The sequence below is a fragment of the Mixophyes fleayi genome, chromosome 1, assembly GCF_038048845.1.
Source record: "Mixophyes fleayi isolate aMixFle1 chromosome 1, aMixFle1.hap1, whole genome shotgun sequence".
Lineage (NCBI taxonomy): Eukaryota > Metazoa > Chordata > Amphibia > Anura > Limnodynastidae > Mixophyes > Mixophyes fleayi.
In genome coordinates this window covers 438,373,052-438,517,230 of record NC_134402.1, presented here as the reverse complement: position 1 = coordinate 438,517,230, position 144,179 = coordinate 438,373,052, and the positions used below count along the sequence as shown (strand labels likewise).

Genomic DNA, 144,179 nt, shown 5'->3' with positions numbered 1-144,179 from the left:
AAAATCTTGGTGGACAGTAAAGGAAGCAGACCCTAATTCTGGTGGCTAGTGTACAATGCAAACACCCCCAATCCATGGTGGCTAGTGTAGAAAACAAGCCCCATTCTTCATGGTTGGTGTGAGTGTAGATCCAAGTTCTGGTGGCTAGATTAGAAAACAGACACCAATCCTTGTGTCTAGAGTGAAGTGCAGACCCCTTATATAGCACAGTCCTATTGAGTAATGTAAAAAGTATTTGGAAAACAGTCACTCTGTAATATCAGTGTCACTGACAGAATCATGAAAAGCCTAGGGGACATCCCTGTGAAAATTATTACCTGGCAATTTAGTAGACTATGAATAGCCCATTTGCAATTCCAAACACTAGTATTTTGTGCTTTGTACAATATTAAAAACAATTAAATGTTTACACTGGAAACAAAAAAAATGTAACCTTTTGTTTACATAAATGATATTTGAAATAAATGAATAATGGGGAAGCCTCACCATATGTTGCAAACTTTTCAAATGAAATCATGTCAACGCCACCCTTGCTTCACATTCTCCCACTAACTATTGGATGTTAAACATTATTGTAACTTAAGTTAATTTATTCAGCACGATTTTACTACAGTTAGAAAATGTGTCTGTAAAACAGGAGCTGACTATTATCATACTATGAACAGAAATGAAGGTATAGAAATCAGAGACAAATATCTAATCTCTGAATTGCAGGATATCTTCCTAAACGTCTCAGTCATGTTCACCCTTTGACCTAAATTCAGGTAAATATCTCCTTCTATCATCAAAAACATTTGAATGTATTTTGCTTATAAAATAATTATATTTAAATTATATTTTTCTTAATTTATACAATAATTAGAATTTGGTAATATTTTAAGATCGCAAATGGGGAATAATATAAATCAGACATTACTATGAGCTATTATGTTCAGCATGCCCTGCACACCTCTTTTAGAATTCTGATGAGACAGGAGTCGGAGATGATATATATTCTAATGGACACTCCCACTCAATGTCATTTTAGTTATAAATTCTGACACCAGTACCCATCTCATCAGAATTCCAAGGAGTGACATGCTCTGTGTTTTGTTCCAGTATTAAATTATGGCCAAATTAAAATATTTATATTTTTTCTTTAATATATTAGTTATTAGTTTTTTCTTTATTTCAACATTTGGCTAACTTTTGAGTCTCGCTCATATGGGGTTCCCATAAATTAAACAGGGCTGTCGTGTATTGTCAGGTTTCCATGTGGCAACTATAATTATTGGCTGGATCATGGAAAATGTTTTTTTTTTTTAATTTTTTGTCTAATTGTATTTAAAATTTTTATCAAAATTAAATCTTATTAAAAAAAGCTATTGTACATAAAAATGTTGAAATTGGTCTGGTAACAAAAGTATAAAGTACCACAAGGGGTGGAGGTGCTGATAATATAATCATTTGGGGAAAAATATAGTTAAAAAACAATTACCCTTTATGAAAAAAGTAAATGGTCAACCACAGGTGTTTCTAAAATAAAATTACCATTAAAACCTATGCAAGCTAGATTCCTAAAATATATTTTCTATACAGGTTGGAAGAAAGAACATTAATTGACCAATGGTAGCTGAGTCCAGGGAATGCAGAACCAGGTCTGTTAATCAATATTTTCATGTGGCTTATCAGAAAGAACAGGGGTTGTTTACTTAAAAGTTAAGCATTGCATAAAGGGAGAGTGAACATTTCGTCTACTAGTACATTCTTAGGAACTGTTCTGTAATTAGCAGTAAGTCCATGGCATGACTTATCAACATTTTTGTAATTTTATATAGATATATATATATTAATATAATATAAAGACAAAGGATCACTTTAAGGTAAGATTTTGCCCTTTATTTATTATATAGAAAAATAGTAAATTTAAAAAGAGTTAATATGTGCATAGGTACTACTATTATTATTATTATAATTATTCATGTTTATATATTTTTTCCAGTTATATATTTAATATATTAAGATTATAAAACTTGTTTTTATTTTAATACCTTGCATAAATCCATGCAAATTAAAATAAATAATATGAAAATGACTTCTAAATATCGCAATGTATTCCTAAAGGCCTATTTAGAAAGTATAGATGACAGAGTTCACGGTATATTTAACAAATTTAGGGACTTGAAAACTAAATAACCATTGGTGTCACATTTTCTAACTGTAGTAAAATTGTGCTGAATAAATTAACTTACGTTACAATAATGTTTACCATCCAATAGTTAGTGGAAGAATGCGAAGCAAGGATCACGTTCAGATGATTTAATTTGAAAAGTATGCAACATATGGTGAGGCTTCCCCATTATTCATTTATTTCAATAAAAAGACCATTTATTTAATCAAAAGATTAAATTTATTTTTGTTAGAGAAATATTAAATTATAACATGTTTAACAGGGAAAAATATATTTCAATTTTTCGTTTAAATAAATTTTTTGGGTTATCCTAAATAATTAATATTATATATTTATTATATCCGTTAGATTTAAAATTATGTATAAAATATGTGCACATATTAATAATAAGTATTAGTTCTGGTGCATACAGTATGTTTGGATTTACCTATAGGTTACCTTTTTATTTTAAAGACTCTTGTTTGAACATATATGTTATGCTGTGCATGAGTTTAGATGCAAAAAACATGGAAAGGGCAATTATCAGCCATTCCTGCTAAACCTTTTAATCCAGGACTATCCGGAATATTAATACCTTAAAATTAATTTTTATGTTATAGGTAACATTTGGGTAAGCATTGGGTTATGAAAATCGTAAAGGACAAATGATATTAGTCCACCGGCTTTGTGGACCGTCACATGATAAGATTTTATTATTATCTTGTATTTATATAATAGCCAATGGCAGGGCCGTAACTAGGGCTGTGCGATAGGGGCGACCGCCCAGGGCGCAACACTGAAGGGGGGCGCAATTTAGGAATGTTTTAGGTTCATTTGGTTAAAACTGAGGGCTAGGGGGGCAGCATTTGTCTTTCTCGCCCCAGGCGCTAGAATTCTAAGTTACGGCTCTGGCCATTGGCGACTCGCATTTCTGTGCAGCTGAAGAGTGGTACGTCACAGTTGGAATAAAGACAGAGGCTGTTGTTTCATAGTGCCTGGCCACTCTTGTGAGAAGCTGTCTATAGACTAATGCTTTTCACTAGTATTTTTCTGGCAAATAATCAGACATTAACTACTATCTGTCTAGCGCAAGTTAGACAATGAAAGCAAAGATCTGATTGGTTGCTCTATACCATAAAGATGCATCTTTAAGCAGTATTATTAAATAATCTTCAGTAACTCCAAATCAATTAACAAATGTTGTTGTTGCAGTAGAACAGAAAGTGCTCTAAATTTAAAAGCATATTTAAAGAAAGCAATTTACTATGATAGTTTAACTATGCAGCTTTTTGGAAAACTATCTTAAGCAAGTTTGATAATGTTATATTGAACATGGGAATGTCTAATAGTTGACATCTGTTGAATATGATTTCCTGATGCTGGACAAGTGACAATACCTTATGGCTATACATGATGGTAATAGACCTACTGTAATTTATTATTATATAAATATCAATGTAAACTTTATATAGAATAAGGACAGGTACAGGCAATTACAACTAGTATATAATGATTGTTCTGAGCAATCGCCCAAGCTTTTATAGATTCATCTAGGAAAGATCTAGCTCTACTGTCTGCAAAAACGGGTGTCTTTGGTCTTGTTCTTACTTTATATTAAAGGGGTTACTGGAGGTGGTAACTCCACGGGCGTTAAGTATCGCCAGCCCTTGCCTGCAAAGGCGTATTTATCAAGTATCTAAGGATGGGGTTAACCAGATGAAACCATTGAAACCAATAATTTGATTAAATACTAGAGATGTGCGCTGGCCCCCATGTTTTGGTTTTGGATGCGGTTTTGGTTCTAAAACGTCTTCGTGTTTTAGTTTTGTTACAAGTTTTGCCCAAAAATGCTGAAAGAATTTGATTTTGGTTTTGGATCTATATTTAATTAAAAATTGTGAAAAATAGATAATTTTATGTGATTTTGAGCTGTTTTCCTATATTACTGTCTATAGCATTAACATTCATTTACAGTCATTTTCAGTCTATTTTCTAATGATCCCTTCACGACTGTCCACATTTTCACTAATTTTGGCCAAGCTCTGCAAGGAGGGGGCTGCCTAACATTAGTAACAGAGGAGCGGTAGGAATACATGGCAGCTTACTGAAAGATACAAGTGTACACGCCCCCTGCGGGGAAAGACAGGGACAGACGCAACACAAAAGAACTCACCTTGAAAACGATGGTCACCTCCAGTCCGCTTCGATTTCCCAGCTGCGATCCAATCTCAGCAGATCCGCAGCCGCAGTCACCTCCAATCACGTCCCTCTAAGATAGAGACAGAGATTACGGCCGTGCCTACCAGGTAAGGGCTGTCCGAGACTACGGCAAAGGACAAGGACACGGTCAGTCCAAGCTCCTTGCCGCCTCCTCACTTTATTCTTGCCAAGACGCGGGGGACTACAGGCACTGAAGGCCAAGACTAATCCGAGGACTAATCCCGCCTCAAGTACCTCACACACCTGCCGGTGAGGGCCTAACCGAAAGGGGGAATCGAGCGTGATACTCACCGGGACACTCCCACTTCCGATCCGGTTCTCCTGCACCTTCCCGACTCCTGCGGATGACAAGAACACACAGCCTCCCTCTACGCTCTCCGTGAGACTAAGATGGCACCCACAAAACTGGACTGACTACAACAGCGACCCGACCCTACCAACGTTCTAATGGTCGGCAACGCAACTAAGTCAAACACTATGACTAACTAGGTGTGGTGCACTAACGGAACTACTCACTTACACACTACGGGGAACACCAGCCGGTGTTCACAGCCTAAACCGGAGGGCGGTTCCTAACCCCCTCACCCAGGTCGTACCAAGAAGCTGCCTCCTTGCTATGGAGTCACACACAGGCCCTAAGTACGGGTTCTTTAAGCCCGGCTGAGGCTCAGTAGAACAGCACACTAACCCGCGGGCCGACTGCCGCACGGAACAGCCGATCGAACTGAACCGCCCGACTGCCTGTACTCGGGTATCTCACACGTGTCCCTACGTCCGGAACCACAGGTCCACCTGCACGGAACCGGCCTTGAGGACCCTTGATCAGAACCACGGCCGCCCCTGGAACTGCCTCAAGGTGTGCTGTACTGCCACCAACTCACTCAGCCACCCCCCTTGGGTACCAGTGTGACCCCGGGGACCTAAGGGACAGGAAAACTACGTGTGTTCTCCCCTGACTATGTGTATGCTGGTACTTACACTTGTCCCCCACAGCACGGGTTAGCACAGGAAAAACCACAGGAACAAGAGCCTACCTTTAATGGGGGCCTGACGTCTTGCCCCTGGACACAGTTATATAGCACCCCAAAATACTGTAATGTAAACTACACTCGCCACACAGACAGAATAAATACAGTCTACAGTACTTTGCACGCTACTTACCCGAACACACCGCTGCTAGCCAACCAGCAGGTTGCTACAGCACCACAGGAGCCTCCGCTCTACTGTACCTCCTAACCACGTGTGCTCACCTCACATAGGACCGCGCCTACACTAACAAGGCTCTCACGCCTCTACCTCAAACCACCAGGGCCTTATGCCCTACACACCATGGGTCTCTGCCCAGCTACACACAGAGCCTTGTGCTCTGATTAATGGGCCTCAGCCCCCTCTCTAACTCAGGGCTCTGAGCCCACTCACTAGGGCCTTGTGCCCTACTACCTAGGGGTCCTAGCCCCTGCCTGAGGCCTGTGGCCTTCCTAACTAACTGAGGGCCTTGTGCCCTTAATAGCAGACGGGCTACCAGCCCCTAACCAGGCCCTCTGGCCTTCCTATGGCCTCTAGGCCACTAACTACCTAAGGGCCTTGTGCCCTTGTACACCTGGGGCTCTGCGTCCCCCTCACTATCTAACAGGGGCTTGTCCCCTTTTATATCAATATACACTAATGGCCTACTGGCCCACTACTTCGTTGGGGCCTAGTGCCCAGGTCCCTGGGCCTTGTGCCCCTAATTCACGTGCCACGGGCCTAGTGCCCGACTGTGCCCACGGGCCTAGTGCCCGACTTTATTGTTGAGTCTACTTACCTGCTCTGCGCAGGATACTCAACTTGACATGCCGTCTTCTGTTTCTTTCTCCGGGTCTTCCAGACCCTCCAGCCGGCGGCGCCTCTTCTCCTCTTCGGCGCTGTTGAGGGGTGCTTGGCGGGGGCGCTCTCAGCCCTTACAAGGGCTCCCCGCCGACGTTCTCCGCTCCGGCGGCTTGATTGAAGTCTTCTGGCGGCAGGGTAGCTCACGGCCCTTACAAGGGCCCCCTGCCGCCGCTGCTGCTGGCTCTGTTGATGGACGTCTTGAAGAGACGTCCTCTCTCTTCTCCGCCGACGGACTTCTGCTAAAATGGCGCCACCCGGCGACTTATATAGTCGCCGGCGTGACGTCATCAGCCGGCGCGAGCGCTGATTGGCTCGCGTCGGCGCCAATCTTTTGAATGGCCGGGCGCGAGCCGCGATTGGCTCGCGCATCCGGCCGCTGATTGGCCAGCGGGGAAAGATGAGCCCTGATTGGCTCATCCTTCCCCCGCGCACAGGACCTGCAAGAAAGAAGTTATACTCACCGCCGCTGGATCGATGGACGGGTAAGTTCTTCTTCTCTTCTTTCTTCCTGCTGGGCACCATCAGGGACCTCTTCAGCCCCTCCAGGGGCACAGCGCTGCCGGATATCTTCGCCCTCTTCACGGGCACCGGCTCCGGCATCTTCTGTCCCTCCAGGGACACATCGCTGGCGGGGGTCTCCACCAGAGACACCCCCACACAAGCACCAATTTTGCTTTCATTTTCTTTTAGTTCAATTCCATATCTCACATTATAAGTCAATGTTTTGCTCCAACATTTGGACCTTTGTCAAGACAATCACATAGAACAACAGAAAAGACAGATATGAAAAGAAAACATGTAGTCACCTGACTTCTTATGTAATCCCAGATTGTCTTCAGACGCAGCTCATGATTCATCAAAAGGGGATAGTCTGCATATCATTGTATGTATTCTCTATGAGGCAATGGCTCCCTTGTATTCTCTATGAGGCACTACAAACAGTATGCATTCCACCCAGGAACGCATAACCGGGAGTGCCAAACCGGGAAGTACACAAACAGGTTCACATTATAACAACCAAACTCAGCGATTCCCAGGTGAGTCACTGGGACACCTGCCCAGGGCCGGATTAACCCGAGGTCTAACTGGGCTACAGCCCAGGGGCCTCGGGCATCCAGGGGGCCCTTAACAGTGCTCAGCGGCATTATTGATCGGTGCGGGGCGGGGGCGCCCCCGGTATGATCAATGTTGCTGAGCATTGTCACTGTAGTCCTTCTGTGGTGCTCAGTGATCTCCTTACTGAGGAGATCTCGTGAGTCTCATTCTCACGAGATCTCCTCAGTAAGGAGCTTACAGCGCGCTGCGGAAGGACTACAGTGACAGGAGGAGAACAGAAAAAGGTAAGCGCTTGGGGAAGGGCGGCGGGGGTGGCTCACAGGGGGTTGCCTCACGGGGGAATGGTGGCCCCCTTAGCCCAGGGGCCTCCATTCCCTTAATCTGGCCCTGTACCTGCCCAGCAGGTGCATATTCCCCATGAGTACCTAAGACATGTACCAAGGAGGTGCAATAACGCACCTCCACTATCAAATGCACATGCTTGGAACGCATTAACCACCAGTGCAACGACGCTCTTCTTGCAAAACAAGCGTTTTGGTTCAATATTTTCCTGGAAATGGCGTCTTGCCTCATTTTCAGATCTGATTTCGGCGCCAACAATTGAGTCGTGTTTTATATCTACACGGAAACCCCAAATCTCGAATCTGTCGGATTTCTCCGAATCCGAACTGCTTAGATCTCTTAAATGAATAATATATTAATTCTCTGAAAATAAATAAAGTCTCTGAAATAAATAAATACTATTTTCCAGCTTTGGAGTGTAGATACAATATATAATATAACTATTAATATAACTACCACTATGTATTTATGTCTAAAATATATATATATATATATATATATATATATATATATATATATATTTAGAAAAAAAAATAATGCGCAGTAAAGGTGAAAGTAAATAAATTAAAAATGTAGTTATAAAAATAAATTAAAAATATTTAGATTTTAAGTACATAACTGTTTATTGACTTTAAAATTGAACGTATCAGCTTGCAATATTTCTGTCAAATGTAAAATCCGAACTTATTAAATAAAATTGTTTCGAAAAAACTTTACATTTATTTTTAAATTCATTTTATTCTGTTATCACCACCCTGAGATGGCGAGAACAGAAGTAGGATTGTGGAAGTGCTTGTACCACATCCACCTTTGTTAAATAGGCTTCCCATCGCCGGCATGAAACCTCATTATTCCCCCATTGTTTAACCCATTTCAACGCCATCAAAGTGTCTATGGAAATTGTCTGAATATAAACAAGGCCTAACTTCCATTACATAAAAATAAGTAAATATGTCAGTCACTGCTGTCTTCTTGACATCAGATCCTATCAGTCACATCCTATACGTGCTGGGAATTAGACATGTTATCGCCTTTGTAATCAATTAGATTTCCAGTCTCTCAGTCTGACAAGCCTTTCATCAGCATTACATCGCAGGGAGATTTGCCCCCGAAGATGGGAACTATCTACATATCTAACTACTGGAGAAGAGGTTGTAGAATGATTAAGAGCGAGAGTTGTTGAGGACTCTGGGTCGAAACCCAGTGTCAGTTCCTCATGGACTTAGACGAGTCCCTTTGTACCCATGGGTCCAGGCACCAAATATTAGATTGTAAACCTGACTACTGTCTGACTAATTCCATATACAGTGCTGTATGAGTTATGTAACAATGAATAAATGTCCTACTAAATGGAGCTAAACTGCTTTACAAAAATTGATTCCTATCACCAAAATGAAACAAAAAGTCCCCTCTATTATATATCAAAAGTTAATATCAACACAGCGCTAGGAGTCCTGCGGCTGTTGGTGAACAACAACCCCCCATCATAAAACCTTAATGATGTGCAGAATTGTCTCGCTACTGTCTAAGAATGCGGGTTAAGGAAGGGTCCTGCTATAGACCTAAGATATACAGAATTAATGCCATAAACCAATAGCCCAGATTCAATTTAGCGCGAGGTGTCTCTGGAACATCCACAAAGACACCTTCGCGCCAATGTTATGGCGGGAAACTCTGCTCATTTTTTCTCACACCCCATAGAGGTGCGCAGAAAATGAGCAGAGATTCCTACCGTAGTTGCCACCAATGTGCACAGTGAGATGTCCGATTGCCATATCGCTGCCAGTTGACTCTCCCCCTATGTCTCTGTGGTCCGATGAATGAGAGAATCTTACTTTCAGAATCAGGACCTCATGTCAGCAATGGGGAAAAATTCAGCACCTTATAGGAGTTTAATTTCAATTATTTTTCTTCCAGTGAAGGGGACAGCAGAGAAACATTGACTTATTTAAACACTTTCTTTATGGGGTCATTAGGTATAAATATTTGCACAATGCAGTTTAAGGTATCATTAGAAGAAATCAAAAGTTTAAGGTGTCATAAGAATTCAAGAAGAACCTATCAACTGGGTTCTGGTGAGAAAATACCCCCATAATGACTATTTTTGAAAAATATAAAAGTTAGAATTATTAAGGTTTATTGCAATATTTCCAGGTTATCTTTATTAATGACTGCTTTAAACACATGTCCAGATTTGGTTGACCAGTGAGGTAAGTTTTTACCAATTTGGCCAACCATTGTACTGGTAACGATCAATTGTTCCGAATCAAAATCCAATCCACTAGGGATAGTAGATACCTCGTGTATGAGGTCATACACTGCCAGCTCAGATGGGCAAAGTAATCAGATGTAGGTTGCGATGGTATCACTTGGCATAATGCATCAGGTGCCATTTGGCCTCTATGTTGTCAGACTGGCAACTTTTTTGCACCTTATTTGGCCAACTTTACAATGCATTCTCTCACTGAATGGAGAAACAATCAGAAAAGAAAGAACCTTAAATGTAATTCATTATTCTAGGGTAAACTAAATTAATCTAAAGTAAGATTCAATGTTAAATGACCACTCAACCTAAAAAATTTTTTTAAACCCTTCTGTCACAAACTAGTGACCCCTGCTTGGCTTTGAAGTAGGTTTGTAGGGTCCTTACACTTGGCCAACCAGGGGTATTACCTTGTGGGTGCCCTTGCAACTAAAATTTATTGCCCAATATTTTCTTGTTGGTAGGCACGTTCAAACACACCCCCAGGCTTTTCATTGGTCAAACACCCCCCAGGCTTTTCATTGGTCAAACACCCCCCAGGCTTTTCATAGGTCAAACACCCCCAGGCTTTTCATAGGTCAAACACCCCAGAGGCTTTTCATAGGTCAAACACCGCCAGGCTTTTCATAGGTCAAACACCCCCCAGGCATTTCATAGGTCAAACACCCCCAGGCTTTTCGTGCAGTGCTTGCTTTTGCCAAATAGAGACAGACAGGCAGATAGATTATCTGATTTGCAGATTGTAGATTTACTCTTCTTGTATTACAGTTAGTATTTAAGAAACTGCTGAAAGGAACGAGCTCTAAAAGAAATATGAAAAACCCAGAATAGACTGTTTGTCCTGAGCATGATTATGTGTATATGACATTGTTTTATCAGCTGTTCATCTACCAATATCTCCTCTTTACTGTGTTGCAGGATACGGCTGAGGATGAATCATTTTGCGCCTCGTTATCACCGGACATTGCTTTCTGTCTACCTGATAACTTCATTCACCCCAGGCACAATCGCAACTGGAGCTGTGGAGTGTGACAATGGTGTTTGTGTCAAAGCTATCAAACGCCATTATCACACTAATTAGCTACTGTTAGACCATCACTCACAGAGCACGACATTAAGAATACAGGTACTGGATCTCTTATTTGGGAATTTGTTATCCACAAGTTCCAAACGCAAGAATGGAAATAAGTAAATTAATATTGCTTTTCAAAGAATCGTACATATAGATATGACCCCTATAAGCCTCTTTCTAAAGTCACTGTGAGGAGCACTGCTACACAATGTAACAAGGAGGGACGGTGTTGTGAAGCACAAAGGTCATTTTTAGATGTATTTAGTATTTGCTTAGATATAGCGCTCCAAATTTCAAGAACAAATCCTTATCTAGGAAACCTCAAATTCAAAGCTTTCTGGATAATAAATCTCATTAATATATATGTATATATAAATTCAGTGTCCTCAGTTTATTAACCTGTTACCTTGTTTTTAGATTTTGTTAAGTATTTGATGTGCCGATAGTATATATAAAAAAAACCTATCAACATTTTCTGTTTGTTTCTCTTTTTTTAAAAAAAATAATAAAAAAATGTGTCTCTATTTCTTGTCTAACACCAGTGTTAGGCCACAAACCCATAACAGGATGTAGTAACAGATTCAGGGATTCTTCTTTGCTGTGGGGGGTAGAAAAGGTAATTACAAAGAAATGTATCAAACCTTCTAAAAAGTAATAGTGGATGTGTTGCCCATAGCAACCATTCAGATTCTAGCTACCTTGTATCTAGTACATTCTAGAGAATGATAGCTTGAATCTGATTGGTTGCTATAGGCAACACCTCCAATTTTCCTATTATGAAGGTTTGATACATTTACCCCTTAATCTCTGGTTTTAAAAGTAAAAAAAATAGTCACATCTTTATATAAAGTATTTTACACAGGGATATGAGAAAGACAGATCATCAAACGTGACTGTGTCATTAAGAACCAAATTAGCTTCAAGAGACTGTAAAACAATTTTTTTTATATTTATGTTTGTTAAATACAATTATTACGGTGATGGATGAATGCAAATATTCTACTTACAGGACTTTATCATGTTTTTAGGTTAGTACATGGGTTGTTAACCTGTGGTGTGTGTAGCACAGAGGGCACCTTAAATTCAAGGGATACTTCAGTATGTTATATATATCTCACAATAACATTTAATATGTTAGTAAATAATAAAACATACAAAATCTAACCCACGGGTAGGAGTTTTCAGGGGTGTAATGTGCTGGATTGGCACCAGTGGCATTTTCGGGAACCTCCACTCAGACCAGTCTCCTAATACGGATCAGCTATGAAAGTATACATGGGGATAAGCCCAAAATGGTTCATTTACTGGGGTACAATTAAGAAGGGGTTATGGGTAATCATGAAAGGCAGTGTAATGGGGAATGGAGATGGGTGACATGGAGAAGAAAGCAATGACAACGTCACAGAGTAAATCAGTAATTAGTATTGCAGAATAACATTAATTAGTATAATCTAATCAGCTCTAGAGTATAGTGGCTAGAATACTGCCATATCCCTATGGTAAATGGTTATTATAACAAGACAGTAGGATCACACACTCACTCTCTATAACACTAGTTATATAACACTTTGTAAATCACAGTGGCTGCCGCTATGTCCGTTGGAGCACTAATAGAATACCCCAATGTGCCCCTTCCAGCCTGGCAGCCAAGATGGGCGTGACTCCAGCCACTTTGGGCGTGAGTCATTAAGGAGAGCAAGGCATAGGAAATGAGTAACTTTGCACCTTGGCAAAACCATATTGCATTGGAGGGGGAGGTAAATTTAAAACATGGGGACAGATTTTTAGTTGGGATAGGACATGTCCTAGATCAACTTTACATTTCAATGTAAACATAAAGCATTTGTGTGCTATATGAAAAAACATCCAGTATTCATCTTATGTGCAAAAAAATTAACCTTGTTTGCACCCCTTACATTGTAACATTGTCTGCTACTTTTTTTGCCTTACTTTCCTTAATGACTCAGGCCCTTAGTGTTCTATTGGTACTTATGGCAAATATAAAAAACACAGTTCAACACTTATCTTCCTTCCCCGGCTATATCGAGATGTTATAAGGGATAAGTAATGTGTGACTCTCATTCTCCTTGTATAGTCCATTTTGTGCTGCACAGTAATGCTCAATAGGATAATTTGTAATTACTACCCATCTGTACATAGTTATGTCACTGGGAGCCCCCTGATGTTGCAACGGATGAACTCAGTATGGTGTCCCGCTCAGTATAGCAGCCGCCTGTGACTTACCTGTCACTCATCTGGAGACGCTCTCGCTCCACTTTGTCCTACCAGAAGAACACGAGGTGGTAACTTCGTGGGGATTATATAATGGTCCCCTCCAACCAGGTTATCCCCACAGCCTACCACAGCAAGTATTTTAGGACCCCCAAGACTTCCAGAGGATGTACCTACTTGCAGAGCTGTAACTAGAGATTTTAGTGCCATGGGCGAGAGAGACCACTGGTGCCCCCCCTCCCCCATGTTCAGGTCCTTTTGAAACAACCAGGGACATTTGGCTATGTCCCTGGAAATTGCTTGGCGGTTATGCATCCATAGCAGTAGCAGGTCAGTCAGCTGCGCCCTTCAGGGTAGAGCAGTCAGAGACCCCATGTTGACGTCTTTGTATTTCCCGAAGTGTTGCTCCATGAAATTCAGGGGTGAGACTTAATGGTGTCAAAACTCTCCACCCTTCACAGCATGATGATGCAAATCACTTCATGGTAAATAGATGACACGTGGCTCAGTGGTTAGCACTTCTGCCTCACAGCACTGGGGTAATGAGTTCGATTTCCGACCATGGCCTTAGCTGTGTGGAGTTTGTATGTTCTCCCCGTGTTTGCATGGGTTTCCTCCGGGTGCTCCGGTTTCCTCCCACACGCCAAAAACATATTGGTAGGTTTATTGGCTGCTAACAAATTGACCCTAATCTGTGTTTCTGTCTGTGTGTGTGTTAAGGAATTTAGATTGTAAGCTCCATTGGGGCAGGGACTGATGTGAGTGAGTTCTCTGTACAGAGCTGCGGAATTAGTGGCGCTATATAAATAAATGATGATGATGATAACGTTGGGTCCACCGACATTCTGTCTGGCCCAACTTCGGGTAGACCGCCAGAGTCTTTCAAGAGGTCAGGAGATGACCTGTGCGATACGCAGCTCTGCTAATGATACCGGCCCGGAGTCGACAATGGTTAACTCACCTGTTCGCTGGGCCAGTTTCTGCAAATGTGCACATGCGTGATGCCACCAGGGCCGGATTAAGGGAATGGAGGCCCCTGGGCTAAGGGGGCCTCCATTCCCCCGTGAGGGCCCCCCCCGTGACCCGAGCCCCCCCTTTCCCCCCCCGGTGAGCCGAACCACCCCCAAGGCACTTACCTCCTTCTCCTTCTGGCATTGCGGTCCTTCCCCGGCGCGCTGTACGCTCTTTACTGAGGAAATCTCGTGAGAGTGAGACTCACGAGATCTACAGTGCGGCGGGGAAGGACCGCAGTGAAAGTGCTCAGCAGCATTGATTGTGCCGGGGGCACACCCGCCCCCGCCCCCAACCGATCAATAATGCTGTTGAGCACTTTCAAGGGCCCCCTGGATGCCTGCGGTCCCTGGGCTGTAGCCCAGTTAGCCCTAGGGTTAATCCGGCCCTGGATGCCACCAGCTAGCTCGCACATGAGCGGAGGAACTGAAAGCAGAGAAAGATTGAATATAAATCAAAAGTATTTTAAACACTTTTTCTTTGAAAGGGCCACTTTCCACTGCAATTTTTCCCTCTGCATATATCTCTATTCCCAGAGCCCACTAGTTCACCTCTATAAATATATATACCAGCTTCAAATGTCTAATAGAAGACATTTTATTTTATTCATAAGGCTCACTAAATCCTGACCTTTATTGCTCAATTGACATCATCCTACACAAGGCATACAGATGGTTTCTGCAAAGAATGTTTGTTTTGTTTTACTTATGTAAGAGAGTCATTAGGAACTGGCATCATTACTGTGTTCAGAGATGAAGATACAGGAAATTAATTCCTCTTTGGCAAAGGGTAACTTGTTCATAGAGGGGAATAGAAACCTTTTTTTTTTTTTTTTTTTTTTACAGCAGAGTTGACCTAAATCCTAATGAGTTGTCTTCTGGAATATATTAGGTTTATATTTTATATATCTCTTCCTACTATGTGAATAAAGAGTATTCTTAATGAGGAACACTGAAGGATAATTCGGAGAACTGTTCTGCAAGTAACTAGGCAGAAAAGGAGGTGTCAGAGTAATCAGTCACATCAACTGTCATTTCTATACAACAGTATTCTTCAAGAAATTGAAAGCAAATCTCTGATTGGATGGCATGGCCAACTGTTAGGAACCCCTCCAGCCAGTACAACAAAACCAGGAGTCTGCTCCGAAAGTCTGGTGTTCACTGGAGCCCCTAGTGGTGGGGACAGACTTGGCTGCAGACAAACAGAGGGTCGTGAGATGTCACTGACTGGGGAGAACCCAGGGAAACAGAGTGAAGTCCAGGCAAGGGTCGAGGGCCGGCAGCAGACAGCGTATCCAACAAACAAGCCGAGGTCAGAGGTCACAGACAAAACAGCAACATCCAGAAACAAGCCAGGGGTCATACACGGGAAATCAGATCTAGAATACAGCACAGGAGCAGGAACAGGGAACGGGGAGCCTAGCTACACTAATAGCTATAACTGGCAGTGAGGCTCTGTCCTCACTGCCTTAAATAGTGAGGAACACCAATGAAGCAGAGGCCAGCGAGACTCCTCCCCAAATTCTAATAATCCATGTGTAAAGCCATAATAGCCAAAATTGCCCTGTAAGTAAATAACACTACAGATGCACATAATAATAAGGCACGAACTGCTGAAAAAACAAAAGTTAATTTCTTCTGCGCGCATGCGCCCGGCTGTAGGACAGCTGGCCGGGCGCTGCGGCAGAAGGGGCAGAGCGACCCGGTTGTTGCCCAGGCAACCAGGATGCGGAGGGCGGAAGTGACGTCCCGGTCGTCAAGGAGACGGCCGGGACGTCTGGGAGAACCAGAAGTGAGCCGCAGCGGCCCTGTCGGGGAACCAACATCATATTTTCTATACAATTACCGGTAGAGGTTTTATACATTTCACAATATCTTTAGTTTTGTTTTAGTTTTTTTCTGCCGTAATTGTGCTCTGCAATTAAGTAATATTGCCCCAACATACATTGGTCCATATTAAAATAATAAATTAATATTAAGTACATTATTTTTGCCCCATAATGAATAAGTCAGTGGCGACTCCCTAATAAATACTTGCCTTATTCTTTCTTTCTGTTCTGATAGCTCAAACAGGGCGCAGTGAGGAATCTTAGCTATCAGAAGTGTAAAGAAAAAAACTGGTGGTTTGAGCCGCTGCTTGATTTATTGCACGACTTGCATTCTATACGTGTGTAAAAATCAGGATGGCAGCTGTAGAACTGGCGTTTTGAAATCATGCCCTTTAATGTGCAGTTTTGGCTTTAGTAAATCGCACAGATAATAAGCAGCACATAACATCACCCAAAAAAGTAATTAATGTTAGTAAATCTTCCCTGTAGTGTCATTTGCATAACAAAAATTCTAATTATAAGTGGTTAAAATAACCTCTCCTTATTAGGTGAGTGGAAAAATGTGAAACATATCCCATGAACCACCGGAATCCAAATTGATTTATATATCTCTGTATTCTAAAATAAATATTAAAATAGACTGCAGCAATGTCCCCAAATGGCAGCTAAAGACACAGTTTGCACTCACATGGAATTGACAAACCTTCAATTATTCAGAGCTTTCCTTTATTTCTCAATACAGGGAGTCAACTCCTTGAGGTTAAGGCTAAATAACTACTCACTAACGCGTTTCTCCCTCCTAAAGGAAAAAATACTTTCTAGGACTGTCTGACAAACAGCACCGATGTAATGCAGAAAAGTTGTTCAGTGCAGATTGACAACAATAATCAATACATCCTATACACTTTTCCCTCCACTGGAACAGATCGTTGAGCAGAATTCAGCTCAGAATATATTCTATAATCCAGCAAACAAACTGATATCATCTTCCCAATGGATCAGTAAATAAACTGTAAAGGAAAAAAAAACTGTACACAAAGTTTGTTCTGTTCATGTTATATTTGGAGTTTTTCGTCTTTCCAGCTCAGAACATTTTCTGATGAAAACAAATTATTCCAAAATGTCACCGTGCTCCAAATTTGTCACTGATCCAGAATAAACACTTATAAGCTGCGACAGCACATATTGTCTGGTTAATGAATCTAAATGAGATAGTAACTCAGAATTAGGTTTGCTCTTTAATTGTAATATTTATTTAAATTGGACACATCCTAGTAAATCCATCCAATTCATGCAGCTTTATCATCTTGTCAAGAAAACAAGGCAGACGAGAACAGTTTCAACAAACAAAGCAGAGCTTTAAAAAAGTTGAAGTTGCACCCTGCTGAGGCTCTGCCCTGATCTTCTGAGCATGCAGAGGCCTCCGGGGTGAGCAATTTGAAGCCCCATTTAAGTAATTCCTCAATGAGTGAAACAAAAATGCAATGGCAACTCTGCACTGAACACTTAAGTTCTATCCAAATGGGGCTGCATGGCACAAGCTTGGGTATGTTTAGAAGGGCATAGTGGCAGCCTAGGCAGGGTGGTCTGGTATTGTACTACACAAGACTTGTACTTTTCTGTACCTGATTGTATGCTGAGTTAGCCAAGGTATATATTAATTCAGCATAAAGTGTTTCGGAATTCAGTTCAAGCTCTTTACCCTCACTTACAAAGCCCTTACCAATACTTCTCCCCCTTGTATCTCTGACCTTGTCTCGAGGTACATACCTACCTGGCCACTCCACCTCAATTCACCCCTCATTACCTCCTCCCATGCTCACGTCCAAGACTTCTGCCGTTCTGCCCCCAATCTTTGAAACTCCTTCCCTCATTTCACTCGACTCTCCCCCAACCTACCATCCTTCAAATGCTCACTCAAAACTCACCTTTTCCAAACTTGCCTATCCTACCACCTCCTGATCATTCCATCCGTCACCTCCTCTTCCTCCCCTGCCATCTACATCTTTTCCCAGTTGGTCCTACTGTCCCTCACCACCCCTCCCTTCAGAATGTAAGCTCTCACAGGCAGGGTCCTCTCTATCTATTGTCCCATGTCTGTCTACTGTCTGACTCCCTCATACGTCCTATCACTTATTTTGCTGCACTCTGTGTGAGTCCCCATAGCATTATTCACACTCATCTGCGCTAGTTATATATATTACCTAATCCATTTGTTACTTGTTCTGTATCCAACGCTACGAAAACTGTGGCGCCTTATAAATTAATAAATATTAATAATAATCTCAGTCAAACTAATCCTAAATGTTCCTCTAGCCATAGTGGGAGATGTGAGAGCTGGTTGAAAACATGTTTCATGCCAGACAATAGTTCTAGTTTTCAAGGTACAAAGGAGATGAAACGTTGAAGAAGCAGACAGGGTTTGGGTGGCCCTGGGTGGGTTTTTGGCCAATCTGTTTCCCTTTACAATTGGTAAATGTATGTATCATCTTCATCAACATTTATTTATATTGTGTAGATTCCATATCGCTTTACAATTGAGAACAAACAGTAATAAAACAATACTGGGTAATACAAACAGACAGAGAGGTAAGAGGGCCCTGCTTGCAAGATTACAATCTATGGGACAATGGTTTGATACACAAGGGTAAGTGCTGCATCATTTTGAATATTTGTCCATTTAGAATGCAAAGGTTACAAAGTATTTAGTGGGTTGTATGATCAGTCACACAACTATGTTGGTCAGAGGGTTGTTGTCTTGTGTTGGCTGTGTAAAGGGTGGTAATAGGGTAACCTAGGGAGATTAAGAGGGTGGTAGAGGAATACTATACTTTTGTCTGAAGAGGTGGGTTTTCAGTGAACGCTTGAAGGTTTGGAGACTAGCGGAAAGTCTTATTGTGCGAGGGAGGGAATTCCATAAAGTGGGTGCAGCCCGAAAAAAGTCCTGTAACCGAGAATGGGAGGATGTGATGAGAGTGGAAGAGAGACGCAGATCTTGTGCAGAATGGAGGTGTTGAGTAGGGAGATATTTTGAGACAAGTGAGGAAATGTATGTCGGTGCAATTTTGTTGACGGCCTTGTATGTTAGTAGAAGAATTTTATATTGGATTCGTTGAAAAACAGGCAACCAATGTAGAGACTGACAGAGAGGCTCAGCAGATGTAAGACGTGATGGGGCTTGACAGTATTAGATTATAACATATATATTATATAATAATGTAATGAAATATCATAAATGCTGGAAAGAATAGTGTCTTGACATTTAATTAAGAAAAATCAATACACAAGCAGCCAATGAAGAGCAATTGGAGAGTTTTGGTGATGGTCATCATCTTCATCACATATGTTTGCACCAGCCCTCTGCTTCCCGCATGGGAAATGTGTCCTAAGTTGTTTATCTAGTTATGTATCCACGTCTAGTTATGTCGCACTTATGTGAACACGTCCTTACTGTATTCAGTTTATGCATTGGCACCCCTTGTTCTATAACACCCGGCAGTGGAGCGGCCGGCCAGCTCTCCCTTATTAAGCAGTGCAGTGTGAATGGGACTTTTCTCCCAACTAGCCTTGTAGTCGGGACAAAGTCCTAACTGAGCGGGACAGTGACAAAAAATTGGGACTATCCCACCTGAGGACAGTTGGCTACCATTGCCCATGTATTTGAAGGGAATAGGAACAGTTGGAGAGCAGCCTAGCACTGCCTCAAATGATAGCTACGCCCCTTGTGTACACTATGGCTGCGTGGCATGGAAACCCCTCTCTGTAAATCCTGCATTTACCCCTGAAAGTGATATCCTCAGGGATGATGTGGGTTTCACGGGGGTGCGTGTGTCTCCAACAGGGGCTTCAGAGAGGGGCACTGGCATTAGTAGGACCCAATACCTCTGGGCTTTGCAGAGGCCAGAACCCCTGTACCCACAGTATTCCCAACACTGACTCCAGGTGAGGTTGCAAGTCAAGGATACACAAAATTCTTAAGAACACATTTTTGGTGCTCATGCTCAGTCCGGAAATGTGTATTTTATGTAAACATTCACCTCCACATGAGCACCAAAATACCCAGATTTTCCATCAGAGAATCATCATCATCATCAGCTATTTATATAGAGCTACTAATTCTGCAGCGCTGTACAGATAACTCACTCACATCAGTCCCTGCCCCATTGGGGCTTACAGTCTAAATTCCCTAACATACACACACAGACAGAGAGAGAGAGAGAGAGAGAGAGAGAGAGAGACTAAGGTCAATTTGATAGCAGCCAATTAACCTACCTGTCACGTAACTGGAATACAGACCCCTGACCTGCCAAGACTAACACTCACTCGCGCAGAGTCTAACGTAGCGGCTGGCCTTCACCAGGAACCGCCGCAAGGTGGTATAGACTTCTTAGCAACTGCACTGCAGGTCGCGGTCCTCTGGTATTGGGGCAAGTTCCACGGAGTTCAGAGAGTTTAGAGATTAGCGGATCCAAGAATGACCGCAGGAATAGCGGAACAGCGTGAAGCTGAGATGGTCTGCAGGTAGCAGGGATGACCGCTGGGATAGCGGGAAGCTGTATGGAGCCTGGAGTAGCTGCAGATTGCAGGATGACCGCTGGGATAGCGGAGAAGCTGTATGGAGCAACTGCGGACTGCAGGATGACCTCTGGGATAGCGGAGAAGCTGTATGAAGCCTGGAGTTGCTGCGGATTGCAGGATGACCGCTGGGATAGCGGAGAAGCTGTATGGAGCAACTGCGGACTAGGAAAAATCCCAAGTGAACCTAAGAACAGGCTCAGAGGAGAGGACTAGAGGGAGATCCTCCAACCAATAGGGGGCAGAGAAGGTCTTTAAAACAGAAATCGGGTCTGCACAAGATGGCGGCCGTCATCGGGACTTCGTCGGAGCGCCGGAGAGGTAAGTGAGCCGGGTCCCGACTAGCGGGTCCCTGGTGTGTGACACTACCAGTGTGTTTTTGGAATGTGGGAGGAAACCAGTGCGCTCGGAGGATTCCCACGCAAACACGGGGAGAACATACAAACTCCAAACAGATAAGGCCATGGTGGGGAATCGAACTCATGACCCCAGTGCTGTGAAGCAAAAGTGCTAACCACTGAGCCACCGTGTTGATATTTATGCATTTGTTGTATAACATCTCACAGGAAACATCTGTCTCCGTGACAAAACTTATTTAAAAGATATCTTGCTGCTGAAATACCTTAGTTTAATTATTATCATTTTACAAATCAGACAACAGAAATAATCAAGTCTGTGATATCTGCAATAAATACAGTAATGCTAAATAAGCCCCAAACACATCGCAATGTGAAATACATCATAACGTTTCTGCATATTTTGAGTTTATTAATGTGCTGTATGAATTTATTCATATCCATGATTCATTCTTCACACAGAAGTCTGTAATTGACCTTTTTTTTTTGAATTGTCACGATTTATTGCGCATTTCCCACCAATGATTTTCTCTGGCATTTAAATCTGGCCTCCGTGGCAGCCTGTGCATGGGTTATTTAATCAATTCTGTGTTTGACTTTCAAAAGGCATCTTCTAAGGGAGAGACAGAGGAAATTGGAATAAAAAAAAATGAATATTACAAAATAATAAAACTTTATTTTTCGTTAAACTTTTTATTTTAAAATGACAGCATGTAGAATCAATGTAAATGAGTACGGAAATGTTAAATCAATAAAATGCATTGGCAATAAAGGAATAAAAAACAGAAAAAATCTTTGTCAGTGTGTCATTTTGAAACCTTTTAAACTTTTATTAAAGGGTAAGGTAGTTAGGAAAGAGAGTGGCAGGAACAGGAAAACAAGACGAGGGGTGCAGGGAATGGGAAGGGGGGGAAAGAGTTCCTTGTACATGCAATAATAAGACGTAAATTGTGCATCGTTCCCAGTAGCTTGTGATAGAAAATCCCAAATGGGCTTCCTTATTTCTTTACTTTTCCTATGAAAGATTAGTAAGGTCGCAAAGAAGAACTTTCATTGAAAGAATGCAAAATAATTACAGGGTTGAAATTGTGGGCGGAGCCATGATAAACAAGGCCCCCAAATAGAATCAAATGTATCTGCTTTTCCTAGTAGTTGTAAAGTGATCTTCTCCCCAGCGGCAAGGGCAAAGGTTGTTCCAATATTTAGCAATGGATGATTTAGCTGATTGGAAAATATGAGAAGCTAATTAACTACCTTTAGCCCAAAGTCAGGGATCAGAAAGCTTAACAGGGCAGACTATGGGGGGGGTGTTAAAATTTAACATTAAAAATCTTTTCAAGCATTATATTGATTGCCCTCCGAGGCTTAGAATCTTGTCACCAAATATAAATAAAATCCCCTCTAAACCAGCATCCCCACCGCCACAAAGGATAGGAGGATGGGAATATTTTTATGTGGCCTTATGTAAACAAGGTACTATCTAGTATAAATGTTATACACATTCTTCTTAATTAAAGTTGTAATGGAAGCCATGGCTACTTTACTCCTGTTTTATTCTATTAAAGTTATTTTTTTATTTACCAATTATCATTGCCTATGCGATTTGTGTGGTTCCAAAGCACAAAGCTATTTATTAGCAAAAGCAAAAGAATAACAGTTGAATAAATAAGTACCGGCGATACATACGCTGCGCGGTGCTGCGCACTGCTGGATCCAGCTTACAGTCATTTAATCCTGAAGTCTGTGGTCAAAGAGACTGAATGCTGGTCCCAGAGTTTATATACACTCAGTGATACAGTGAAAACAATACAGATGATTTGCATGTTTCCATAGGTTCAGGCTTCAGGAAGGTCCAGTGTAATGCAGGCCATTGGCCAGTTCAAATGATGCCATCCAGGGGTGGGGTCAGCTCTCCAGTAGATGCATACTAATCTTCCCGCCAAGAACTAGTTCAAACTGGTCTATTTACATAACACAGACAATACCATTCTGATAATTTATTCCCTATAATTCATATCTTGCATACGCAAGGTGCGATCCTTTAGGCGATTGAACCGGACGTCTGCGGATAAATAGGGGATTAGAATGATACCAGACATATGTTTCCTGTTTCCTAAACCTTAGATCTCACTAAAGTATATATAACATTATAATATTTAACTATAAACTCTGCTACATTTGTTCATAAACGACTGTGGATTATTATTATTATTATTAAATTTTATTTATAGGGCGCCACAAAGTATCCGTAGCGCCGTACAAGGACAAACAATGGCACAGTACAAGGTGAAACAGCACAGTACAAGTAACAGTAAGCACTATAACTCTGGGGCTCAGTCACAGCATGAAAGAGAGGGAGGGAGGGGAAAAGTGAGTATAGGCAGGTAACTATGGCCCAAGAGGGTGGGCACGGATGACAGGTTGAGAGTCACTGAGGGGAGCGGAGAGAAGCGAGAGGAGACAGAGGGCAGAGGGACTGAGAGGAGGTGAGCTGAGTAGCTGGAGAGCGCTGTTAAAAGTGATGGAAACAGGAAGTAGGAGAGCCCTGCTCAAAGGAGCGAACAATCTAAAGGGAGGGGAAGACAGACAGGCACATGGATGAGACGGGAGAGATGGAGACGGAGTCGAGGAAGGAGGAGAAGGGAAGAAGGGATGAGAAAGAGAGGAAGCCGACCAGTGGGAGTTTAGGCATGAGACTGAAAGGCTTTTCCAGGATTGGAACTATTATAAATATGAACTATATATAAGTGAATGTGTAAGTGTAAGTGTATGTGTGCGTTATTTATCATGCGATTGCGTCATGACACGTGGCGTACTGATCACAATCGCACGGTAAAACAATATTAATCAATATACTTTCTTTTATCCAATTATTCGACTTTGACAATTCTATCAGTGGGGTCGGTGGGGGGGTCTTAAATCTGTTTCCCCGTGGAGCTCATGTGTCAATGATGGTTCAGTATTAGATGTGCAAAGCAGGTTACAATGGATAGAAATTATACACTTCTTGCAGGGATTATAATAGTATGCAATGACATATCTTGATTTAGGCCCTTCATAGATCTTCCTCCAAGTTATATAAAGAGGGGGAAATCGGTAGGAATTCAGAGTTGTCTCATATCAGGTTTATTGGTGAAGGATTTGTAGTTAATTTAAATTTCGTAATAAAGATCTGATAAAAAGGGATAATAGGATCTCCAAATGCAACAATCGACCTGGAAAGTTTGGGTGTACAAAAGATTGACACTATGGAAATGAGATATTTTAATTTGGAGCCAGCTGGAACAGGATCAGAAGAGCCAGCAGTAGCCCTAATTGAGATGTATCCACTCTAAAGACTTTTGTTCCCATTTTAGAATGTCTTCTGGAATTTGGAGATTGTCTTATTACAAGTACAGAATCCGAGGAAGAATGTTCATTTTAACAGAATCAATGCGACCAAACCAGGAGATAATGCACCCACTCCAAGCATGTATTATTATTATTATTATCATTTATTTGTTAGGCGCCACAAGGTATCCGCAGCGCCGCACACAGTAGGATGTAGATCCTTTTGCGTTTCAGAAAAGAGTGCAGGAAAATGTTTCTTATACTGAGAGGAATAGCTGGTTGTAATGTCCCCACATATTTAATTTTTTTGTTCACCAATTAAAAATAATCATAGTTGCTTATCCTTATCTAAAAATGTGTAAAGGGAGAGCTCCAGATTCGGAGTAATTTATTTTGTATTCGTAAATGTCCAATATGAATTTAACTTATATATAAATTTAGGAGAGAGGTATGAGGATAGGATAGAGTTGTTGTCTGCAAACAGTATCAGTGTATAAACTTCACTTGACTCATCATCATTATTTATTTATATAGCGCCAACATATTCCGCAGCGTAGCACCTATCCACCCCCGATGTTTGGACTGCATCTAATAATATCTGCCAACGGCTCTATGACAACAGTAAATATAAGAGGCGACAGAGTACAAGCCTCTGTCATCGCTGCCTCCAACTGATGTTTCATTACACACACCAGTTGGAGGTAGTGAGGTTATAAATCACATGGACTATGAGATATTCTTTTATACAGTACAGACACATTGTGTGGAAAGGGATAAACCAGCTGCCATCCTTCTTCCCCAATCCAGACTGGTCCTTTATCTGTACCCAAGGGTCAGTCAATCTTTACGTTTATTTCAGTGACGGGAGGTTGTTTGGTTTCCAGCCAACAAGCCCTCCAGTCCTCACAGCCCTGGTGCCACGAAATCTTGGAGATTTTATCTTTAAATCATCCACCAAGACTGACTTCCAAGACTTGGTCAATGGGGTCTTGAGCCATCTTCAAACTGAATTCAGCTACAGGAGTCCGGGAGCCAGATCTTTGAATGGCAGTCTATTAGCTACTAGATCTGTCTCTGGTGTGGCACTTTGTGGGACACCCAGGAGACAGTGGACCTTCCAGGTTAAGTAGAACTCAGCTATCCTCTGTTCACTGCCTGAAACTGCTGTGAGGGTATCTAGTGGTGCCCGCTCTCTGTCCTCAAGCTCAGACAGTGATATAAGGGTTTTACTTTCCAACTATACATTAAATATATTAAAAAAAACGAAAAGCCCCAAGCACTGACAGATGGTACAGAGAAAAAATAGAGAAAATACATAAAAGGCAAAAACCGGAAGCTGCTGCTGTAGAAAAGAGTCTGTGAGCTCGCAAAGAAAAACAGAAACAAGAAAACCAGCGCTGGAACCGATAGCCAATGTCTAAAAAGGAGCTTGTGAAATGGTAAAAGCACACATAATTTATTAAAAATCGAAACATAACCAAATAAATAATAATATTATAATATAAATAAAATCTTAAAGAAAATAATACAATGTCTAATGCATATAAATATAAACAACTGTGTATAGACCCCTAGAATAGGACATACAATTTAATCAGGCCACAGTACAACAGATCATGAAAAAAATAAGATACCACATATATAAAAATCATATATCCCAATGAGATTCCTGGGATCATATAAATAACTGAATATCATGAACCTCTGCCACTGATATAGAATATTCCATACTTGCCAACTCTCGGAAACAAGTTTCCGGGAGAGGGGGCGTGACTGGAGGGCGGGAGGGGGCGGGACGAGGCCAATCGTGTCATTTTGGTCCCGCCCCCCACGAAAACGTAATTTACGCCGCGGGGGCGGGGGCAAAATGACGCGATTGGCCTCGTCCCGCCCCCTCCAGCCCTCCAAAATGGCGTCAATCACAGAGAATCGCATCATTTGACGCGATTCTCTGTGAAATCCAGGATGCGGGAGAAATGCCAACGAGCCCGGGAGCTCCCGGGAGACTGAACCGAATTTCGGGAGTCTCCCGGACATTCCGGGAGAGTTGGCAAGTATGGAATATTCATGGATTGATAAATCCTATTATATCATATTGCCACCTTTCACCTAATTGCTGGTGAATAATGAAACATTCCACATGGCCTCATTTAAAGGTTTCCTTTCAGACTTAGTACAGATAGAGATGTAGTATGTCTCTCAATAAACCTGTTTAACTGGAGACACAAATCTTCATACAAGAATAACGTGATAAAGTCCAAATACTGCGGGTTTTTCTCGGGTTTAGTATAAGCCCACTTGCTCCACTCACTTGTCTCAAAAATAGCACTGTGAACAACTGGAATCAGGCACATGAATGTGAGACCAACTTGCTATAACATTAGACCGTTCATCACAAATGAGCCTTATTAGAACTTCTGTTCTCAAGCGACATGTACGTGAAAATCCCTTAATCAGATGGAAAAGGGTGCATAAATCTCCATAAGGAGAAAGCAAGCAGGAGTCCAAAAATATGGGTTACCTAAGGGCTGATGAATGAGCCCACACTCTCTAAATTACACTGCGAGTGTCTCTCGTCCGGCATACAGGAGAGTTTCTACTGCGAGTGTCTCTTGTCCAGGATACAGAAGAGTTTCTACTGTGAGTGTCTCTCGTCCACCATACAGAAGAGTTTTTACTGCGAGTGTCTCACGCCTGCCATACAGAAGAGTTTCTACTGCGAGTATCTCCCGTCCAGGATACAGAAGAGTTTCTACTGCGAGTGTCTCTCGTCCACCATACAGAAGAGTTTCTACTGCGAGTGTTTCTCGTCCGGCATACAGAAGAGTTTCTACTGCGAGTGTCTCTCGTCCGCTATACAGAAGAGTTTCTACTGCGAGTGTCTCTCGTCCGCCATACAGAAGAATTTCTACTGCGAGTGTCTCTCGTCCGGCATACAGAAGAGTTTCTACTGCGAGTGTCTCTCGTCCGGCATACAGAAGAGTTTCTACAGCGAGTGTCTCTCGTCCCCCTTACAGAAGAGTTTCTACTGCGAGTGTCTCTCGTCCGGCATACAGAAGAGTTTCTACTGCGAGTGTCTCTCGTCCGCCAAACAGAAGAGTTTCTACTGCGAGTGTCTCTCGTCCACCATACAGAAGAGTTTCTACTGCGAGTGTCTCTCGTCCGCCATACAAAAGAGTTTCTACTGCGAGTGTCTCTCGTCCAGGATACAGAAGAGTTTCTACTGCGAGTGTCTCTCGTCCAGGATACAGAAGAGTTTCTACTGCGAGTGTCTCTCGTCCAGGATACAGAATAGTTTCTACTGCGAGTGTTTCTCGTCCGGCATACAGAAGAGTTTCTACTGCGAGTGTCTCTCGTCCGCCATACAGAAGAGTTTCTACTGCGAGTGTCTCTTGTCCAGGATACAGAATAGTTTCTACTGTGAGTGTCTCTCGTCCGGCATACAGGAGAGTTTCTACTGCGAGTGTCTCTCGTCCAGGATACAGAAGAGTTTCTACTGCGAGTGTCTCTCGTCCGCCATACAGAAGAGTTTCTACTGCGAGTGTCTCTCGTCCGGCATACAGAAGAGTTTCTACTGCGAGTGTCTCTCGTCCGCCATACAGAAGAGTTTCTACTGCGAGTGTCTCTCGTCCGGCATACAGAAGAGTTTCTACTGCGAGTGTCTCTCGTCCGCCATACAGAAGAGTTTCTACTGCAAGTGTCTCTCGTCCGCCATACAGAAGACTTTCTACTGTGTGTGTCTCTCGTCCCCCATACAGAAGAGTTTCTACTGCGGGTGTCTCTCGTCCGCCATACAGAAGAGTTTCTACTGCGAGTGTCTCTCGTCCAGGATACAGAAGAGTTTCTACTGCGAGTGTCTCTCGTCCAGGATACAGAAGAGTTTCTACTGCGAGTGTCTCTCGTCTGCCATACAGAAGAGTTTCTACTGCGAGTGTCTCTCGTCCGGCATACAGAAGAGTTTTTACTGCGAGTGTCTCTCGTCCAGGATACAGAAGAGTTTCTACTGCGAGTGTTTCTCGTCGGGCATACAGAAGAGTTTCTACTGCGAGTGTCTCTCGTCCAGGATACCGAAGAGATTCTACTGCGAGTGTCTCTCGTTCGCCATACAGAAGAGTTTCTACTGCTAGTGTCTCTCGTCCGGCATACAGAAGAGTTTCTACTGCGAGTGTCTCTCATCCAGGATATAGAAGAGTTTCTACTGCAAGTGTCTCTCGTCCAGGATACAGAAGAGTTTCTACTGCAAGTGTCTCTTGTCCAGGATACAGAAGAGTTTCTACTGCGAGTGTCTCTCGTCCGGTATACAGAAGTTTCTACTGCGAGTGTCTCTCGTCTGGCATACAGAAGAGTTTTTACTGCGAGCGTCTCTCGTCCAGGATACAGAAGAGTTTCTACTGCTAGTGTTTCTCGTCCGGCATACAGAAGAGTTTCTACTGCGAGTGTCTCTTGTCCAGGATACAGAAGAGTTTCTACTGCGAGTGTCTCTCGTCTGGCATACAGAAGAGTTTCTACTGCGAGTGTCTCTCGTCCGGCATACAGAAGAGTTTCTACTGCGAGTGTCTCTCGTCCGCCATACAGAAGAGTTTCTTCTGCGAGTGTCTGTCGTCCAGGATACAGAAGAGTTTCTACTGCAAGTGTCTCTCGTCTGGCATACAGAAGAGTTTCTACTGCGAGTGTCTCTCGTCCGGCATACAGAAGAGTTTCTACTGCGAGTGTCTCTCGTCCGGCATACAGAAGAGTTTCTACTGCGAGTGTCTCTCGTCCACCATACAGAAGAGTTTCTACTGCGAGTGTCTCTCGTCCGGCATACAGAAGAGTTTCTACTGCGAGTGTCTCTCGTCCGCCATACAGAAGAGTTTCTACTGCGAGTGTCTCTCGTCCGCCATACAGAAGAGTTTCTACTGCGAGTGTTTCTCGTCCCCCATACAGAAGAGTTTCTACTGTGGGTGTCTCTCGTCCGCCATACAGAAGAGTTTCTACTGCGAGTGTCTCTCGTCCAGGATACAGAAGAGTTTCTACTGCGAGTGTCTCTCGTCCAGGATACAGAAGAGTTTCTACTGCGAGTGTCTCTCGTCTGCCATACAGAAGAGTTTCTACTGCGAGTGTCTCTCGTCCGGCATACAGAAGAGTTTTTACTGCGAGTGTCTCTCGTCCAGGATACAGAAGAGTTTCTACTGCGAGTGTTTCTCGTCCGGCATACAGAAGAGTTTCTACTGCGAGTGTCTCTCATCCAGGATACCGAAGAGATTCTACTGCGAGTGTCTCTCGTCCGCCATACAGAAGAGTTTCTACTGCGAGTGTCTCTCGTCCAGCATACAGAAGAGTTTCTACTGCGAGTGTCTCTCATCCAGGATATAGAAGAGTTTCTACTGCAAGTGTCTCTCGTCCAGGATACAGAAGAGTTTCTACTGCAAGTGTCTCTTGTCCAGGATACAGAAGAGTTTCTACTGCGAGTGTCTCTCGTCCGGTATACAGAAGTTTCTACTGCGAGTGTCTCTCGTCTGGCATACAGAAGAGTTTTTACTGCGAGCGTCTCTCGTCCAGGATACAGAAGAGTTTCTACTGCTAGTGTTTCTCGTCCGGCATACAGAAGAGTTTCTACTGCGAGTGTCTCTCGTCCAGGATACAGAAGAGTTTCTACTGCGAGTGTCTCTCGTCTGCCATACAGAAGAGTTTCTACTGCGAGTGTCTCTCGTCCGGCATACAGAAGAGTTTTTACTGCGAGTGTCTCTCGTCCAGGATACAGAAGAGTTTCTACTGCGAGTGTTTCTCGTCCAGGATACCGAAGAGATTCTACTGCGAGTGTCTCTCGTCCGCCATACAGAAGAGTTTCTACTGCGAGTGTCTCTCGTCCGGCATGCAGAAGAGTTTTTACTGCGAGTGTCTCTCGTCCAGGATACAGAAGAGTTTCTACTGCGAGTGTTTCTCGTCCGGCATACAGAAGAGTTTCTACTGCGAGTGTCTCTCGTCCACCATACAGAGGAGTTTCTACTGCGAGTGTCTCTCGTCCGCCATACAGAAGAGTTTCTACTGCGAGTGTCTCTCGCCCGGCATACAGAAGAGTTTCTACTGCGAGTGTCTCTCATCCAGGATATAGAAGAGTTTCTACTGCAAGTGTCTCTCGTCCAGGATACAGAAGAGTTTCTACTGCAAGTGTCTCTTGTCCAGGATACAGAAGAGTTTCTACTGCGAGTGTCTCTCGTCCGGCATACAGAAGTTTCTACTGCGAGTGTCTCTCGTCTGGCATACAGAAGAGTTTTTACTGCGAGCGTCTCTCGTCCAGGATACAGAAGAGTTTCTACTGCTAGTGTTTCTCGTCCGGCATACAGAAGAGTTTCTACTGCGAGTGTCTCTCGTCCAGGATACAGAAGAGTTTCTACTGCGAGTGTCTCTCGTCCGGCATACAGAAGAGTTTCTACTGCGAGTGTCTCTCGTCCGGCATACAGAAGAGTTTCTACTGCGAGTGTCTGTCGTCCAGGATACAGAAGAGTTTCTACTGCAAGTGTCTCTCGTCCAGGATACAGAAGAGTTTCTACTGCGAGTGTCTCTCGTCCAGGATACAGAAGAGTTTCTACTGCAAGTGTCTCTCGTCTGGCATACAGAAGAGTCCATAAAAAATGCGGACTTCTTATCAAAGGTCAGCTCAACTAGTGGTGGGAGAGCAAAGAGTCCTGATCTTTCAAGACTTTTCCTGTGTCCCAAAAGTGAAAGGAGTTCTCTGAGGTGTGTCATGACTTACATAACCATGACAAATGATTTACCTTAATGTACCTAGCTAGGTTGAGGGTCACGGATAATGGTCATACACTGTTTTTCATTGACCCCACTTTATTACTCCTCCTTTCCCAAGGTGGCCACCTGGTCACCCGTAGACGCTATTTTGAGTGTATACAATATGTAACTGGTTACTTTTATATATAGGGATTGCAAAAGATTTAAGCTTTATATGTTGATAGGCAATTTTTGGCTTAGAGAACTTGTGTTGGGTCACCGTGGACTGAGTTCCGCAGTTAATTCCCGCTTATATTTCCTCTATGGGTTCATTATACTCTGGACCCAGTTTGTGCTATTTGTCTCCTGGTTTTGTATCATACAGGCATGCTCTACTCCTTATTTCCTTAGCCTAAAAGGCCCCTCCTTTTCATTTCATTTCAGTTTAGATTAAATTTAGGTTTAGATTTCTTTATACAGGTGTGCATTATTTTATTGCAATGATGCACGCTTACATTCCTGTTGGTATGGTAAACTGGTGTGAGAAGTTGAGCAGGATGTTTTTAAATTATTGTGATGAAATTGATTGTAATTGTACAATTACATTGTACCTTTTTAAGAATATCTTTCTTCTTGTGTTCAGGGGTTGCTGGGGATCGTATGGGATGAGGCGGCCAATACTCCTTGGTGGTTTATAGCACAGACCATGTTCTTGAAGGTGGGTGGTCGGTTAACCATGCCATCACAACTACATGTTGACTCCGCTCACCACACCTTCACACAATTTAAAGTGCTTTCATGGAATGTTGGGGGATTTAAACGCTCCTGTAAAGAGAAAATGGGTTACTACCGACCTTAAAAAATCTACTAGATTTAGGGGTATATTTACTAAACTGCTGGTTTCAAAAATTGGAGAAGTTGCCTATAACAACCAATCAGATTCTAGCTGTCATTTTGTAGAATGTACTAAATAAATGATAACTACAATCTGATTGGTTGCTATAGGCAACATCTCCACTTTTTCAAACCAGCAGTTTAGTAAATATACCCCTTAGTCTGTCTTCAAGAAATGGAGGGAGGGGGGTGGCTCAACCCTCAGAGCTAAGTGGCTTGCCGACTGTATGTCAGCCCCATTCCACACTAAGGCCAGAGGAGTGGCCATTTTATTTAATAAAGATTTGCAATATGATACACAGGACGCTGTGCTGCACCCTGACGGCCTTTACATTATCCTTGTTGTCACTATTGGACAACGGCACTATACATTGGTTAATGTCTACGCACTAAACTCAAGTCCACGAGATTTTGACAGCATTTTAGTTAATGGTCTTATCCAGAGGGAGAACTCACAACTTGTTATTGGAGGGGATTATAACACAGTGGACTTCATTGGATAAAATGTCTCCTGTCGTCTGTGATGTCCAAACTGAAAAGGAAAAAACACCATATTGTTCAAATCGAGGACCCTGTATCTCAAGTGCTAAACACACAATTGCACCACATCCTGACTCGGTTCCAAGAGTATTATACTAGCCTTTATATTGGCATACCTACTGATACCTGCTAGCCAGTTGCTGGTCAATTAACAGTTGCACCTGTAAAGTGTAGATTAAAGGCTGTAAGGTAGTTCTCTCAGTCTCTCACTACATGGGGATCCGGGCAGAGGTCTGCTGTAAGACAGTGCAATTGTTACCTGTAAGTTCTGCTATTTTGTGTGTGTGGGAAATTATTATTATTATTTTTATCTTTTATTTATGTGGTGCCACAAAGGGTCCGTAGCATCGTACATAGAGCATGGGATAACAGTACAGGGTAACAATACATGGCATAAAACAGGGTAGTACAAATGCAAAGTGCAATAAGTATAAACAAATTTCAATAAGTATAAGCAAGTACCAGCTTAGCAGAGACAGGTGCACAGGGCAAAAAGGTCAAAGTGAATTCTTGTGTACAGATAGACAGGGAAGGAGTGAGGTGGGGGGTGAATAAGGGGTTGAGCTTGTGCCCTGTTGATACGGTCACTGAAGGCAACTATCAATCAGGGCTGGTGCAGGCCTTCCTGAGGTGCGGAGTCTAACGGACCCACCAGTCTTTACCAAGAACCGCTGCAAGGCAGGATGGATTTTGCTGCTGGGAGTCTGCAGGTCATGGCCCTGAGGGTAGGCCCCTGATGTGATAGAGCGTAGATGGACGAATGTAGCTGTATAAAGTAACACAGGTTGGTACAGAAGTCGTGGTCAATATACCAAGCCAGGTCAGATACACTCTGAGGTACTGTCAGGAGTCTCGACTCCCCGACAGGCCACCGCGGCTCACTTCCGGGCGTCCCGGCCGTCTCCATGGCGACCAGGACGTCACTTCCACCCTCTACGTCCCGGTTGCCTGGGCAACAACCGGGACACTCAGCCTTTTCTGCCGCAGTGCCCGGCCAGCGGTCCTACAGCCGGGCGCATGCGCGCAGAAAAATATAATCCATTTCAGCTCCTGTTTTTAAAGACATGCAAATAGATTAGTCAATGAATCAGCGCAGACAAGTGTCTGGTGATTAGTGCAGTAGGGAGGGGTCTCGCTGGCACTCTGCTCCTATTGGTTCCTCTCACTACTTAAGGCAGTGAGGACAGAGCCTCACTGTCAGTTATAACTCCCAGTGTAGCTAGGCTCCCTGTTCCCTGTTTTCTGCACCAGTGCTGTATTCTCGTTCTGATTTCCCGTGTATGACCCCTGACTTGTTTTTGGACCCTGTTGTATTGCTTGTGACCTCTGACCTTGGCTTGTTCTCTGGATAGGTTGTCTGCTGCCGGCCCTCGACCCTTGCCTGGATTCCACTCTTCTGTTTGCTTTCACACTCTATTCCTGGGTTCTCCCCAGTCAGTGCACATCTCACGACCCTCTGTTTGTCTGCAGCCAAGTCTGTCCCCACCACTAGGGGCTCCAGTGAACACCAGACTTTCAGAGCAGACTCCGGGTTTTGATGTACTGGCTGGAGGGGTTCTTAACAGGTACACAGAGCCGAGGACAATCCAGAAAGCGAAGTCAGTGAACAAGCCATGTCGGATACACACTGAAGTATGTGGTGCCAAGGATAATCCTGAAAGCGAGGTCAGTAAACAAGCCGGGTCGGATACACAGTGAAGAAAGCAGCACAAGGGTTAATCCAGGAAACGTAGTCAGACAAGCCAGGAGAAATTCAATAGGACCAGAGAACTAGGAAGTACAGCGGGAGCCAGAAGCAGGGGTTAGCATCTGGTTGGTCTGACACAGACAGTGTGTCAGAGTGGATCTTATATAGTGCAGGGAGTTTCGAACTCCCCGCCCAGAGTCACATGATCGTGATCAGGAGCGCGGAGCAGGTAAGTTGCTCACACCTGTGCCCAGTAGAGTGGCCACCCCTTACAGGATCAGGGCAGAGATGGAGAAGAGGAGGCACGGGAGCAGAGGAAAGACAGGGGCGGAAGTCAAGTGATGAAATGGACAGAAGAAGAGGAGGGCTGGAGGCAAAGGTAAACTGTAGGAGGACACGAGGAAAGAGGGCCCTGCTTAAGGGAGCTTACAATCTAAAGACATTAGGTCCTTCCACCTTAGAAAGGGAATTCCTTATTGCATTAGTTAGAGCCGGCCAGGCTCAGATTTATGCAATGATTTGTTTACTTAAAGCTGCTAAATAAAACTAGCTGTGGCTACTAATCCCGAGGTACTTGACTGGTCTGATATTACTTAACTGCTGCATGGGAAGTGCGTCCGTTTACCCCTGGAGTCAGCAACCCTAAATTGATCTTGTAACAGTACATATACGTTTTACTGCACATACATTGTTGTACACAAAGCACACTGCGCCAGCAATTTAAGGTAAAACACTTCCCACATCATGTGCAAAGAGGGGGTGATGAGGTCCCAGCCACACATTTATTCATAGACATAATGTTCCCTGCTCAGAATGACTCATGCTCATATCATTTAGCAGACATTTATAGAGAAATAGTCTCTATATTTCCTGTAAATTTTGAAAGGAAACGTGTACAGTGCGGACTATTCAATTGTCTCCCCTGACAGCAAAGAAAATGGGTTTTGGAGACAAATCTCTATGCATAACAATGCTAAACATTCAATTTCCCAAACTTGATGGCTTCTGTATTGTAATGAGAAAATTATATTTTAAATATCAGCTCTAATGGATAACTGCAGATTAACATTTACTCATAAAAGAGATTTTATTCTGAATGTAATCATTTTCAGTTGACAAAATTTCGCTTATGAATGGGCAGGCAGAAAGAAGACCAGGGTGTATGGAAATCAGAAAATCATTTTTCATCAGTAAAATGTCTTCTGGTTCCATTGTGTAAAGTTTTTAAAGTGTAATTTATTTTTTTAAACATGTAGCAAACTTTTTTAGTCAATATTGGTCTTTTAATAGCCCCATCAAGTAGTAAAATTGGCAGGAGATCGTCATTCTTAGACTGGTGTCATTAACATTAATGTGTTTTTCCCCAAGAAAAATGGGGCGTTAGGAAGCCTATGTTTTGACAATTAGCGTTTAAAGACTTAACCTTAGGGGTCCCCACATTGCCGCTTTAAATTTATATTGACAGACGTCGCGATGACGTCAGCCTGCAGTGCCGCACACTTCTCCAATCGGAATCACTTGCTGTCACCATGGTGATCCAATCGGAGATCTCCAGAGTCGGGTTGAAGGTAAGTCTGTTTATTTTCCACTTGATTTTTCATCATTTCGGATTCTCTTTGTAGAGCTTCTCCATGTCGGAATAGTGGTAAACGTAAAAACGACTACCACCGGTTCCACCAGGGGTCGACTCGGGATGCCTTTTGTACCTAACCACACAACCTCTGGCAATAATTTGGCACACACGCGGGAATATACAATTAGATTGTGGATTATTTATTACAAGGTGACAGGATGGTAAGTGGATATGATCAAAGGGTCTAAATCAGTAATGGGTACGTAGGATAAGCTGAGGTAAATTCAGCATGAACAATACAATGACAGGAACAATGATGATTGTCACACACTCATACATAGATCAGTATTTATCGCAAAGTCTATCGGTGGTGCCTATCACCGCAATATCCGGCACATTGCCAGCCATTACGGTAGGAATTTTCGTTCATTTTTCTGTGCGCCTCTGTGGGGTGTAAGAAAAAATGAGCGTAACATAACAACCACGCGATCCGGAGACACCTAGTGCCGAAATGACTCTCGCCCTCTGTATCCGTGTCGTCTCCCTTCTACAGATTCCACCTCATGCTCACAACCCCTCCTTTATCTCTCTCTGCTTCCTTAGTATACTGTCCCGATCTGTTTGCCATGGTAACATTAGCAGATCTGTTAAATGGAGCCGGCAGAACCCTTGTTACATTCGGTACAACACACGTTCCTGGCTGGAATAACCTGGCATTCATTATTGCTCGTGTGACACCCACCTTAGGTGTGTTTTACATTCAGTGACGGAAAGAATTTGTCCCTGCGGTGTCTTTCAGTCCTTAGCTGTGAAACATACAGGAGGGAGAACAAATTGCTTTGAATTTACCTTAAAATGTATAATATAAGCACAAGGAAAAATTTAATAATTGAGGGGGCAGATAGAGGGCAGAAATGGAAGCTCCCTGTCATTCTCATATAATCTAATAGTCCATATTTGGGTGAATAGATCCCAGTTATCATGTACATAATAAGTAATTTATTCCATGCATAGGAAGTGTCAAATGCAATTTTGGTGATGGCAGGTTGGTTGTCTGGATAGATCTCTTGGGATGGGGGAAACGAAAAAATCCCATGGATCTTTAGAGATTGGGGCTTCTAGTAACTGAGTTACATAGATCTTTGGATACGTTCACCATACTTGATGGAATGTTCACCTGTGGAAGCAGCTTCTCCAACAAGTTAGGTGTGAAGTGCTCAACATGATATTAAGTTTGTCAGGGGTGTAATACTATCTATAATATAGTTTGTACTATCTCATTAATCAAGGTTGAAATAGAAGCTCAGGTTATCACTTTCCTATAGGAAGGGGGCCAAGGTCTTTCCCCACTTACTCTCATGTCATCTTTGGGGGTCTGTGGTTGGATCAAGCAACGTGCTATAGATAAGAGAGATCATGCCCCTCTGTAAAGGGATTGAAGGCATATTATGTCAAAAAGGGCAGAGAGCACAGGAAATATTCAGTGGAGAGGAGCCTGAGAGTTAAATGTCTGATCTGTAGGAGTTCAAAGAGTCTCGGAGCCAGAGAGGGATATGTTTTGTTGAATTGTACACAGTGATGAAAAATGGGATCCTTCAGTATGGTGAGCGACAAATTCTTGCCTGGATCCAAGACTCAAAGGGGGAAATTCAATTCAGCACGATGAGTCTCCAGAACGTCCATGGAGACGCATTGAGCCAATGTTATGGAAGGAATCGCCCCTCACTTCTCCTCCCACCCCATAGAGATGCGGAGAACAATGAGCCGAGATTCCAACTATAATGGTCGGCAATGTGCGGCGGACAGTGTGGTGATGTCCACACGACACATCGCCAACAATTGAATCTCTTCCAAAGGGTTTGGGAGTGAGACCTGGGGGTAAATGTATCCAGCTGAGAGTTTTCCGGTGGGTTTGAAAAACCAATCGGATTCTAGCTATCATTTATTTAGTACATTATACAAAATGATAACTAGAATCTGATTGGTTGCTATAGGCAACATCTCCACTTTTCAAACCTGCCGGAAAACTCTCAGCTTGATACATTTACCCCCAGAAGGGAAGCTTGCGTTACCACAGAGGTTGAAGATATTTTAGTGAAGCACAAGAAACCCTTTCTAGATGGAGAAATGCTGAAGCAGGCTTTACATGATAGTGGAAAAGTTTTATTTGATAAATTAAAGAATAAAGGTGAAATCATGGAAGCAATTAAGACATGTCTCCGTCTCGCCAAATTATAACGAGAAGGCTGGAGAGAATGGGTGATGTTACAGAACAAAGAGAAAATGGACATAGTTAATGGTCGTTGTTTTTGGGGGGACCCAGAGAGCTGAGAGCTTAAAGTGTAGTCTCTATATCATATAATACTATATTGTTTTTTAGGGAGTGATTGTTCCAGTTATTGGCATAGTAAGGATTGGTGTCTGAGAAACACTGACCTCCATTTTTAATTGATTTTTTTGACTATAACTTGTTTCATTCCAGACAAATTTGGAGAATGCATTTGGAATATCAATGAAAAACAAACATGGTTCTGCTGCTGAAAGGGTTTCAAAATGATAGAATTAATTTCGGGAGCATATTCACATTAAATGCTTTGATCTTGCCCAGCCATAAAATTATCAAAGGTTTCCATGGTCTTTTGCGAATGTGGAGGAACATTTTCTTGGTAGAGAGTTTCATATGAGGAAGAAATGAAGACCCCACATATTTTATTTTTTAGATTGCCTTTTAAGATTAAAAGATGACATGGGGCTTATTTTATCTGCAGCGGAGCATGTACCATGGTGGCCTCAGATTTTTTTAACTTAATTTTATAACCAAATACATTGCTAAAAACATCCATAGATGTATACAGGTCAGAAAAGGGAATTCGGGGCTGTGTGAGGTGTCAGGTTAACACTGAACAATGTAGTCCTCTCAGGGGGGGTCAGATGGGAGGATAGATGTGGGGCCAAGTACTGCAGACACTGAGCAACATTCTGCAAAGTCACTGCACCCAAACTTACGTCCCGAACCTGGATGCAGAACATGAATCATTAAAGGAGATCTCCAATGTACAGTCTGATACTCAGCCATTTCCATTATCTTGATCTCCCAGATGCTCAAGATAATTAAACCCTCCGTAGTGTTACATCCATATAATTAGCAAGTACCCTTTTTACAGGTTGATTAGTATCATTTGCAAATTATTGACCAATTAAATGTCCACAAAACCCCAATCTGTATAACTGTGCAGCTGTAGCTTATTGTCAGCGATTTTATTCACTCTTAAATTCACCACTCGGCGGCGCTATTGTAAAAAAATAAAAGTACAATACATTTATAACTCAGCATTTACAACTTCCAGTAAATCTTTTCTTAACAATGAGTGACATGCTTGTTACATGACCAGTCAGCCTCTGTACCTTACATCGCATTACATAGAACTATACAAGATAGAGATAAGAAGCAAATCATGTCCTTTTTTTTTTTAGATACAATGATAAGAAATAAATATAGACAGACAAAACATCAAACATTTTCTGTGGGTTTTATCAGATTGAAGGTCCACATTGGACTATTTTGCAATAGTGAGAAGTTCTCCCCACAAACTGGTAATCGGATTGTGTCAGTAGTTCACCTCTGTAATTTCGGTGTCTCACAAAACTCTATTTCATTATTAATAATCAGAATAATCCAACAACTCAGAGGGGTGTGGCCTCGTGCTTTAGGGGAGTGGCCTAAATATTTATTTGGAGGGGGATTTCAGAACGGGGAGTGTTTGGCCAGATCAGTTGTGGTCTAAAGGGCTGTAGACGTGGCCCAAAGCAGTGATAGGCCACCTGATAAACATCAAGGGCCGCAGGTGTGGCCCTTTAAGTTTCAAAAGGGTCATTACCCTTAATCTCAATAATAAGGTAAAACAATACATTTAATCAAAGAAAGAGACACCACTCTGTAATAATAACATCAATGTGATGGAGCGTAAAGCTGAGAAAAGGACCGACAGGGCGTAAAGAAGGAAAGAGCTGGGGGCCACAAGCTAAGGCTTGGAGGGCCACATGCTGCCTTAGAGCATGCCTGTTGCCCGTCACTGGCCTAACGTGACCTGCTTTTTAAATCAGCTATACTGAAAGATATGACATCTATTACCATTATTCACACACCTATTTCCAATGTTACAGGAAGTGATCATGTGATTTCCCAGCATTCCAATGTTTTCCAGCGAGCGGAAACTTGCACCCAATTACATTCTTGTTCCTCAATGTTGTTTGTGAACTGTCACTATTGATAGGAAACCCCAAACAGTCTGAAACAACTGCCTAATCTGTACAAGGGCAAATGATGACCCTTACTCACATCATAAGGTACAATTTTACTCTGCATTAAAGCTGTAGCTAAATGGATTCACCACTGAATTTGTAAAGGTTTTCATACCTTGCCATTACCTTAGATAATAGTTGCTGTGTTCTTTGTTGAAGACAAATCTCATGCAAAAGACAGTTGGTTCAGAAGTTTGCTGGAGAGCGAATAATGTTTCTCCCAAGCATTCAAGTGTGGTAAAATCAGACTGTGTTTTGAAGATCTTATTAATATTTTAAGGTTCGTTAATCATGCACACTGACGTCTGAATGATTTCAAATGGTACGTTGCTAAATTCACAGATAAAAATAGGATGTCCCATGGATGTATTGTGGAGTCACTATATTGCTCTCTTTTGCTGTACAAACATAGTTCCCGGATGGTGACAATGGGCAAGCCATTATTTAAATGACCTAAACAGGGCATTAGGGAAAAACTGTGGGTATTGCAGAGTGCCGGTTGGCTGATACTTACCACCAGACCTAAGGGGGTGATAATCTGGGTTTTGGTTAGGGAAAGATGCTCAATTTGGAGAAGTATCATGCTGCAGAAGTTAAATACAATTAAAGAATAAATAGATGCACACTTATAAAATATTTCAGCAAATTGCATCACCTTCATTATCCTAAGAACCGGCTACCATTCGTACAATGTTGACACTCACTGGATCTAGCCTGTTGAGCGCTAGACTTGGCTATTCCTAGGGACTGCGGTCATACAATAAGGTAATGACCAATGAATCACCCGGTGATACAATGATATATGAGTTACTGTATAGTATAGTATAAGAAAGTAGATAGTATTCAGCATTACTCAATACTAGAGGTGAACAAAATTTTCAAAACAGTTCCATAAAATATTCACCTCAATAAGTATTTGGCCACAAAATTTCCATGACTTGCTGATGAGATTCATCCTTTGGGTCCTACCTGCACCTCACTGCCCTCCTCTACGAAAGGCTTATTTGGACTTGATTTGCGCAAAGTTTCGCTGCAACTTTTCTTATGTCTACTTAAGATCTATACTTTATAACAGTTAATATTTACTCTTATGAGTCCTGAGCCCTATAATTGCCGATCACCACTGGCACATGTACAGGTTTTTTCAGGTTAAACCCTTGAAGAAAGCACTATACAGTTAAAAGACTGAGGGGCAGATCTATCAAACCTTGTAAAAAAGGAAAAGTGGAGTTGTTGCCCATAGCAACCAATCAGATTCTAGCTATTGTTTATCTAGTACATTCTAGAAAATGATAGCTACAATCTCATCGGTTGCTATAGGCAACACCTCCACTTTTTAGCAGAATTTGATAAATCTTCCCTTGAGGGACATTTCCACTTTTGAATTCAGCAGTTATTGATTATCACAGCAACTCATCAATATCAGGTGTAGGTTTACCATACAGGCACTGGCCTAGGGTCTCACTCTATAGAGGGCAGCCATTTTTTATTACATCTTAGTTTTTTCTAAATATGACCCTGATTAGTGTATAACATGAATCATAGTATAGCAGGCAGCACCACACCCATGCAGCTACTGTATAACTGATTTGTGTGTATCGTTGTCACTTTTAACCTCTTCATTGCCCGTAGGTCTTGCAGGATATGCAAAGTCTCATGTTTTACAGGACAGTTCTAATGGACAACACGGTCCAGGGAGACGCTATGTCTTGTTTTTCGCCTTTGTGCTGTGGCGGCTTTTTCGAGACGTGGTTGGGTTTGGCTGGGGTTTCTCTTTCACCGAGTTTTGCCTCTTGGGTTTCGGATTGCTCGGTCTCAGCGATTTCAAGCCCAGTATTTCGCAATACTTGTTGCACAGGTGCAAGGCTTTAAATTGATCGATGAATGATACAGAACAGTTTCCTTTAAATCCTTTGTACCTAAAAAATTCAAAAAACAATACTAATAAATTAAGGGAAACAAGACAGGAAACTATTTGTTTAAAAAAATTGACAATAAAGACATGATTAACTTCAGCAATTGCATTTATCTTAAAGAAAAAAGAGTTGGCTTCTAAAAAGGAAATTAATACACATTTTCTTGTATGGTTTCATGAACTGGGGAATGTCTAAAGTTAACACACGGATGATATAAAAGTGAAGCAATGAGCAGGTTTTAGACATCATGTATCTCCTATTCTTCACCTACTGCTATAAGGTTTTTTCTGATGTAACGAGTTCGCTTAGTGATTACACAGAGAGTCTTACACGGAGATATGATCACCAAGTGACTCCTCCTATAGTCACTGCGAGGAGCACTGCTACAGAATTTGAAGAGGGAGAGAATGCTAGAGGCAGATTGGAAAGACCGGAGTCGTTATTTAAAATGTAATTAATTCCTTTTTAAATGAATCCTAGAACCTATAATGAAAAAGTAAAAATAAATATTTCTGACACTTAAAGACAAGTTACCTGATTTACAAGAAATATACAGATGGGATAAGTGATGTGATCACACTCCTGTCTCTCTGCACACCGGTCGCACTGACGCCATGAACCAGCACAGTGGCTCAGTGGTTAGCACTTCTGCCTTACAGCACTGGGGTCATGAGTTCAATTCCGTGACCATGGTCTTATCTTTGAGGAGTTTGTATGTTCTCCCCGTGTTGGCGTGGGTTTCCTCCGGGTGCTCCAGTTTCCTCCCACACGCCAGAAAACATACTAGTAGGTTAATTGGCTACTAACAAATAGACCCTAGTCTGTGTGTGTGTGTTAGGGAATTTAGACTGTAAGCCCCAATAGGGCAGGGACTGATGTAAATGAGTTCTCTGTACAGCGCTGCGGAATTAGTGGCGCTATATAAATAAATGGTAATAATAATAATGAACCCACACTTTGCGCCATCTGTTCCAATCTCCCTTCCTCCATCTTTAAGTGAGTGTTACAAAGGCAAGCATATCCCCCAACACATCTGTCTCTACCAGCGGGACAGGGGGCGTGGCCACTGCACATGAGGGCGTGGTCACACCATGAAAGGGGTGTGGTCATGGCCCCAGAGGACTGCCTATTGATGTAAAGCGCTAGGCTGCCCATTACACACCTCCCCTCCACCAAAATTAACACCCATGGGACAAGCATATTCCTGGGACAGGACTAAGCCCTAAAATTGTAGTGTATGCAAATACATTGTCAGAAATAAAGTATAGTGCAGTACAGAGGTCATGAGTATATACAGAAATTATAATGATGATGATTACTTAAAGGGGGAGCTAATCATTTAAAGTTGGGTGGTCCAATTATGCTTGTATGCTGTACATTGACGTGACTTTTGTTTAGATGCGCACATTTCAGTCATAGACCAAAAATCAATCAAATATTGTATATATGTACCAGCCCATATTGACCATGAAAATGCAGAATACACCTACAGTGTATTGCAGCCATGCAATATAATAGACTTGACTGCGCCTGAAGAAATGTGCTGAACACTCATTTATACTGGCACATAAATGACATAAAAATGAACACACCCTGCTTCTATTGCGTAAAAATTAAATAAAATTGACCATAATATATTTATTTTTGTTTTGTTATGATGTCCATCCTTTATAGCCTCCAGATGGCGCTGTTGTTACATCTGTCCAAATGACAATCAAGTGATGGATCCGTCATGCGTCTGTTTCTGTACATTTGTGCCCAGTTCTATGAGTAATTTTGCTCCTACTTTTGAACCATCTAGGTGCAACACATGGGAGAGTGTATCTGTAGGTGCACAAATACCAACGTAATAAAAGTATTATAATGTACAAATGTGCTCCTGTGTCCCCTTAGTCTCATAACTCTTTACAAATTGTGCACTGTTTCCTAATTTAGAGTTGTACTGAAGCATGTAAATGTCGGAATTTTCCATAACACATAAAATTTACAGCACAGGGTATGTTGGCAACTTTCTCCATTATTTTGATTATTATATCTGACTTTTGTGTTTTGCAGACATATTTTTTGCACTTACACAAAGCATGTGCAAGTTCTTTGCTATTTATGCAAGTACTAAAACAGTTGCATCAATATATAGAGTTGAGATGCGCTTAAGAATATGTTGCGCTGTATTTAATTTGCGTCCATACATATTTGCACTGAAGCAAGTTTCCCCATCTATGTGCGACTTTAAATCCACATTTTGTTTTTGGTTCACCAATGCCTTTACTAACTAAAGGTTCTGTATCACAGTCTGATTAAGGGTTCTGGCTGTCCTAGGCTAATACACTCGTAGCGCCCCTCAGCCCACGCTCCCCACCACCAATGTCTGTTTTCGAAACTCAGTTCTAGAACTAGCAGAACCCGACCAAGACTGAAGACTCATTGTCTTCAGCCTTCACCATGGGTATACATCAAGATTGGGGCAGCACAGTGGCCTAGTGGTTAGCACTTCTGCCTCACAGCACTGGGGTCATGAGTTCAATTCCCGACTGTGGCCTTATCTGTGTGGAGTTTGTATGTTCTCCCCGTGTTTGCGTGGGTTTCCTCCGGGTGCTCCGGTTTCCTCCCACACTTCAAAAACATACTGGTAGGTTAATTGACTGCTATCAAATTTGACCCTAGTCTGTCTGTGAATGTATGTTAGGGGAATTTAGACTGTAACCAATGGGGCAGGGATTGATGGGAATGAGTTCTCTGTACAGCGCTGCGGAATTAGTGGCGCTATATGAGCCAACTGATGAGGATGATGATTAAACCCTTACTACATTTCTTTTTCATGTCTTCTTTTTACTTTGAAGAAAAGCTATTATTTTATATTCTTAAAATAAATTTAATTTTCAATCTTCACCCCCAAATTTTTATACCCCAAAACCCTTGCACCGTAGGCTGCAGCCTAGTCAGGCTATTGAAGAATCAGGCCCCGCTCTGTCTACAAATTACTGGTGACAAGGGGCAATAGAGCAGAACAACAAACATTATCACCCGGTTCATTTATATTACATTTGTATACAACATTTGGTGATAGTTATCTTTTAAGCTGCTTTCCCGTCAATATTCCACTCTGCTGAAAGACTGGAAGCTAATTGCACGTAGCAGGGTTTTTACAGTCACTGATGAAGGAGTGTTGAGCAGGCAGCGATTGTAGCCGCAGTGTTTATAGAAAACATAACAAGAATTTAATTGACCAAAAAACTGAGCATCAAAGCTTCAGCTAAAAGGCTGTGAATGCATGACTTTCCCTTTCAGTGTTTTCTAAACTAATTATTAGCTGCATTCAGCTAGCATTCATTAAATCTGTTCTCTACGGCAGCTAGTAATGAGAAACGTGAACATTAAATGCTGGTTCAGAGGATGAGGGGGCGGCGCTGGTGAGATAGTATTAGTTGCTGTGGTATTCCAACGCAACGCGGGCAAACTGCTCTAATTATCGCACAGGTATCGGGACCCTTGATCTTGGTGCCAGCGTGCCTGAGCCATTCAGCGCTGGTTTGCCCAGGGGCCTAAACCAACATTTTGAAGGGGCCACAAAATTTCTAAATAGGTACACCCTCTCATCCCTTTTCTTCCTCTACCTTCATCTCACTTACCTTACCGGGCCACTCTGCTGTGCGCCCATCTACACTTCCCACGTATTTTAGAGCGCATCATCATCATCATCATCATCATTTATTTATATAGCGCCAACATATTCCGTAGCGCTTAAGAGTGCATGCACACAATTTGTCACTCCACGGCATTGCTTTGTCTATGTCAGACGGGCTTTAAAAAAAAGATCATTAATGCCCATGACAACCACATGAGGGAAAATGAAGGACAGCTCAAGCACTGAAAAAATACTACAAGATTAAATAGTTCTTCTCCATGTATTGCCCCAAATGGTTATGTGAATGGTACTTGCAATCATCTTACGGATCAATGATCTCTTATCTGATACAGCCTGCAGTCTTTAAACGTGGCCACGCATGAGTCTATCTTGTCGCTCAACTCGAGAGTTGAGCAACAGGGTTATCGTTCAACTTGACCACGCGTTGGTGGCCAGATGGGTATGAGATCTATCGGCTCGAGTGGCTTTACTGCAGACTGGGAAGAGGACCGCATGCAAAAGCACTGGGGTCATGAGTTCGATTCCCGACCATGGTCTTATCTGTGTGGGGTTTGTATGTTCTCCCCGTGTTTGTGTGGGTTTCCTCCGGGTGCTCTGGTTTCCTCCCACACTCCAAAAACATACTAGTAGGTTAATTGGCTGCTATAAAAAAACTGACCCTAGTCTGTGTGTGTATTAGGGAATTTAGACTGAAAGCTCCAATGGGGCAGGGACTGATGTGAGTGAGTTCTCTGTACAGCGCTGCGGAATTAGTGGCGCTATATAAATAAATGACGATGATGATGATTTAAATAGATAGATAAATAGATCATTAGCTGGCATTGCAGTTAGTACCAGCTGCAATGTTGCCACATGTGTGGGCATATAATCACTAGCTGAACACAACACAGCTCTGTGTGCATGAAACAATTGTCCATTCTGGATCCCATATCCTGTTGCTTCGTACTGAACAATTCCAGAGACAAATATACACAACTGATATCCCTTTCACTGACATCAGTAGAAACAGTGACCTCTGCCAGTCATTATAAACCGAATGCATCATTTCAACTATATTCAGAGTTTTGCTCAAATACCATTCAATTTATACAGCACATTTGAAATACAAAGTGGTTTAATGATAGTTCTAGTCATTTTAATCAATGAGCAGATTGACAGCAGCTCTGCTTAGCAGCGATTCAAAATGCAGACGTTATTTTTAACGTCTCTTACTGTTAAATAAGTTTCATCCGTTGTCAGTTACAATGATCTATGGAAACCCTCTCGTCATTCAATAAAACATCGCTTGTATTAATAAGTGATTTGAGGAGTCACGATGTTCAGATATAGAAAAACAGAACTATAAATCCGGCAGTGCGGAAGTGCGAGAATAGAATGACGAGGAGGCTGAGAAATAATGAAAAGAGAATTAATATTGTTCCCATAGAGAAGTGTAATGAGCTGGTGTGAATATAAAGAATGAATTGGCTTCAGTCTCCCTTCTGTAGAAGTGATAATGATGAAGAGGAAACCGTCCCCGGCCCTGGTGACATTCTGTAGCCAGGGACAGTGATAGTTTTGTCTCCCGGATCCAGCAGCTCACACAACGTTTCCACCAGTACAACATATCCAGAGAGATTACTGGTTTTCTTTTCTATCCACAGAATTTTTAAAAGTCAGTTAGCGAACTCTGTTTCTCTTAAGGTATAATAGAGTCAGGTGCTGCCGTCTTCTTAACTATAATTACTAGTCCAGAAATATACTAGACATAGCACTCCAGAGGAACTAGAGGCATTTATTGATTTTTCTTCAATTATCGCATATTGACAACCATTGAAACATAGAATTTGATGGCAGATAACAACCGCTTGGCCTATCTAGTCTGCCCATTTTTTAAATTATGGTAACCTCCAACCCTTGTTTGATCTTTCTAACGATATCCTTATTCCTATCCCAAGCATGTTTAAATTGCTCTACTGTATTATCCTCTACCACCTCTGATGGGAGGCTATTCCGCTGATCCACTACCCTTTCTGTGTAGCATTTATTCCTCACATTTCCTCTGAACCTACTTCCCTCCAGTGTCAGTACATGTCCTCGTGTTCTAATACTTCTCTTCCCCCCAGTGTCAGTACATGTCCTCGTGTTCTAATACTTCTCTTCCCCCCAGTGTCAGTACATGTCCTCGTGTTCTAATACTTCTCTTCCCCCCAGTGTCAGTACATGTCCTTGTGTTCTAATACTTCTCTTCCCCCCAGTGTCAGTACATGTCCTCGTGTTCTAATACTTCTCTTCCCCCCAGTGTCAGTACATGTCCTCGTGTTCTAATACTTCTCTTCCCCCCCCAGTGTCAGTACATGTCCTCGTGTTCTAATACTTCTCTTCTTTTGTAGAATGTTTCCCTCCTGCACCCTGTTATAACTCTTGATATGTTTGAAAGTTTCTATCATGTGCCCTGGGAGCAGGGGAGGGCTGGTAAATTTTAGCCCAGGGGGCAAGATTCAACTCAGCAGACTATTAGGAACAGTTTAAAGGAAAAAAATGCAAGTGTTCCAGTCACCCAGCCCAAGGAAGCCCAATAGGGGACTGGCCTGGGGAGCAGATGCTCCCCAGCCCAAGCTGCCCCTGATTGGGAGGAGTAACTGTCTTATGAGCTGGCCGGATATGGGACAAAACCAAACATTGTACTTTTGGGATGAGATATTGTAATGGACTTTGCTGGGTGCAGATTGCACATAGAGGAGACATTCACATTTTAGCTGCAGTCTGCAAATCCTTTTTGGCTTGGCACAACATACAGATCTTTACACCATCTGAAGTGGGGGTAACAGAAACTTCTTTATGCACAGCCCAGGAATATTTTATAAAGGAAGCGCATTAATGTACACACATAAAACCGTGCAGGGGTGGAACACGGCATCACCAGGCCACATAGCACAATATAGGGTCCAGCACTACCGGTCCCCCCCCCCCCCCATATGTGCTGGCCCCGCGCGTGCTCACACTATATATCCCATAATTACTCATCTGCTTTTACACATTGCCAATCCTTTGTGTCCAGTAACCATCAGAATAAAATGAAACTTCTGACATTATGCTACAATCCCTCAACAACTATTTTCCTTCCCGCGTTTATGACCTATTCTTAAATACTGTCCCAGTCGCCCTGCGACGTTCCAAAGTCACCGTCTCTCATGACCTCATCTCACCTGTAGAACTCTCTCTTGCACCTTATCAGACTCTCTCCAATCTTTTTTTATTCTAAATTAAATATATTTTAATTCAATTTTACAAGTGCCATAACACTCTTTAAAATAAACATACCATAAATGAATGAGGACTTATCTTTTTCAAAGTAGCCTATCCCTCTCTCCATTATAAGTCTCTAACCTTCCTCTCACCCACCAACAGCAGGGCCGTAACTAGGGCTGTGCGACAGGGGTGACCGCCCAGGGCGCAACGCTGAAGGGGGGCGCAATTTAGGAATATTTTAGGTTAATTTGGTTAAAATTGAGGGCTAGGGGGGCGGCATTTGTCTTTCTCGCCCAGGGCACTAGAATTCTAAGTTACGGCTCTGACCAACAGGACAATCACTAAGTAGAAAAACATATTATTAGCAACACTATCATCATTGTTATCTGCACCTTTGTAAATCACAGTGTTTCCATATAAATACATTGTGTGTTTTTTTAAAGTGCAAGTCCTTACTATAGCCTAAACATGTACTTATTTAATATTTTGTAATACCACCATAGAGCCAGCAGATGTCAGTGTTGACATCACCTTAGGGTCATTTATAAACTAGCAAAAGTGCTACAGCCGGGTAATATAATTTAAATCATAATCAAAGCATCTGACCAATCTCCAAATATTTAGGCGCTGATTGATTTGACAGAGGTGTTTGCAAAGACCTGCAAGAGAGTGTGAGCTTCATAATGCATCAATAGGACAAGTAGACGTGCTTGAACAAATAAAGTAACGTTGCATGCCCAAATGTTTTGGCAGCTGAGCCTTTAGTCTAAAACAACTGTACACAACATAATTCTCGTCATAGATAGCGATAGCAACAGTGACACTTACTGTACATCTACTAATTAGCTAGTTATAAACCTCACCATCTTTTTTTCAGAAACAGAACAAGAAGTCATATTGCTTTCAGTGATGTTGCCTCTATTTCATACCTCTCCTAATGAGGGCAGTGGCTACATGACAGCTTATATTTTGTAATGAAAATGTGTATGTGTATGTGATACAGCGGGAATAGAATTCTGCAGATAAGACTGGTTAGAAATCAATACTCACTCACCCCTTGGCTATCGTTGCTATGCCAACATCTGTCAGTTTCATCCCGACACCTGCAGAAGAAAAATTGTGTTCTTAACACAGTTTCCAATTCCAGGTCTGATCATTGTCTATCAATACAGTGCCCCAGGAGCACAGTGATATTGCTGTTTCCATCGTGGTAATTACTCACAGTAAGGAGTAGACATCATTGCAAGTTACACGACTTATGTGACTTTTTACATGTTTCACAGACATTGGCCTTGATTAGGAAGCTGTGAGGATGATTCTGTCTAATTACCAATAGATGCTATTAATGCTGAAACTACAGTTAGGCTGCTTCATCTGTAACTAGATTACTTACCACCCACAGCTTAATAGAGAGGATAATAGCCGTTATATATTTCATTAACTAATGAAGCTTGGAAGGTTGCACATAATTAAATGTATCCAGGGGCTGGCTGGAAAATGTTAGCCCAGGAGGTGAGACTTGGATCAGCAGCCTATTAGGAACATTTTATATGAGATATTGCAGATAGCCCAGTGACCTAGCGGAAGGTAGTCCACTATGGGACAGGCCCGGGAGGGCAGATCCCCTCCTGCCCCCCAGTCCAGCCTGCCCCTGAATGTATCTAGTAATATGATATATAAAACATGATATATTTAATATTCTTCATCTTCACAATAAAAAGTATTAGAACTGAGGGATGGACTAAGCCTGAGGGAGAATAAAAGCTGAGGTTTATGTACATAACTATTTGGCCTTACTGAGGGTTAATTAACCAAGGAGAGGTGATGACTATGTACAGGTCATAGTGAGGGCAGGATCATGGGGACAGATTATATAAGGACAAGGAGGAGTCAATTAATTCTCTTGGGATCCAGATAAGCAGCTCTCCCACCCATTCCCGACTGCTGGATCCGGTGTTATCGTTACCTGGGTTGGAGGTGCACGGGTGGTACGGGTACAGGTGTGCTGGTCTAGTCCAGGGGGTATGATGGGCCACTTGGTGCATGGGCTGAGGTACTGTACGGATGTGCTGATCTACCCCGGAGGTATGATGGGACACTTGGTGCGCAGGCCGAGGTACTGTACGGGTGTGCTGGTTTAGCCCCGGAAGTATGATGGACCACTTGGTGGTGGGCCGAGGTATTGTACTGGTGTGCTGGTCTAGTTCAGGAGATATGATGGGCTACTTGGTGCGTTGGCTGAGATATTGTATGGGTCTGCTGGTCTAGCCCCAAAGGCAATCATGAGCCACTTGGTGGGCGGGCGGAGGTATTGTACAGAAGTGCTGGTCTAGCCCCCGGAGGTATGATTGGCCACTCGGTGCCCGAGCGGAGGTATTGTACGGGTGTGCTGGTCAAGTCCAGGAGGTATGATGGGCCACTTGCTGCGCGGGTCGAGGTATGGTATGGGTGTATTGGTCTAGCCCCGGAGATAATGATGGACCACTTGGTACGCGGGCTGAGGTATGGTACGGGTGTCCCATAGGTATAATGGGCCACATGGTGCAAGGGCCGAGGTATGGTATGGGTGTGCTGGTGGAGGTATTGTACGGGTGTGCTGGTCTAGTCCAAGAGGTAATGATGAGCCACATGGTGCACCAGCCGAGGTATGGTATGGGTGTGCTGTCTAACCCTGGAGGTAATGATGGGCCAGATGGTGCGCCGGCCGAGGTATGGTACTGGTGTGCTGGTCTAGTCCTGGAGGTATGATGGGCTACATGGTGTGCAGGCCGAGGTCTGGTATGGGTGTGCTGTCTAACCCTGGAGGTAATGATGGACCAGATGGTGCGCCGGCCGAGGTATGGTACAGGTGTGCTGGTCTAGTCCTGGAGGTATGATGGGCTACATGGTGCGCAGGCCGAGGTATTGTACGGGTGTGCTGGTCTAGCCCCGAAGGTGTGATGGGCCATATGGTGCGTGGGCCGAGGTATTGTACGGGTGTGCTGGTCTAGCCCAGAGGTATGATGGGCTACATGGTGCGCGGGCGGAGGTATTGTATGGATGTGTTGGTCTAGCCCCAGTAGTGAGATGGGCTGCATGGTGCGCAGGCCGAGGTATTGTACGGGTGTGCTGGTCTAGCCCCGGTGGTGAGATGGGCTGCATGGTGCGCAGGCCGAGGTATTGTACGGGTGTACTGGTCCAGCCCCGGAGGTATGATGGGCTACATGGTGCGAGGGCCGAGGTATTGTACGGGTGTACTGGTCCAGCCCCGGAGGTATGGTACGGTTGTGCTGGTTAAGTTAAAGGTTTATGGTTATGTTATCCACCGTTAAGCATTTTATTAATAGATATTATAATGCACATTTCATTTGCTTTGTGAAATTAATGTTGTACTGAGAAGCTAATTGGCTGCCTGGGTTGTGCGTCTGAGAATATAACAAGGACCCTCTAGATAAAGACAGGTCAAGTTATGGTCATCCTGGCAGCACAGCTAAACACCCTGTAATTTATTAAATCATTGCAGCTAATCAAATTTAATAGCAGACAGATGGCAGAATAGTTATGATATGTCTGGTGCCAGTGATTTCTTCAAGTTCATATCAGAATGTTCCCCCCGCTGGGAATGTTACTGAAAACTCCCTGGCAGCCGTCTCAGTCACTGGGCTGGATACAGATATACGAGGGGTCAGCACGGGCAGATTGTATGACTGAAGCCAGAAACAGCCCCTACAAGATGCTATGGTTAAGGGATGTGGTGCCTATTACACAACAACAGTACTGAGTATGACATGCTGCACATACATGTGCCTGATGAATGTATATTCATTTAATTACTGTTATTGGACAAGTAACTCGTTTTGCTGGATGTGGCAAGTTTTCTACTGCTTTTTGCAGTAATACTATTATTCTCTTTTGAAGTGAATGGTTCTAATCATTATTGTTTTGTCCAAACTTATTTCTGCTTCTCTGGGTAACAAATAACGCGTAGGAAAAGATTTTACAGGTCTATGGGGTAAATATAACCAGTCTGCTTAAACCCACTCACAATAAACAATGCTACAATGCAGGGCTGAAGCAATAGGGTAAATGATTAAAATATCCCCAAAAAGAAAATATGCTGAAAATATTCACTCAAGAGACTTACTATTGAAAGATAATAAACAGATTTACTGTACAAGAAAGATATTATCAAATGGAGACAGGTACCCGATACATGTGTCATGTCCTTTCAGATCACTACAAAAGGCTAGAGACATCCCAAGTGCAAGGGATGTGATCATGTGTTTCATCATGTTGCAGTTGGGGGATGGGGCAGTGCCATAATGCCTATTGCACCATCAGTACTGGCCCAATAAGGCCTAATGACTCGAATTGCATCATCAAGGCCCTGTCCCCCACTGCAAGATGGCGAAACGTATCATCACATCCCCTGCACTTGGATTGTGTACATCCTCCTCTGGGAGGGTGATCTACTCTCTCTGGAGTTGGGGAGGATACCGGTATCATTGTCTGCATGTATATATAATCAGTGAACATAGGTCCCTAACATATGTCAAAATTAAATACTAACTCCTTAGCAAAGATATGGTAATAACATATTGCTCCCAATAATATACCTAATATTATCATATTTCATATGCAACCGTGTGTAAATTTGTGACTAGTTGATTGTAGGTAAAATCATAGCTCTAGGATGTTCGGGCCAAGGGATATGTCAGTTTTAAGAATTCACAATGAATTGTGTGTGCAATGAAAGACATACAAGGCTGTCATAAAAACCAAATTAGCATGCATACAGCCCTCTCCTAGTAACCTCACAGGATTGGAGAGCTAAGTTGAAGAATCATGTTTATAAGGCCACTCTATGTGATCAATAACTCATCTCTCTGGGAGTCAATTTCATATTAAGGATTTGTCCACTTTTTTAAACTTTACGAGGTGCAGCAACATGAAACTATGCTTTTCTGTTTTTATTCCTTTTTATTTTAAGAAACTTTGTTTGTATTTCAGTACTGCATGTCATATTAGTATTATTCTTTTTTACCTTAAGCATTGTGGCCATTTTGCCATATTAAATTCCACTTAATAATGTTCTTCCTTTGTGTACTTAAACAATTCTTGTGCTAGATAACTCAAATAGCAAAACCGCTACTTAAATAAAATACAGAGTATTATTTGCTTAAGAGCTTCTGGAAAGGGCTATCTTTGAAAACAAGTATGGCTGGTGGCAGTTTTGGATTAATAGTACGCAAGTGATATAAAGAGGATTTTAATTATTGATAGACAGACCAGGAGGGTTTAATGTGATTAACCCAGTGGTTCCCAAACTGTGTGCCTAGGCTCCCTGGGGTGCCTCGGCAATCTCACAGGGGTGCCTCGGCTAGGGCCAGTGGTAAGCAAGGCGGGGGACTACTTGGTAATTATTTTGGTTTAGCGGTGAAAATATTATGGAAACCCTAATGGTGCCTTGAACTGTAAAAGTTTTGGATCCACTGGATTAACCCTTTGCCACACACACACACACACACACACACACACACACACACACACACACGTCACACACAGGAGCAGGTGAATGCTCTTTGGGACAAGGCCCCTGCCTAATCACGTGCTGGTGTCTGAAAGCAGAAGTAAAGTTGCTATATTTGGCTAGACACAGGTCTAACACTTTCGTGTGTCAAGTTATAAATAATCACAATACAGTGTATGCTCCTTGATGGTATAAAAGACAAAGCATTGGATTACATTGTGGCCTTCAGGATCCTATCATCTCACCTTGCATATCCGTGACCAGCAAGTTTCCGCTGGTCTTCTCAAATACCCAGTGTTGAAAGGTGCAACATTTCTGCCCAGCTTCAGAATCCTTTCTCATAACATTGATCTCTTTTCCGTCTTTGATGGAATACTTCACAAAGTCTCCTATCAATTCCTCCTCCACTGTAGCATATGGGATGTTGTTTGCAGGGCGGTGAATAAGAAAAATCGGGATTATCCTTAAAAATAGAACAGCGCTCATATTAAAAGTTGCATATTCCTCTAATTTTTATCTAGTACATACTGGGTTAATTTTATTTTATAGTTTGCTTTACTTTAATGGAGTCCTGTTCAGGGGCAAACGCTGAATTTGTAGAGGGGGGTTTCCACACCACGCCCCCAGTGGGTGTGACAAGCATGCATGGGGGTGTGGCTATATTATTAGACAGTGCTTGTTGGGTGCTCTCCAACTCTCCCTATCCCCATAATATACATGGGCAATGCTGCATGGACTACTGTTAGGTGCATGCAGCTCTCCCTTTTCAAGCAGAGCCGTGTGAAGCGGGGACAGGGTCCAGCCACCTCAATTATACAGTGCCCCAGGCTTGGAGGGGGGTTTCCAGGCACTTGGAAACCCGCCTCGGTTTGCCTATGCTGTTTCTTGCCTCTATTCTACGTGTAATGGTATCAGGCACAAAGTGGTATATCTGTATACTACTACCTCTACGTTATTGGCCGTTTCTTCACCTTGTTGCTGCCATAGCTGAAGACAAGAGAAGAAGATAGACGACTTGGGGTAGAACCGCGATGCCATAATCATCCAATTTGATCATTTTCATTGGTGGCCTCTAAGTTATATCTCTGTCCAATCAAAACCAGATGAACACGCATGTGCCCCGCGTGTATAACCTCTTTGTAAAATATTCTCAGGGTTCAGTAAATACCTCTATCTCAGATGACTGACATTGCAATATACTGACAGCTAGACCAACCCTTCTTAGGTGAAAGACTGGACCCTGCAAATCACACATCAAAGTCACACATTGAGGATCAACTTGTTATACCCCCTCCAACTAGAGACCAATACATCCTGTGACTGCATCACAACACACTATTTAGCTGCGCGCTACTATCTCTATTGAGGATTCCGGCGTAACATATTTGAAGCATACTGATGATATGGACTGAATAAGCAGACAGCACCATGTGAGGGTATATGCACTAGTGAGGGGTGATAATTAACTCCTATTTATAATTGCCACTGGCTTTGCAGATCATATCTGCAACGAAATAAAGCTAGGTTGCTTCTGCTAATTCACAATTGACATCAACTGTTTTACCGTGCGACCTAGGCTGGACAATTATCATTTCTCTAAAGGAAACTCTCCCTCCCGAACTCTTAGATCCACCTATGACCTGTGCCTTGTCTTGTCTCTGGTAACCACCTCTCACTCCCACCTACAAGACTTCTCCCGTGCTGCTCCCCACTTATGGAATTCCCTATCACGCTCAATCAGACTTTCCCACAGCCTTCAAATCTAGACGCTCCCTGAAAACCCATCTATTTTTTAAAGCTTACCTTATCCAGGATAAAACTATTCACACTAACATACCCTCACAGCTGTATCCACTCTGAGCCACACTCGCTCCTCTTGTTTCAGCTGTGCCCCCTTCCTTTAGAATGTAAGCTCTCTAATGAGCAGGGTCCTTCATACCCTTTGTTTTTATGTCTGTGTTTATTATGTCTGTCTTGTATGTCCCTGTTATGTATGTACTGTTTTATGTATGTCCTGTTTTCCCCACTGTACGGCACTGTGGAGCACTGTGCCGTCTTACAAATCTACCATAATAATAATAAAAGAATACAGTAGAGTAAAATTGTTTTCACGTTGATATATTTTTTTAAATATATTGTGGAAAAGTAAATGAATACATCAATGGAATATATTTTGTTAGAATAAATTGCAGCTTTTAAAGTTCCTCTTTGTTGTAACGCTCTTCTATATATGATACCTCTGTCTATGGAGTATTCATCCCCAAAACCTATAGCAACTGCGCCATCTGTAGGTTATAATAAAGTATTGCCCAGCAGATTAGAGCAGGACGAGGGCAGAGCCTCTATTTATTGTGTTACGGAGGGATTGTGAGGGTGGTTAGTGTAGGGTGACAGAAAGCCCAACGCTGCACATTACATTATAGGGACCTTCTAAAGTGAAAAAACATTCACATTCCTGCCTGGCCTTAACCAGCTGGGCGCGTGTACGTGATCCTTACTGTAATGTGCACTGTGGACAGATTTAAGCAGAGATGTATTTACCATATGGGCACACGCCTGGGGCAGAAATAGGGAATGAAAATCATTTTGTGTTCACTTATTTCTTTTTAAACAACTTCATTTTTTCCATTGCCAGACATCTATTTTCCCAGTGATAATGGTACAGTAGGGGGCATTGTATAGTGGGGCGTGGGTACATGGGCGCATAGTTGCTTTCCCAGGTGGAAAGTTTTCATTGGCGAAAAGTTCTTGTTTCCGCTCCGCTCTATATATTATTGGGGATACAGCTGGTGGGGTTAGCTGGTAGGCAACATGGTGGCTCAGTGGTTAGCACTTCTGCCTCACAGCACTAAGGTCATGAGTTCAATTCCCGACCATGGCCTTATCTGTGTGGAGTTTGTATGTTCTCCCTGTGTTTGCGTGGGTTTCCTCCAGGTGCTCCGGTTTCCTCCCACACTCCAAAAACATACTGGTAGGTTAAGTGGCTCCTATCAAATTGAACCTACTCTGTTTGTGTGTGTGTTAGGGAATTTAGACTGTAAGCTTCAATGGAGCAGGGACTGATGTGTGTGAGTTTTCTGTACAGCGCTGCAGAATTAGTGGCGCTATATAAATAAATGATGATGATGATGATGATAAGTAATGCCAGTTCTTACTAGCGACTTGTTTTTGCATCGATTGCTTATTTACCCATAGATTGTAAGCTTGCGAGCAGGGCCCTCTTACCTCTCTGTCTGTATGTATTACCCAGTATCGTTTTATTATTGTTTGTTCCCAATTGTAAAGCACTACGGAATCTGCTGGCGCTATATAAATAAATGTTGATGATGATGATGTATCAAGTATTGCTGGCGTACTTGTAGGAAGAACAAATACAAAAACCTTGATCGAATGACGAGTACTTGTGCCTAGTGGTGCTGCCACATGAATGGATGAAATCGCTCAATGTGCGAACAGCCAATCAGATGCAAGTCACTCTGATTGGCTGTTCTCGTACTTATCGCTTTCAGTCATTTGGGCCACGGCTCCGCTTCATCAGGTCATTTTTATTTTTATCATAGGAATAGACAGAAGAAAGAACATCCCATATGGATACTGTATAACAGAATAATAAATAGATAATCTAGGGATATGTGTTAGTCTTTATTTCAAATAAACGAATACAACATTCAGCGTTTGTGATATTGGTAATATTAGTGACGTTTGTAGTACTACATGTTCCAGCAAGCCTCAGCTGCCAGGGCATTCTAGCACCTGTAGTTTCACAAACATCTGGCAGCCATGGGCATGCTGACTCTTGTAGTTAATGACTGTCATTGCTGGAAGTTGTAGTTCCACAAACATATGGAATGATTTTCTCATCCTGGTACACACCACACAGGATGATGAGGATTAGCCCCAGTGCGGACCAGGTGCAGTACAACAAGGCGGCCCGCAGTTGAACTTAACATACAATAGTAAATAAGTCCTAAATGTCTACACTTTCTTTAATGAGTCAAAGTCCTGGGAGTGCTTCCTTCTCTATTCCATATATTGACAGGGTACTGCACTCAGAACATTCTGATGCCCCTCAAATCATAGTATTACTTCTGCTACTATCTACACACACTGCTTTTTTCTGATGTCTAATACCAGTCTTTACATCTCCAGATAATTATCTTTGTTTGTAAAAATGCAAACATCACTTTAACAATAATATGCCACTTGCATCTCATTTCATTGAGCAGATATATTATCCCCTGATTGAGAATGATTCTACACTCCCTCTGTGCCCTCCGTCCGGTTTGTGATCAGTCAGTGGAATATCAGACATTCATTCCAATTCTGCAGTTCCAAGTCTCCTTGTGCTGTTGATAGACTGACACAGGTGCATGACCCACAGGCAGGTCACAGAGCTTCAACCTTTTCATATCTGACATCTAAGAACAGCAAATCTTCCCTGATCCCTTGGCATGATGAAAGCAGCATCCTACTACAGGGACCGTTTCCAGGCTACACAGAAGAGCGGGGAAGAAAAGCAAAGGCTACTGTGTGCAAAGCTCAAGGAGCTAGAATATTATTTATATATATATATATAGGAAGGCATTTAGCTGGCAATCTGCAGAGAAAGGATGCAAGCAGAGTAACATATTTATGCAGCAGTGCACCTAGTTTAAGGATAAACAGGTGGATTGCATATGGGTGACAAAATAATGGTATAATGTATGATTTAATTTACAGTGACTTTTCCCACCGCTACAGTGCCTGTCTGCAGTGAAAGTTATCAAACAAAAGCAGCTGGTGAGAACACCCTTATAAAGGGAAGGTGGGAGAGTCACCTGCCCATCAAGCAAGGGCTGTGGGAGGAGTATCAGGTATAAAAATCAGTTTGTTTCATTTTTCAGCATTACCGATGCTAGAAAAGCTGGCCGGTGTCTAGAGAGCTGGTTTCTGTTTATTTAGTGTTTAGGGTCACAAGAAATTGTATGGAGTCTTTATGTTGTGTACTGTACTTTACGATCCTGATTTCAAATGAAATAAAAAGCAAGTTATTCACGTATAGATCCCCTGAATCCCTGACTATTCTGAGAAAACTGTTGAGTGCAACATTTCAGCCTAGCCTAGGGTGGCCTGAACCTGTAATCAGGCCCTGCAAATGAAGGATGTTTACTCATAATTACCTTGTTTCCTATCTTGCTTTCGGGCGATGATATAGGAAAAAAGAGCGGAGCTTATTGTGTGAATCGTGTCATCAAGTGGGCAGAGTAATTACATCATAAAGCTCCATCCACCTCAGTAATATGTAAAACTCAGTTTAAAAAAAAAGTTTCCTGAGGTGGGAGGAGCTTGATGCTGGAATTTGAGTAATATCTCCGCCCACTTTGCAAATCTCTGGGAGAATTGCCCCTCTCTCTAGGGAGTCCAGCAGGTCTCCCCTAATTTGGGAGCCTCCCAGACATCCTGGGATCGTAGGCAGCTGTGAGTTTACTCCTAGGGCTCTTTTACATAAGCAATCTTGCAAAGTTATCTGAAAGTTTGTTTAGTATGTTACATTTGCTTAGAAAATGCAGTTGCAGTTGCTTTGTTTTTTTGTGTTTTATAATTTGTTTTGTCAAAACAGTGTATTTTAAATGGGTTTTCAAGAGGCGTTTGACCAGGTTCTGAATTTATTCAGTCTTCATCTACTCATTGTCTATTATCAGCCAATTAGATCATCAGAATTGTCACAGTAGTTCAGAGTATTTTAATGAGTTTGCTGATCATCTGGCAGGCAGTGTGACCTGTTCACTTGTGTGATTATGTGAGTGAGGACAGGGCTGCATGTGACAGGGGCAGTGACATGATGTTGGAGGCAGCAGGAAACCACAGACTGAGAGTTATATAGTGGAAGGAGCAGGGTCCCCAGCAGCACAGAGTATATCAGGAGATGAGTGATGTGTTAGTGAGGACAAGGCTGTATGTGACAGGGGCAGTATCATGATGTGAGGAGGAGAATGGAGGTAGCAAGAAGACACAGACTGAGAGTTATATAATGGAATGAGCAGGGTCATCCAGCAGCACAGAGTATATCAGGAGATGAGTGGTGTGTTAGTGAGGACAGCGCTGCATGTGACAGGGGCAGTGACATGATGTGAGGAGGGGAAAGGACAAGAGCTGGAAACCATAGACTGAAAATCAGATAGTGGAAGGAGCAGGGACCCCAACAGCACAATAGAGGTGTGAGGCTACTGTACACAGCTTACATGAAACAAAGTTCACATATTCAACTTGCCTTCCATACATTTTAAATCCATTGTATCTGTTTATTTCTATTTTGCCTTTTATTGTTGTTTTAAAAACAGACTCCATTGTTGCAAAAAATGTGCACAGATGCAAGTTAAAGCAATTTTGCATTCTTCATTTTAAAAGTAACCAGCTTAAATGCAAAAAAGTGCCATCTAATAAAAAAGTTATAATACTTTTATTAATTCACCTGTATAAATATTTTAATAGAAATCAAAGATTTTGAACCACAACACTTCGACGAGCATCTAAGCACATTTTAACGTGTGCTAAATGCTGAGAATGCAGAAAACAAATGCACTTGTGTAACGAGCCTGTGACAGGGTCATAGGTTCGAGAGTCACATGTGATGAAAGGGTTAATTCCTCCATAAGCATGGGATAGCCCCGCCCCTTCCTCACACTGGGCACTTGGATATAATAGGACCACTGTTAAACTGTACACCTGACTCTGGAGCCCTGACTCGGCCCCCTCCCCCTGCAGTGCCATTAGGAGTTTCTTCGTTTTATGGCATACTTGCCAACTCTCCCGGAATGTCCGGGAGACTCCCGAAATCTCAGTCTCACGGACTCCCGGGAGAGCTGGCAAATCTCCCGCATCCCGCACCCCAAAATGACGCAACTCGCTGTGAATTCCGTCATTTTGGCCCCGCCCCCGGCGACAAAATTGGCATTTCCACCATTGCGGGGCGCACCCCGCCCCCTCCCGCCCTCCAGGCACGCCCCTCTCCCAGACAAAGCAAGGAGAAAGTAGGTAAGTATGTTTTATGGAAGTTCGTAAAAATTATAGTTAATATGCCATTTTTGTACAGCAAATAGCTTAATTAAGTAGAAATTAACAAATTGGGGGGAAATCCATTAGCTGTGGCAGAAAGGAGTGGGAGAATCCTCAGTGACCAATTAACCAAAAAAGCGCTACATCTAATAACAATAATAATTGTAACTAAGTAGGTCGCAGATGATTTATCAAAGGGCGAAAGACACAGGAAATATCTTACACCTAGACCTATTCTCCTTCTGTGCTTTTTTGTAGATTACTAAAACCCTGATAGTCTTTAATGCATGGTAATACATAGAGATTTATGCTTCAGTTTTTCAAATGAAAGAAACTGTTTTGTTCACGGTATTTTTGAATAACTGCTTAGCAGACATGAATGCCGACACTGTATCCATGATATCACTTACTCTGGTACTTTCCCAAATTCCTCCAGCTGTTCAGTTTCTGATGCATAAATCTTGGCATATTCTCGTGCAGCGTTTTGTACGTAACATTCCTGGAAAGCAAAATCATATGTTATTTAGTAAATTCATTGACAGAAGTATATGACTGCCCACCCTGTGCAAACACAAAATGCAGCTCACATGTAGACACATAGATGCAGGAACAACAGCTAGCAAAGAATGAATGCGAAACATATAAATATTGCCATCAATCACATCTGACAACTTTCCGAAATGGGATTTTGGGGCAAAATAGACAAGACTCTTATCCACCCACATCATGCCTAATTAGGAAGTGACCATGCCCCCTATCTGGTAAAAGCAATGTTGAAAATAAAGTTGTCAGATTTGCTCCCACTGGCCATTTTCAATCCTTAGAGTCTCATTCATCTGTATTGGTTGCCGTAAATATATATATTATTTTTGCACGTAAGTCATACTTGCCGACTTTTTCTGTTACCCCTTCGGGAAATCCTGAAGGGGAAGTTGAAGTGCAACTAAGGAAGGAGGCAGACTGCTTCAAGTCTTATAATTTTGGCCCCCTCCACGCGCAACACCAGGAAGTAGGCAGTTGACTGCTCTCTTGGGATTCTGGGAGAGTGGGCAAGTATGAAGTATTAGTGCTGACTAACACCCTTTTATAGTAATAAAACAGCAGAGTTTATGAGTGGATGCTTTTTCGAAAGCCGCAGACCCGAGGGCTTTTGGCATTAAAGATATCAGGTGAAAAAGGCTTGTGTTGTATGGGACCAAATCCTTACATCAGCAATCATTAATGTGTAGAGGAGGCCAACATTATGTAGGTTGAACCAGTGTGTAGCCCATCATTCCGGGTTTTTTGGAAGGTGTGTGCACAACGGTCTATGTTGTCTCTGTGCAGACAGTGCCTGATATCAGGTGGGGTCCCAAAACAATCTCCATAACTAAGTGGTTAGCACTTCTGACTAACAGCAGTGGGGTCATGAGTTCGATTCCTGACCATGACTACTTAGCCCAACTGCAAAATGGCCCAAACATTTCCGCTCAGGCACTTGGATGGGACACATAGATGTGTATGGGTGACCATAATATTTTGGATGACAATATGTAATTGATTTGCATATATATATAAAAAATCTGTATAACCTGCACGGCAAGCTTGTAGTTCTTCTGCACCAGTTCATCGTTGGTTTTTGTTCCATATGCTATAGCATTGTGCACCTTCAGCACACACAAATGACCGGAATTAAAGACAGGGAGCAGTCCGCACATAACTTTACTCCGAAACGCCTTTCTGTGTACTCCTTCTCCGAAGTGTAGGTCCTCCGTGGCTATCCGGCCATGAAGATTTCCTCCAAAGTACATGTCAGTGATGAAATCTTCTCTGAAGAAAAGCTGGTTAAATTCTATCGCCTCTCCACCTAGAAGACACACAAATAGCAGAGTATAGAATAGCATGGTATAGAGACAATGGGCCTGAGTCATTAAGGAGAGCAAACCAAAGAAAAGGAGTAAGTTTGTTCCTGAACAAACCATGTTACAATGCAAGGGGTGCAAATTACTTTATTAGCTTGCACATAAGTTAAATACTGGTTGTTTTTTCATGTAGCACACAAATACTTGATAGCTTTATTTTTACACTGACATTTACAGTTGAGCTGGGGTATGCCCTACCCCAACAATAAATCTGTACCACACATTTTACATTTACCTCCCCCTCCAATGCAACATGGTTTTGTCCACATGCAAAGTTACTCCTTTTTTATGCTTTACTCTCCTCAATGACTCAGGCCCAATATCTGTTCTTGCTACAGATGACTGAACCACAACTTTTTCTGTACCAACCAGGGCGCCAGGCTCAAGCTTAAACTTTTTGTCGCTAATACACTCTCTCCCACCGGACAATTTTTCTGTGCAGTCTCTGACTAATGCTTGCCATCACTTCAGAGGTCTTTGGCTTCAAACTCAGTCACATCACACACACACACACACACACACACACACAGACACACACACACACACACACACACACACACACACACACACACACACAGACACACACACACACACACACACACACACACAAACACACACACACACACACACACACACACACACAGTAGGCATGATTCATTAAGAAAAGTAATGCAAAAAAAATGAGTAACTTTGCACCTTGGCAAAACCATGTTGCATTGGAGGGGTTTGTACATATAAAATGTGGGGACAGATTTATAGTTGGGATATGGCATGTCCTAGATCAACTATAAATCTCAGTATACAAAGAACTCTATCAAGTATTTGTGTGCTACATGAAAAAACAGACAGAATTTAACTGATGTGAAAAATGATAAACTAATTTGCACCCCTTGCATTGTAACATGGTTTGTCCCAGAGAACATTTACTACTTTTTTTTGTCTTACTTTCCTTAATGACTCAGGCTCACTTGTGTATTCTGCAAGTAATAAAAATGAACAGTGATTTTTCAGGCTGGCAGTATACATAAGAAACAGGAAACGCTATAACTTGATGAAACATGGGGTAGTTTGCCGCCCTGCTTTCTGCTGTCCTAGAACCTATGTGCCCTTTCCACAGGTTGGTGCCAAGTGCCCCTCTTCCACCACCGTATCACTCCACAGCCCTAACATCTGCTGCACCCTATCTGTATGAAGTACATACATGGAAATAATTCAGTGGTAAGTTAACTCATGATTAAATAATTATAGTATGCAAATAATGTTTTAATAAAAACAGTGGTGTGCTCAGTGAGCAGCTTGCCGCCCCTATGAAGCCTCTACCCTAGGTCTGAGCCTATGTCCTGGTTTCGTGTCATATAGTCAAGGCGCATAGCGCTGTGGCTGTTTAGTTATTGGTAGAGGGAACTTTTTTTTATTATTGTTTTTGAACCCTTACTGTCAGATTAAATCGCTCAAAGAATCACATTACAACCACATTTGTTTAGAACTATACAGTGGCGTCTTGCCATTGGGGTTTGACAAACCACCTCTTGATAAATGGGACAGTTTGTATTACAGATCTCCAAATGCACTTTTGATTTTAGGCTATTTGGTGTTTGATTTTGCCTATAGTTACAAACCGCACATCAAATGTTAACAACCCCTGAAGGTAAAATTGCAGAAGGGTCATTGTCTATCAACCAGACAATGCACACAAACGTTAAATAAGTAATCCATACAAACTGATGACTGGAGATTTAATAAAGCACATTATTTTATGGCAGTTTGGCAGATTCCTTCATACTGGCCAATTATAAGTGGAAGGAAAGAAAATTGCTGATTTTTTTTTATAGGCCCAGCCTGCCCCTGGCCAGGGGCCACTTTTAAAAGCCCTGAAAATAATTATCTAGCCCACCACTGATTTAACATATATTTTTAATTTATAAAAATGTAGCACAAATGCCTATATTTGAACTGATAAGCACATGGATTTGTGATGGTGACCTGTCTGAATTGTACACCTTCTGATAAGAGAAGGTCGACAGATCAGGTGTGCTTCTTATTGAGTGCAGCTTACCACATAACTGCGTATATTTTTTGCAACCACATGCAAGAGAATGAGATTTTGTTTTAAAGATGAAACCATTTATTAACCTATATGGTAAACAATTAGCATTTGGAGGGACTTCCCTGTTTTCTGGCAGTGCACACACCCTATTTTCCACGTCCTCTGAGTAGCGAAGGTTGGACCATAGCCTATATTTTAAATGGGACGCGTTTCACACTTTATGGGAAAACGCGTTTCTAGGCACATTTCATTCAATGTTACAAAAACATTCAAAAACGCTAAGTTCCACATATAATAAGGACAGTAGCAAGATCCCCTCACTCTCATCTTTAATTTAAGACAAAAGTTAAGCTAAACCAAGCAGTATTGTACGAGGAATATGTAAAAGTGATAGAAGATCAGACTTTGAAGTGACATTTTTGTACTGTTTTTCAGGGGGATTTGCCTACCCAAAAAAGTAGATACATTACCCTTTTACGGGGGCAGTTCTAAGGACCAATAAGTGGGCTTGCTGGATAAATAGGCACATATACTCAATATAAAAGGCAGCCTGGACCCTCGTATTTTGTTATTTGTAAGTCTCACAGTAAGTATGTAAATTAGCCTTAAAGTATGTAAGTAACTATGTATGTAATATGTAAATAAGCCTTACAACATTTCACCGTGCTGCTGTGGGCAGTGGTTAGCACTTCTGCCTCACAGCACTGGGGTCATGAGTTCAATTCCCGACTATGGCCTTATCTGTGTGGAGTTTGTATGTTCTCCCCGTGTTTGCGTGGGTTTCCTCCGGGTGCTCCGGTTTCCTCCCACACTCCATAAAAACATACTAGTAGCTAGTTAATTGGCTGCTATCAAAATTGACCCTAGTGTGTGTGTGTGTGTGTGTGTGTGTGTGTGTGTGTGTTAGGGAATTTAGACTGTAAGCTCCAATGAGGCAGGGATTGATTTGAATGAGTTCTCTGTACAGCGCTGCGGAATTAGTGGCGCTATATAAATAAATGGTGATGATGATGATTTTTAACAATGGTGGATATAAGGGGACTCCTGAAGAACAGAGTGTCTCTAAAGAGTTATTTGCAAGAATGGAGTTAATTTCAGAAATGGAGACATTGCACAAGTAGATAAATTACATTTGGTTTGGATGGTTATTCATGGATTGTAATGCTATGAGGTTCTTCATACTACAAGAACAGTAAGGACCTGTAGGTAAATATATATACTAAACTTTTATGGCTACATGTGCTATTTTTATATTATAATTGCATTTGTCTTCTTCTGTAACATCTCTTTCCAATATCCATCCTCCTTTCTCTCTCGTTCTCTCTCTTGCAAACTATTAATTTCTGTCTAATTTCTAGCTAATTATACTGCAAAGTATTCCAAGTATTTCAAGGTAATAACCTTTTTACATGCTGGTCGTGACTGCATGCATTATCTTTCTATACCTGTAACTATTCAATTACAGTGTCTCTATAATTATTCTTTTGATTTCAGTGCTACTCTGCCCTAATTGTAATGTGAAGATGTAATTTTTTAATGTAATGGTTTGGTGTTTGCTACCTAGAATCAGTAAAGCACTGAAGCTGATAAACTGTTGAAAATAAAACAACGTAATGAGCTATCAAAACCACCTTACACTACATTTAAACTGTACTACACTATACTACTTCCAACAAGTCACTTACAAGTTAGTTCAGTGGGGGGTGGCTCATCTTACACAGAGGGAAAGAAAGGGACAGCATTGCCGACCAACCCTTGTGATGTATGTGACAGCCAACCGCATTGACACAATATTGACTGTTCATAGTTAATATTGTATTGATTGGGCAATACAATATACTTCTATTTAAGTGAGGTAAATAAGTGTGTCCAATTCTGTTCTCTTCAAAATTCAGCTGTAAGGGGTTAAACGTTGACATGGTCTGAATAGATGTATTCTTAGTGACAGCTGGACAAACGTCCTGTTTATGTTTAAGGAAGGACAAGCAAAATAAGGTGAAGTGAGATCTACGATGCCATCACATATGCTTTAAACAATGTTGATGTGTGTTGTTCTTTATCTTAAGGTAGCCAATGCGAATTAGAGACTACTATCTTACAATATTATTAAACTAAGTAAAGATCATTACACTGTGTAACGTATGTTGTTAAAAGGTATAAAAGTTTGTACTTGTCTGCACAAGGACACACTTCTCTCTGCTCGAGAAGTGTCCACATCTGATGTGAATACAATAAAGACTACTTCTGAAGACTTTGTAAGACTTTGTGTTTTATAACATATTAGTGTTAAGGGCAATATGGCATGTGATCCTCAACTACAAGAACCAATTTGCGAGATGTTCAACTTTAGCTGCCCCATTTTCCGAGGACCTATATATGTTCCACAGTACTCAGTTGCCTCCAGGACTTATGCCTGGGTTGTAGTAATTGTTGATCTCACTATTGCCCAGTGGAATGGACAGGACATGGTTTGAGGTAGTAAGCAAACTAGATGGTAGCAGAAGAGTAAACTGAGAATCAGACTGGCAAGATTTAATTAATAGACTAGCCAAGGTCAGGAGGAGGAAAGGGCAGCAGTTTCTTTAAACAAGCCAGAGGTCAGGGCAGGTAGAGCTACATATGCAGATCCATTTAACAAGCAAAGGTCAGGAGTAGGAGTAGACAGATAATCCTTTAAATAATCCAGATCAAACACTGAGAACAGAACAGATCAGGATACAAGGCACACTAGGCCAAGCAGGAACTATCACCAGCATTGGTATGGTAACTGTAAGGGGTTTGTAAAGGCAGCAGAACTAATGAGATATTACAGAATGATTATCTGCATAAGTAGAGCAAGTGATTGCACAGCTGACGCTGAGAGCTGAAGAGACACTGGTTGCAATTTAGTGTCAAGCACCGCCCGCTGCTCCTTCGGGACAGCTGCCTGTCTCTGCTCCCGTCGCATCTGGTTGCCAGGCAACCAGATGCAAGACTTCCAGCCGGCATGCGTGTCCCGTTGCCTATTTCTAATCGCCGACGGCAGCCGATGACAGCGCCGTCATCTCTCTCTTCATTGGCTGTCAGCACTATTTAAGGCAGCCCCTGTCCCCATACCTGTGCCAGAGTATCAGGTATTTTCCTGCTCCAGCGTTCTATGGTGATATTGGCTTCTCTGACTACCCTCTGATCTCCAGTGCCCTTAATACCCAGATTGTCTGACTACCCTCTGATCTCCAGTGCCCTTACTACCCGGATTGTCTGACTACCCTCTGATCTCCAGTGCAATTACTACCCGGATTGTCTGACTACCCTCTGATCTCCAGTGCCCTTACTACCCGGATTGTCTGACTACCCTCTGATATCCAGTGCCCTTACTACCCGGATTGTCTGACTACCCTCTGATCTCCAGTGCCCTTACTACCCGGATTGTCTGACTACCCTCTGATATCCAGTGCCCTTACTACCAGGATTGTCTGACTACCCTCTGATCTCCAGTGCAATTACTACCCAGATTGTCTGACTACCCTCTGATCTCCAGTGCCCTTACTTCCCAGATTGTCTGACTACCCTCTGATCTCCAGTGCAATTACTACCCGGATTGTCTAAACACATAAGAGCACAATCCACTGTCACCTAACAGGGAGAGAACACTGGTAACAGATCTTGTGCGCGGTGGTGATCACCATACACTTGGTACATCAAGGTGCAATCCGCTGTTGCCTGACAGAGAAAGGTTGAGACAGCAGTTTGTGGTGTTCTTGTGGCTGTTCTCAATCTATCTTGTACTTTTTCCAGATATGGTGGTACTATGTGATTTTTTGTTTGGGCTCTATCTATAAGTGATGTGCCCTTTTTGGTGCTGGTCTAATGTGGCAATCAGGCAGTGTGTTCTTCTATTTTGTTTACTATCCCTGTTAATCACAATTTGATACATTTAGAGGCCAGGCTTAAAAAATTTCCACCTTGTATCATAAACTGCTCTCATATATTACGTATGTGAATGGTATTATGTAAAATAAGCTAAGTGAACTGTTTACAATCCAATGTCACACAGTCCTGTCTTTGTACTCATTGCGGACTTGACAATACCTAGTCATGTGTTCTGTGTGTTATGCACCTATAATTAGAACACTCTTATCAATGTCATCACAGAGCCAGAGTTAAAGAGATTAATGAAAGAAGTAAACACGCGGGCAAACCACAAAATGGAATAATATCGTTGTCACCCAGCATTTATAATCCACAGCTCATCGCCAGACACATGCCACTAGATTCACTGATTCCGGTATAGGTGCTCAGGATTAATGACTACATTTCGGAAAATGAAATAAAGCACATTCTTGAGGTGGCTGATGAGTACATTCTGTACACTACTAAAGAAATGTACTAAGTGTTGTCTAAAATTAGTAGCTGTTTCGCCGTGGAGACTGGAGAGATGAAAGCTAATAATGCATTTGGATAGTTCCATCTCTCACTGGTCTTTATGGATAAATATTATTCCAAGGATATGTCATCAGATTTGTCTGGCAGAGATGCTCATCGGTCACCTTGTAAAATCCTACTTCTCTCATTGACTGTTATCCTTACACTACACTCTTCAGAATGTTGGCGTCTGTAGACATTCTGAGTAATATTATGAAGCGATTTTAATCAAGAGTAAAACAGATGACATAACAAATTGATTTTGGTTACAATAGATAGAAGTCAGATGCATATAAAGCTACAATACTTGTTGCTGTCTGAAAGTAGAAATTTTCCTTGGACCCATGGATAGACCTTGCATAATTAGGTGGCATCTAGTTTAGGAAAGGCACAGTTTACTGGAGTAAGCTTTCTTCTAGACACCGTCCCAGACCGTGCTCAATAGAAATAGATTCCCAGAGCATGCTCAGTAGATATCCATGGTTTTCACCACTCTCCAGTAGTCCCTGATGAGGCTTGATTACTACCGTTTAACAAGGGGCCCTTTCCGTTGCAGTTAGGTCATTGTTTGTTACCACGATGCTATATCTGAGCCATGATGCTGACTTCTATTCTGGATACGTGAACTTTGGTGAAACCTCTCATGGTACTGTCTTCTATGATCCCCGACCTTGGCTTGTTATTTGAACTATGCTCTTGTGCACAAGCTAGCTATTCCAGCCTTGCTGCAAGTATTCCCAGTGTGTTCCTGTGTGCAATCCACAAGCTCACGTGTCTACAGTGTATCTCCTGTCCTTGTGCTCCTGTATGCAATCCTTAAATCTTGTACCAATGGATTGGTACCCTGTACCAATGGATCTTCATCCCTGGACAGCTCCTGCCATCTTATCCAGCTTGGCCACCAGCCACTGAGGTCCATCCTGTGAACTCATTTATCACTACATGTACCTGTGAAAGTTTACCCTGCATACCTTGTTCATGACTACCCTGCAAAAAAGTGTTTTGGTTTTAGCTTAACATCTGCTTTCTGTACTCCAGTTTTGGGACACAGTTTTGTAACACATATGGAAATAGAGGGAAGGAATTCCATCACAAGGAGTGTAAAATCTATGGAGACTGAAAGTGCAGAGGGGGCCAGTAATAGCTGCCCAATTGCTACAATACTCTGCTTTTCTGTTTGGGCTTTCAGTTCCAGAAAAGAAGAATAACCTGCTCAAGATCTATGCAATGTGGGCATCCCAGTGGCTTAGTGGTTAGCACTTTGCACAGCACTGGGGTCATGAGTTCAATTCCTGACCGTTTCCTGATCTGTGTGGAGTTTGTATGTTCTCCCCATGTTTGCGTGGGTTAGTCCGGGTGGTCTGGTTTCCTCCCAAACTCCAAAAACAAACTGGTAGGTTTTTTTGTCTGCTGATTAATTGACCTTCGTCTCTCTTGGTCTGTGTGTGTGTTAGGGATTTTAAACTGTGAGCTCCAATGGAGCAGGGACTGATGTGAGTGAGTTCTCTGTACAGCGCTGCAAAATTAGTGGCGCTATATGAATAGCTGAGGATGATGATACAATGGAAAGCTCATAAAGCTACCATAGGGATGGTATTCATGAGCATATCAGCAGCTCAGAAAAATAGCAAGTCTCAGAATTAAAGAGGCAAATAATGACATTAACAATAAACACAAGAGCCACCCAAAAAGTACCACATATATTGAGATTCTTGCCATCAAGCATCAGCTTAATAAGATCCTATTGGCCAAAGCGACAAAAACACTATAGTGGCTCCGCCAAAAACAATGCAATAAGGGAACAAGGAAGAATTAGCACAAAAAGTGACAGGGAAACGTACGCCCAACAGAATTATGGCTGTCATGAATTCACAAGATCACCTGATATACAACAATAATAAAATAACAAATCAGTTCTTTGGCGACTATGTAGTATATATAATGACTGATTGCTATTTTCTGTTGAATTCATGTATGACAATGTATATTGTATGTAACCTTGTAATGTGATCTCAACATGTGCTTTGCTAGATGACATGAGTACCAGTAATCTTTTGAAACTAGCCAGGCCCGGGATAGATAAGGGTCTTGAGGGAGTTTGAACCCAAAGTTGTAAACCATCTAGCCCAGCAAGAAGGAGCAGAGGTGAGAACTTGAGGTCTGGTGAACATTCCATCTCCAGACATCCCTAGCTCACTTTGAAGCCCTGTGACATTTGGGAGATCAATCTGCCTTTTTTTGACAGCTAAACTCCAAAGGTGGGGGTGAGGGTTATGAGGCAAAAAGGGTTTAAAATCTTCTGCTCTTAGAAATCAAATCGTGCATTTCATGAGGGAGTCTGTCAAGGCTGAAATGTGTCATTCTTCTCAATGTGTATTCCTCACACGCCAATTCTTGAACTTATAAGTAGGGATCCTGGTTTTATTTCCTATTTTATTTTCTAAAACTTTAATGCAACCTATCATATGTCTGTTTATTATCATTTTGTAAATAAGCCTTGGAAATATTTTTCAGATTAAACATATTCAATCTAGAGTATTTCTCCGTGATTCTTTCTGAATTTACGACGCCCAGGGAGGCTCATGCTACAGGTGTATGTGATTTAAGTGTGAAGCATTAATGGTGGTTCTGGTGAACGTAAGGACACCATAATAAATCCTTTGTGGTGGCAGAAAAGGTGTATTCATTGCTAAGTGACTAAGGTGACACCAGTCATGGTCATGTTCATTTTGCTGTATTTGGGACAGGCTGGGCGTTCGTGACAAGTACCATGAGTATTCTGCCTCATTCACAATTTGAGTCAAGCTATTAGAAACCAAGAGCAATTGAAAATAAAAATTAAATAATTTATGGGCACTCACATCGTCCCAGCTTGCACATCTCAATGAGGAGATTTCAATAGAGGAACTTCACTCAAAAAATATGCATAGAACAGCATCACTGGGGCCGGATGGAATTATGGTGCATTATTATAAAAAAGTGTAGTCACCCTACTAGTTAATTTATCAGAACTTGTTGTAGATAAGAGCTTCACCTTTAGCAACCGTCGTTCCCAGATATGTACGCTGGTACTTAGTTGTACCCAGGACTTAATCTCAAGTAGCAATAACTTAACTCAGGTAGGTGGACACCATAAGGGACTTGGTACTGGGATGCACAGCAGAGATCTCTGTGGCAGCAGGGATGCAGGATGCACAGGACCAGTTTTAGCAGATATACTGAGTTTCAATATGTAACATCCAACCAGTGTAACAGCTTGGCAGTGTTGAATACAGTAAGGATGTAATGCTAGTTCTGGCCTTTGTGGAGATGGTGCTGGAAAGCAACACACACTGCAAGGCAATCACCATCATCATCAGCTATTTATATATTATTATTCCCTAACACACACAGACTGAGAGAGACAATTTCAATTCTAGACAAAGGTCAATTTTAATAGCAGCCAATTAACCTACCAGTATGTTTTTGGAGTGTGAGAGGAAACCAGAACACCTGGAGGAAACCCACGCAAACATGGGGAGAACATACAAACTCTACACAGATAAGGTCATGGTCGGGAATCAAACTCATGACCCAAGTACTGTGAGGCAGAAGTGCTAACCACTAAGCCACTAAGCCACCGTGCTGCCCTGTGCTGTCTCTGGAATATGCAGAGACAAGGTTGCACTATAGATCTGGAATGAATATCACAGTTGACACATGAAACTCCAATCGTGCAGATAGTGGGCACTACGATCCTGTGGCTGGGCAGTGATATCACAGACAATAGGCAGACTCAAACACCAAGCACAAGTTTTGCAATGTACATAGCTGGGGTAACAGGCAATAAAGTCAATCCAGGCAGCAATCAGGAGTGGTCAGGTCACAGTCACAGTTCAAAGCTGAGTATCAGAAAAAAGCTGCAGGTGAGTGGAGATCATGAAATCGCACCCAGGCTGACATCCTAAGGTATGCAACACGGCAGCAGTCAAAATGGAAACAGCAATTACCTGATGTTCCTAACAAAAAGCTCCCAGGCTGTTGAGCTTGTTTAATTCTATCTTTAATTGTTTAAAGATTGTGGTAATCCCGAAACCAGGACAGGGTCCTAGCATCTTCCATAGTTGATGATAGCGATATTTCTTCAGTGGTCAGTAATATATCATAACGGCCGGAGAGACAATAAATACACGCACAGGTGGGGCGTAGTATATGCTCTGAGTTTATCAAAACAAATCATCATCTATATATAATGTTTTAGTCACGTAGACATTTTAGACTGCGCAAGCATGAAATGCAAAGTCCAACATAAGCAAATATTACAAAGAACAAAGAAAGATATGTCCTGTGAAACTGGACATAACTGTTACAAATCATAGTTGCAGTTCTTGCATGTCCTTGAAACTTGTTAATTAAACTAAAGCCTATCGTGACTTGCAGAGCTGTAGGTCTGAACCCTGAACAATATTTTTCTGAACAAACCAAGTTAACTCTTTAACTACAGACCAATCTCCCTTTGCTAAAATCTTGACTGTCAGATTAGACGCTATTATTACCTCCATGGTTCACCCAAATAAAGTGGGTTTTATATCTGGCAGTAAAGCTGCGGATAATACGAGAAGGGATATTGATCTCATACTAGAAGCTAATAAGCAGAAAATTCCTGCCGTGGTTAGCCTTCGATAGAACTGTGTGGCCATTTGTGCACCCGACTCTATCCAGTATGGGTGTCTGAGCTTTTTATTGTGTTATTGAAAGTCTTTATCATAACCCTCCGGCCGCAGTTTTTCCTCGTTGGCTTTCCATATTAAATACGGGAACCAGACAAGTCTGTCCTCTGTTCCCTTTGATATTTTCATTTTTTAATACCTGCTTCTGATTGGCTAGATAGCTCAAACATGCTGTTTGAGCAGATGTCCCCCTGCCCCCCAGCGCAGCCAGTCCCTGAACATTACTTATCCCAATGGAGTAATCAATGCATATCTTAGATGGGACAAATAGCATCAATTAAAATGAATCCTCTACCAAGATTTTATACTTCTTTCAAACCTTGCCAAGATGAATTCCCTTGTCTGTCCTCCTAGTCAGGCAAAATTCATCTCATCAGGCAGAGTTCCAAGAGATTAGTTTCGCCTCCTTCAAAGACACTCAAGAAGGGGAGTCTGGGAGTCCCAGATATAATAAAATAATACTACTCTGCGCATCTAGCACAAAGTGTGCATTGGCGCGCTCCAAACTTACATAGGGTATAGACATCCATAGCCATCCATAAAATCTAATTTACACTTCATCTATAGATTATTTTATGGATAAGCGCTCAAATCTAGTAAACACAACCACTCTAACATAAGCAGCTTGTAGAGCAGACTCCCCCAAATCTTCAATATTATATCTAGATATCAATTTCTACAGCGCTCTAATGCCAAAGTGGGACATAAACACACATCACAAAAATGACCTGCTATACAGCAAATAAGGAGACCAATGATTTTTGTGTTCTGCTATGTCATCTAATTGCTTTTCATAGTCACATGCTACTTATTATCCATAGTAAACCCACATATACCACACATCACTATGATTACTAGTCTACCGGTAAATACTGATAGTAACAGTGTTCCATGTATTGTCCACAGATGTTTTGTCTGTGACCTCTCACTGTCATAGATGAATCCAGTAAATTACAAAAATAAATGGGTAACAGTACCGTTATAAGTTCAGCCTTGTAGTTGACGTTGCTCCTATAGATTATATTCCTCCGATGATTAGAAGTCTTATACCAAATGATCAGAACTTCCCTCCCGGGATTCAAATATGGCACCTGATATAACGTGGATATATAACCTCCAGCGGGACTCGGGACCAATGCTGTATCGTTTTCGGTACTTGTATGTTAAATCTCCCGTGAGATTCCGTCTGTCCACTTCTCAGCTCACTTCTCAGCTTGATGTTGCGATGTTACGAGCTCCCCTCACTGGCGGTACGCTCAAACCCACGTGTCCAGATTGTATTATTTTTTTGTATTTTAAGTAAACATTAGCCTGCAGGCAGCATTGGTGCTTCTGTAATCAATGACTTCATCTATAGTTTACATTGGATTGAATCCCGTCTAAGACCATCCACGGTGAAACAACTTCCCATGTTATCTTTTCTTTTAATGATTTGGGATCTCTGTACATTAATGATCTGATTTTTAACAAGACTCCTTTCAGCCCTTTGGAACAATCTGGCTTTCAAACCGGGCCTGGAACATAGTAACTTCTTCAACTGGGCTAAACATGGCTTAACATTTTTGATAGATATTGCCCTATTAAGATCCTTCCTCAGAGTTGCATGTCTGTTTTTACCTATCTAATGAAAACTGTTTTCCAATATTTACAAGTTAGGCATTTTTTTTAAACTTATCCTTACACACTCAAGAGACGCGGGGGTAAATGTATCAAGCTGCGAGTTTCCAGTGGGTTTGAAAATTGAAGATGTTGCCTATAGCAACCAATGAGATTCTAGCTGTCATCTTGTAGAATGTACTAAATAAATGATAGCTAGAATCTGATTGGTTGTTATAAGCAACATCCCCACTTTTCAAACCTACTGGAAACTCGCAGCTTGACTAAATCGTCTCAAATGGTTCTAAGCTTTTTTTACAAATTCAAGGTGGCTTGGAAGACCCCCGGTGCTTTTCAGTGCAGGGCTTGTAGTGTCTGTGTGGGCACTGTTTTTTTGATGACCCCAATAGAGGTGGCAGCATGTTGCTGACCAGTCTGGGGCTGGTTTTCACTTTGATAGGTAGACCCCACCCTGTAGGATTCCCTGTAAATAGCGCTAACTATCGCAAGCTCTCTAGCCTCAGGATAGTTTCCTCTTTTTTAGTGGGAGCTAGTCCAGTCTAGCGCTGGAGCTGTTTGAGGACCTTGGAAGTGGGCTACACAGCTGGTTATTAATTTCAATGAACCATCCATTTCAATGGGGTTTCTGCACAGAGCACACAAGCTGGAAATCCCAGTGGAATGAATGAGCTATTGAAATGAATAGGAAATATTCCATACTGCTAACATTCTGGACGGCGCGTATCAACCGCATGTGTACCACATAAAGGCATTGTTTATATGCACTTTTACATGCAGTTTGTACTTTTATGCTAAGATGAGAAGGGTAAACATTGTTATGGCAATTTTTTAAAAATAATTAAAATTTTTCAGTTCATAGAAACCACTAACATAAATACAGGTAGAGCGCCGATATAATGAGATATCTTAATATCAGAGACTTTTATTTTCATCTCAAGGCTATCATAGGAAAATATACACTATATACAATTTTCAGTTTACTTTTCTATACATTTTCATTGAACCAAATGAACATAGAATTGCTTAATATCAATTAGCCTACAAACGGACATTGAGAATTACTAAAATCAACTGCAAGTTGATTTTAGTAATATAAAAAAAATGAGAAATAAATAAATAAAAAAATAAACATAAAAAAAAAAAAGGAGGGATGGTGCTTGTAGTTCTATGGAACTGCTGCATAGTAAATATACCCCTTTGACTTCAACAAAATGACCACCATGATGGTTCTTACTTTTGGCTATAGTGTATGATTCTGACGAGAGTGATATGAAGCACTAGGGGCCTATTTATTAAGCCATAAACCATGCATAAACTTTTTAAAGCTTTTTTCCCGCATGGTTTAGGCATTTGTAAGCAACCTATCAATCTAACAAAAGCCAAACACAAGATATATCATAGATATATCCTGCATTAGGCTAAGTTTCACATTTAACCGCAGTCCCCATAATTTTCAATGGGGACTGCGGTCTGGGGCTATTTAACCAAGTGTAGCTTTTTGGAGCTTGAGAACATTCCACCCTACGGAGATAGCATTGCGATAGAGTAATCTTCGGATCCCTATCTGCAGCCTTCCTGTTCTCTTCTCTGGTTACTATCGTAAAGTAACCAGAGGGGAGAGACAGACTACTGCAGTTTTAAAAATAATTAAAGTCATTGCTGAGACAACTTTATCTGTCATCGTTGCAATGACAGATTATTAAAGTTAATTAATAAACAGGCCCTCAGTGAGTAACCAGGTGCCTCTATGTACAGCGCTGTGGACCCTTCATGCCGCTTCATAAATAAACGATAACGATAATAATAGATAAGTAATTGTAACACTGTGTTATTGTATTTAATTGGACGTGAGGGGGAGAGTAATATTAATTTTGTAGAGTTGCCTTACTTTATAAGGTATTACATTATATCAATTTAGTATGATGGGCTGATTTATTCACTCTGTTTCTTGTTTAAACATACGTTATTACATTTATATACACTGTACTTTTCTAATTTTATGATTATTGCAGCAATTTTTTTTAAATCTTTGTTTGTTTTTTTGTTTGGAAACCAAGCATTTGGAACCCCCCCCCCTCCTCTAGAAATCCTGCGTTCACCCCTGAAGATGTACTTGTTATCATAAATGTCACACAAATGTTAGCATGTACACATTTTTACACACTAGTCTAAATCAGGACCAGAATGCTCAAGGTACCAACAGGTCATTTTCCTGGGGTAATGTTGCACCGGTCCTCTGATTTCCATTTCTGTTTTGTAACTGTAACTAAAAAATATAACACAAAATATACCGCATTTCCCCATGTATAAGACGCACCTTTTTCCCAAAAATTTTGGGTCCAAAACCTGGGTGCGTCTTATACAGGGGTAGCGTTACAGGGGCAGCGGAGGGGGGGGGGGGGTGATCCAGGAGGAGGGGGACAGGCAGCGTGTCAGCGGGGATGCAGCAGGCAGAGTGTCAGCGGGGATCCAGCAGGCGGGGACAGGCAGCGTGTCAGCGGGGATGCAGCAGGCAGAGTGTCAGCGGGGATCCAGCAGGCGGGGACAGCCAGCGTGTCAGCGGGGATGCAGTAGCCAGCAGGCAGAGTGTCAGCGGGGATGCAGTAGCCAGCAGGCAGAGTGTCAGCGGGGATGCAGTAGCCAGCAGGCAGAGTGTCAGCGGGGATGCAGTAGCCAGCAGGCAGAGTGTCAGCGGGGATACAGTAGCCAGCAGGCAGAGTGTCAGCGGGGATCCAGCAGGCGGAGACAGGCAGAGTGTCAGCGGGGATGCAGTAGCCAGCAGGCAGAGTGTCAGCGGGGATGCAGTAGCCAGCAGGCAGAGTGTCAGCGGGGATGCAGTAGCCAGCAGGCAGAGTGTCAGCGGGGATGCAGTAGCCAGCAGGCAGAGTGTCAGCGGGGATGCAGTAGCCAGCAGGCAGAGTGTCAGCGGGGATCCAGCAGGCGGAGACAGGCAGAGTGTCAGCGGGGATGCAGTAGCCAGCAGGCAGAGTGTCAGCGGGGATCCAGCAGGCGGAGACAGGCAGAGTGTCAGCGGGGATGCAGTAGCCAGCAGGCAGAGTGTCAGCGGGGATCCAGCAGGCGGAGACAGGCAGAGTGTCAGCGGGGATGCAGTAGCCAGCAGGCAGAGTGTCAGCGGGGAACCTGCAGGCGGGGACAGGCAGAGTGTCAGCGGGGATGCAGTAGCCAGCAGGCAGAGTGTCAGCGGGGATGCAGTAGCCAGCAGGCAGAGTGTCAGCAGGGATGCAGTAGCCAGCAGGCAGAGTGTCAGCGGGGATGCAGTAGCCAGCAGGCAGAGTGTCAGCGGGGATCCAGCAGGCGGGGACAGGCAGAGTGTCAGCGGGGATGCAGTAGCCAGCAGGCAGAGTGTCAGCGGGGATCCAGCAGGCGGAGACAGGCAGAGTGTCAGCGGGGATGCAGTAGCCAGCAGGCAGAGTGTCAGCGGGGAACCAGCAGGCGGGGACAGGCAGAGTGTCAGCGGGGATGCAGTAGCCAGCAGGCAGAGTGTCAGCGGGGATCCAGCAGGCGGAGACAGGCAGCGTGTCAGCAGGGATGCAGTAGCCAACAGGCAGAGTGTCAGCGGGGAACCAGCAGGCGAGGACAGGCAGAGTGTCAGCGGGGAACCAGCAGGCGAGGACAGGCAGAGTGTCAGCGGGGATGCAGTAGCCAGCAGGCAGAGTGTCAGCGGGGATCCAGCAGGCGGGGACAGGCAGAGTGTCAGCGGGGATGCAGTAGCCAACAGGCAGAGTGTCAGCGGGGAACCAGCAGGCGGGGACAGGCAGAGTGTCAGCGGGGATGCAGTAGCCAGCAGGCAGAGTGTCAGCGGGGAACCAGCAGGCGAGGACAGGCAGAGATTCTCAGCGGGGATCCAGGAGGAGGGGACAGAGGCACAGTGGCAGCGATTGCAGGGAGAGTGTGCTGCCCGGCTGCTCTGATCACTACCAGAGCATATCTATGATCACTATCAGAGCAGCCGGCCATTACACTCTCCCAGCCTTTTTTGACAGCTACCGTAATATTTTGTTTCTAAATTTCGGGGCCAAAAGTAATGTGCGTCTTATACATAGGAGCGCCTTATACATGGGGAAATACGGTAATCTCTTACACTGCACTATGTCTACATCCGCTGCAAATGTGTGATCACACAATAATAGTGCATTATATTGAATGTACCTTCAAAATCCTGATTACACGTCAGCTGGTCCAATACTGCAAAATAAAAACAGGGATTGATCAGTGATAAGTTCCCCTCATGTATGTAAAATAACTTGGATGTTACAACTATTGCACTCTACGGGCCTGATTCACCAAGGTATGTATCCTGAGCGCAACCCTCATGAATACTAGCTCAGACCACAACATGGCTGCCCCCAGAGTGGATGGACGATGAGACTATTTCATTGGACTGTTACCTTCGGCCGTCAGCTGAAATTCGGTCGTCACTTTTCCATGTACGTTCTTCAGAGTGCAGTGATATAATCCCTGGTCTCTCTTACTGGTTTGCACTATTGCCAGAGATACTGGAGAATCATCTTTAGAACTGGAACGAGATATGACATTGACACTGTGCGGCTCTGAGGCATTTAATATGAGAGAACATTCATGTGTAACAGTTGCTCACTGTCATAATCTACTACACTATTCTATCAGCAGTTGTTCATGCTTCAGCTCACATTATCTATGTATAGATAGTTCAGAAAGAAAAGGATGTGACTAGATGCACTGACGTGTGTGAAAATCTCACCATGTATTATCTGTCTGCATAGTAATCATGTAAGTCCATGGTGTAATTGTGTTTATTTTTCATATCACTACCCACAATTCCTAGGTGGGGATTATTAATACTCTATCAGCTAGCTCTGTGTGGAAACGGGAGCCGAGAGGGGCTGGGGGGGAGCAAGTACAAAGTTCTGGGGCCTGAGCCTTCCTGGGGTGCACTGGCCAGCCTGTGTAGTGCTTGGAGCAATTAACCTAGTGTGATCATGCCCCTTTCTGAAGGGGCCCCAAGAAGTTGCTGTACCAGGGCCCAAAATTGCTCTTGGCTGCCATGTGTGGAATTGTTGGAATTGTACAAGTTGGGAGAATGTGATTGCTATTTCTTGTTGTGTTATATACAGTACAGTAGTGGGTTGTTAGTAAGCAGGCTTTTTTATAAAAGTAAAGAAGCATACAGAAGGGTACGGATGTGAGTTGCATATTCTGCTGAGTACAGCATACCTCCCGATTTCAGTGAGACAGTCCCGATTTTAGGGCTCTGTCCCGCTGTCCCGTCCGGGATTTTAGGATTCCAGCACGATTTTCAGCACAGCTAGTGGTGGAGTCCGTTAAGACAACCTGTAGATAGACTACAGTGTCTGAGCAGCAGCCTACAGGTCATCGGTGGTAGGAGCTGCCGAGACAACCTTGAGCACTCTAGACGTAAAGCATATGGTTGGGTCCATTACACCACCAGTGTCAATCCCGACAATGAATAAATGGAGCTAGGGGTGTAAAAAGGTAATGTCAGGTCTGAGAAGGCGGTCACAGCTCTGCTATCAGTGGACCCTGTGATTATGGCTCTAGCATCATCCATAGGGTGTCCATGAGAAGAGGCCACTGTATTGACAACCATGAGCCCTGAAAAGATGGCCCCAGATGACCAAAGAAAGACAAAGATCCTGATGACAGCATTACCAAGCCAATGAGGAGGAGGACTCCAATACTGCTATGCTAACTAGTGATCCAGTGGCTTGAGGTCCCATTAATGACTGCAACGTAGGAATCTAGTGCGGAAGGAGCCAGATTGTCAACAACAACACTTACAAAGATAAAGAGACATCGGTCGCCAGTGAAAGTGCCCCATATCACAGTAATTGCAGGGAATTGGGATAACTCATGAGTCAAGTGGGAGCCAGATACTACAGTCTACCTCTGACCCAGATACAGCAAGAGCCATCAAGGGCAGTGGATTTTGCTAACATTGCCCTGGTCTCCTAACATAAGTTGGCAAAGGTGGTTTGAACACCACCTTTCAGCCATTAATGAGCTATTACAACCCCAAGCACTGGATGCAAAGCCCTAATGTATTCCAGCATGGTTCTGCTGTCTAGCTAGTGGTCGACCCTGCTTAGACAACCTAATGAGTCCTCTGCTGCTGACCCAGGTAACATCAGAGATTTGGGGTTCAAAATCCTGTGTAATTGTTCACGATGTGAGCTGTGCAAACTGTTTTTAATATTACGCTAGTCCATCTGAATATTAAATGGTTTTCTAATAAAATTAATTAGATGTGTGCCTTTCCTGATGAACAGGAGAGGGTTGAACTTTTAGGAATGTTACCACCGCTCTGTGTAGGCTACGCTGTTCTGCTGGTGACATAAAAAAATAAGTGGAACTCCGATAAGAAATCCAAACCTTACGCTGAGTGGACATTAATAATTATCTTTAAATATTAAAGGACTATAGCCAAAAGAAGTGAGCTTGTATATAAATTAAGCCCTGGCTATTACCCTGGGCAATACCATTCATCATGGTAATTAAAAATATTGGTTCATGAAGACAGCACCACATTTGACATACACAACAGTAATTAATGTAGGCGTGATAGTGTAGCCGTAGAGACGAACAACCAGTATCAGCAGGTGACGTGGCTATTGAGGCTTGTATGTACATTGGGTCTGTGGGCAGCATGGTGGCTCAGTGGTTAGCACTTCTGCCTCACAGCCCTGGGGTCATGAGTTCAATTCCCGACCATGGCCTTTTCTGTGTGGAGTTTGTATGTTCTTCCCGTGTTTGCGTGGATTTCCTCTGGGTGCTCCGGTTTCCTCCCACACTCCAAAAACATACTAGTAATTTAATTGGTTTCTATCAAAATTGACCCTAGTCTCTCTCTCTCTCTGTCTGTCTGTTTGTGTGTGTGTTAGGGAATTTAGACTGTAAGCTCCAATGGGGCAGGGACTGATGTGAGTGAGGTCTCTGTACAGCGCTGCGGAATCAGTGGCGCTATACAAATAAATGGTGATTATGATGATCTCTAAATCCAGCATCTGGCCAGCCACTTCTGTCTCAGCTATTGGATTCCATAAGCATCCTGTTTGCCAGCAATCACAGATTGCCCATCGAATCTGGCAACTACTCCCAATTTAAACATGCTGGCAACTGTTGAAAGGTCCCCAAGCTTTAAATGGACATATTTATCTGTATCTATACTCTAGCTGTAGCATAGATACTATGATAGTTGCAGCCAATGCTATTGCATTGATCCCAACAAGCAAAAAAACTATTTTCATGTTACCAGGGGGTTTGTGATGTTCGGTCATTTTAACCATTTCTCTTAAAGTTGTGCTTATTTAAAGAATTAAACTACTGACAAGCAATAACTACAAAGATCTCATTTATTACATTAAACCTTACATTCATATTACCATATTTAAATATAATTATTTTTGCTAACGCTTACAAAGTTTTTGGCTGCATAACTGGTGCATAGGTGAGGGAACTTTTAATAAATGTCCACACTGATTTGGATGAACTTTAGAACAAGTTTCATTGTGAACAACAGTCTCAGAGCTGCACTACTTCTCTGCTCAACGTTCCCTGCAAAGACTACGGGGCAGGTTCCGTTTTACCCAACATGAACAAGCATAGAGGGTCCTAATATAATACCAGGACACCACTATTGCAAGGTATTCTGTTTATAAACATAATACCATTTATTTAATATTGTGCAGCATAACATAATCATCATCATTATCTATTTATATAACTCCACTAATTCCGCATAAGTCAGTTAACCTACTAGTTTGTTTTTGGAGTGCGGGAGGAAACCCACGTAAACAAATGGAGAACATACAAACTCCACACCGATCAGGGCATGGTCGGGAATCAAACTCATGACCCCAGTGCTGTGTAAAGTGCTAACCACTGAGCCACCGTGCTGCCCACACTGCATAGATCTTGGGCAGGCTATTCTTCTGTTCTGGAACTGAAAGCCTAAACAGAAAAGCAGAGCAGGGTAACAATTGGGCAGATATTACTGGTCCCCCTCTGCTTCCAGTCCCCATAGATTATGCCCCCCCCCCCATCCTGTGATAGCTAGTTCCTTCCCTCTCTCCTCAAATGTGTCACAAAACTGTGTCCCAAAACTGAAGTGCTGAAAGCAGATGTAAAGCTAAATTTCCTGCCCACTTTCCTGTTAAGTCCCGTCTCCATTTGCGGTCCGCGAATCAGTATTTCCATCCAAAATTAGGATGGCCCTCCAAAATTGGTACCATTGGGAGGTGTGGTGTTGCGTTCCTCCTCCCTCCACAAACACAGCACAGAGGAGAGGCTCACACTTGTTGACATAGCAGTGTGTACTCACTCATTTCTCCACTCAGCAGGTGCTAGGGGGTGGAGCCAATGAGCTGCCTGCATGCAGCAAGTACCTGGTCAGCCCTCAATGCACTCACAGCGTATTCTCCCTTCTCCTTAAAAAAACGCGTGTAGCCTTACAGGCTGAGCTATTTTTCATTGTAGAACAAAAAACAAACTTACAAGTTACCTGTCAGGATAATCAGGACTATCCGACTGAAATCAGGAAATTAGGGAGGTTAGCGAAGGGTTTCCTAACCTTGGTGTGTGTGTGTTTAATAAGGTTTTTTTTCCACTCGTTGCAAGATAAATGGACCACCCCAACCTTAACATCCCCATTGCCAAGATTCATAACCCAATAACAATTGACACAGAGGTGGGAAATAGAAGGAAATAGCCGCCTCTCTATTGTGTCTAATGCTAAATCCAGCTCTAACTATTCTACCACAGCTTCACCATTTGGAAGACTGTCATTCACTGTTTATCATTACACACCAAACTGTTTTACGCTGAATCTTATTTGCTAACGTCTAGAATAAATGTTGGCTTAATAATTGATTTCAATGTATTCTGTAGCTTATATTGTTTGAAGTTAAATAGCTGATAGGCTGCTATTAGTTGCAACACATTTGCAAATTGCGCCATGTTATTAAATAAGCCTTAAAGTAGTCTTTGCAGAGTTAACCTTACCTGCGGTGTATTCTGGCTAGCAGCTTGGAATCCTTAGTCCATGTAATTGTGGAATCAGCATGGATTTCCCCGAAATGACAATATAATTTCAAGTTTTCAGCGCAGTCGGGAAACATCTCAGCCTGGATACTATGTAACAATTGGGGAGCTGCAAACACAATAAAATAAAAATGTATTATACTATTTGCTAGTATGTTGATTGTGGAATTTTTTAAGTGTGTATAAATATGGTCAGAGAGCTTATTTTATTAATTCTTCATCTCTAGCCCTTCTGTATGTCCAATACACATGTGGGCAGAAATAGAACTTTCAAACATAAAACTCGGCTCCACTTGGCTTTTTAAAAGGGTCAGGGCAATCCCTGTCACTCATTTCATTTTCATTCAAATCAGAACAGAAGCATGTACCAGCGCTACTGAGGGTCTCTCCTACGCGCTTATCCTCCAGTGCCCATCCAAGGATGACCCATTGTCTTGATTGTTTACCATGGGAATACGTCGAGATTAAAACCATATTACATTTTTCTTTCATATTTTATTTTTACTTTGGAGAACCACTATTCTCTTATATTTTAACACTAATTTTAATTTGTACCTCTCCGTCACAATTTTGCACACCACCAAAATTTTGCTCTCCCCCCAAAAAAGCCTTGCACCCTAGCCTGCAGCCTAGCCAGCCTACTAGAAAATCAGGCCCTGGTAATCTACTTACATATATGTCCGCTATGATTATATAGCACCTCAAATGTCAATCTACCCCATATAACCATTCAATAAATAGTCAGCCCTTGTCCAATGTCCAAATCTTTGTATAACTTGCCCAAAATGATATCCGGTCATATTTCCATGCCTACTAAGTCCTGCAACAAGTGTTGCCCCATAACCATGGTTTATAAACCCCCTGATGTTCAGCCATATAGTCCCTATTCAACAATTTTTTTATTGCCTCCCAATAAATATCCATCTATATAGTATACCCACCATATTATACATCCCTCAATAAATTTCAAGTCATACATCGTTCCATGTCAATCATAACATAAAGTCATAGATAAATATCCCGTCATCATACTTGACTACTCTCCTTAAATTTCCGAATTCAGATTTAAAATGCTATAATGGGTTGTTAGGGACACACATGTGCTACCTATTAAGGCAAGCCTATTTATATACTTACTAATCAACTTATTTTTATTGCAAAAAAGTTATAGGTCTTCCATATCTACTGGAATCGAAAGGACATTATATTTCTACAAATGTTGTTGTCCTCATTTAAATACCCCCGTGCAAGGATGTGTCTGTGTGACTCCTGTCACAACCAGCGCTCAATGATCACACTTCAGATTCATGTCCTCCAGATCTATCATTAACCAAATAATACTCTGTATTTCAGTTATGTAGCACTTTTACTGACCAAGCTATCTAGCACATGAATTTGTTAAGAACACAAAGGCAGAATGTCATTAAATGGAACATAAAATGGCAAAATAGCCACAATGTTTAAGGTAACAAAATAATAATAATAACAATAATATGACATACTATATTAAAATGCAAACCATGTTTCTTAAAATAAAAAGGAATGCAGATAGCTTTCTGTAACTGCACCTAGGAGAAGTTGGAATTGTAGACAAATTTTGAATATGAAATTGGCTCCCAAAGACATGAGTATTATTGATCATGTAATGTGACCTTATAACCATTCAGCTAGTCCTCCTATCCTGTAAGGTAAGTAGAAGAGGGTTGTGTGTAAATGTCTTACAACAGCCTTTTATGACTTTCACTGCACACACAATTCAGTGATAACTCTTAAAAATGACTTATCCCTTAACACATAAAGCCTAGAAATAGGAGTTTACCTTGAATCAATCAATCACAAAGATACATATAAAATGTGACAAAATTAGGTATATAATTGAAGACAATAAGTTATTACCAATGCCATTCATAAAAGAATTACCTGCCCCACCATTCAGATCTGAAAAGCACAACTACTGCCACTTTGTCGTGAAGGAAATAGAACTGAGGGATGGATTAAGCCCAAGAGAAAATAAAAGCTGAGTATTTTGTGTGCATAACTATTTGGATCACTATGGGTTAACAAAGTAGGAAGGTGTAGTGACTGGACAAGTGTCATAGGGGGCAGGAGCAAAGTAAATAGATTAAAAGAGCGGGGAGGAGTTAGTGAGCTCTCTTGGTTCCAGGGAAAGCATCCCTCCCTCCCATTCCCGATTCCTGGACCAGATCCAGGAATCGTGAATGGGTGTTCGCTTCCTGGGGGAGGTGTATCCTTTCCTGATGATACAAGTACTCTGTAGCGAGAGGGGTGATTACCAAATCTTGGTGGCCAATTGATGCGAGGGCCCGGTTATCTAAAATATGAATGCCAATATAGGCACGGAGGAATGATGAGCCACCTGGTGCAGGGGCTTGTGGTATGGTACGAGAGTGCTGGTTCAGCCTGGTTGTATGATGGGTCAACATAGAACACAGGCCGTGGTATGGTATGGGTCTGCTAGTTCAACCATGGAGATAGGTTTAGCCAACCTGGAGCATGGGCTGTGGTATGGTATGGGTTTGCTGGTTCAGCCCCTGAGGTAGGTTGGGCCAACCTGGAGCACGGGCTGTGGTATGGTACGGGAGTGCTGGTTCAGTCTTGGAGTTATGTTGGGCCAACATGGAGCGCAGGCCATGGTAAGGTATGGGTGTGCTGGGTCAGTCCTGGAGGTATGATGGCCAATTGGTGCAGGAGCACTGGTATGGTCAGGGTGCTGGTTCAGCCCCAGAGGTATTTCTGGAGTCGCTTGGTCAGTGTGAGCAATCCACGGATTGAAGTACTAAGGCTGGTTCAGCTTTTGGTGCAGCAGGAGAACACTGAACAGGATAAGCAAGGTGGGTGAAGCGCATTTTCATGGTAGTCAGTCCCAAAGCTGCAAGCTTGGAGCTTGCAGCTTATTATTGCCAAGGGGCACTCCAACTGCTAAATGGTAGTGCAGCTTTAAGCATGTTTTGAGCTACAGCAGTCATGTCAAAGTCATGGTACCCGTTCTAATAGGATAAGTGGAGAGCACACAACACACTGAAATGCAGCATCAAGCATTCTCTATCATAAGATGATCCTGATTGACACCTGCAATGCTTTACATATTATTTTTTCTGTGGTGAATGTACCTAAAGCTGCCAATTCGGTCTCTTGGCATGAGTGCCCAGATTTCTGTTCATGTTGGTTGCATATATGTTCAAAGTGGGTTAACGTACAATTACAGTACAATAAGGACACACAGATGGTAGTTAAGTGCATCCCTTTGACATGAGCGTTCATTTGAGTTACATTTCTTTTGAAATATGTTAAATGTTTCAAAGCAGGAGCACGTTTTGGAGTTGGTGACCATGATTGCAGCACCTAATCTCCGGATGCATCTATATGTAACACCCCCCTAGTGGTGTTTTAGTTAAACCTTTACCTCAGTGAATAGAGGAGGGGTCACCTAGAGGGTAAGATAGAAGTTTCTGAAAAGTTACATAAACTGGTTACCATGGTGATAACCCAGCCCAGCCTGTGAGACTAAGTGAGAGGAAGGAGGGGCTGTCATTAAGGGGGGATAGGAACTGAGAAGGGAGACACAAGAGGAGAGTTGTAGCTGGGGACCTGGGGTGGAAGCTCCCAGGCTCCCCCAGCATTGCCTGGAAGTCTGAGCATGGTGACTGAGCCAGGGCAAGGAATGTGTGCCCTGGATGAGGGGGAGAACTCCATGCCACTATAGAGAACCCAAGAGAGAGGGGGACACTTCGCATGGAAGAGGCCCTGGAGTGAGGGCTGCTACAAGAGGCCTGGTAGCTGTAGTGTCAGATCCTGAGGCTGAGAGTACACAGAGTGACGTGTCAGAGCACAGGAGACATCATCCCCGCAGAGGAGGGATGAGCTGCAGTTGAAAGGTACACAGAGTGTGTCAGAGCTGCATGGAGGAGAGGCTGCCTGCCTATTAGCATCCATGCATGTGCCCCTGCAGAAAGGGTGATCTGCAGTGAGTATGGAGTGCAAGAGACATGTAAATTATGTTATTTAACATCTGGATAACATTAAGAACTGTGCAGGAGGAGTGATAAGATATTTGCAACCATATTCGTATTGCTCATTAAGAACTGTGCTGGAGAGAGTAAGGAGATGTATATATTCTGCAACCATTATGATTATCGTGCTGGAGGAAGAGTGTAAATAAAAGTTCAGTTTGTTATAGAGATGGTCTGGCGCCCAAATTATTGTGACTTTTACACTGCATTACAAAGTGACATTACCTGTGTCCCACTAACTACAGAGAAACACCTGCATGTGCAGGGACCCCCTGATCATTTACACCCATGCCCATCAGCTAGCCAGGGCTTGAGAAGGAGGTGCACTGTGTACCCTTTGCACATCACACTACACACAGTGACAGGGGGTTACATAATGGCGCCCAACGTGGGGCTCGAGCACAACAGATGGAGAAAGTGCTTGCAGGACACAGGAACTGAGAGCAGTGTGCCCAGCCGGAGAAACACCCTTGGGACACCATGTCTGACCGTCTCTAGGTGCCCAACAGAGACCAAGGGTAATGAGGAGGTAAAGCAAGTTGTTTGCTGAGTAGTTCTGTCCAGGACAGTATATGGAGCAGCAGTGTGCTTGTTGCTGAGACTTGTAGTGCCACTTATCCCAGCTGAGTGGGAAGCAAAAGAAGAAAAGGTTCAACATGTGAGGTGCAATTACAATGCAGTCTGTATATTGCCTTTCCTGAGGATTTGGGGAAGCAAAGAGAGGCAGGCTGTGCAAGTGACGTCTGTATATTGCCCTTCCGGAGGATTAGGGGGAGCAAAGAAAGGCAGATCGTCCACGTTGGAGAGAAAGGGGGGGAAGACAACCCCGCTGGTCAAATGCCACCCCTGCATATATTGCTGAGATGTATTTGTTGGGAGGGGCCCACGAGAGCCACCTGTCTCTTTTTGACCCAGGAGGGGGGAGACATGGGCAGGCATGGGCAGGTGCTACATTGCTTTGGCATAAAGCCATATTTAAATGTACATTGAAAGAAAACAGGACACCTGTGACTCACATGTTTACATCCATTGGGGGTGTTGTGGGGTATGCAATGTGAAATGTGTTTTATATTGATACTGCCATTGTATTGCTATGTATGTATTCACTTTACACTGTGATTTTTCATGCAATAGTGATGTAGAAAAGTTTACATGTGTGTGGTCATATGTGAGTTAGGTGTGAGTGAGATTAGCTAGGCAGCCCCATTAGGTGTAGTTTAGGGTGCCCAGCTAATCGGGGGAGAATGTAACACCCCCCTAGTGGTGTTTTAGTTAAACCTTTACCTCAGTGAATAGAGGAGGGGTCACCTAGAGGGTAAGATAGAAGTTTCTGAAAAGTTACATAAACTGGTTACCATGGTGATAACCCAGCCCAGCCTGTGAGACTAAGTGAGAGGAAGGAGGGGCTGTCATTAAGGGGGGATAGGAACTGAGAAGGGAGACACAAGAGGAGAGTTGTAGCTGGGGACCTGGGGTGGAAGCTCCCAGGCTCCCCCAGCATTGCCTGGAAGTCTGAGCATGGTGACTGAGCCAGGGCAAGGAATGTGTGCCCTGGATGAGGGGGAGAACTCCATGCCACTATAGAGAACCCAAGAGAGAGGGGGACACTTCGCATGGAAGAGGCCCTGGAGTGAGGGCTGCTACAAGAGGCCTGGTAGCTGTAGTGTCAGATCCTGAGGCTGAGAGTACACAGAGTGACGTGTCAGAGCACAGGAGACATCATTCCCGCAGAGGAGGGATGAGCTGCAGTTGAAAGGTACACAGAGTGTGTCAGAGCTGCATGGAGGAGAGGCTGCCTGCCTATTAGCATCCATGCATGTGCCCCTGCAGAAAGGGTGATCTGCAGTGAGTATGGAGTGCAAGAGACATGTAAATTATGTTATTTAACATCTGGATAACATTAAGAACTGTGCAGGAGGAGTGATAAGATATTTGCAACCATATTCGTATTGCTCATTAAGAACTGTGCTGGAGAGAGTAAGGAGATGTATATATTCTGCAACCATTATGATTATCGTGCTGGAGGAAGAGTGTAAATAAAAGTTCAGTTTGTTATAGAGATGGTCTGGCGCCCAAATTATTGTGACTTTTACACTGCATTACAAAGTGACATTACCTGTGTCCCACTAACTACAGAGAAACACCTGCATGTGCAGGGACCCCCTGATCATTTACACCCATGCCCATCAGCTAGCCAGGGCTTGAGAAGGAGGTGCACTGTGTACCCTTTGCACATCACACTACACACAGTGACAGGGGGTTACATATATAATAGATTTAAGGTTACATTTTAGCTCATACGTAAACAGTGCCTCTTTACGCTCAGCTATAATTCAGGTCCTTCATGTACTGGGGATATTTGTGTATATTGGGGCTACTGGAGGTGTATAATACATAGTTGCCTACTCTCCCGCAATCTCCGGAAGGCTCCTGCATTTCGGGGAGTCCTACTGGACTTCCGGAAGAGTAGGCAAACCTCCTGGAACTGATGGAGGCCGGGCTTAATGATGCGATTTTGCGTCGTTAAGCCCCGCCCCTGCTATGGAGTGCTGTGAATTTTGACATTTTCTAGCAGGGGCGGAACTACAGGCAATGGTGTCACCACACCCCCTCTTACCCCCTGTCACATGACTTCTCTTCTGGGATCTCCCGGAGAAGTTTGAAAAGTAGTAGGTGACCTCAGTCTGGGACAGGGTGGAAGTTGATACAGCACGAGTCACACAGCACGAGTCACACACAGCCTCTGTAGGCGCAGTTCCCACCCCTCGTGATTAGTTGCCCATTGCTTTCCAACAACAGGACTGAAGGGAAACCAACAGCGGGCAGTCAACACCACCACACACCACTCATTGCTCTGACACCTCCCCCCACGCCGGGTTACAACTCCATCGGGCCTATTGTCAATCTGGCTCTGTGTGCAGATGGTCCCAGGACTGACAGAAGAAGCAGTAAGAGTCCTCTTACTGCGGCCAGCCAGTATTTCTGGACAACTGAGTATTACTTCTGGTTTAAAATCTATAATTATCATGCAGAAAAAAAGTAAATCCATTCGTACAGCTATTGTTACAATTCTTTCAAGGGGCAAAGCCATTTTAACAGAAGTTAGAAGACATGAAAACTGGTGCACAAAAAAATAATGTTACCCATAGCAACCAATGCAATTCTAACTATCTTTTTAGTCCACTTCAGAAATTAAAGCACAGATCTGACTGGTTGCCATGGGTTACAGCACTTATTTTTTTTTTTATAAATGTATCCAACTCTATTTTTTTTCCAAAACCAGATCCCTCACTGGTAAAAATAGTCTCCTTCCAAGTTCTCAAATAGAGTTCTGCCAAGTGGAAAGTTACAGGTGTGGGGTGCAGCAAACTGCTGCGCTGACGTCTTCGGAGTAACGTCTCCATCGTTGCTTCACTCTGAGAGAGTCTTGTTTCACAACATGTAATAAAGCTGTCGGTGCCGCGTTTGATAGAGGCCCTAAACCTCCTCGTCAGGTGATCCTCAGTTCCAGTAAGGTCACGATATGGAAACTACTGCGCTCGCCACAGTACAGCTATCTGGATCATATACTGCTGAGCTGGTTTATGTCACTGACCTTTAGGTGAATGTTGGAAGGCATGATAGAAACAAAGAAATATAGTATATGATGGCAGAGGAGAGACTAAAACTCGACCTAGTCTGCCATTATTTGTGTGTGTTGGTGTTTTGATTTTGGGGGAGGTTATTTTTTGTTTGTTTTAATATTTAAGCCCTTAAAAAAAATAATTATCTGCTAAGTCAGCAATAGCCGTATTTCCCATGCATTCTGGAATTATATGTCTGTCGAAGTCAGATAATTGGATATGGTCATTTCAAATTAATGTTATAGTTAAATATTATAATGTTATGTACACGTGAGTGAGATCTAAGCTTCAGGTCACAGGAAACATATCATGTCACGTATCATTCTAATCCCCTATTTGTCCGTACGCTAGTTATGAATGATAGGGAATAAATGATCTGAAATGGTATTGTCTGTGTAATGTAAATAGACCAGTTTGAACTAGTTCTTGGCGGAAAGATTAGCATGCATCTTCTGGAGAGCTGACCCCCACCCTTGGATGGCATCGTTTGAACTGGCCAATGACCTGCATTGCACAGGACCTTCCTGAAGCCTGAACCTAAGGAAACATGTCAACTCATCTGTATTGTTTTCACTGTTTCACTGACTGTATATAAGCAGGGGTTCTGGGACCAGTATTCAGTCTCTCTGTCCACAGACTTCAGGACTGAATGACTGTACACTGGATCCAGAGCGCCTGCTAAGTAACGTCTGTACTTATTTTATTTGGATTCTCACTCTACTACTTTTTGCTATTAAATCACATTGTGCTTTGGAACCACATCACTGAAAGTGGACAATCGTTATTGGATAGCGACTAGACGCTCATAACATGTCCCATAGAAAAATTTAAAGGTGGGCTACAGATTTGGGTCTTGGAGGACCTGGCTCAGCACCTCTGAATCTATAACTCCAATGAGCCTTTTTTAGGGGAGGGCTGGCAAATTTTAGCCCGAGGGAGAAGACTCGACTCAGCAGCCAATCAGGAACATTTTAAAGTCAGGTGGCCCAGTGATCCAGCCCAAGGTAGCCCACTAGCCTTTCCTCTGTTATTGTGGACAAGACATCACCATTTTTTCTGTATTCTGATTTTTCATTTTTGCACCCCACATGCATTATTTTAAATGTTGATATGTTATGTTTAGACTTCACACTTTAGTCTATTTTCTTTAAATCATTACGCCATAATTACATACTTGCATACTTGGGGCAAGTTCTTTCCAGGAGAGGGGCATGACTGGAGGGCGGGAGGGGGGTGGGGCACGGTGAATCGCGTCATTTTGTCCCCGCCCCCCGCGACGGAAATTACATTTTGTCACGGGTGGCAGGGCCAAAATGACGCGATTCACCGTGAATCGCGTCATTTCTTGACGGTAGTAGCGGGATGCGGGAGATTTGCCAGCTCTCCCGGGAGTCCGTGAGACTGACCAGAATTTCGGGATTCTCCGGAAATTCCGGGAGAGTTGGCAAGTATGCATAATTATTATGCACTAAATTTATGTTTTATCATGAGAATTGCACAGCAGCCAGATCTCTCTTCATACCTCTTGTTCCTCTCACTCATATAGCTGAGTTTAGACTCCCAGGGCCAGGGTTGCCATCAGAAACTGTGGGGCCCAGTACTAATGAATCTGGCGGGGCCCCCCTCCCCATACATGTGCCCCCCTCCCCATACATGTGCATCCCTCCATCTTCGCCATACATGCGCCCCCCTATCCCTCATCACAGTACATTACACCCACTCTCTCATTACAGTAAATGTTCCTCTCCCCCCAAAGTAAATGAATCCCCCCTCCCCTCCACGCAATCACAGTTAATGCCCCCCCCCCACAGTTAACGTCCCCCTTTTCCCCCCCCACAGTTAATATCCCCCCTCCCCTCCCCCCCACAGTTAAGGTCCCCCTCTGCCCCCCAATCACAGTTAAGGTCTCCCCCTCACCCCCCCCCCCCCCCCCCAGTTATGGTCCCCCTCTGCCCCCCAATCACAGTTGAGGTCCCCCTCCCCCCCCCCCCCACAGTTAAGGTCCCCTCTGCCCCCCAATCACAGTTAAGGTCCCCCTTTAACCCCCAGAGTTAAGGTCCCCCTCTCCCCCCCCAATCACAGTTAAGATCCCCCTCTCCCCCCACAGTTAAGGTCCCCCTCTCCCCCCCACTGTTAAGGTCCCCCTCCCCCACTAATCACAGTTAAGGTCCCCTTCTCCCTCCCTCCACAATTAAGGTCCCCTCTCCCTCCCCCCCTTCCACACTTAAGGTCCCCCTCTCCCTTCCCCATCCACAATTAAGGTCCCCCTCAACCCCCCTTCCACAATTAAGGTCCCCCTCTCCCCCCCTTGCACAGTTAAAGTCCCCCTGTTCACCCCTCTCTCTCCACAGATCAGGTCCCCCAGGCTCTCCCTGTCCTCCCCCTCCCTCCCTCCACAATTATGGTCCCCCAGGCTCTCCCTCTCCCCCTCCCTCCACAGTTATGGTTCCCCGGTCTCTCCCCCCCCCCCCCCTCAAAAAAAACAAGAGCTTATTTACTTACCTTCTCCTCCGCAACAGCTCTGCCTCCAGGTCACTCATACACTGGGAGAGCCTATCAGTCTGGTAGGCAGAGCTGCAGAGCCACGGAGAAGGTAAGTAAAGAAAAATGAGAGACACGGTCAGTGATTGTGGGGCCCGGACAGTCCAGGGAGTCTGGACAGACTGGGAGGTCTGTCCGGGCCCCCTAGTCTGTCCGGGCCCCTCAGAGCAGTACTGTCCGTACCCCCCCTGATGGTGGCCCTGCCCAGGGCTATAGACAATGCTATCAGTTTGCAATTATAGACTTTATTTTACACAAAACTACTGCAGAGACATCGACCTGGGGGTGTGGAAACGTTGGGCACATAATGAAAGAGTGACCACTATAATATAGTAAAATAAAAATCCCATACAAATAATCATTTGGCCAACTAATTTATTCTTAAAAAAAATTGATCGCCGTAAGAAAGTTTATAATCATTTATGCCCCTCTAAACCAGAAATCATGATTAAGTTCAACTTGTACTGTGCTTCCTGTTATAGTAACATTGTCCTGCAGTGTAACAGTCATGTGTTTGCTGATCTCGCCTATAGAAAGCAGCGTGTTGTATCTGGTGATTTTCAATTTAAACTCGGGAGAGTTTGCAACATTGCAACTTCATAAATTTACAGGCTTGTATAGCTAGAGTGGCAAAACGTCAGGACATCGATTTGTAACGATTTTGGAAATGGCGATTTTGACAGAAACACTTTACTGGCAATTTCCTGTCAACTTTAAGACCTTTAAGACAACGTCGAGTTTAAACTCGCCAGAGAAAATTGCTGAAAATGCCAAATCATAGCTTGATACATTTACCCCCAGCTGTAAACTGTAGATTAATACTTCTTAGTGAACGATATTGGGCTACTGGGATTTATTGAGGAACAGAAGACAGCACCATAAATGCTTGCAGGTTTTTCATTATTGAACTCTCCACCAGCCAACGTGGCCACAGCCCGGACCACACCAGTGTGGTAATAAATTGAGCAAAGAACAAAAATCGCCCCCCACACCCCTCTCTTCTCCCCCAGAAACTGTCCTTAACTAAATACAGTACAATTTTTTTGCAGCATTGGATGTGTAAGGGCATTGATACATAAGAAGAGAAGCAACAATAATAAAAGTAGCTGCAGTTCCTACTATAATATAGTGAAAATTTAGGGGTAGATTTATGAACAGAGGTGGGTTACAGGCGGCCTTCACCTGCAGCCCCCCAGTCCACTGCTTCAGATATCAATTATACTCTGCAGGAATAATTCTGAACAGCCTAGATTGGTGCCATGTGACCTCCGCTGCACAACCAATCAGAGGAGGGGAAGGAGTTTGTGCAGTACATTCTGGACCCCACCCTCTCCCTCCATCCTCTGTGGGCAACATCTGTTCAGGTGAGTGTGGTGAGGTGTGAGGGGGACACACGTGCAGAGGTCTGTGATGTGGGGACACATGCAGAGGTCTGTGATGGGGGGGACACGTACAGAGGTCTGTGAGTGGGGGACACACGTGCAAAAGTCTGTGAGTGGGGGACACACGTGCAGAGGTCTGTGATGGGGGACACGTGCAGAGGTCTGTGATGGGGGGACACGTGCAGAGGTCTGTGAGTGGGGGACACACGTGCAGAGGTCTGTGATGGTGGGACACGTGCAGAGGTCTGTGAGTGGGGGACACACGTGCAGAGGTCTGTGATGGGGGGACACGTGCAGAGGTCTGTGAGGGGGGGACACTTGCAGGGGTCTGTGAAGGGGACACACGTGCAGAGGTCTGCGAGGGGGACACACGTGCAGAGGTCTGTGAGGGGGACACACGTGCAGAGGTCTGTGATGGGGGACACACGTGCAGAGGTCTGTGAGGGGGACACACGTGCAGAGGTCTGTGAAGGGGACACACGTGCAGAGGTCTGTGAGGGGGGGACACTTGCAGGGGTCTGTGAGGAGGGGACACGTGCAGAGGTCTGTGAGGGGGACACACGTGCAGAGGTCTGCGAGGGGGACACACGTGCAGAGGTCTGTGATGGGGACACACGTGCAGAGGTCTGTGAGGGGGGGACACTTGCAGGGGTCTGTGAGGAGGGGACACGTGCAGAGGTCTGTGAGGGGGACACACGTGCAGAGGTCTGCGAGGGGGACACACGTGCAGAGGTCTGTGAAGGGGACACACGTGCAGAGGTCTGTGATGGGGACACACGTGCAGAGGTCTGTGAAGGGGACACACGTGCAGAGGTCTGTGAGGGGGGGGACACTTGCAGGGGTCTGTGAGGAGGGGACACGTGCAGAGGTCTGTGAGGGGGACACACGTGCAGAGGTCTGCGAGGGGGACACACGTGCAGAGGTCTGTGAAGGGGACACACGTGCAGAGGTCTGTGATGGGGACACACGTGCAGAGGTCTGTGAGGGGGACACACGTGCAGAGGTCTGCGAGGGGGACACACGTGCAGAGGTCTGTGAAGGGGACACACGTGCAGAGGTCTGTGAGGGGGGGACACTTGCAGGGGTCTGTGAGGAGGGGACACGTGCAGAGGTCTGCGAGGGGGACACACGTGCAGAGGTCTGCGAGGGGGACACACGTGCAGAGGTCTGTGAGGGGGGGCACATGCAGAGGCCTGTGAGGGGGACACACGTGCAGAGGTCTGTGAGGGGGACACACGTGCAGAGGTCTGTGAGGGGGGACACGTGCAGAGGTCTGTGAGGGGGGACACGTGCAGAGGTCTGTGAGAGGGGGACACGTGCAGAGGTCTGTGAGAGGGGTGACACGTGCAGAGGTCTGTGAGGGGGGACACGTGCAGAGGTCTGTGAGAGGGGGACACGTGCAGAGGTCTGTGAGGGGGGACACGTGCAGAGGTCTGTGAGAGGGGGACACGTGCAGAGGTCTGTGAGAGGGGTGACACATGCAGAGGTCTGTGAGGGGGGGACACATGCAGAGGTCTGTGAGGGGGGGACACGTGCAGAGGTCTGTGAGGGGGGACACGTGCAGAGGTCTGTGAGGGGGGACACGTGCAGAGGTCTGTGAGAGGGGGACACGTGCAGAGGTCTGTGAGAGGGGTGACACGTGCAGAGGTCTGTGAGGGGGGACACGTGCAGAGGTCTGTGAGAGGGGGACACGTGCAGAGGGGTGTGAGGGGGGACACGTGCAGAGGTCTGTGAGAGGGGGACACGTGCAGAGGTCTGTGAGAGGGGTGACACGTGCAGAGGTCTGTGAGAGGGGTGACACGTGCAGAGGTCTGTGAGGGGGGGGACACATGCAGAGGTCTGTGAGGGGGGGAACATGCAGAGGCCTGTGAGGGGGACACACGTGCAGAGGTCTGTGAGGGGGGACACGTGCAGAGGTCTGTGAGAGGGGGACACGTGCAGAGGTCTGTGAGAGGGGGACACGTGCAGAGGTCTGTGAGAGGGGTGACACGTGCAGAGGTCTGTGAGGGGGGACATGTGCAGAGGTCTGTGAGAGGGGGACACGTGCAGAGGTCTGTGAGAGGGGTGACACGTGCAGAGGTCTGTGAGGGGGGGACACATGCAGAGGTCTGTGAGGGATAGATTTAAGTGGCATGGGGGTCATGTAGAGAGGTCTAAGTGTCATGTGGGCCCTTGAAGTACATTGGATTGACCACTGTTCTAGAATGTACTAAATAAATTATAAGGTTTCCAGAACAAAATGCAGTGACTTCAAGCCAGGCTGAACGACTGCAAATGCAGCTGTGTGATATCACAAATCACTTTCGCACTTTGTCGCTGCTTCATATATGACTCCAATGGAGGCAAAACACAACTATTAAGATCCACTTGCAGAAACATCTTCTGTTTGTATTCTGTGCTACACTCCTCCCGTGTGCAGCTTTGTGATGGTGCAGCCTGGATTAGCAGGAGAAAGAAAACATTCCACAGCACAAGGACAACGGTTCATATTACCTGCTGGCTGCATGTCTGAAAATAGCACACATGCATACATACACTGCGAGATAGTTCTGCTTTAAGGATGTGTACCAGAAAAAGTCAGCAAATGGAAAATAAATATAGGACATGACAACAATCTATCTTTACAGTGTCTCTACTGCATAAAATGCCTTTACATGTACATAGTGTCAGACAGTTCAACATTGTAACAAATAAATGTGTTTATTCAGTCTCAAAATGATCATTTATCCTAAATCTCTATTGTATGAATAAAACTCTTCATTAATAGCCTGGTGCTTGAATATCAGTGTTTCAGTGATATATTTTACTTAATGTTAGTTAAAGGGAAAATATTATCAAAGTATCTATAAAAATATGTGTACGATGACATACAATTGAGAATTACCATGTATTTCATTATGAATTATTTGATGCACTTAGGGAAAGATTTGCTAAAGCTTATAAAAAGGAAAAATAAAGCTGTTGTCCCTAGCAACCAATCAGATTCTAGCTATAATTTTCTAGAATGGACTAGATAAATGATAGCTAGAATCTGATTGGTTGCCATGTGCAACACATCCAGTTTTCAGAAACTTTAGTAGATCTACCCTTTAGTGTTTTGGTAAAATGTTAGTATAGAATACAGTTCATTATGTAGTACTTAGATAGTGGGTTGGTCCCATATAAGTACATACAGAGATTTGCATATATACTCATTTGTTGCTTCACGTCAGTCTGCTATACAGCCCTTTGCATGAGTCTTCAAAACAAAATGACCTAATAGAGGAGGTGGCCTGTTACGTACGGATTGACCAGATGATCCATTAGAACAAAAAATGGTTCTCTTTTTTTTTGTCATATATATCAAAAACTGATATATTGTACTTATTTAAATATTATTGCCAATTGCCGCTCAAAATATGAAAGCTTTCTGTGGTGGGAAATTTGTATAAGCGTTCATTACTTAAACTAAAACAATCATTTTGAATGAAATGATTCCGTGGGTGTCTATTACTCTGTTCCTGTCACAGTTGAGGCAGCCATTTTGTATCCTGAAGACATTTTATAGCTGTGCAATTCACAAGGGAAAAGTCATATCACTGAGGCATTTTGTTATAATTCAATATTTCATCCCATATCTGTCTTTATACATGTCCAGCGGTGCTTTACCTGAGCTAAGTTAAAGACATTCCTGATCAATAGTATATATTGGCATAACTGCTATAAAATTAAGGGCAATAACTTGGGGTTTTACTTTTCTCACCTTTTTTGTTGTCTTTTGTGGAAGCTGTCTCAGTGCTGTTTTCTCTCCTGACTCTTTTTCCTTCTTCTGGGGGAAAGACCTCATTCACATCCAACGCCTGCAGTTCATTTTTCATACCCTTAGCTTCATTCCCGCCCGACTTGAATTTTTTCTTTACCATCCTGTTCTCTGTGTTTTTCTCACAGAAACTTGTAGACCTCATGAAAAGCGTCGAGCAGCTGCTTCCTTTAGCCTGGTCTTGGTTGCTGGTAAGAGCCCGGGCGGACACTGTTCCTCTGATTGTATCAGGGTCCCTGCACACTTGTGACAGCTGGTTGGAATTTGGAATGCAATCCTTGACACGATGTGATGGTGCTTTTTCTATTTCAGTTGTATTATTATGCAGGCTAGCAATGGTCTTCACAAGGCTTACAGTTTCACGACTCCCACCGAGACAGATCAAAGGTTTCTTAGTACCACCTCCTTGGTAATTTTCCACAGCAATGCTACCATTTATTTTCTGATTCCCTTTATTAAATGGAGAGCAAATGCTATTTAATGAAGAATGATGGGCTGCATTTTTTTTTATATTCATTTTGACCTTGTCTTGGTGTTTCGGTTTCGTTTGCTCTCCATTCAAGTGATTGGATGAATTAGTTCTTAGGATATTGCCTTCAGAAGTTCTATTATCAAGCATGAAGCCATTAGATTTTTTGCTAGTTTTCACGCATATGTTTGTACCATTTAAGACACTGGGTTTTAAAGCCACATCCATTAAGGTATTTTCTACTGTCACTTGGTCGCATACGTCATCAAATTTTGTTGTGGGGATATCGATATGAGCGTTGCTGATTGAATTTGTAAATTCACATCCTTGCGTACTTTTATTGCAAGTTTTGTTGTCAGCGCAGTCAGGTCTTATCTTACTCTCCTGACATTTTATGTCTGAAATAGGTTTATCACAAGCTATTCCATGGAATTGGGAATCGATATCCACAGTTTGCAATTCATTAGTCACAATTTCCAATCCATTATCCACAATTTGCAAATCAGTATTCACTATTTCTGATCCACGATCGACAACGCGTGGCCCATTAGCCAAAATTTCATTTCTTTCACTGTTTTCAAAATGTATGGGCAATTCATCAATGACACTATTACAGTTCTCACTGATATCATCTCTGTGATCCACCACATTGTCAGTCTGTGATAGGCATTGTTTGGTCTCCTTCAATCCCTGTGTATCCGTATATATCTCTGTCTTATTGCTTTCTTCATTTGATTCGCCAGAACTCTCAGAGGAGCGAATGTTTTCTTTCAGAAATTGTATTAGCTGTAAAGCAGAAAGACACAAAACTTAATCAAAGTATCATGAATAATAACGATCCAAACCTTCCGTAGACATTTACATATTCTAGAACTCTGAAATTAGTTTAATAAAAAATGGTCTTCTGCCTTTGATGGCTTCCTTTGACTTGTGGAGAAATCAAAGCAATGTGCTGCTGTATAATGTTTTTCACTTAATACTCTTTTTTTATAGTTATTTTAATCTTTTTCTGTATATATGATTTGTACTATATCAATTCTGTCTTCATGGATTCATCCTATGCAATGTATTTATGAAGCAGATTGATGATATGTGTTTTGTCCTTAATTCTATGGGTAAAAAGCTATATATAGATTTATTGACGGCCTATTCTTGATATAGTCTGGCACATCAGAATAATAAAAAAATTTCATAGCTCATATCATCAACACTTGATGTTGCATAATACAATCAAATATACATATGGAATATAAGCATACTCCTATGCATTGTCTATAAAGTGGCCAATCAAGCAAGCCGTCTGATAAACCATTTATATATGTAAAAAACCTTTAGGAATTTCTTTCTTTAAACAGGTAGTTTCATTTGCAGAGATATTACCATATAGACATTGTTGAAGGCTAAGCAGATATTACATACCAAAGAAAAACCTGAACAGAGAGTTGCAGAGCTGTGTGACACAATAAGAAGGGCATATAAGGAAAATGTCATAAAGCAAGTTTAAATATATAATATAGCACATGATAAAAAAGTGTTTTAATGAGACAAATCATAAAAAAAACATTGGAAGATTTTACAGAATGGCCAACACGCAGGTATATCTTTCATAATTCCACCTTGCTTCTCATTCAGTAGGGCTCTAAATAATGCAGATAGGATCGTACACTCTGTTACTGGAATGGAACGTTCTATACAACTATTTATTTATTTTTGGTGTGGGGGGGGGGCACAAAAGAATGATATTTTCCCATTTTAGCACCGTGCATCATGTAATGGTACAATCCCAAGAGATGTAAGACAATATCCAAGTAGAGACATAAAACTTAATATGATTGGATTTTTACATGTGATAGCATGAATATTATCTATCTTATAAAGTGTCCGTCTGGGAAGGACTACATCGGACACACTTGGAGAAAAATAAGAATACCAATAGCAGAGGGTAAAAGTAAAAGATCTAGAGCAGTGGTCAGGGAACAGGGGTAAATTACCCCAAATGGGGTAAAAATGAAATTCCTGGGGGTAATGCTGCCGATTCACATTCTGTCAGTTGGATTGTAGACGCCTTTAAATGTGAAATTGCTGTTGTACCAGAAGAGCCTCAAGGGCTGGCAGAGACACTTCTTGAGCTTCGATACAATAATGAAGCTCGTATTACATCTGAAAACAAAGCAGATCTGTCATATTTTCGGATGTCAACAGCTGCAAAGGCATCAAAATTGCACATAAGGAGGCAGTCAAAAAGTTGCTGCCTTTTGCAACAACCTACCTTTGCGAACAAGGATTTTCCACTCTAACGACCATAAAAACAAAGCAGAGAAATCGATTGGATGCTGAAGACTGTATCCAAATTGCTCTGACATCACAATGCCCCAATATTGATGCTCTCGTATCAAAAATGAAGCAACATCATTTCTCCAAAACCTGAAGATTTGAAATTGAAGCTTTCAAAGAAATTTTGAATAGATGCAATACAATTTTGAATTCCAATAATTAATAATATATGATTTTCTTACTTTCAAATCGAAGGGGTAACGTCGGCGTATCTAAATATATTTGGGGGTAAAAGGTAAAAAAGTTCCATGACCCCTGGGCTAGAGCTTTTGATATGTCAAACAATATGGGAAAGGTAAATCAGAAGACTTATCTAGCTTTGCAATTTAACGAAGCCACACATAACATAGTGCAATTTAGATGGCATTTAATAGAGGAAATTAGACCAGTATTGAATGTAGTTGGGAGAGATGCATTGAACGGCGCTCTGTCAGCCAATCAAGAGCTATTCAGTAAGCCATTTCCAGAAGCACCTCTTTCTTTTTGTAAATCAAGGTGAAAAGGTGAAGAATATATAGTGTTATACACCTAGATATCACTTTTGCAGTTGATGCTGTTAAAGATACTGTTTGAGAAAAACTTTGAGATATGACAAAACTTTTCTCCACAAAGTGCAGTGATCATTCATTACCGCAATGTAATTTATCATTCAAAGACAGAATATGTAATCAGTTTTAGCTGAAAGGAGACATTTGTTATAATTCTACAAGCCTGCCACTCAGTGATGCTTGTAATGATTTGTTCTGCATTTTGTTTTTACATAATTGCATAGCTTCAAAATAGTTCCCCAACTCCTCTCAGTGGAAGTATCGACTCGTCGTGAGCTGAGTTGTGATGAAGGAAAACTAATCTGAAATTCGAAAACTAATAGCTACTTTGTAAGTTCCGTTACCCATGGGCATAAAAGAATAATGCTTTTAATGCTAGTAAAAGCATGTAATGGGTATAGAATGGAACCTATTGGTTTTAATGACTCCAAACACACTTGCAGCTGCAGTTGCGTTTTGTCTTTTGGATGTTGCCTTTTCTATTTACTTGCAGAAAACGCATTGGGCTGCTTAAAGTGCCCTCCATTGACCTCTGGCCGAAAAACATTGTTCTTCATGTTAGAGTGATCTACAGATCTCCAGGAGAGGAAGAGGAATTGAGTTTTGATGGAGGAGATCGCCAAAGTGGCAATGACAGTACAGGAGTATGTTTGATGGGGTGTGGTACATTTGGTCGATGACAGAAATACCGACACTGACTACACCTATATAAAAATACCGAACACTATGAGAGCGACATAAAAAAATATAGATTTAACAACAAATAGACAGAACATTTGAGACCCAGCTTGGATTCGGCTCCTATGAATTGCGACTAAAGAAAATGCCTGCACTTGGAATTGACGCTAGTTAACATAGTGATACTAACATTTCCTGTTTTAAATCAGCAATGCCGGGACCCGGTATCCTATGCTAATATTAACCCTAACCCTAATCCTAACCTTACCCCTAATCCAATCCCTATCCCTAACGCTAACTGTAACGCTAACCCTAATCCTTCGTTTGGATTATTGAAGGTGCCGGGTCCTGGCATTGCCGCTTTAAAACAGGAAATGTTAGTAACTGACGTCTCTTCCAAGTGCAGGCAATTTCTTTAGTCGCAATTCATAGGAGCCGGTTCCAAGCTGGGCCGGAAATCTTCTTTGTCTATTTGTTGGTAAGTCTATATTTTTTTATGTCGCTCTCATAGGGTTTGGTATTTTTATGTAGGTATATTCAGTGTCAGTGTAGATGGATTCTGAATTTCAACTACCACCGGTCTGTTGCAGGTACAAGGAGAAGAAAAGACATTTATGAATGAGTTCCTCGCATTCAATTGGTGAGGGAGCTCATTCGTAAAGAAAACATTCTTTACTTAATACAGAGGTTTAGACAACACAAGACAACAACCCGCTGACCAACATTGCCACACACACAGCCCACTCAAACTCCCATTGTCCCATAGATTGTAAGCTTGCAAGCAGGGTTCTCTTACCTCTCTGTAGGTATGTATTACCCAGTATTATCTTATTAATGTTTGTTCCCAATTGTAAAGCGCTACGGAATTTGCTGGTGCTATATAAATAAATGTTGATGATGATGATAGAACTGAAGTTATACGTGAATGACAGTGCAGAATATTGTAATATGCAATAAATAATACAGTAATTAACATTGACAATAGTTGAGGAGTCCTCAGACCAGAATGTAATCTCACGACTAGAGATTATTATAGGAGCGGGTGGGTCGACTATTAGAGATTGGAAGATATGTAAGTGATTCCATGGGAGACCTCAGTTGAGCAGCAAGAATATTAATGCAAAAGTAATAGACATGAATCCATTTACAGAGGAGAGGATCCTGGCAACTACAGACCAGTGAGCCTGATCTCAGAAGTTAGGGAAATGAACAGAAACATTCTTGTAAGAGAGATTAGTGGAATCTGGTTACTGCTTGTTTTACACCATGGAGAATTGACTTCACACCTATGGGGATGTAAATAATTCTGTTTAACCAGGACTCTGCTGAGGATGTTTACAATTAAATAGATGAGGTAAGTCGTTTTTGGTACAGTACCCAGTGAATAAAATCTCACTGTTTTAATCCATAGGGTGCAATCATTTTGTGTCTCTTGAATTCTTATTATTTACTCCCAAATAATAATATGTTGAAGGCAGAAGCCCTATTTGAAGAATAAGGAGTTGTTCATGTAAGTTATAGTATCCAGCATAATGATTGTAATTAGTCAAAATTATTTTGGAATGGAGTTACCCTTTATGTGCCTGATTCATTAAGGATCTTAACTTAAGAAACTTCTTATTTCAGTCTCCTGGACAAAACCATGTTACAATGCTGGGATGCAAATTAGTATTCTGTTTTGCACATAAGTTAAATACTGACTGTTTTTTCATGTAGCACACAAATACTTGATAGGTTATTTGTACACTGAAATTTAAAGTTGATATTTGTGTGCTACATGAAAAAACAGTCAGTATGTAACTTATGTGCAAAACAGAATACTAATTTGCACCACAGCATTGTAACATGGTTTTGTCCAGGAGACTGAAATAAGAAGTTTCTTAAGTTAAGATCCTTAATGAATCAGGCCCTATATGATTGAATGTAAAAAGCTGTTAAGACAATACCCATTGAGATGAGACCCTAGAACCGCCTCACAACATCTTCACCTATAGCAGACTCCTTTCTTGTTGAGCGCACTATGCTCATGAAAACTCGTCTGGGCCCAGGACTTGACTTGTAGTAATAGGGGCTTATCATCCCTGGGTATTAAAATGGACAGAACACAGTTGGAGGCAATTATAAAAGCAGAAACCTGATGGAATAGTATCTCTTAGAGGTCAGAGCAAAGTCCAATAAACTATCCGAAGTCAGGGGTAGGCACCATACAGAATCAGAGTCCAGTAAACAATCCGAGGTCAAGGGCAAAAGAGAGAAGCAAGATCCAATTCACAGTCTGGGTCACAGCTGGTCACAGATAAGATGACCACACTAAGCACAGGTTCAGCATACTGGTTCAGAACAAACTATTACCAGCACAGGTGTACAGAAGAGGAAGCTTGGAGAGCCAATGAGGTAAGGTCAGGAAGACACGCCTTCTGATCACATAACCCACCTAGGGAATGTGCCTCTTAACCTACGAATCAGCAGCACCTGTGAATAGACTCTGGCCTGTTGATAAGAGACCAGAAGAGGAGCATACACACCAGCTTCAGTGATGCTAACTGTAGTCGATATGGCAAACCGGAGGAATAGTGGCCCCTGACTGAATGACGCCAGCCATCATTTCTATGACATGGCGAGAAACACAGTGCCCGTCGCAGATCAAAACAAAAACTAACGGCTCTCATGGCTGTCTGCCAAATTATATTGAATAGGAAAGGTGAGGGTTTGAAAGCTCAAAGTAGTGTCTTTTCAAACAGGATTGATACATTAGGTGTGAAACAACCTAGTATATGCACATGTGGTATGGATTGCCACAGCTTAACCACATTTACAGAAAAGACAGTCCAATGCCATATGTGAAACTTTCCCCCATTTACAACTGATAACTTTTAATTCTTAAGAATGGTCTTTGGTACAAAAAGTAAATTGGACATATCCATGTATTGTCCAGGATATAGTTGTACATATTAATGAGGTCACCTACAAGGCATTGTTTCACTAAAACCTCTCTTATACTTTAGCCCAGGGGTGTCCAACCTTTTAGCTTCCCTGGGCCACATTGGAAGACGACGAGTTGGTTTGGGCCGCACATAAAAGATACAATAACAATAACGATAGCTGATCATCCAAAAAACCATCGAAAACATAGTTAACATATATATTATATATATATATATATATATATATATATAAAATCACTTTTTTTTTAAATCCCCCTATACTTACCTTTCAATCGCCCTGTTCAAAAAAAATCCTCTCTAGTTATTATACTATAATCACTTTTTGTATTGTTTCGATGCAATATCAATAAAGTGCATTTAAGCCAGGCATTATATATCAGGGTGCCCTGACCAGGCCTGTGGTACCTGACATATACATCACTGTGACCCCAAATTGTGACCTGTTTTGATAATTACACCACTATGTTAGTTAAGGGATAACAACTTATAATGGGCCAAAGAGAATAATATATAATGCCCCATTAGTAATACAAGTAGAAGTATGTAGCAGGGAGATAAGGTCCATGATGCTCCAGGACCGGGTGACTTTTATTCACTTGTCAGCGTCCCTTGAAATAATAAAAATCCCCCTTAACTTACCTTTTAGTCGGCTTGTTATCCTGTCCTCTTCTCTTCTTTTCTCCAATTCTGTGCTGCTAATTGTTCTTCTCGCGCGGGTGACTCCTCTGTGCTGTGCTCCGCAATGAATGTTGGGCGTGATGACATCACGCCCGACATTCACTGCGAGCACCGCACGGAGGAGGAGACAAGGGAGGGAGCCGGAATACCAGCTGACGTGACTGCAAGGTAAGTATTTTCTTTTCTTTTTTTTTGCAGGATTTTTTTTTTCCATTAACAGTGCTGCCCCCTTGCCACAACCAAAACTCCTTCTGGGCCACATTTACAGGCGCGCTGGGCCGCTGCTTTAGCCCTTTAAAATGATGTTGTCCACCTCAGTTCTTCTGTCCTTAGTGAGAATCCAAGAAGTGGCCCATGTATTCAAGATATGGTCTAAGCAGCGACACATAGAGAAGTAATGCTATGTTTGCACAAAGTGCATTTGTTCACTCTTTTATGCATCCTAGGGGCTAGATTTACTAAGCTGCGTGTTTGAAAAAGTGGGGATGTTGCCTATAACAACCAATCAGATTCTAGCTGTCATTTTGTAGAAGGTACTAAATAAATGAAAGCTAGAACCTGATTGGTTGCTATAGGCAACATTCCCACTTTTGCAAACCCGCAGCTTAGTAAATCTAGCCCTAGGACTTTATTCACTTTTTAGCCACTGACTGGCACTGTGCTACTACTTTGCTTTCTGTCAATTAGTATTTGCCTAGGTGCAGAACCCTACGATCTACCATGTTGTGACCCAGTTTGCCATTGTCCTAATCTTTCTCTAGCAAGATACTACCCTGTTCTGTGCTAATAGCCTCATATAGGGGTATATTTACTAAGCTGCGGGTTTAGAAAGAGTAGGGATGTTGCCTATAGCGGCCAATAATACTCTAGCTGTCATAAATAAATAAATAAATGATAACTAGAATCTGATTGGTTGCTATAGGCAACATCTCCACTTTTTCAAACCCACAGTTTAGTAAATATACCCCACAGTGTTGTGCCACTCATCACCAATATGAACATGTTAATGAATATGTTCTCTTTAGAACTACCCTTTGTCTTCTGTTCATCAACCAGTTCTCACTCAATTTACATACAATTCCCCCTATACGTAGAACTCTGCTCTTATGCACCAGACTGTTACATTATGTGTATACTATATGATGATTTCACAACAGCCAAATACAGTATATCACACCAAGTGCACTTATTTCCCAAAATATATTTCAAAATCCCATCAAAACATTTTCGCACAACAGATGTCAGACTTACAGGTCTATAATTTCCTGCTTCCGATTTTGTCTTCCCTTTAAAAAATAATTACCACTTCTGCTCTCCGCCAGTCTTGTGGCACTAACTCGTTATGAGGATAATATTTAGCAAATTGTTTCAACTGGGGGGATATTGAATTGAAAATAATCAAACAATTTATAGAGTTCCATTTTAATAACATTGCATAATTGCACTGTATCCCAAAAGCGACCAATGACATACAAACTGATCTCAGTCTAGCGTAATTTGACTGTTGAGTGTAAATATCTGATTGGCTCCCGTGGGTTACACTTGTGTGATGCATTAGCTAGGCTTCATCTTGTTTGTACAGAAAGTGTAAAAGTGTTCCGTGAGTGTGTAATCAATCATATACACAGACAGGAAAATACATTTGTGTTTGTTCAGTATAAAAGTGCAGGCAAAATAAACTGTGGCCAGGAATGGGTATACTGAAGGGGTTAAAAATGTATGCTCTATGTAAGGAGTACAGGTGTAGATCACATTTCTTGATACAGCTGTCCTAAACTCCACCGGTTTATCCAGCTATTATAGGCCTTTTTCTATAATTAGGTTTGCTTGCTGTTTATCCTAGTGTACTTTTTTTTTTTTCTAAATCAGTTTCTCTACCCAGCCGTAGCTGTCAATCATTTTACAGCCTAAATGGAATCTTGGGAATTCCTAGACCATCGAACAGCATACACACACACACACACACACACTCACACACACACATACACACACATATACACTCACACACACATATACACACATATACACTCACACACACATATACATACACACACACATATACACACATACACATATACACACATACACACACACACATATACACATACACACATATACACTCACACACATGTACATACACACACACACACATACATACACACATACACACACACACACACGTACACACACATATACACACACATATACACACACACACATATACACACATACATACATACATACATACATACACACACATACACACACACATATACACACATTTTACAGCCTAAATGGAATCTTGGGAATTCCTAGACCATCGAACAGCATATACACACACACACACATACACACACACACACACACACACATATACACTCACACACACATATACATACACACACATATACACACATACACACACACACACATATACACACATACACACACATATAGACACATACACACACACACGCATATACACACATACATACATACACACACACACATACATACATACATACATACATACATACATACCAGGGGCGCACGGAGGATTGTCGGGGGGGGTTTCCCCCAACACCCAAAAAAAACAAAAAACAACCCAACCCGCGTGAGAGCTACTGCGCATGCGCAGCAGCTCCGTTTAGGCAGCGATGTCCTATACAGCAGCCGCGGCGCTGTAAAAGAAGCGTCCGCGGCGGTGCTGTATACACTACAGCCCCGCCGCGGACGCTCCTTTGACAGTGCCGCGGCTGCTGTATAGGACAGTGCCGCTATAGTGGCCATTTAGTTAGCGCAGGGGGGGTTTCTGGAGACTCAGAAACCCCCCCCTGCGTGCACCACTGCATACATACACACACACATACACACACACACACACACACACATATACACACATATATACACACACACACACACACACACACACAAATGTCCTGAGTGTGATTTGATTAAAACACAATATTTTTGCCAGCAGTCAGGGATTATTTACCTCCGTATGTTCCTGAGCATGATCTATTGTACAGTGATGCGCTCTATTCATAAGTTCCATAAGAAGGTGAGAATATTCTCCTCTGCCATCTGGCTGATTTTCCTGGTCCTGCTTCTCTTCAAGATTTCCTGTACTGTTGTTACCGTTAGCAACTGTGTCAGGGATACTCTCCATAGAAAAGTGGTTGACTTCTTGTTCTTGTAAATGTTCTGCAGGAATTTCTGGATATCTCTCATCCATCAAATCCACCTCCAGAATCTGTTTTCCACCCTCATATTCCGTGTCTTCCGAACAGGCACATATGAAAGAATTTGCTGTTGATTCATCGGTCATTGTGGTCAGACCTTTGACTGAATTGTCTAATACGTTTGCCAGATACAGTTCCATATAGGGATTGCTATTGCTCTGTTTAACACATGCTTTGATATCACCCCCGGGGCTGTTTTCCACGCTTTCCTCCTCAATTCCAGCTTGGTCATTTTGGATGGCTGCAGTAGCTAGAGGAAGACTACATCTGTCCTTTCTTTTCAAACTGGAAGTATGGTCCTGTTGGTGCCCTACAGTAATCACCATCTCTGGTTGCAAAGCTGTCAGACTGTCCCCGGGGAAGTCTCCCTTTACATCTAGTGCTGGTGGCTCTGAGTGACTGACACAGGGGCTAGTTAAGCCATCCGTGGCTACATTGTTATTTGATACTTCATTCACAGGAGTCACACCACTCAAGAGCGGATAACGCTCATTTAGGCAATCCTGGCTTACACTTGTCTCATCAACCTGGTCACTTTCCAGTAAAAAGACAGGGTCATTGCCTAGCAGAACACTAAGCCAAATTCCATTCACATCATCCACCATGACATCAGAGCATTCCAAATAGTTGAGACAATTGTCAAAAACGTCTTCTTCTATAGTCCGTTTACTATTAGAGTTTGACCCGTTGACCCTACAACAATATTTAGCACCATGCCACATGCAGTAAAGATGTTCGATGTTACTTGTGTGGCACCTGAACCCGCAATTCAGTCGAGAAGGTAATATAGAATCACCATTTTTGCATCCATTTGTTTCTCCTTTGCTTATTAAAGCATGTATTTTTTCTGGACCAAAGAGTAATTTGGAATGTTCAGTATCTAGATCTTCTTCCTCTAGTATTATAAGACTTTCGCCTGTAGCCAAGGTAGGTTCACACTCATAATTTTCTTCATGGTCAGACTTGGTGTTATCATCTGAACGTTGGTCAATGGATATCTGCGTTTGGAGAAATGCTAGACCTCTAACTGTCATGAAAGGATCTGACAAAGAGTCACAGTTTTGTGTTTCACCGTCATTGGGCATAATCACGGAAGAATCCCCCTCCATGAGTCTTCGAATAACGTCTAGAAAATAGATGCATGAAAATGTTGTTGCCGTTCGTTTGATATTCCTTTTGAAGTTCTTCCAAGTTCCACTTGGCAATCGTGGCAGTGTTCCTTATGCCTTTTTAGGATTTCCTAAAAGAAAACACAAACAAGTTTGTTACTATAAAGAATAAATATAACATGTGTTGTATGTAGGTTGAGTAGAGTGTTTTCAGCAGCATTCCCAGGTAGGGAATTAAAATCGGCCTACCCAGGGTGTCCCTCACCGGAATTGCTTCATGCAGCATTTCTGATGCCTGGGGCTCTTTGGTTCATCTCATATCCATGGTCATGTGAAACTAAGGAGGGGGTGTGACCATACAGACCAATAAGATGCTACATTCACGGAGATTGTAGTTTCTGATTGGTGCTCCACTCACACCGCCCTTTGTAGCCATTTTAAATTGAGAACTAAAAATAGTTGCATTTCCTGTAGTACCAGAAACAAAGAAGCCCCAGGAAATTATCTCAGTATGCTGATTTCAGGGCTCCATTTAGGGGAGTACCTGGGAATGCTGCTTAAAAAAATCAAAACAAAATTACTCCAAGCAATTGGTCGATTGGGAATAATTGTGTAACCCTTGCATAATAGAAAAATAATAATAAAATCAATGTAAAATGTACGCTTAATACAGGATCCCCCTTGATTCTGGCGGAAGCCGCAAGCAGAAATCTGGGTTAACATTACTGTATAAACGTTAATACTGCTTGTGCCGCATTATTCCTAGAATAACGTGGCTGAATCGGATCAGCCCCATAGTGTTGTAGGGCACAGGGCCTACAGGAGTTGGGACTGGAGAGGGGGAGGAGTCGAGGCTGGAGAAGGGAAGAGCTGTGACTGTAGAGGGGGAGGGGTCATGGATAATCTATAAACCGCCCCCGCTTAAAGAAAAGTCTAGATCCGCCCCTGACTCCAGCTATATCAGCATGACCATTTCACTGAGATGGTATTTGTCTGCTCCCAAACTTAGTACGGATTTTTTTTCTTGAGTTAACCTGGGCTAAATTAATTAGCTGATATACATCAGGCTTTTAGAACAGCTAATTAACTAATATAAATCAAGCATTTATTCAATTAATTGTTATGAATCAAGCCGCTACAATTAACTGACCCAGGTTGTTTCAGGAATAATAGTTAGTGTTACGTTTGGGAGCAGACAGGTTTCCTTGGACAGAATTATTTATGTTGACATTTACTAGAGCCATAGAGTATATGTGTGTCATATTGCTGTTCTGCAGTCCTAGAACACATTCTCCTGTCTTCCCATATACAGTATAGATAAGAGCTTTGCAATTCCATTCATAAATTGCTGCAAGCAATTTAAGAATAATCCCAAAATCCTGCAACCAGAAGCCACTTTTTTAAATTGTTTTATTAATTACATCAAACATGAACAAATAGAATAAACAATAGTGCAATGTTATACTTTTGAAAACAGTAGATAACTACAGGTGCACATCAAACAAAATCAAATAAAAGAACAAATTTGATGTTTTTTTATTTTTGATGAAAGGGAAGGAGAGGAGGAAAAAGGGGGGAGAAGGGGGGGCTTGGAGTAATAAAATGACAGTAGAGGCACAGTGAATCAAAGTATATTCAAATCAGAAATAAAGCTACAGGAAAGAGACATTATTATATCGGGTCCATGTAGACCAAGTTTTAAGGAAGGAAACAGGTGAGTTTCTTAGGATGCTAGTCCATTTTGTAAATGTAACATATAAACTGCTTATGGTGGACCACATACTATACCATCTTTAACCTTTACCAGAGTTAACTTTAACAAACTAAAATAACGACACAGAGACTTGAATTGGCGTTTGAAACATCAGGAATTTATTAGAGGCGAACCTGCTGGGGAAAAACTGGTGGCCAACCTAAACAGACCAATCAGCATCCAGGCCACATCTACCAGTTGTAAATTCCGTCCAAACTAATTTGGACCCGACTAGGCGTAAAATGCAAAACTCCCCCATTTGGCATATTAGCTGAGGCCCGTCCGCCTAAGCGGAGCCCCCTAACCCCGAAGGGCTATTCTGACTAATTGCCCAATCCCTTTAAGAGGAGAGTGCCTACTACGCATTCAATGTAACAAAATGGCCGCTTATTGGGCTGCTTACCGCCACTTGTAAACACAAGTACCAGTACCAATACTACAAATAGGGGATGGGTGGGTGGGTTTACAAATCTATCCGGCAAAAGGAAGTCACATCCTTTTCCTATATGTTATAATCCTCCTCTGGAAAACTAACCCCTCCCCTTCCGGCTCTACTGATTGGATAACTCAGGTTTCTACCACCACCCAGATAAGTTAACTACTGGTATGCCTGTACATTTTCCTCTGCCTGCCCCCTCAGCGTTTATATCACCTCGGTCTCATTCAATCCCTCTGTTGTATTACTTTTCATAAAGGCCGCCTTGATGGGTACAGCACAGTGGCTTAGTGGTTAGCACTTCTGCCTCACAGAACTGGGGTCATGAGTTCGATTCCCGACCATGGCCTTATCTGTGAGGAGTTTGTATGTTCTCCCTGTGTTGGCGTGGGTTTCCTCCAGGTGCTCCGGTTTCCTCCCACACTCAAAAAATATACTGGTATATTAATTGGCTGCTATCAAAAATTGACCCTAGTCTCTCTCTCTGTGTGTCTCTCTGTCTGTGTGTGTATGTGTATGTTAGATTGTAAGCTCCAATGGGGCAGGGACTGATGTGAGTGAGTTCTCTGTACAGCACTGCGGAATTAGTGGCGCTATATAAAGTAACTGATGATGATGGTTGGATTTTGGCTCTTCCAAGAATTGTAAACAAAAAATAACAAATCCCCTACAGCGCTACAAATGCCACTGCTGCAGATATATTGAATAAAGACTAAACACCTAAGTCAAAAAGGAAGATATATATATAAAAGTTAAACAATATTTCTGCGCTGTGGTGTAACCCCAGCTGTTCTCAGATCATAATAAACAATAATGAAGAAAAAAGGGATAATACTTAAATTCACAGATATCAATCCAGACTTTGCTTCTTATTGAGACTAATAAATAAATAAAGGATTTTTCCTTTGGAGATTTTTGCGATGTAAATTGCAGCTATTTTTAGCTGGTACCGTATTATAACCACTTATATTAGTGTCTATTGGGACTGATCTATGTGTAGAACCTGCTCTATTAAGTTATTTACGGGTTTTTACTATGACATCATTAAGGACTGCCTCAGATGAGAAGTGTCCATGACTCAAACTGAAATGATCCAAATGGATTTGAGGTTTTTATTTATTTTTATAATTATATTACAATATTTATATTCCTTGCCTATTGGATTACTATGTTGTATGCTTTGTAGCGCTTTTCCATTTTTTGTTCATTTGTTTTTGTATCCGATCATGTGATCGGATATCAGTATATAAACCTGTATTGTTATGGCCATGTCACCTTGATAAAGATCCAATTGTTAGGATCGAAACGCGTTGGTGGTTTTCGTGTCAGTGTATTGGAAGGACTTCTTACCAGCTGCACCTTCCATCTACGGGGACTTTCAACGGTTATCCACAGAAATTTATATCACGCTGATCGTCTCTTGTTACCTGGTAGGAGTACCTTTTGTCTAGCGCCTTGCATATTAAAGTTTTTTTACTTACTACCTTAGAGAAATTTTCTCTTTTTATTTCACCATACCGCTTGAGCCGTGACTGAAAAAGATCAAGCATATCGCGATGGGCTACTGTTAAAGAAAGCAGTTTGTGAGTAGAATCCCTTAGGGGGCGTTGTCATCATTACACAACGGAATTTCTTGTACACCTGGTGAAGTCCCAACATCTTTTCACTTGTTTCACACCGATTTTTTGAATCCACATCAAATTGGTGAAGGTTTTATCCAGGAATACTTTGTCATATTCTTTTGGTGGATGATATACTTTATTCTACCTTAATACTGTTGATTATACAGAATTATGCTATGATTCTTTTCTTTTTCTTCTTTCTTATTTATCAGTCTCAATAAGAAGCAAAGTCTGGATTGACATCTGTGAATATTATCCCTTTTTTCTTCATTACTGCTTATTATGATCTGAGAACAGCTGGGGTTACACCACAGCGCAGAAATATTGTTTTACTTTTATATATATATATATCTTCCAAGAATTGGCTATCAGGCAGGTGGCTACACTAAAAATATGTCTGGCAAGCTTAGGAATTCGGAAGGTCTGAGAAATGAAGTGGCAGTAATGTATATTGTGGTTGGTAAGGAAGGCCAAAGGCAGTTAGAGAAGCAACTAAGCAACTCTTCGAACTTCCAAACAGAACCTTTGTATAACCAAACAGTTCCATCAGATACATAAGAATCAGCCAGTTTCTTGCAAACCTCTCCAGCAAAGAGGAGGATCTCTAGGATAGAGTTTGTGACGCCTGTCCAGGACCAAACACCAGTGGTAGAGAAGCTTGTGTGTGTTTTCTTTTTTTAACTTCATTATCACCATCATCATTTATTTATTTCTATAGCGCCACTAAATCTGCAGCGCTTTAACCCAAACAGAGGATTACTAGAGGATTTGGAAACACCTTTCCATACGTCTTATCAGATTTCCTCATCCATATCCTCACTAAAATCTATGTCCCAGTTCGTTATATAGGGAGGTTTTTATGAGTCGTTCAAAGTGACCATTGGATGGTATAAAGAATATATGAGGCCCTTGGATGAGCCACTGCTGGGACAAAATCGTTCAAAGGAAGAAAGAAACCGTACACAGATTCTGGTGGAAGAGGTGCAAAAGAGATCTCTGATTTAAAGAAATTGTTGAAGCAATAGTTGGGAGTTCGTAAGATGCTCGGAGGTCAATAAATATGGGAAATATTCCCCTACCAATTCATTAAGAAATCTGAGACCAGTAGATGTCCAAAAGGAGAATTAAATGGGGGCTGAGTTGTACCAGAGAGGTACTATAGGAGATGGTGGAGGGATGAATGCGTAAGTATTGTAAGGAACTAATGGATACATAGATGAGAGCTAGCACCGAATGGCCAAGCCGAGCACAGGGACCATAGAATTCACCTGCCGCTCCAGTTGTAGTTCCGCCACTAATAGAATTGCTGAAGTTGACAGAGATAAGAGGGGAGAAAGCCTTTGGATGCATTGTGCTAACTGTGCCTTTTAGAAGCATTTTGTTGAGGTTGGGAACACCCAAGCCACAAGCCAGTGAGAGCACTGAAGAACTTATAATTATACTGTTGGTTTCTTATTCACCCAAATAAATGTAAACATCTGCTGATAGGAGGTAGAAGTAATCTTGGGAGAAAATTAAAATGAATGGAAGCATGCAGCCAATCCAAGACATAAGTAAGGTGCTCCAATTAGCCAAGTCTTTGTTGATAGTTGTAATGAGGTAAATAGATTTTATTGAAAGGGGTCCAATTTTCTAGTAATGAATATGCTCAAATACATACATTTATATGCTTGCCGTTGGAATAGAAAAGCTTTTTATCATGGGAGGCAAAATAAATCTAGGGGTAAATGTATGAATCTCAGGGTTCTTCAACACCCGCGAGTTCGGCGTCTTCGGCGTTTAAATTTAAAGCGGCGCTGCCTTGTAAAGGGAAACTTCCCTTTACAAGGCAGCGCCGCTTTAAATTTAAACGCCAAAGACGCCAAACTCGCGGGTGTTGAAGAACCCGGAGCTTCATACATTTACCCCCTAGTGTTTTGCTTGTACTGATTTTAAAGTTAGAGAAAGATTCAAATTGATGTGATTCGCTAGACAAAGATGTTAGCGAGAGTGGGTAGAGACTCAGAGATATAGAGCAGTATGTCGCCCGCGTGTAAGGCTAACATAAGTTTGTGAAGGACAATTTTAATGCCGTGTATGTCAGGTCGTTATCTGATTCTGGCCGCTAAGGGCTGTATTATGATGACGATGATGAGAGAGGAAACGGGCCAACCTTGCCGGGTCCAATTCTTTATATTAAATGGATTTAATATAACACCATTAACTAAAATTAAGGCTAAAGGGTTTCGGTATAAATCTGAAAATCTGGCCAGAAATTCTCCCTTCAGACCAAAAGACTCCAGAATTTGCCTGAAGAATAACCACCCAATGCAAGCAAAGGATTTTAACGGGTTCCTAGTGCCTGGAAACCCCTATCCAAGCCTGGGGCACTGTATAATTGAGGTGGCTGGACCCTGCTCCCACTTCACACAGCTCTGCTTGAAAAGGGAGAGCTGTGTGCACCTAACAGTAGTGCACGCAGCATTTCCTGTGTATATTATGGGGATAGGAAGAGTTGGAGAGCAGCCAAGCACTGTCTAAAATAATAGCCACGCCCCCATGCATGCTGGTCACGCCCATTGGTGGCGTGGTGTGGAAACCCCCCTCTACAAATCCTATGTTTGCCCCTGAAAGGTGAACTCTCTGGCATCGCCATTGGTAAGCCACCAGGTATCCGGGTGGTCAGAATGCTAAGAATTTAAGCAAATTTCTGTTAAGTGCGTATTGTTGCTAACCAATAACGATTGTCGAATCTCGATTTGTGTTTCCAACGCACAAAGATTTATTCTCTTAAAGTAGCAAAATATATTCAAGCAAAATAATAATAAGTACAGCCGTTAGCTATCGCAGGCGCTCTGGATCCAGTGTACAGTCATTCAATCCTGAAGTCTGGGGACAAGATGTCTGAACACTAGATGAGAGGCTGCTGCTTATATGCACACAGGAATACAGTAAAACAATGAAGATGGTATAGCTTGCTTCTATTGGTCCAGGTTTCAGGAAGGTCCAAGGGGTTGTCAATCATTGGCTAGTTCATCCTAAGGAATCCAAAGGAGGGGGTCATCTCTCCAGGGGTTATGCTCTGCTCTTCCCGCCAAGATTCCTTAGTCTTAAGTAGTCCATAATTCCCTATCATACATAACTTGTGTATGCACTCTGCGATTCCTTCGCAGAGTGAACCAAACAGTAGCAAATGTTAAAAGGTTTATTATGATACCACACATGATATAATTCCCTCAACCTGTTCCATATATTTCACTAATGTGCATATAACTTATAATATATAACATAAATACTACTATATTTTGACATAAATGACTATGTGTTGCAACTACCATTAATGTGTACTATTTTACAAGTATGCGTGTTTGTGCGAATGTATGTAAAAGGCTAAATACTGTTGCTGCCACGTGTTGCAGCTGCGTACGCCCTTTTACGCCGTAGCGTGCCGTACGCATCTTTTCAGACAAAGACAACCAAGTTTGCTCGATTTTAATTGAAATTACTTTATCCAATTTGCTGACTTCGACATTTCTTAACAAAACTATGGTGAAATTCTTAATGTGATATATCTAGCATATGGTCCAAGATGAAACTGAAATCCCTTCCTAGGATCAAATGTCCCTTTGCATGAAGGTTAATTTGATTAAACAGCGAAGACAAAAGAGAGCTGACCGGTGTTTGGGGCATATCAGGAAATTAGGGAAAGTTGGAGATTTCCTAGGGAACCTACCACGATTAAAAATATTCCGTCAGGGTCAGAGTTAAGAGTGATCGACAGTGAAAGGATCTTTGCAATTGCAACCCATTTGTGTTTGGTGTTTACCAAAGAGAAGAAAGTCTCAGTAAAGTGTTTACATTGAAACATAAAGAGCTGATTCATTAAGGAAAGTAAGCAAAAAAAAAGAAGTACGTTTTCTCTTGGATAAACCATGTTACAATGCAAGGGGTGCAAATTAGTTTGTTATTCTGCACATAAGTTAAATAATGGCTGTTTTTTCATGTAGCACACAAATACTTGATAGCTTTATTGTTACATTAAAATTTAAAGTTGATCTAGGACATGCCCTATCCCAACTATAAATCTGTCCACACATTTTAAATTTACCCCCCCCCCCCCCCCTCCAATGCAACATGGTTTTGCCAAGGTGCAAAGTTGCTCTATTTTTTTGCTTTACTTTCCTTATTGACTCAGACCCATTGTGATTTTTTGCTTTTGTTTTTTAAACGCACGTAAAGTGGGCATAGGCACATCTGTATGTCTGAAAAAACGTCTCTTGTTGAATACAGGTGTAGGTACGTTCTGTATATACAGCACTTGCCGTAGTTAGTTGACAGAACTCAAGGCTCTTCGGGGAGTTAAGTATGCTGACGTTAGCAGAAAGAAGTTTCAGGGCCATATAGTAAGAAAGGGTTGAGTAGACCGGATAAGTATAATATATGGCTTAATATTGGCTTTCTACAGCACTTATACTGAATGGCTTACACAGCTGTTACAGAATCCTGCTTACCCACCTGTTGTACTGTCCATGCTACAAAATGAGCTGATTACAATCTGCAGCTCCAGCTGTTGGTGGGAGGTCGACCAGAGCAGACAGTGACTGTCCTGTATCTACGCCTGTTGTAGCAGCTGTTGAATGTGGCATCATCCTACATTAGCTGCAGATACCGTCTACATTTGCTGTTTTATGAACCCTTTCATGGCCAGAGCATTGGTCAAATTTTTAGTTTATGTCGGTTTCATCCGGGCAATAAACATATTTTTTATTTCCTGAAACAAATGCATTGTTACCAGATCCGCCATGTAGCCTTAAGTGAATGTTGTATTTTGGTTTCTTTATTTCACGGATGAAAGTTAGAGCTTTCTTTTGGTACCATAGGCAGCTCAATCTCTTTGTGATATAAGCAGACAAAAACATTGATCATCTAGAATTCTTCCTCTTGTTACTTTAACACATTGGGTTCTACCCCTGCTCCTCAACTCTATGTTTAGTGTGTATTAGAGATGTTCACTGAAACCCGTGTTTTGGCTTTGGTTTTGGATCTGAAATAACTTTGTGTTTTGGCTTTGGCAAAACCACCCTCATATTTTTTGGTTTTGGGTTTGGGTTTGGATCCCTATTTTTTTCTAAAATCCCTATTTTTTTTCTAAAATCACATAATTTTGCTCTTTTTTTGTTACTACATTATTATTAACAACCTCAATAACATTCATTTACAGTCATTTCCAGTCAATTTTTTTTAAATGGCAAGAACACTGCTACCCCTCCTGTTTCTGTATGATCAATGGCACTGAGCAATCTCACTGGAGACTGGAGAGTGACAAGAACACTGCTACCCCTGTTTCTGTGTGAGCAATGGCACTGAGCAATGGCACTGAGCAATGTCACTGGAGAGTGACAAGAACACTGCTACCCCTGTTTCTGTGTGAGCAGTGGCGCTAGATTTCCAGGGGAGGGAGGTACTTATGGAATCCAAAACCTGCAAGATCCGACAACACAACAATGACATTTTGCCTCTATTGAGATCCGAGGATGCGGGAAAGTACCGAGCCGGCTCGCGAGCCTACTCTGATCCCCTAATTTTAGGTGGGCTCGGTTTTCAGAAAACTGAGCCCGAGCATCTCTAGTCTGTATCTAACAGATGTCAAGAACACTAAATGTATTGTTGTCAACTATCTGCAAACTTCTGGGATATTGCCAGGATTTTGAGTTGTGGTTCCTGGTTATTTGTCTACCTGGTTATATAGCCGTCTATACAACCCGTGAGGTCACTAGCTCCTCATAGGATTCATTCTCACCAATGTTGGCCTAGACATGAAGTACTGTGGTAATATCACTAGATCCTAGTGAATGAATAGACTGTATACTAATGAATAATATTTAAGCACACAAAGGACTGCCTCCACTGCAATCTACATATATTTTACATGTGAATTAGTCTTTTTTGTCTCCCAGCCATCCTGTTTTTCTCGCCCCTTCCCATGTTTTGTTTCTGGCACCAACCCTCAGTTTAAATGAATAAATCCTTGGAGGCTAGTGTAGAAAACAGACCCCCGTCCTTGTGGCTAGTGTAGAAAAAAACACCAGAGTGTTGGTGGCTAGATAAAAACGCAGCCCCCAGCCCAGAACCCATCACTTCCCTTTACCGCCATGTTGCCCCACTCTCCTTCATAGCCGAGTGTGTGATCTCTATCACCAGCGCTATGATTGGTCACATAGTTAATGTTGCTCTGGCTGTAGTGAATGCCATTGGCTGCTGGACTTCGCTGCAGGAGGAGCAACTGAGCACTTTCACCAATGATAGCGCAGCTTGTTTCCGCTGATTGGCAGCGACAACATAGAGCTACTGTTTGTAGATTATAAGTGTTGTGATGCAAACAACACAGACAGATGTTTAATCCACCAAGTGTAGCCACACCAGGATTGTGTAGGGCTGTGGGCAGGGCCGGATTTACCACTAGGCAACCTAGGCAATTGCCTAGGGCCCAGCGGTCCCCAGAGGGCCCTCCCAAGGCCGGCGGTGAGACCATCCTTTAAAAATGGGCCGTTACTTATGGGCCAGTGCTATATGCTTGCCCCCACGGGCTAAAGTCTGTCAACCAGCCCCTGAATAGGGATATATGTTATGCTAAAAATCTATAGTGCTATGGATTTTTTCGGGGAGGGGGCCCCAAACCAGTATCTTGCCTAGGGCCCCATGAGGTCTAAATCCGGCTCTGGCTGTGGGCAGCAATTAAATAACAAGCAAAACCTCTCCCCAGGCTAAGGGTAAGCACAGATCTAGCCTAGTGCGGGTGGTTGACTACAATTGTTGTCCTTTACTTTCAAAGGGATGCCCTTTGCAACTTCCAGGTGCACCGTATATGGGAAAGCTCATATCTACTAACGTAAAAATAATCAACCAGACACTCAAAAGTAAAACATGTAATAAAGACTCTCACTGTTCCCTCACGTCCATTATTAATTTAAGACATAGATGAGGCAATTTGGGTGCAAATCAGGAAAGTAGGTAAAACTGATTTACCGGGAGTCACTCCAAAAACCTGTCTGTGGGCATGCATCTATGTATGCATGAGGTGGACAAGTTTGTGCACATTAACAAGCAATGCATACCTGAATGTTATGCACTTTTGTAAATGACTTTACAAAACTACACTATGGTCGTACACAAATATAACACCCCTTTAGTGGAGAGGAGCATTAAATAGCTTAGGGGGCACAGAGAGATCTGCACCAATGTATGTGGATGCATAGGATCCAAAGGTTATATATATAATTGAGTGAACCCATATAGAGAGTGCAGATGTGTCAAACAGTTAAAAGCTCTATTGCCGGCAAAAAGTCGAAAAAGAAAGTTTTACCAGGATCAGTCACAGCTAACAATGGACCATTGGAATGTTTGGAAGGTACAGTATGCAAATAATCCTTGGACCACCGTTACCAAGAAGAAATATCCAGATAAGCTGTGTAAATGGTACAAAGTCATTTAAAAATAAATGTTAGTATTAATAGCTGACAAGCATTAAATAACAGAGAGCTCGTGGAAAACATGAAAGAAATTAGAAGATTCTCATCCTTATGTATGTAAGACACAGAGCCAGGATTTGTCAGGACTCCACAGTGTCATATCAGCGTGTTTTCTGATATGTATTCCTACATAAATCATTCAATGGGGTATTAAATGAATTCATACGTCCAGCTACTGTACACATTGTTGACATTTTCAGCCAGTAACATCACACTAAGATCACTGGCATAAAACATAAGGAACGGCAAATGAACCATTCAACAGGCGGTGTGTTAAATGGCCAACATAATCTGCATTTGATTACAACTAAAGACGGCCAGAATGTATTGAATAGGACACACACAAAATGATGTACAAAGCAGAGGCATAATGACAACAAGGCAACAAGGGTACGTACAAATGATAGTTATTTGGCTGTAGCATTGTTGCAGTGAAACAGGTAAAAAGTTATGTCCCCCTAAAGGACAACTGTATTGTTGGTTACGGACCCTTGACCCTGTATTTAGCAGAACCTGTGGGGGTTCCACACCCCGACATTCCATGGCTCAGGGAATACTGCAAGAGGGGTGTCCTCCACTAAGTTCCACCACCCTAGTCACTCCCATCCCAGGGTAATTTGGGTTAAGGTAAACCAACAGTAGCCCTGTATATGTTGGTGAGATATAGATCAGATGGTGATGTTACGTTCTGCGTATAAGACAGACACTGTGTATTCTGAGAGGGATACTGTGAGCATTCTGCCCTCTCCCTGGGACCAGCCCCACCTGACTTCTATCCAATGCAAATACTGTGCTAGTGATACAATACTGTTCCGGCTTGCAGCTATTGTCATAAGTTTGCACAACTAGGAATAGAGGTCTTCGCCTATAGCCAGGGGCGCCGAGAGAGGGGGGGGGGGGCGGGTATTAATTACCGGGATCCAGGCATACCAGGGTCCCTTGTTGACTTCTAACAAATACATTGAGCATTCTAGTGATCTATATACAATAGAGAGAGCATTCTAGTGATCTATATACAATACAGAGAGCGTCTTAGTAACCAATATTTAATGCATAGAGCATCATTGTGTCATTGTGTCCTATATACACAATACAGAGAGCATGATAATAATAAATATACAATAAAAAAAACATTCTAGCGGCCTCTATACAATACAGAGAGCAATCTAGTGATTGTAATACAATGCTGATAGTATTCTAATGACCACTTGTTATATATTCAAATTAAATATATGAACAACTGTTATGTCAAAAAGCTATAATTCCTACCAGCCCCACCTAACTACTATTCAATGTATGGGCTACACTAATGACCTCTATACAATACAGAGAGCATTCTAGTGATCTATACACAATTAAGAGGATTTCTCAGTGACCAGTTTATCAAATGCAGAAAGCATTCTAATGGCCAATATACAATACAGAGGGCATCCTAGTGACCTATATACACAATACAGAGAGCATGATAATAAATAATATACAATAATATACAATAGAGAGTATCTTAGTGGCCAACATGCAATACAGAAGGCCTTCTAGTGGCCTCTATACAATACAATCAATTCTAATGATTGATATAAAATGCAGAGAGTATACTAATGACCACTAGTCAAAACACAGTGCATATTAACGACTACTATTCAGTACCAACCATGACCACAATAAAATACAGAGAATACTCTTAATTTTAATGACCAGTATGCAATACAAAAATAAATGAATAAACAATATACAATACAAAAAACATTCTAGTAACCTCTACAAAATAGAGAGAGCAGTGCAGACCCCTTAAATCTCTTGTAGATTTATATTGCAGACCACCATAAATCCCCAAATCTCAATATACAGACCTCAGACTTCTGGTGACTTTATAAACCCCAATGTTCCAATCAGACCCAATTTTGTTCTTGTTGGGACACCATCATACCTAGTTCACTACGTCTTGTACTCTGATCAGTGTATAATTAAAGCTATCCACTAGAGTGTGAGGACCTCCCAACACACTAATTGGTGAATAGCCAGTACCATTCATCTTTTTTACTGTCCTGTAGTATTCCGATAATAATCCAAACAGGAGATAAAAAAGCAAAACTCTGATAGAATTTGAGAACCTGCTCTTATCTGAGCCACAAAGCAAATAAAGTCTTTCTATCTGCAAATAGCTTGTCTCTGATTGGCTGGAGCGTGACAGAACCACTCTGCTGGCTCTTTGCATATAGACCCCTCATGGCATCTGAATGAACGACACTGTATCAATAAAGTTAATTGATACAATGAACTTCATTGATAGAATGTAGTTAATTCATAGTGTGCATTGCATGAAAATGACCTGACCGGGCTTTAAAGTCAGGCCATATACCGTGTTGTACTCACTTCTGTCTGGGCACAAGGTCCTCAGCCTTCCAAGTGTGAGTCAAGGTAACTAAGACAAATAATAAACAATGTGATATGTGACCGGACTCTCAGATAATTTACAAGCAGTATGCGCTAATATGCGATGCTTTCTCCTGGGCGTTATTTCCACACTACAGATATGGCGGATTCATTTGTTAAGGGATTTACTGATACCAGGAATTTCCCCCTGGCATGACCCTTAAATCCTTTGTTGCCTGGACCACAGGTAAAATTAGATTCCTAGATGACCTAAGTCTATTGGGGCCAGACCAGATTTTTATTCACAAGCAAAGACTTTCATCACATTTTTACATCTTTGGCATATTTGCTACTCTAGATACCCTCACAAGCCCCTTACTCACACTCAACACTTGAGTGCCTCTACCTACATTCCTCTTCAATGGGACTAGTTTCGGCTCCTTACAAACTCATAAATAGTTCACTGTGTATGCTCTTCGTCCTACACAATACCTTAAATAATATAAACAACTTATAATAAATAAAGACACGGAGACATGAGTAAAGTGGCACTAAAAACTATTTTATTATAACTTATTAAAACCTGATGGCGGAGAAAGGACACTGAAGATCAGCTCCAGCGATACCCAACCAAGCGTGGACATGGCAATATAGCCTTAAGTCCACCCACTTCTCTCATAACCCCACTGCTTGGCCGGCCCTAACCTGACGTCAGAGTAAACTGCACTCACCTCACTACTCACTCCCCCTCCCTCACTGAGCCGGACGAGGCCCCTCCCCACGGAAGGGACAAGAGTAACCGATTGCCTTGTAAGGGGACAGATACCTGCACCAATCACGATAGAGCCGTCTATATCAGCCGCTGATCGCAGTGCTTCCTCCCCACAAAAACTGTAAACTACTAACCAGCATTATGCTAAACAACCATAATACACAAATACACAAACACTTCTTTAAAAATGGCGTGGGTGGGCGGGATTTTGCCAGCCGAGTGACTCACACAGGAAATTGCATCGCCTACAAAGCCACAAGGACCTCCCCTCAGCATCACTGGCCAGACCCACACTCCACGTTAACTCTTTCAGGTAAGTGCAAACACGAATGCAACACTGTCACTATTTAATTTCGTTCGTCTAAAAGGGGACTCTCTTGTACGAAATTCACCTTTCCTCTTGTAGAAAACCCATATCTGGTCAAATGGGAACAGACGATGGGGGTAACCAGCCATATTTCTATATGTTATATGGGTACAGGGGCAGGCTGGGGTGGGGGGCAAGGGGGCATATGCCTCCGAGGCCACTCCCATAGAGGGCTACCTTTGGATAGGTCACTGGACCACCTGCATTTTTTCACTTTAAACTGTTCCTAATAGGCTGCTGAGTGGAGTCTTGCCCCCCGGGCTAAAATTTGCCAGCCCTCCCCTGTATGTGTACCATGGGAAACACATACAAATGGTATATAGGGGTTTATTTATTAAATTGTGGTGATATGGTTCATTTTCTATCACCACTCATCGATAGACAATCACCTATAGCTGCAATCTATCATTAAAAGTAAAAAAAAATAGTACAAATTTGATTAAAAATATTTACTAAACACATTTATTTAAAACTATTTCCGAATTAAAAATGCTTTTCCGCGATAACAGGATACCAGCGATAACAGGATACCAGCGATAACAGGATACCAGTGATAACAGAATACCAGTGATAGCAGGATACCAGCGATAACAGGATACCAGTGATAGCAGGATACCAGCGATAACAGGATACCAGTGATAGCAGGATACCAGCGATAACAGGATACCAGTGATAACAGGATACCAGTGATAGCAGGATACCAGCGATAACAGGATACCAGTGATAGCAGGATACCAGCGATAACAGGATACCAGTGATAACAGGATACCAGCGATAACAGGATACCAGCGATAACAGGATACCAGTGATAGCAGGATAACAGGATACCAGCGATAACAGGATACCAGTGATAACAGGATACCAGCGATAACAGGATACCAGTGATAACAGAATACCAGTGATAACAGAATACCAGTGATAGCAGGATACCAGCGATAACAGGATACCAGTGATAACAGAATACCAGTGATAGCAGGATACCAGTGATAACAGGATACCAGCGATAACAGGATACCAGTGATAACAGGATACCAGCGATAACAGGATACCAGCGATAACAGAATACCAGCGATAACAGGATACCAGCGATAACAGAATACCAGCGATAACAGGATACCAGCGATAACAGGATACCAGTGATAACAGGATACCAGCAATAGCAGGATACCAGCGATAACAGGATACCAGCAATAACAGGATACCAGCGATAGCAGGATATCAGCAATAACAGGATACCAGCGATAGCAGATACCAGCGATAACAGAATACCAGCGATAACAGGATATCAGCGATAACAGGATACCAGCGATAACAGGATATCAGCGATAACAGGATACCAGCGATAACAGGATACCAGCAATAGCAGGATACCAGCGATAACAGGATACCAACGATAACAAAATACCAACAATAACAGGATACCAGTGATAACAGAATACCAGCGATAACAGAATACCAGCGATAACAGGATACCAACGATAACAAAATACCAACAATAACAGGATACCAGTGATAACAGGATACCAGTGATAACAGAATACCAGCGATAACAGGATACCAGCGATAACAGAATACCAGCGATAACAGGATACCAGTGATAACAGGATACCAGCGATAACAGAATACCAGCGATAACAGGATACCAGCGATAACAGGATACCAGTGATAACAGGATACCAGTGATAACAAAATACCAGCGATAACAGGATACCAGTGATAACAGAATACCAGTGATAACAGAATACCAGCGATAACAGGATACCAGTGATAACAGGATACCAGCGATAACAGGATACCAGCGATAACAGGATACCAGTGATAACAGAATACCAGCGATAACAGGATACCAGTGATAACAGGATACCAGCGATAACAGGATACCAGCGATAACAGGATACCAGTGATAACAGGATACCAGTGATAACAAAATACCAACAATAAAAGAATACCAGCGATAACAGGATACCAGCGATAACAGAATACCAGCGATAGCAGGATGCCAACGATAGCAGGATACCAGTGATAACAGGATACCAGTGATAACAGGATACCAGCGATAACAGGATACCAGTGATAACAGGATACCAGCGATAACAGGATACCAGCGATAATAGAAGAAGGATTGCCCCGGTACTTGCACCTCTATGATACTTGGTAAATAGGCTTCCCAAGCACTGCTATCACAGGTGATAATCACCTTGAATATATAGGGCGACGTTCTACCTCCATTTTCCTGGCAACATGGCTTTTTGCCCTTTAATAAATACACTTATTAGTCCATTGCAGAATACGTTCTCTTTAACAGATATGCAGCCTATAAATTCACTAGGAGCTATTTATGTTGATGAATTGTAAGCCAAAATACTGTCACAAGCAGGGTACTCTCTACCCTCTGTCTCATGTCTGCACCTACCAGATACAGTATTGCCACATGTACTGCTTGAGGCTCACAGAATGGCTGCCTCCACTGTAGGCAAGGGGCGATTTTTTTACTGTCAGTAATGTATTTCCCCAATACCAGTTTTGACCAGCAGGTGTCCTTCCTATCTAGTGTTTCCTGTGCAGTGCACCATGCTAATACTGCCCTATCACTGCAGAATATACTGCACATGGGATCATATAGCCTGTGCGGTAGATTGTAAGGATATTTATAAGTCACCAAGTTATGTGACCAAATGAAAGGTTGCAGACCAAGAGATATATCTACTAAACTGCGGGTTTGAAAAAGTGGAGATGTTGTCTATAGCAACCAATCAGATTCTAGCTTTCATTTATTTAGTACATTCTAGAATCTGATTGGTTGCTATAGGCAACATCTCCACTTTTTGAAACCCGTAGTTTAGTAAATATACCCCTAACTGGTTTATACAGGTAACTTCTTGGTGAAATCTTAGAATTCACAGGGGAGCTGTATTCCTTATGACCAGTCCTATTTTATTATTATTATTATTATTATCCTTTATTTGTTAGGCACCACAAGGCTTCCGCAGCGCCGCACACAGTACAAACAGTAGACTATACAGGGTGTAACAGTACAGAACAATAAACAAAAAGTACCAATACTTCAGAAACTCCAGGCAGGCTGATGCAATAAACACGGAGCAGAAGAACGGGTAAGGAGACAGGAGGGAAGAGGGCCCTGCTCATACGAGCTTACATCCAAAGGGAGGGTAAACAGACCAGGCACAAGAGGAGCCAGTTGAGGGAATGGGAGAGAAGGGAGAGCGAGCAGAGGAGATGGGGGTTAAGTAGATGGGTGGTAGGCTTTGAGGAAGAGGTGAGTTTTGAGTGCATGTTTGAAGGAGCACAGAGTAGGAGAGAGGCGGATGGAGCGAGGGAGGTCATTCCAGTGAAGGGAATGCAGCCCCCCTATAGATTGCTGGGCCCTCTTACCTTTCTGTCTGTCTGTAATACCCTCATTTTACTACTGTGTTCATTTACTGCATTTTTTCCAATTGCTGTGAAATATGCTGGCACTGCATAAATAATTGTCCCTATTAATAATAATAATAATAATAATAATAATAATAATAATAAATTCGAAGAATTATTGACAGAGAAAACAAACATTTGTATGTCAGCATTTTATTTTTCCCAATGAGAGTAAGGTGATACATAGCTCGATGTGACAGCTCATCCATCCCTTACATCTAGCAGACAGGTCCAGAGGTAACTAAAAGCTGCTACAGCTCTATCCACTAACAAAACTGGTGGTAAGAGGGGACTCGGCATTCCTGTGTTGTACAGCAGAGGGCACCACTTCCACTGCCTATACGACTTCTACTTCCACATCTCGGCTGACCCCTTTAAACAGCTTTAGCTTACAGTTTGCATATACAAGGACTCTTTTTCAATGGTGCCCATACAATTCCAGTATTCATTTTTCAAAACAAAATCCTGTTGAATAGATCATCTCCATCTTCTCCAAATCATGTATTTTATGGATCAATATCAACGTCACATCCAAGTCTAACCTCCTACCACTTTACGTCCACCCCTTTCATTACATAAAGCCTTCTTCTTTTCTCCTAAAACACTGAGTTATGACTTAAATATATATCGATAAGTGTGAGGGGACTGGCATTAGTTCACGTGGCAATGTTGTGTTTGTGACGCTTTACATTACATTGCTGGGAATGTTTCTGGAAATGCGAATCACCTGCAAAGTTTAATGTAGAGACGCATTGAAAGCAAAATATGATTCCCAAAAACGCAAGCTAGTACGAAGATCAATTCCATTTGTGGAGTATAAAATGCCATAAGCCCTCCACACAGCACGTCCCTCTAACACATTACAGTAATCTCGCTCTGTGATGTTATGGCATGGTGTTCCTATGGAAGTGTTCACTGACAATGGACCTCAGTTTTCCAGCGCTGAATTTAGACAGTTTGCTGAAGAGTGGGAATTTGTCCATGCAACATCGAGTCCCCACTATCCACAGTCAAATGGGTTGGTGGAAAGTTCAGTAAAAACTGTAAAGAGTCTAATGAAAAAAGCACAAGACGGCAAAGAAGATTTCTACAAAAGTCTTTTAATCTACCGCAGTACACCTTTACAGAATGGACTCTCTCCTGCACAAATGCTGATGGGAAGGAGGATTAGAGCAAATCTTCCGATAAGTGACGAACTGCTTAATACGCATAACTCAGCATTGGTGAGACTGAGTAAGGTACGTCAACAGGAGAAACAGAAACTGTACCATGATAGGCGAGCAAAAAGCTTATCTGATCTAAGATCAGGTGACCAAGTCCGTCTCCGAGATCATGAGAAAGGCATTTGGATGCAGAAAGGTATTGTGCAAGCACAAGTAGCACCAAGATCTTATATTGTACGTACAGATCGTGGAACAGAAGTAAGAAGAAATCGGGTCGATTTAAGATCTCAACCCAACCATAGTGATGGCAACACGACTGAAGAATACCCTTCATCTGACATGTATGATGGACTTGATAATGGTGAACAAACCATGATGGAAGAAAGGTCCAACATGGTTGACGATACACAGACTTTGTGTGAAAGACCCATAAGAGAAATACGCAGACCTGAGAGACTCATTGAAACGTGTTAGATGATGTTCTTAATGTTATATTGTTATACTGAAGGATACAGGGCTTATCTTTAAAGAAAAGAAGATGTGATGTTATTGCATTAGATATGCTTAATGTTTGTAGACACTCCCTTATATGTTTAAGCTTGAATCTTTAGTGATGGTCCCTAAGACCATGGGGAATGCTGGGAAGTGGGTGTGGCCGGTGTGCAATGTACCCAGAGTCTGCAAATGGCTGAATAAAGAGCTCAGCAGTGCCCACCCATGCTTCAGTGTCCTGATGAACTGATTTACAAGTATATTAACAAAACACGCTCCACAACAGAAAATGTCGTATCTGTACTGTTCCGCAAACAATGCGCTTAATCTGTACTATTCAAGGAACGCTCTCAATCTGCAGAACTCTTCCCTTCTGCCGGCAAAAACGTCTACTCTCCCACAGACGCCACCATTTTCCTGTGTAAACCCATCCGCCTTAGCGAAATTGGACACTTGCGTAAATTGTGGCGTACGGCAGGTCAAAAGCACGATGGCGTAGTGGTTAGCACTTCTGCCTCACAGCGCTGGGTTCATGAGTTCAATTCCCGACCATGGGCCTTATCTGTGTGGAGTTTGTATGTTCTCCCCGTGTTTGTGTGGGTTTCCTCCGGGTGCTCCGGTTTCCTCCCACACTCCAAAAGAGGGAATTTAGATTGTTAGCTCCAATGGGGCAGGGACTGATGTGAATGAGTTCTCTGTGGCACTATATAAATAAATGGTGATGATGATGATGATTAAGCGAATATTTTGCGCTTTGTAAATCATTTCCACTGCGAGCACATAACCCTATGCAAATACTATCTTAAATATAAGAAAATCCTAAAGCAACATTAACATAGTCCTTTGAAATAAGATTTGCACATTTTCAAAGTGCAAACTAATATTGCTATGTGGATGATTAGAGTCACAAGTTTCAGTGAGACAGAACTACCACGAAATCTCATCATATAGACACCACTATAAGATGCACAAATGTTATCCTTCTCATCAATAACGTTTTTGGAACAGGTGTTCCAAAAATTAGGGGAAACATTGTAAGTAGTGGAATATTCATGTACATGAAATATGGTGAGGAATATACTTAAGTTACTTCACAAGCATCTGATTGGCCACACCAATCATTCATTACAGTTTATGAAAAAGAGGGTAGATTTCACACCAATTTCTTAAATTCGGATGCAGCGAAAATTCCAAGAATTCAGCCAGATGTAGAATCAGACCAATTACTGGCAAGCGAACGAACGGCAGCCAATCACAATGCAACAGCCACTGTCACATAACCATAGTCAGTTTCACACTCATTCTCTTAGTGTCTCTACGGCTTTTCCTGTACACCCGATTCTGGGTAACATGAAGGCCCATGTGTTGTTTACCCCTAGTAGAGAGAGACCAAGCTGGATTTTTTGCCCACCGCTCTCATACCTCCCAACATGTCTGTCTCCGACATTGTGACAGGGGGCGTGGTCATTCCACAAAGGGGGTGTGGCCATGCCCCCAGAGTGCCGCTGTAAAGCGCAACGCACACCCAGGCTGATTGGAATTGATGCCATTGTTAACTCTCGTTACATCTTCCAAAGGTCATACCAATACCACATTTCTTTTCTTAACTTAGAAATATAGTTTTTCCATGATTTAATAACTGATATGTGCTTAAAGACATTGTTCACTTAGCAAGGACCTTAACAGACTTTGATTAATAGACCTCTTAGTAAAACAGCATAATAAGATCTAGGGGCTAGATTTACTAAGCTGCGGGTTTGAAAAAGTGGGGATGTTGCCTATAGCAACCAATCAGATTCTAGCTTTCATTTATTTAGTAGCTTCTACAAAATGACAGCTTAGTAAATCTAGCCCTAGGAGTCTGTCTAGATTTATCAACCTTCTAGATTCTAGAACCAATTAGATTCCAGCTGTCATTTATTCTCAGTTCTAGCACATGACAGTTAGAATCTGATTGGTTGCTATGGGCAACACCTCCACTTTTCCTTTTAAGAAGGGTTTGGTAAATCTACCCACTAATCTTTTTCAAGTTAAAATCATCATCCAATAATAAAAAGCTGTTTTGCTTTATTATTGGACGTCCAACATTTTTGGGACCCTTTGCTGCTCCGCACGCCTTTATTTTATTCTATAAATATTTTTTTCAATACAATCAGACCCAAACATGTAATTATAAATCAGTGCGCTTAATGTAACACCTAGCAACAGTCTCATAATATATGGGTGATATTTGCAAATTACATATAACAATAATAGTTAGTATATCACTACAACATATAAAAAAAGCAGACTCAACATATCATAATTATACTATAATTACAGTAAACAGAGCTTAAAACATTGTGAAAGAGAAGCACACAGAAAATAATGTCATTTTCTTATACAAGAAAACACAGATCATTGTTAAGTGATTTGTATATAAAGAAAATACCCTCAAAATACCAAGTACATAGTGACACAGTTAATTCCTTGTTCTATCGTGACATTTTAAATACATTAAATTCATCCTCCAGGAAGCCGTACATGCAGAACTGAGGATTAAATACCCTTTTTCATTTAATGAAGTTAATCATCAAGAATGTGCTAGAGACAAGTCGCACAGATGACGTCAATATTAAAGTGCAAATATTTTTGCAAGAGTTTGGAAGTTCAAGCACTTAACAGTTGTTTATGTCTTACCTTATAACTGAGCAGAAGTTGCTGAAAGGCTTGCGATGCTCGCTAGTAGCTACTATCTTTAATGTCTTGGCTTGATCTATTTTTATCTATTTGCCAAGTAAATGTAACCGACACTGCAATCACGCATGCTCTCGGGGTGTAAGCTTACACATAGGACATTATTTGAACATTAGGTGCATTTTACTATGATTAGCAATAAATATCTAGGGGCACATCGACAAATATAATAAATATATGATTGCTCACCATGATATCAGTGCTATTTAATGGTTAGTAAAACTGTACACTTCTATTAAAGTGGGACTATCAGCAGAGGTTCTCCCCACCCAACTCAATAATGTTTTCTATGTTTGATGGTAGATTGGAAGAAGCAATTTACAAATTAGGTATTCTAAGCTAACATTTTTGTTAAACAAGACGAACCAAGCTGCACACTTAGGACTAGATTTACTAAGCTGCGGGTTTGAAAAAGTGGGGATGTTGCCTATAGCAACCAATCAGATTCTAGCTGTCATTTTGTAGAATGTACTAAATAAATGAAAGCTAGAACCTGATTTGTTGCTATGGGCAACATCCCCACTTTTTTAAACCCGCAGCTTAGTAAATCTAGCCCTTAGAGTGATTTAGAGCTGAACACACGTTTGTAAACTTGCGCCTGCGCAACTATACACAAGTGCAAGTTTTATTTGTCCAGCTATACAGGGCCATCTTAACAAGATTACAGGCCCCTGGGGAAATCAGTGCACTGGGGCCCCTATATATATATATATATATATATATATATATATATATATATATATCACTTTTTTTTCAAATCCCCCTTAACTTACCTTTCAATTGCCCTGTTCTTCGAGTCCAATCCTTTTCTTTTCTTCGTCGCTGTCCTGCGCTCCTCCGTGCTGCACTTTTCCATGCTGTGCTCGCAGTGAATGTCAGGCGTGATGATGTCAGCACGGAAGAGGGGAGCAGGGAGGGAGCCGGATCGCCACCTGACCTGAACGGTCAGGTTACCACAATAGGTAAGTTGTCATTTTTTTTATAGGAGTCCTGCCTTGGGCCCCCTTCTCCGCTGGGCCCCCAGGCACGTGCCCATCATGCCCAGTCGGAAAGACGGCCCTGCAACTATATTTAGCACACTAACTCTACATAAGGATGGACTATCCATTTCACAATCTAGGCTTTTGCCTAGAGCTCATTGAGTGCAGAGGGGCCAGTATTACTCTAACCCTGTTAGAGTAATCTAGGAACCCATGATAATCCCAATTAGTGCTGGCAGACCAGGGGCGCAAATGTATTCCCCAGTATTCACCATGAACCGCCACAAGGCGGGATGGACTTAGCTGCTGAGAACTCGCAGGTCGCTGCCCCCTGGACAGTCTCAGGATATAAAACAAGGCCCAAAGGGTGGAATTCGTATCCAAAAGATATAGCAGCAACTGGAGCCAGGAAGGCTGGGTGTAACACAGTGTGGTTATGCAGATAAGGATCAAGTACACGAGAGGTCAGGCACAGAGTGGTCAAACTGGCTAGGATCCGGTACACGAGTGGTCAAGCACAGAATGTTCAGACAAGTTAGGATCTGGTACACGAGTGGTCAAGCACAGTATGGTCAGACAGGCTAGGATCGGTACACAAGAGATCCAGCAATGCGAAGTCAGACAAGCCTGGTTCGGTACACAGAAAAAAAAGGAGAATTAAAAATTGCCTCATGAAAATGGCTCTTGTCTACGAACTCAGCCCATGGAAGAAATTCGACCCAATCCGTCTGATGCACAGAATCTGTCACGGTTGGCTTATGGGAAATTGATCCCTATGCTCTGCTGGACATGGCTTAGCCCACCCACAGGCGGGGAGTCTAACAGGCAGGTGGTTTTCATCAGGAACCCCCGCAAGGGGGTATGGATTTAGCAGCACCAAACCTGCAGGTCGCGGTCCTGTGAGCGTGTGAACAGCAGAACAGTGTGGAGGAGCCAGGTAACACGAGACAAATGAGGCACAAGGAGAATAGATGTCCTGTGGTAAAACGAGGAAAAGCAGAGGCTGTCACAATGGTGTGTCCAATGGTGATTGGTAGAGATACTGGAACAGTGGGAGTACAGCACTGGAGTATGCTGACCACACGCGGGAAAGCAGAGGAAGCTGAGGGAGAACAGCCAATGAGTCACCAAGGCAGTTGCGGCTCACAGTGATAGCGGTTAGAGAACTGAAGCTGTCACGATGAAGTACATCAGAGATGGTATACAATAACTAGAGCAGCAATAGTTCAGTACAGCAGGAGACTGAGAGTAAACTGACGTGGTGAAGGTAACTCGTAGTAACAGCCGATGAGTCATAGTAGTAGTAGCGGCTCTAAATGGTAGCGATGAGAGAACTGGAACAGTTACGATGAAGTACAGTTGAGATGGTAATATCAGTACTGGAGCAGCGATAGTTCAACACAGCCGGAGACTTGAGAGCAGACTGAAGTAGTGGGGGTAACTCGTAGTAACAGCTGATGAGTCACAGGTGTAGTAGCAGCTCTGAGTGGTAGCGATGAGAGAACTGAAGCTGTCGCGATGAAGTACACTGGAGATGGTAGTAGCAGTGCTGGAGCAGCAATAGTTCAACACAGCAGGAGACTGAGAGCAGACTGGAACACAGGCAAACCACGAGGAGAACAGGAACCAGAACCACAGGCTACAGGAAGTTAGCTTGAAGAACAGGCATCAGACAGGCGAATCCAGGAGGTTTAAATAGTGCTCCAGAAGTGCTTAGCCAATGAAAAAGATGGAGGAGGTCCTGAAGTGCAATAGGCTTGCACCTGCACAGATCTGAATATAGCTGAATGAATGAAGTTAGTCTGATGCTGGAACATGGCAGTTTCCAGATAACTGAAATGCGGGTAACGGGACAGGTACTACTTGCGGGACCGAAGCGTTACAGAATCATACATCCGAAGAAACTTTTCAAGCTCTTGGTTAGCCCATTGGACTAGGGGTGGTAAGCTGATGTAAAATCGAGTTTGACACCCAGTTTGGTGCAGAAGACCCTCCAGGACCTTGAAATGAATTGCAAACCACGGTTGGAGACAATGTGCAGAAGACATTCATGCAAGTGAAACACTTCCTTGATAAAAAGGTTTGCCAGAAGAGAGGATGATGGAAGCCCTTTAAGCGGTACAAAATGAACTGCCTGGAGAAACGATCTGTAACAACCCAGATAATGATATAGGAGTTGGAAGGAGGTAATTCAGTAATGAAATCGATGGAAAACTGAGAGCAAAGAATTCAGGAACAGGTAGAGGAATAAGCGGGCCAAAGAGTTTGAGCTGAGGAACCTTATGCTATGCACACACAGAATAAGCAGAGACAAAACTCTTGACCTCCTTTCGCAAAGAAGGCCACCAATAATAGGGAGAGAGCAGTTCCTCAGTCTTCCTAGCCCCAGCATGGCCAAAAAACAAGAGATATGAGTCCATCATAATAACTTGAGACCTAGATGGGGATGGATGAAAGTTTTCCCGTGTGGACAACTACGTTTTACCAGAGGGGTAGTAGCTATAATTCATTTGAGATCCAAAATGGGTTTAATTTCGTCAGGAGGATCCTGGTCTTCCGAATTAAAATATCTGGAGAGAGCATCGGCCTTTTTGTTTTTTGAACCAGGATGGAAGGTCAGGTTAACATCAATTCTGGAAAAGAATGCCGATCATCTGGCCTGACGAGGATTTAAGCACTGGGCAGAGCAAAGGTACAGAAGGTTTTTGTGATCTGTATAAATGGTCACCGGAAACAGGGCCCCTTTTAAAAGATGATGTCATTTAGGGAGAGCTAATTTAAATGCTAGTAACTCTTTATCTCCGATTCCATAATTTCTTTCTGCAGGAAGAAACTTACGGGAGAAAAAAACCACAAGGATGTAATCTCCCAACCGAGCCCTGCTGAGATAAAGCTGCACCCGTGCTATAGGAGGAGTAGTCCACCTGCAAGAAGAAAGGGAGTTGATAATCCGGTTGGCGCAAAATTGGACCAGATGCAAGGGAAGTTTTCAGTAGATTGAAGGGTTTGATGGCCTCGGGGGACCAAGTTTTGGGGTTAGTCATTGGGACTGGATGACTGATAAATAATTTCTGGTATAAATTTATTTAAAGGAAATAGCGCAGGGTGTTTACATAATTGTAAAAGCACTTATGTTTGATATTGTGTATGTTTTGATATAGGAAATCGTTATTTCTGAGACCAGGGTAGAAATTAGTTTTTTCTATGTTAACCTTTAATGCCTTATTTCTGATGTATATATATGATACAATGAGCCTTTGTTTCCAAAGTTTTTTGTCTATTGGGATGTGTTTTGTATGGAAGTGTCATTGCTTAGGGGTTGTAAGGTTGTGGAAACCTCAAATTAGGCCTATGGGGAGGGAGTCTGATAGTAGGAAAAACCTGCTCTGACCAAAGGCCCAGCAGGGGGTCATTAGTGTGTGGCCCTTTTGTCAGAGTGTTCAAACTTTTCTGAAAATTGTGAACAGCATGTGATGCATGACATCACAGCATCTCTAGAATTTCATAGATAAGTGTAAATATTGTAGGCTTTGTAATGCATGTAAATCCATGTTTGTGCAAACACATTACATAATGATTCTAAAAATAGTCTGTGTCTAAACTGTATAAAAGGCACTGCCTTGTATTGAAAACTTGTTCTTCTGATTTCATCTTTCTTGAGTGAGCACTGCTACCTTTAACCAGTGTGAGAGCAAATAAACATCTTGCTTCAAAGACCTGCTTGGAAACATCTTCAATATTGCTGTATTCCTGTGACCTACAAATTACACCCAAAATCGAATCTGTTCCCGGCTGTCCTGAGGTTTGGTCCCAGCTTTTCCAGTACCACCGCTCTGCCTGCTACCCTGCAGCCCTGGTCAGTGTAATAGACCAGGCGCATAGTATGTCGGGTCTGATCTCATTCTTGCGGTCTCTCCTTAAAACGTAGGTCCACCTTTGCACATAAGGAAATGAGGTCATCGAGAGAATAAGGGAGATCACGAAAGGTCAATTCATCAATTATCTTGTCAGCTAGGCCCTGCTAAAAGGTAACCAAAAGTGCCTCATTGTCCCAACATAATTCAGATGCCATGGTTCTAAATTGAACGGCATATTGACCTACAGACTGAGAACTCTGTCGTAGATGAAAAATGCCGGTGAAGCACTGAAGACCCGGTCTGGTTCGTCAAAGATTCTCTTAAAGGTCCTTAAAAATTCAACACAATATTGTAATAAAGGATCATTTCTTTCCCACAGGGGTGAGGCTCAGGCAAGGGCCTCAACTGAAAGAAGAGATATTATGTATGCGACCTTAGCTTTATCTGTTGGGAAATTTCCAGGCAGTAGTTCAAACTAGATCGCACACTGGTTTAAGAATCCTCTGCAAAGTTTAGGATCCCCATCGAACTTTGGGGGATTAGGAACCCGCATCTGCGAGGTAGAGGTAGATGTAGACACCGAGGCGGTTTCAACCGTAGTTACAGAGGAGCCGTTAATATATTTTGCAGAGAATCCAGACGGACAGATAGTCCCAGAATAAACTGCATGAGACGTTCTTGATTGGCCTCTTGTTTCTCTACTCTCCCCAGCAAATGTTGTGATAAATCCTTTGGGGAAGGATCTCCTGCTGGGTCCATAATTGGAGAGTGCAAACTGTTATGGTCTGTGGGACAGGAACCTGTGCTAATCTCAATTAGCACTGGCAGACAAGGGGTGCGGAGTTTAACGAGTTCTTCGGGATTCACCATGAACCGACACAAGGTGGGATGGACTTTGTGATGGGATGGACCGCCTATACCACTGTCTCTGTTGCTGGGAACCGGCTGGACTTACTTTGCCACCGTTCCCTTTCGTTATTCCAAATGCACCCTCTCACCGCAGTAGGAGGGGCTTACAAATGCTGCCACCACTGGACTTCTTTACCGGCATCCAGAACCGGGTTTCTTCTGGATAACTGTCACAGATTTAGGGTATTTGCTTACTGATTTTTGCACTACTCACCCAAGAGGTGCGGAGTCTAACGTGTTCCTGGTTTTCACCAGGGACCCCCGCAAGGAAGTGTGGTCTTAGCTGCGGGAACACGCAGGTCGCGGTCCTCTAAGGGAGTAATCAGTGAAGCAGTAGATGAAAGCGGTGTCGTACAGGCCCAGTCCAAACCGTGAATTCAGGAGATGTCCAGGGGATAGTTCAAAGCCGTAGTCAGGGAAGCCGGGTCGAGGTCAGAAGCACAGGAGGAAGAGTCAAATATCAAGCCGAGGTCAAGTTCACAGGGAGCACAGAACAGGGGTAGTCGGTAACAAGCCGGGTAATACACAGGAAGCGCTGGAAACGGTACACAGGAACGCTGGAGCTAGGATGAGACCTAATACTCTGGCACTCTCCATGTGCCAGAGTGAGGTTTTTATACAGGTGCAGACCAATCACTGGCGGTGGTGACGCTAAACACCACCGCCGGAGTTACTAGGAAGCGTTCCGTTGCCTAGCAACGGAACGCGCGACCGCTGACCCGGAAGTACGCTCGGTTGCCTGGCAACCGAGCGCTCAGTCACAGAAGCAGACGTCCATCTCTGTGCGGCAGGCATAGCACGGAGACGGCGTCTGACAGTACCTCCTCCCCTACTTTGTTGGATAGATCTTTGTTTGAAGAACTGTTTCAATAACCGTGGGGCATGGAGATCTTCTTTTTGCACCCAGGATCTCTCTTCTAGCCCAAAGCCTTTCCAATGTACTAAGAATTGGTGTCGTCCATGAAGGATACGGAAATCCAGGATACGACTAACTTCAAATTCTTCACCTTCCGTAGTACGTACAGGAGCTGGACGATGAGGTGACTGATGAAATTTATTGAGTACAAGTGGTTTGAGAAGAGAGATATGAAAGACATTGTGGATCTTCAGGGAAGAGGGTAACCGGAGTCTGTAGGTTACAGCATTGATCACATGTGTTATGGAAAAGGGACCAATATAACGGGGAGCCAATTTTTGAGAAGGTACTCATCATCATCATCATCATCATCATTTATTTATATAGCGCCACTAATTCCGCAGCGCTGTACAGAGAACTCATTCACATCAGTTCCTGCCCCAATGGAGCTTACAGTCTAAATTCCCTAATATATGCACACACTCGCACACAGACTCAGACACAGACAGACAAAGAGGGAGACAGACAGACAGAGACAGACTAGGGTCAATTTTTGATAGCAGCAAAATTAACCTACGAGTATGTTTTTGGAGTGTGGGAAGAAACCGGAGCACCCGGAGGAAACCCACGCAAACACAGGGAGAACATACAAACTCCACACAGATAAGGCCTTGGTCGGGAATTGAACTCATGACCCCAGTGCTGTGAGGCAGAAGTGCTAACCACTAGGCCACTGTGCTGCCCACTTAACTTAAGGTTACGTGTGGATAACCATACTTTGTCGTGAACCTGTAAAAGAGGGACCAGTCTCCGATGGCGGTCTGCTGCTTGCTTATAGCGTAGGGAAGTCTCTTGGAGTCTAGCTTTTGTGTTAAACCAAATCTGAGAAAGGTTCCGCATGACATCCTCCACTGCGGGGACTGACAAGGAACTTTGGCTGGAAAAATCTGGGAGGGTGGGTTGGGAACCATAAACAATAAAAAATGGAGAGGCACCAGTAGACTCGTGATGATGGATATTGTGAGAAAACTCCGCCCAGGGTAAGAGATTAGCCCATTCTGCTTGATTATCTGAAGAAAAACATCGTAAGAAGACTTCGAGATCTTGGTTAACCCGCTCTGTTTGACCATTGGTTTGTGGATGATAACCTGATGAAAACTTGAGGTCAGACCCAAGTATTTTACAAAAGGCCCTCCAGAATTTGGAAACGAATTGCACTCCACGGTCAGAGATGATCTCACGAGGACATCCATGAAGTCTAAATATTTCTTTAATGAAGATAGAAGCTAACTGAGAAGCAGATGGTAGAGCAGACAAAGGTACAAAGTGGGCCATTTTAGAAAATCTGTCCACAACAACCCAAATAGTGGTGTATCCATTGCTGGGGGGAAGGTCTGTGATGAAATCCATGGATATGCTTTGCCAAGGGGAATCTGGAATGGGAAGTGGTTGAAGGAGTCCAGAAGGGGCCATTCTGGGGTTCTTACAACGGGCACATGTATCACAAGAAGCCACAAAACTTCGTACATCTGAATGTGGTGTCGGCCACCAATATCTCTGACGAAGAAATTCAAGAGTTTTCTTAACACCAGCGTGCCCTGCCAATTTAGAGGAATGCGCCCAGCGGAGGGCTTTAATTCGCAAATTAGGCTCTAAGAAGGAACAGCCCCTTGGGGGTGTCTTGGCCGTGGTTTTGGTAAGGGCGATAACCCTGGTAGGATTTAGAATGGGTAGAGGTTCCGAGGAAGTACAGAGATCCGTGTTGTCAAAAGATCGAGATAGAGCATCAAGCTCGGATATTCTTGGATCCTGGGTGGTAGGTCAGGATGATATCAAAACGTGCGAAGAACGATGCCCATCGAGCTTGGCGTGGATTAAGGCATCGAGCCTCGCTAACATAAAGCAGGTTTTTATGATCGGTAAGAACCGTTACTGGATGACGTGAACCTTCAAGTAAGTGTCGCCACTCCTCTAGGGCAGCTTTGATAGCTAGTAACTCTTTGTCACCAATTCCATAATTCTTCTCGTGGGATAAAAAATTTTTGGAAAAGAACCCGCAAGGTAAATGAGAACCGTTTTTGGATTTTTGGAAGAGTACTGCCCCCACACCTATAGCAGAGGCGTCAACCTCTAGAAAAAAGGGTTCAGATTGATCCGGTTGAGACAGGGCTGGAGCGGATGAAAAGGCCTGTTTCAGGAGATTAAATGCCTTTAGGGCTTCTGGAGACCAATTCCTGGGGTTGGCTGATTTTCGTGTCAGCGCTGTTACAGGTGCAATAATGGAGGAGAACCCTTTAACAAATTGTCTGTAATAATTGGCGAATCCAATAAACCTTTGGATGGCCTTGGTGCCCTGGGGAAGAGGCCAGTTGGTAATGGCAGACACCTTTAGTGGGTCCATGCTTAATCCTGCTCCGGAAACAATGTACCCAAGGAAAGAGATTTGTTCCACTTCAAAGATACAT

At 42.6% G+C, this 144,179-nt stretch overlaps 1 protein-coding gene across 2 annotated transcripts; it reads right to left on the bottom strand.

The window, feature by feature from the left end:
* Positions 1-38,926: 38,926 nt before the first annotated feature.
* ALPK2 (alpha kinase 2) lies at positions 38,927-135,107 on the bottom strand. Of its 2 annotated transcripts, none has more exons than XM_075184860.1 (11): positions 135,056-135,107; positions 111,103-112,589; positions 100,399-101,710; positions 85,041-85,188; positions 80,432-80,559; positions 80,193-80,228; positions 62,916-63,190; positions 61,755-61,843; positions 54,555-54,772; positions 49,855-49,903; positions 38,927-41,926 (listed from the first exon to the last, which is right to left on the bottom strand). In XM_075184860.1, exons 2-11 carry the CDS (start codon positions 112,456-112,458, stop codon positions 41,710-41,712), a joined length of 3,828 nt encoding a protein of 1,275 aa, XP_075040961.1. In that variant the 5' UTR covers positions 112,459-112,589; positions 135,056-135,107; the 3' UTR covers positions 38,927-41,709. The 2 variants fall into 2 exon arrangements, with proteins under 2 accessions (XP_075040961.1, XP_075040968.1); XM_075184867.1 differs by having other exon boundaries at positions 41,854-41,926; positions 49,851-49,903.
* Between the last annotated feature and the right edge of the window lie 9,072 nt (positions 135,108-144,179).

Coding starts and splice junctions, on each gene's coding strand:
- ALPK2 (XM_075184860.1), bottom strand. CDS start 112,458: ATGGAGGGGGATTCTTCCGTGATTATGCCCAATGACGGTGAAACACAA. Junction 54,773..61,754: donor GAATTTGGGAAAGTACCAGA/GTAAGTGATATC, acceptor TCTATTTTTAAG/GATAATCCCGATTTTTCTTA. Junction 49,904..54,554: donor GCTGGTCACGGATATGCAAG/GTGAGATGATAG, acceptor TTTCTTCTGCAG/GTGTCGGGATGAAACTGACA.